The 122,707-nt window shown below is 35.1% G+C and overlaps 2 protein-coding genes and 1 pseudogene across 2 annotated transcripts; 1 reads left to right on the top strand and 2 right to left on the bottom strand.

Annotated features, from left to right (window-relative positions):
- Positions 1 to 229: 229 nt before the first annotated feature.
- Positions 230 to 73,690, bottom strand: LOC148956646 (thioredoxin, mitochondrial-like). The gene is made up of 3 exons (XM_089096017.1): positions 73,503 to 73,690; positions 49,045 to 49,165; positions 230 to 475 (listed from the first exon to the last, which is right to left on the bottom strand). Exons 1-3 carry the CDS (start codon positions 73,658 to 73,660, stop codon positions 362 to 364), a joined length of 393 nt encoding a protein of 130 aa, XP_088952143.1. The 5' UTR covers positions 73,661 to 73,690; the 3' UTR covers positions 230 to 361.
- Positions 73,691 to 74,912: 1,222 nt separating this feature from the next.
- LOC148956647 (uncharacterized) lies at positions 74,913 to 76,219 on the top strand (annotated as a pseudogene).
- A 3,513-nt stretch (positions 76,220 to 79,732) lies between these two features.
- Positions 79,733 to 80,554, bottom strand: LOC148956648 (uncharacterized). The gene has a single exon (XM_089091577.1). It carries the CDS (start codon positions 80,552 to 80,554, stop codon positions 79,733 to 79,735), a length of 822 nt encoding a protein of 273 aa, XP_088947703.1.
- Between the last annotated feature and the right edge of the window lie 42,153 nt (positions 80,555 to 122,707).

Consider the following 122,707-nt stretch of genomic DNA (forward strand, 5'->3'; position numbering starts at 1 on the left):
CCCCCGAGCCCGGGACATGGGTTGTATGTAAGTTATGCCTCGGGATTGGGCATGCCATTCACTACTATTATAGTTAATTAGGAAAAGACAAAGAATCAGATTGACATTTTAAGGAGACATAAATGAAATAACAGACCAAACAAAGAGATATTAAATAAACATTTTTCAAAACTTGTTTATTCAATAAGAACACAGCAGCTTTAACATTTGATGTCATTGACATCTGCATTTGATGTCAATGTAAAATCAAACAAACATCAGTAGTTATGATTTCTATCTGTTTATATTTCTGCAGCTAGTAAAGAGAAAAGTTCCGACCCCTCCAACAATCCATACAAATTAAACTGATTCTAGCTTTTGATTATGAAGATAGTTTTTTTATGAATGCTCGTAATTTATCATCATCCAAGACACCAACAAACATATCCTGGACTTTCCCATCTTTCATCGCGAGGACTGTAGGTACTGCTTTCACCTGAAAAAAACAAAACAAAAAACTTTAACCACTATTAAAAATACTGGAGAATAAGTTAATATATTGAGATTTCTTATATAGATAGAATCAATGAAGAAGACTGTTTCTTCCAAAATCTGAAAATCTGAAGTAGCTATTAAACATAAGGTGTTACAGTCTTATTTAGCTTAACAGTCGTGGTCAGAAGGAAGATCATTACTTCTAATTTATTTCTATATTTTTATTCATCAGAGTTGTATATTCGGGTTGTACCAGTGGCTAGCAACCTAGTAAGAGATGATAACGTCTCATACTATGAAATAAAACAGCCAATAACTTTTAAAAATAGAGTCAGATCGAAACACAAATCATACTATTAAAACCACCTTGTCCCAAATCCTTATAAAGAAAACTTACAGTCCCTTTGCTTTAACAACAAGGAAAATCCATTAGCATGAAAAACTACAAAAGTTGACGTAGCCACGATATTTCGCATCGACAGCATCCTTCTTTTTTCTTTCCGTTTTTTTTTCCTTTCTCCGCAGCTAGCGGGGCACTACAGCATCAGAGAGCTATTTAATGGCTCATTTGAAAGGAAATTGATGTATTTAAATACCTTTCGTAATTAACAAAAATAATTTTCAAAATAAAATCAATTTTTGACGAGAAACTACATATTTGTATAATACTGGAGTAGCTCATGTTATAAACATCATCTTGCATACGAAGATCAAAATAGGATTTTTAACATTGTTAAAAGCATGAAGATATAGCTATATAAATTATAATAAAGAACGAACGCTAGGTTATAGTAACAGAAAGATTAATTAATAATAGTAATCTTAGCTTTAGTGGCAGTATTATCATCAATAAACTTTTCTAGAGTATGGTGCCATATTTTACATACTTAGATGCTTTGTTCTCTGAGGGTTCTCTCTTACTAAGAAAGCACCGTAGTCTTTTTCCTGTTTGTAATTTATCTTTTATTACATAAGGCAGCGGTCGGGGAACCGGGGTAAATTACCCCAAATGGAGTAAAAATGAAATTTTTGGCGGTAAAAATGAAACTTTTGTGAGTAAAAAGTATATATTTTTAATTTGCTATTTTATAAACCTGTTAGTATTTTTTTTTCAACTAAAACAATTTAGCGACATATGCAGGCTACGTCATCTCACTCCCCACCACTAGTGTTCTCGAGTTAAATCTTTGCGCAGTAAAACACAGCCCCGGCTACCTGCTCAATCCGTGCCATGCCGTCGAGATACAAACACATTGACGAGTCAGAGCGCCAGTTTTTCTAGTTAGTTGCTGACAAGACCACTATTTTATCATCAATCATCAATATATCGATAAAGTTCAGCCGCAATCTGAAAATTTAATTCGAGTATTTTAATTGTTATTTCTGTCTCCCTTCAGACGGCCGCAAATAGAAAAAGGGCATACCAAGACGAATTCCTTAATTACGGTTTTACACAAATAGAAGACAATGGTACAATGAAACCACAGAGTGTGTATGAAGGGATGTATGAAGATACAGAATTTAGAATCTTTCAAAAAAAGTCAGTTGAAGAAACATTTAGATAATTTGCTTCCGAACTGCGAGAACACGCTGCAAATTTAGAAATATCTATTAAAAGACAAAGGTTGAATAGCAACTTGTTTGGTACATTTGATCAGCGTTCAGCATCAAGGGCTAGCTTTGAAGTAGCCTGGTTGATTGCTCCAAATAAGAAACAATGCATTATTGCTGAAAATTTCGCCATACCAGCTGCTGTAAAAATGGCAGAGATTAGGTGTAGTCAAAAAGAAGCAAAGAAACTGAATTCAGTGCCCTTGTCTGTAAGAATTGCGAAAGAACGAATTTCTATATTAGCAGAAAATGTGAGGGAACAGGTTATTTTCGCATTAAAACAGACTAAATATTTTGCTATTCAGCTTGATGAGACAACTTATTTTAGTAGCAATTCACAGCTAATATGTCCGCTACAAAGGTGCGGTTAATTTTGAAGAGGAATTGCTGTTTTGTTCTCGTCTTGAGTTGAGATCTCGTGGAATTGATGTATATAATAAAGTAAATGAATATTTCAATGCACAAAGTTTAAAATGGGAAAATTGTATTTCTGTACCTTTGGATGGAGCTCCAGCTATGCTGGGTCATATAAATGGTTTTTCAGCATTCGTAAAAAAAAAAAAAAAAAAAAAAAAAAAAAAAAAAAAATTAAGTTACTCACTGTATGATCAGTCGCCAAGCCCTTACGGTCAAATATTTAGAACCTACAAAGGAAGCCGTCATGCATGATGTCATCAAGATTGTAAATTTTATCAAGGGACAGGCACTAAACACGCGGCTATTTTGTGAATTATGTCAAGACGGTGAAGCTGAATATACAGACCTATTTTATTTTACAGAAGTAAGGTGGCTCTCTTGCGAAAATGTATTAAATCGAGTATGGACTCTCAAAACGGAAGTCAAAATTTTTATGGTTGATCAAAAAACTATTCTCGCAGATAAGTTTAAAAACTCTTCCTGGGTTGCATATCTCGCATATTTAGCAGAAGTTTTTGAGGGTATAAATATATTAAACAAACAGTTGCAAAGAAAGAATATTAATATCATTTCAGCAAGAGAAATAGTGTCAGTGTTTGGATTAAAGCTGCAATATTGGAGACATAAAGTAGAACAGAACAAGATAGCTTCTTTTTCAAGGTTAGCTTTGTTTTTGGAAGATTGCGAAAAAATTACTTTTGCTGATATCAAGGATACTGTTGTAAGACATCTTATCAAACTCAGAAAGCGGTTTTCAGATCACTTTCCAGATCTTGATAAACGTACCGTCAGTTGGATTGTAGATCCTTTTAAATGTTAAATTGCTATGGTACCAAAAGAACCTTCAGGTTTGGCAAAAGCAATTCTTGAACCTCGATCTAATACTGAAGTACGTATTCAATTTGAGAGTAAACCAAACCTGTCATCTTTTTGGATGTCAAAAGCTGCAGAGGCTTTCAAAATTGCACATGAAGAGGCGGTTAAAAAATTCCTGCCAAAATTTGTATGAACAAGGGTTTTCTACTCTAATGAACATAAAAACGAAGAAAAGAAATCGATTAAACGCCGAGGACTGTATTCAAATCGCTCTTACATCAATAACCCCCAATTTTGAAGCAATCGTATCGAACATGAAAAAAGCACCATTTCTCCAAAACGTGAAGGAAGAATGTTTTCAATTATTCTTTTTTTTAATTTTTTCAATCCTAATTTTGTTTGTGCCACCATTATAATTATCATAATTTGTTACAGTACCTCAAAATGTCAACCCTCGATTGTACCCCAATAGGTTTCAATTGGTTATATATATTACTTATATTACTATCATTACCGTTATGTATTACTAGTACCAGGTATTACATTGATAAATTGAATAAATGGTGTTTAAATTAAATTTTTAGTTATTGTTTTCTTTTCAAAATTGTCATAAGGGGATATAATATGAAAGATGCTAAAAAGAGGCGATTTTGTTTTTTTACTCTTCGCCATGGGGTAATATCAACTTACACAAAAATATATTGGGGTAATGATTAAAAAAGTTCCCCGATCGCTGACATAAGGGATCGGCATAGTTCGAGATAAATGTGGATTATGTAAGTTTCATCGGTAAAATGGTTATAGGGATAGCTGAAAACTAGTACAGAACAAAACAAGACATATAGTAATTATAGTAAAGGACGAACTCTAGTCCATAGTAAGTGAAATACTATAATAAATCATTATGTGCATGATGATGTAACACACTTATCTATTAATATGATAGCATAATCATGGTTGCTGTAATCTAGTATAAGGCGAACCACAGCCCATAGTAACCAAAATTCGGAAAAAAGAAGTTTTCAATAAAACTGCCAGATGAGAAAAAATAGCCATTTAACACGGATTCAGGAATGGCAACTATTATTTCGGTTAATTATTGAAATTAAAAGTTCCTTGCAAAACCTAATTCACAGTAATTTCAAAGAAAAGCCGGAAATCCCTTACAAATGGCGTCATATCGAAATAAAAAGTGAGTATTATCCCCATTTTGGATTCGGGCCGACACACACCCTGGATTCTTAAGACAGCCCTGTATTTCTATGACACCCCTGGATTTGGACAGACACATAGCGATGGATTCCGACGAAACCCCCTTGGTTTACAGTCATCCCTGCTTATTAAAGTCATCCCTATCCTATAATACAAGCGGTGCCCGTTATTCCATGAGAGCAGGTGTTTGTTACGTCATAGGGAATGTTTAGTCATGCAAATATTACGTAATAGGAGGCGCTACAGACGGTTAGTCAAGCGAGAATGGAGAATGTTTATCATTCACACGTGACTTGTTTCTTCAGGTCCCCATGGGGAATCCCCGCTTTTAACTGTGGAGGACACACACACGGGATGTTAAATAATACTTTTTGAGGTTTCATTTTTTTTTCAATACGTTTTTTCTCAGGGGACCTTTATATTCTAATGATTTTTGCCCTCATTATAATTTGAAAGGACATTTCCATCCAATGGAGCTGTGCCTTAATCATCTAGACTATGATAATCCTTTCCAATATTCTGTTTCGGGTAATACATTCTAAGAAAGAGCCAATTCAGCGCAAAAAGAACCCCCTGTTTCGATGACTGGCTCGATTAAATGATTTCCAACCCTTTTACACATGAGAGCGCAAAGCATCCCAATCATATTGTTTTTTTGAATCATTATATACACCTGCCTATTACAGGGTTATTAGTGTTCTAACAGGACCTAGACAACATTGGCGTTAGATCTTTCATTGCATTAGTGAAATATATAGAAGTTTTATCCAAGATCAATAACTCTAAAAAACACAGACTTTTGTAAATAAAATTTTTATTAATAAAAACAAATTTACAAACGTTGAAAAAAGCAGTTAAAAACACAACAAACGAAAATCAAAGCGTTAAAAACGCTTATAAAGGATAAAATATCAGCAAAAAGAGCCATGTATTAAAGAAAGCTAGGAACCCTGGTAATCATTTCCAGCGAGTGAGTTGATATTAGAGATAAATTTAAGCCCTGGTAATAGCTATTTCTGAGACCTTTAAATAAAAATGCTACGTTTTTTTAAGCCAAGACTATGCATATTTCACACCACCGTGACAATATGTGGCTAACCCATCCTAGCAAGCAAATCCAGAGGGAGAGGGGGGGGGGTGTTATTATGGGTTAAGTTTTATTTACGCTTTAGTTCACGTTTTACAAAGCTCCTATAAGCAAAAATAACGAATTTTGGATTCCTTTTGGTTAGAACTGCTGTTTTGCACCATGAAATGACTGAATACAACGCTTTGCTGAGGGACAGACTTTTTGGCTACCATAAATGTCTATGTTAACTCTTATTTTATAGGACTAGCTGCAACTTTAGAAACGAATGCGCTACCAAACAGCAGTACTGCCTCTGAAAATCGGGGCTCAATATGGACATAGATTTTCGAATCAACTAACTATCTTATAATTTTCACGCAATAGCTTTTTTGACTTTTTTGGCTAGAATTCTCATTTTGCACCACGAAATGACCGTAAACACCGCTCTGCTGGGGGATAGACTTTTTGGCTAGAATAAATGTCTATGTTAACCCTTATTTTGTAGGGATACCTGCAGCATTAGAAACAAATGTCCTACCGTACGGTATTGCTGCCTCTGAAACTCGAGGCTCAATATGGGTATAGATTTTCGATAATTCTAAATCAATTAACTATTTCAGAATTTTACACAATAGCTTTTTGATCTTCTTTTATAGCTAAAATTTCTCGTTTTGTACCGCAAAATGACTGAAAACACCGCTTTGCTGGGGGACAGACCTTTTCGCTAAAATAAATGTTTATCTTAACCATTATTTTATAGGGCTATATGCACCTTTAAAAGCCAATGCACTACCGTACGGTATTACTGTATCTAAAACTTGTGGCTCCATCTTGGTATAGATTTTCGAATCAATTAACTATCTCAGAATTTTCACACAAGAGCTATTTGGCTTTCTTTTAGCTAGAATTCTCGTTTTGCACCACGAAACGACTAAAACGCCGCTTTGCTATGGGTTAGTCTTTCTGATAAAATAAATGTCTATATTAGCGGTTTATTTGGTAGGACTACCTGTACCTTTAGAAACCAATTTGCTACCGTACGGCATTGCTGCCTCTGAAACTGGAGGCTAAATATGTGTATAGTTTTTCGATAATTATAAGTGAATTAACTATCTCAGAATTTTCAAACAAATAGCTTTTGGCCTTCTTTTGGCTAAAATTCTCGTTTTCGCACCACAAAATGGCTGAAAACGCCGCATTGCTGTGGAACAGTGTTTTTTTTATAAAATAAATGTCAATGTTAACCGGTATTTTATAGGAGTATTTGCACCTTTAGAAACGGATGCGCTACCGTACGGCATTACTTCCTCTGAAACTCGAGGCTCAATATGTGTATAAAGTTTGTCGAATCAATTGACTATGTCAGAATCTTCAAACAAAACCAATGTATGTCGATTTTTTTTTCCTCGTGAAACTTATTGTATACTAATTATTTCCTCATGAAACTTGTTGTATTTATTTTTTCTCTTCGTGACACTTGTTCTACTTTTATTTTTTTTTATTTTCCTGAAACTAGTTACATACTGATTTTTATTGGTCATAAAATATGTTATATGTTGATGATTTCTTCGTGAAACCCGTTGCATGTCAATTTTTTCCTCGTGAATGTTCTTGTACTTTTAGTTTCTCATCGTGAAACTCGTTGTACGTTGATTTTTTCTTTCGTGAAACTTATTTTATCTTGATGTTTTTCTTCCTGAAACATGTTGCATGTTGTTTTTTTTTGTTCGTGAAACTTGTTGCTTGCTGATTTACTGTTGGTGAAACATAACGTACATTGATTTTTTCTTCGTGAAACTTGTTGAAAGCAGATTTATTTCAAATTTGTTGCATATTATGTTTTTCTTCTTCGTGAAATATGATGCATCTGGTTTGTTCGTTGAACTTGTTGCGTGCTGATTATTGTTCATTAAACTTAATTTATCTTGATATTTTTTTTCGTGAAACTTGTTGTATGATGACTTATTCTTTCGTAAAAACTTAATTTATCATCCTATTTTTCTTCGTGAAACTTGCTGCATGTTGGTTTTTTCTCTGCGGACCTTGATGCATGTTGATTTTTTTCGTGAAACTTCTTGCATGTGGGTTATATCCTCAAGCAACTTAATGTATCTTGATTTATAACTTTGATAAAAATGTTATATTCTCATTTTTTTTTCATGAAACTCGTTCCATGTTGATTTTTCTCTTCGTGAATCTTCTACACATTTTTCCTACGTGCTAGTGGGTAGGTTAACCTAACGATGTAACCTAAACACGCTAGACTAGATGGCGTGCCATCTAACCTAATCTACCATGATTTCTTAAAGAATGTTTCTTGAAGAAACAACCCACACACAACAAGTTTCACGAAGAAAATATTAAGATAAATGAACTTTCACGCATAAAAATCAGCAAGCAATAAGTTCCAGGAACAAAACCAGTTTCACGAGAGGAAAAATCAACATGCAACCTTCGTGAAACATGTTGCATATTATATTTTTTCTCTTCGTGACACATGTTCTACGTTATTTTTTTTCTCTTCGTGATACTAGTTACATATTGATTTTTATTGGTCATGAAATATGTTATATGTTGATGATTTCTTCGTGAAACCTGTTGCATGTTAATCTTTTCCTCATGAAACTTCTTGTACTTTTAGTTTCTCTTCGTCAAACTCGTTGTACCTTGATTTGTTCTTTCATGAAACTTACTTTATCTCGATACTTTACTTCGTGAAACATGTTGCATGTTCAGTTTTTTGTTCGTAAAACTTGTTGCATGCTGATTTACTGTTCATGAAACATAACGTATTTTGATTTTTTCTTCGTGAAACATGATTCATGCTGATTTTTATTCGTGATACTTTTTGCATATGGATTATTTCTTTTAGAAACTTAATATATCTTAATTTATGTCTTCGAGAATAGTGATATACTTTTATTTCTTCTCAATGAAACTTGTTTCATGAGGATTTTTTCTCTTCGTGAAACATATAAATTGATTTTTTTCTTCGTGAAACCAGTTTTTGTTCTTGGAGCATGTTGCGTGCTGAGTTTTGTTCGTGAAACTTAATTTATCTAGATATGTTTCTTCGTGAAACTAGTCGTATATTGTACGATTCTTTCGTGAAACTTAATTTATCATGATATTTTTCTTCGTGCAACTTGTTACATGGTGATTTTATCTTCGTGAGCCATAATGCATGCTGATTTTTGTTCGTGAAACTTGTGGCTTATGGATTATTTCTTCAAGGAACTTAATGTATCATGATTTATGTCTTTGAGAAAATTACTACATTTTTGTTTCTTCTTCATGAAACTTGTTGCACGTTGATTTTTTCTCTTCGTGGAACTTGCATATTGATTTTTTTCCTTGTGATAGCGATTTTGCTCATGGAGTTTGTTGCGTGCTTGTTTTCGTTCGTGAAACTTAATTTATCTCGATATTTTTCTTCGTGAAACATGTCGTATGTTGATACATTCTTTCGTGAATCATTATTTATCATGATATTTCTCTTCGTAAAATTTATTACATGTTGGTTTCTTTTCTTAATGAAACATGATGCATGCGGATTTTTGTTTGTGACACTTGATGCATGTGGATTAATTCTTCAAGAAACTTAATGTATCTTGATTTATTTCTTCGAGTAAACTGTTATATTTTTATTTCTTTTTCGTGAAACTGTTTGCATGCTGATTTTTCACTTCGTTAAACTTGTACATTAATTTTCCCCCTTCTGATACCGGTTTTGTTCGTGGAACTTGATGCTTGCTGATCTTTATTCGTGAAACTTAATTTATCTAGGTATTTTTCTTCGTAAAACTTGTTGTATGCTGATTCATTGATTCTCTCATGAAACTTAATTTATCACGATGTTTTTCTTCGTGAAACTTGTTGCATGAAGAAAAATATCAAGATAAATTAAGTTTCATGAAAGAATAAATCATCATACAACAATTTTCACGAAGAAAAATATTCAGATAAATTAATTTTCACGAATAAAAATCAGCAAGCAACATGTTCCACGACAAAACCGGTTTCGCGAGGGGAAAAATCAATGTACAAGTTTCACGAAGAGAAAAATCAACATGCAACACGTTTAATGAAAAAGAAATAAAAATGTAACAATTTTCACGAAGAAATAAACGAAGATACAATAAGTCTCTTGAAGAAATAATCCACATGCAAGAAGTTAAAAAAAAATCAGCATGCATCATGTTCCACAAAGAAAAAAACAACATGCAATAGGTTTTACGATGAAAAACATCATGATAAACTATGTTTCTTTAAAGAATATATTAACGTACGACAATTTTCACGAAGAAAAAACGTCAAGATAAATTAAGCTTCACGAACAAAAATCAGCACGCAACAAGCTCCATGAACAAGATCACTTTCACGAGGAGAAAAATCAATATACAAGTTTCACGAAGAGAAAAATCAACTTGCAACAAGTTTCATGAAGAAAAAAACATATAATCAGTTTCTCGGAGACATAAATCAAGATATATTAAGTTTCTTAAAGAAATAATCCATAAGCAACAAGTTTCAAAAATAATACCAGCATGCATCATGTTTCACAAAGAAAAAATCACCATGCAATAAGTTTCACGAAGAAAAATAACATGATAAATTAAGTTCCACAAAAGAATAAAACAACATATGACAAGTTTCACGAAGAAAAATATCAGGATAAATTAAGTTTTACCAACAAAAATCAGCAGGCAACAAGTTCCAGGAACAAAACCGGTTTCAAGAGAAAAAATCAATGTATGTTACACGAAGAGAAAAAATCATCATGCAACAATTTTCATGAAGAACAAATAAAAATATATCAGTATTCTCAAAGACATAAATCAAGATATATTAAGTTTCTTGAAGAAACAATCCATATCCAAAAAGTTTCACAAATAAAAATCAGCCAGCAACATATTCCACGACAAAACCGGTTTCACGACGGGAAAAATTAATTTAAAAGTTCACGAAGAGAAAAATCGACATGCAAAACGTTTCATGAAAAAGAAATAAAAACAACAATTTTCACGACGAAATAAACGAAGATACATTAAGTTTCTTGAAGAAATAATCCACATGTAAGAAGTTCCACAAAACCAAAATCAGCATGCATCATGTTTCACAAAGAAAAAAAACAACATGCAATAAGTTTTACGATGAAAAACATCATGATAAATTATGTTTCATGAAATCAAGTTTCCCGAACAAAAAAAATGCAACATGTTTCACGAGGCAAAATATCAATATGTACCGGTAATAAAATGTATTTAAAACATGAACACTTTATTTCGTTCTGATTATATTTCCGATGTAAATTAAACTCCCCCTAAATGAGTTTAAATTCCGTTTCAAACTCTCGTCTAAATGCATAAACAGAGAAAGAAAAACCGTATTTATTTCCTCAGCCAAATATCCCTTTAATATGATTAATATACCAGCTTGAGGAATTTCAAGAATACTCTGTTGTACTCTGTAAAATTTCACATTCTTTGTTCTACAAAAACAAAAGAAGCTTGAACATTTCCAGACGCTATTGACAAATTTGAAAAGCAGAAAAACTACGGGATTTTTTGCAAGTACAATGCTAATGAGATGGATTTGAATTTGGCAGAAGTATTTGACAAATATAGCGGGACATTGTCGGAAACTTAGTATGAAGTTTTTCTTAGGAATGTGGGCATATAATGATTTAAATATTGCAAAAAGAACTATTGGGTAGTTTGCCAGCATAATGGTCTAATTTTGTCAGCATAAGAGTAAAGTGGGGAATCCTCCAACAGGAGTTGGGCATATCGTGAAATAGTGATTAATGTTCAGAATCAGAATCTATGATACATGGTAGTGAAAAAGTATTTTTGATTCATTCATTTCATGGCATTCATTTTTCGATATTCGGCATTACTACTATTGACATTACTGTAGTTTATCTTATATGTTTACGTTGCTGTATAACTAAAAATGTAAGTTTAATAAACCTATTACTTTTCTATTTGTGTTTATTTTATTTATATGCCTGTATCTATCTGCATAGTAGGTAACTAATTCGATTGTACTCCATCGGTAGCGTTCCCAAAGAGAATCTGATTTCCAATTCAAACCCAGTGTTTTAATCTATTTTTATTTTCTCTCATAGAGAGTGGCGCGGTCACCCATTTACCTTACCCTCCGTTATAAGTGGTGCCGTCTTTAGTGGCACAAGTTTATTTCAATTCAGTGACAAGTTAATAATCTTAATGGCACAAGTTTCATAAATGGCACACGCTTAAAATATTAACGGCGCAATTAAACTTAATGGTATAAGTGGCGCAAGTAAAAATTCCCCTGGTAGAAGTGGCGTAATCAATAGCGTTACAAGTAGCCAACCAATAGCGTTACAAGTGGCGCGATCCTAAATGGTACAAGTGGCGCGGTCGTAAAACTTGGAGAAAAACATGCGAACTAGTTATGCTACAAACTTCTTAGTTTAAATTTAAATCATTGGATAGATACAGCCTTATAAGAAAAAGTATCTAAGCCTATAACCGCTAAGCTATAGTAAGAAACCCTTTTAGAATATCTCATAGAAGATAAGGCTCCCCCAAAAAGGTTAAGTGAAAAATAAGTTTATTGTGAGTGTATAATATTTAAACCAACTTCGTAATTTAAATATTTCAAACGCAAAAAATGTAAGAAGAATTAAGTGAACTATTAATCGCGCAAAAATTGGTCGTGAAAAATGTAGAAATAACAAAGTCTATTCCGCAATATGATGGTCAATCAGACATCGATGAATTTAATATCCAATTGGCCCAATTCGTAGAATTAAAAAAAACAGAGCTAAAACCCTTAGTAAGTATGCTCATCCTGAGATTAAGAGGGCAGGCTTAAATCTTCCTAAAGCAAATTGAAAATACTATAGGAGATGATGACAGATTGTCAATAAATAAGATAGACAGATTGTTAACGGCATTCAAAGATAGATTTATCGAAACTAGTTCAACTAATAAATTAAAACATGGAACGTTATGCTTAGACCATACACAGAGTTTAAGAGAAAATCTTCAAAATATACGGATTTCAATAGAAGCAAAGTTGGAAAAGGTTCAGGAGAATTGTATGAAAAAATCATACTACAAGCCTTTTTGCAAGGGCTTCCCCCAAAATTATATAGAATGTTAATATCCAAAAATATTCAGACATTGGATCTTGCAGTTCAGGAGGTGGGACGAATGATTGAAATTGACACGATTGTCGCAAACCACAGTAAAACAAAGATAAATAGCCTAGGCGAATCGACCTCAAGGCTAGCCTCCCTTGAAGGTCAGGCTTCTCCAAATTTTTTTTCAAGGGATAATTCAGAACCCGCTAAGAAGAACCCGCTAGGCAGAAAAAGAACCCGCTAGACAGAAAACAGTACGTTTTCAGCCCATCAAACCAATTAGTTATGAAAATAACCCTACAATAATAAGATGCTATATTTGTAATCGTGTTGGGCATATCGCGAAAGAGTGCTGCTTAAGGATTAGAAACATAACGGTACCAAGAAATGCCGTCGGTAATACACAATATTATGGCAACCATTTTTTCGGGAGAACAAACCTTAGCGCCAATGGTGCACAAGGCTATAGCCAAGGAAGACTGCGCCCACCAGTACCTTACAATACATACCAACAGAATTTGTATAACCCTCCCCCCAATAGACAAAATAATTATCGATTTGAAAACCCAAATACTCGCCAAAGCCAATATAATGCGAGAATTGTGTATAGATATCCCGAAAATTTGCCGACGGGAAATGCAAATTTTTCAAGCCGACGGCATTTGCAGTTAACGCCAGCACCAGGCACCGTCACAGGACATCCAAACTACCGTAATAATACATGGCAAAATCGGCAAACAAATGTAAATCAATTAGCTAGAGATCCCATGGACACATCTGAATCTCTAATGCAGAAACCGACGCAGGAAATAAATCCGCAGGGAAAGGTATCAGGCCCCTCAGAAGAATAAACTGGACCCTGAAGGGGTCTAAAATATTTTATAGGTCCAAACCAATAGTAGTACCGTCCTGTAAGTGATAGTAATAATACGTTACCTATATTTAATGATTTGTGTGTGGCAAATGTTCACTTTAAGGCTCAAATTGACTTTGGTGCAACAGTTAATATCATAAACTCATACGTATTTAATAAGTTGCCTCCGCATATTAGATGACGGAAAAATGTGAATATTCCAAATTTAACTAGTGTAACAGGGCATAAATTGGACACAAGAGGTTCAATTTACCTTGACGTAATAAGGAAAAATAAAATTTTTCAGACAAATTTTATAATATGCAACAATTTTCCGTATGAAGCCATCATCGGCGCAAATTTTCTAAGGTCTAATAGAGTATTATTAGACGTAGCGAACGAAAGGCTTGTGTACCCGGCAAAAACCCCTTCCCCTACTCTGAGAAATCGTAACAGAGGTTACGAAGAGAATGTAACAGTAAATAACATTTCTGGCGGCATAATGTCACAATCTTTTGAACCTCATGTCTCGTTACAAAGAGGACGTGGCATAACCAGAAATTCGCTTTCTTATTCCGAGCGATATTGGAGAAGCGAAGTAAATATAAATAATAAATATGGTGAATCTGCAAAAATAAAAATAGGAGATATGCGACAGTATTGGTCGAAATCAAGGAAATAGTGGAATTATGGAAAAAAGTAGTGAACCCCAATGCGGTTCAGGCGCAGCCAATGTTATTGGCAGATAGCGCCAGTTTAAATTCAATAGGCAATGAAAATAAAGACAAATATTACGGATTCGCGATACGGAAAACAAAATCCTCTCCCAAAACAATGCAAAGAATTCAAATATCACAGATGATTGAACCAGTGGATAGCAAATCTGAAATATGGCTTGCGATCCCATTGAATGAATTTCATGAAAATCTGCCATACGAAGAACAGATTATATCTTACGACTAAGGAGATGGTTTTATTTGGGTAACTAATAACCACGCGAATGATAAAATTACGATAAAAAGGGAACATGTTTAGTTCAAATCCAAGTTATCTCGGAGAATGATATGAATAGGTGGGAAAATTCCAAAAGAAACCTAGTTAATGGAATTAAAACCTCAAATAACAGATACCCCCTAACCAAATCGCAATTTTAAAACAAATTTAATATGGATCATATTACTGACTGGGAACTTAAGAGAAAGTAATGCGAATTATTATGGAATTTTAAAGATGTATTTTCCGCATCTGAAGACGACATAGGACTAACACCAGAAACATTCAATTTTAACGACAGGTAATCCCGTCGCGAAACAGCCATATCGTATACCGTATAAGCGCAAAGAGTGGTTGAAAAATAAATTCATGAATTAGAAAAAAATGAGATTATACGCCCCAGTATAAGTCCGTATTCCGCACCAGTGATCTTAGTCCCAAAAAAATGGTGACCTGAGAGTTGTAGTAGATTATAGAGCCCTTAACAAACAAGAAGTGAGTGATGAATTTCCCCTGCCAAGAATAGACGAAATCCTTGACTCTATCTCAAGCAAAAACAAAATTTTCACTTCTTTAGATCTTACCCAAGGCTACCACCAAGTGAAAATAGCCGAAAAAGACGTATATAAAACTGCATTTTCTACAACCGAGTGCAGCTCATATGAATATTTAAGAGTACCTTTTGGACTTAAGACAAGTTCACGCGCGCTATGTAGACCCTTATTGCATCTATTAAGAGGATTAAAGAATATCATTCATTTTGTTGATGATGTTATATGTGTAGGAGAAAATGCTGAACAACACTTAGCAACATTAGTTAAAGTGTTCCACAAATTCACAGAGGGCAATTTAAAATACCGGCCTGAAAAAGTTAATTTATTTCAACCTAAAATTAAATTTTTAGGAGTAGTGGTGACGCAAGGAGAGATATCCCACCCCCAGACAAAATAAAATGTGTTGAAAACCTCAAACCCCCTAGAACTATGAAAGAATTAAGAGGAATTTTAGGCCTTACCGGTTACGTAAGAAAATTCGTGAGCAATTACGCCCAAATTGCGAAACCCCTCACAGAGTTAACTAAAGGGAACTCCCAAAATGTTACCTGGTCCCAGGAAGCTCAAACTTCCCTAGACCGTCTCAAAAAGGCACTCACTTCAGAACCCATATTATCGTTGCCTGACTTCGAGAATGGACAGTTTGTAGTTACAACTGATGCCAGTTCAAAGGGCATTGGAGCTATCTTATCCCCAATAATTCCGGTAGAAAACTCTAATCCTCTAGAAGAAACGCCTAAACATAAAGTAATAGAAAAGGTTATATGTTATTCAAGCAGAACCTTATCAAAAGGCGAAAGTAGTTATTCCGCCACAAACTTAGAATTATTATCTATAATCCACCACCTGGACAAATTTAGACACTACTTAATTGGTAGAAAATTTATACTGCGATCAGACCATAAAAGTTTGCAGTACCTGAACACATTTAAAAACCCTAAAGGACGTTTAGCTAGAGAAATTATGAAAATCTATGATCTAGATTACGAACTTGAACATTTAAAAGGTTAACGAAATGCAATTTGTGATTTCTTGAATAGATTCCCGGAAAATATGCCATCGGAAACTGAACAAAACGAAATTAACGCTATTAATACTAAGAATAAATATAAGAGAAACAAAGTCAAAGACATAGTAAAAAAAATAGGGATAAGTATTGTCCCTTGACCTTAGAAAATATAAAAAGAAATAAAAAAAAGAACGAAATGTGCTTAGCACTTATTAATTATTTTGTGAATGATGATGCGTTACCAGATAAATTCAAAACTCTTAGAAAAGAAACAGATAATTTTTACTATGATCTTAATGAAGAAATATTATGCAGAATTGTGACTGCTGAGGCAAATAGAAACCAAACTTCAATAATACCTGTATTACCCCAAAACTTAATAATACCTGCCTTTGAATATTTTCATTCTGATATAGGTGGACATTTAGGAATAACGAAAACCTTCGATAAGTTAAAGTAATATTTTCATGTGCCGTCGGCATTAACAAAACCTAAAGAATTTGTAAGTACATGCGAAGCGTGTAACTTAAAAAAAAACCCAAGCCTATCCTAACCCCCCAATGGGAAGAGTCCCGGTAGCGAGATCCCCTTTCGATATTGTCTCATTTGACTTATATGGAACCAGTCGAGGCTTACCTGTTTCCAACAGGGGCCACACTTGTATTCTTTCAGTAATAGATCACTTTACTGGATTTACTTTCGCTAAGGCACTGAAAAATCAAGGCGCGTACGCTACGAGCAAGGCGTTAGCGAAATTATTTTTAAAGCTTGGCATTCCAAACAAAGTTATAAGTGATAACGGGAGAAATTTTGTTTCAAAAGTAACAAAGGATTTAATGAGTTTTCTTAACATAGAGAAATTGGTAACATCCCCTTATCATCCACAAGATAATGGTAAAATAGAAAATAGGCATAAAATATTTTTGAATGTACTAAGAATTTATACAAAAGACAACACAAACGACTGGAATCAATTCTTACCTTATTTAACTAACGTAATCAACACCGCTTATTCAGAAACAACCAAAGAAAACCCTTTTTATTTACTATTTGGTCGCGACTTCAGAATACTGTATCATGATATTGTTGAATTCCGACAATATTATAATAACTCAGATGATTACAAACAACAGTTCATGAATAGGATGAGGAAAACTTATAAAATAGTTAGGCAAGAGTTGGAAAAATGTAAAATAAGTCAAGAGCTAAGAAACCTACCCAAAGTCAAAGGGAACTTAGACTTTAAGATAGGAGATTGCGTCTACCTAAAGAATGAGGCAAAAGCGGAAGGCAAGAAACTTTCCAATAAATATTCTGGACCGTACAGAATAGTCAAAAAGTACGATAACGATTTTACTTTTAAAATGGTCAACCCGGATAATGGGAGAAATTACAAGGCATATGCGAGCCGAGTAAAAAGAGCCAAATTCCCTGAAAGATGGGTATCGCGTCCCTCGTCTACCAATTCGTCAGACGTAGAAGACGAGCCCCCTAAAATAAAATTGGCAGAGCTAAAACCCTTTAATTTCAAACAAGATTATTTTGAAAATGAGAGTGATGAGGAAAACTTTGAAGAATTTTTAGCTATGAAAAATCTAGCTATTCCCAAAAGAAAATCCCTAGTACAAGCGAGAATAAAACCGCCAAAAAGCTTAGAAAGGTTATCATTAGAGAGCGCAGGTGAATTAGATTATACTATATCTCCAAAAACCCAATTTTTCCCTGATAGAATTTTGACTTCTTGTCCTCCTAAAAGATTTCCAGATGTTAATGTTTCACCAGATACCCGACTTGAAAGGTTCCTGGTAGTGCAGGAGGAATTAAACAGAGCCATAGAAACTTGAAGTATTATTGTAAAGAAAACTTCTCCTAAAGATTCAGTTACAACAAACCTGCGAGAAGCTATAGATTTAATTAATTTCCCCATAAAAACGAGGCAAAGTACGTTGCCTTGGAATTAAACTCCCGAGGATGGCCAGCAAGGGCAGTTTCATGATATAACCGTGTCCATGGTCAAGAATAAACAATGGACTTCATGGAGGGAAACACTAGTGCAAAAAATGCCCCATCCCCCTGAAGACATGCCGTTTAAACAGTGCAGGAACCCCGCAAAAACTTTTGATTCCTCTCAGAGCTCTCAAGAGTCTTTCAAATCTCCCGAGTTGAAAACTCAAAGCGAAACTCAAATAGGACTTAGAGAATAAACCCTCTACTTCCTGAGGGGCAGAAACTTACGAAGGAAGGGCAGGGGATACCTCAAGAACGCGAAATGCCACCTCTAAAAGTTCTAATGAGGAATTATCGGAAACCAGTTCCGAAGAGTCTGGCGGAGAATCAGACCATAGGGTAATTAAAGAAATAGGGAAATCAAAACCGACTTCAGCGGCCGCGCACGCAAAAGAAACAAAATTAAAAGGGCAAGAATTTTTGAAAAAACAATACAAAAAACTTGATCTTATTTCGCTAGCAAAACTGCAATAAAGAGAACAAAAAATAACGAGACAGTCAGGTAGAAGGGTTAAGAAACCTGACAGATGGGAATATTCCTAATTAATGTAAAGTCAAATGTTCTTGTCGCACAAAGATTGTGCCCATAACCATCGACTAGTAGTATTTTTTTATTAGTTGAGAGGGTTGGATTTCAAATTCATTATGAAAAATCTGCTTATAATCCATAGTAATAAATTTAAAGGTATGCGAATGAATTAACAAAGTCAAGATCAGTAAAATAAAATAATACCGAGTGATATCAAAACAGTAGTGATCAATGAGAAAGGCTCAAAGTAGGAAGCTCGTGGCTGGCCGATGATGACAAGTAATGTTTTAAGTCCTATTTGGCACATTCTGCCTACTGGGTAGCTACCTTACGAGAATTAATTGTACCCCTACAAAAGTGAACTAATTAATTGAACAACCCAAAATATACCCAATTACTGAGATTATTGACGGATTTTATGTCATGGGAAGTTTTTGTTCCGTCTCCCCTACCAATGGTGTGTTGTTCAGTTGGTTAGGGAGACTGTACCCCAACCTCCTCTGAGACTCAACTTATATTTCTACAAAGTGAACCATAGAAACCATCCCCTACTCAGTACTAAGTTGTGTCATCGACCTTAAATAGACGGACCACGTTTTGTGGGAAGTCTGGGGGGGGTTAGCTCGCCCTCAGACAGCGTTTGGTTTGTTGAGGTCGAGCTCTACCTCGGATTTTCTATGAAAAAATCAACGCACGCTCTAACAAGATTGATATTGGCAAAAAAAAACTACCGGTATAAAAGTGTGTAATCATAAACCGATCATTTTCAGATCACGGCAACGGAATCAAAGCCTATCCGAAAAGCGATAATTGATACTGAATTTATTACAATAACGAACGCGAAGGAAAACATAATATATTCGGCAGCTATACTGGTGATTGACAAAAAGGAAATCAGATATATGCGAAAGAATGGGCTTTAACATACAACCTTAAAGGGTATCCACCCCACACTTATAAATACGGATTAGCACTCCCAAATACCCCTATATATCGTCCGGCTAGAGGGGAAGTTAAAACAAAACATAGGAAAAGAAGCGCAAAACAACTTGGTTGTTTACAAATCTTAATAAGACTTTTACAAAAGAATATCAATATCAAATATTTCTACTCTAAGGGACCCAATCAAACGGACCTTTTACAAATCCCTAGGTAGTAAATTATTTCTGAAACGTAAGAAAACATACCAAAGAAAAAGATACGCCTATAAAAATAATAGCAAGAAAATTAAAAGAAGATTCTAAACTCTAAACCTAACAAAAAAAAAAAAAAAAAAAAAAAAAAAAAAAAAACGAAACAAGACAAAATAATTATAATCCTCATAGAAACCTCGATAGTAACAAGTTATCTTAGCTTCACCCATAATGTATCATTCGTTAAAAATTAAAATCAAACATTTCTAGATATACGCTGACCTATGACGATCTCTCGCGCGTATAGTCATTGCTGGCCCGGCGAAAAAATCGGAAAGAGATAACCCGCATGGAATGCTGCTAACCCCACTAGGTAGACAATTAGTTTATTAACAAAAAAAACAACATGAAGAAATTTCCTAGTTGTCCACAATTAAATAAACCGGATTTAACACCAGAAACATTACGTTATATGTCTCCACAGTGTTTCCTTGCGTATAAATAATGTCATAGTATGAATAACGTAAATAAATCATTGAGCGAATATGCCTTAGTGAAAGTAGTAGAAGAGCTAAATTTCGTCACGTTACATTTCCTTTTAAAGTCACCTAGAAATCCCCTGGAAGATAGAGTAATCTTAAGAATAATAGCAAGTCTAGTATATTATAACTTCATTACACGGGTAATGCTAACAACAGTAGAATGAACTAGATTAGCGGCTACCATGACATTCAGAACTCTTTTACAAAAATTCAAATGTCCAAAATTATCGAGATAATGTCTCAAAATGTAAGTTCACTAAAAACACCATAACCCCTGTTTTGAAATTTTCCTTCTAAAAAAAATGTTAATAGTGAATCAAGTAAATAATTATTAACGAGATACGTATGCTCTACGCAAAATTAAACCATACATTTACTTCAATTCTCTCATATATAAGAATCATTTTGTCTTAGTGCAGATTCTAATAATTCTAGGCTTATAAAAAAAATAGGTTACCATTGTATTTATGTGTTGCTTGCTTACTTATTTATATGTTGCTTACTCGAAAAATATAATGCAAAATAAGGTCATATAGTAATTATTAACTAAGCCTTTAAGGCATATCTCAACCAGTCATAAAGGCATATCACAACCAGAGTAAAGCTAGGACTTCCATAACCTTTCTAATCCTAAAATATTTTTCACAAATAGAAATTCTGTTTTACGCTTACAAATCAGTTTTATTTGGCAAATGCCATAAAACAGTTCAAAAATTAAATTGATATAAATTAATATAATAAAACAACCTAAGTTAAAAGTTAAAATGCCTGAACTGCTTTGAAAAAAAATTAATAATAACAAAATAGTAAATAAACGAATTTTGCAAAATCAGGTAAAATTCATAATAAATTAATTCTAGAAACAAACAAAAGGCGAGGCTTAAGAATATCACCATAATCCTCGTTGTTCACGCAGCAGCCCAAGATATAGTAAAGCATGGAGTAATATTTAAGCATGAAAATTCACTGCTGGCCAGCCATAATGCATGGAAAATCTTTATGAAATTGGATCCCAAACCCTTTGAAACTTTATTTCCACAAGTAACAAGACTAGAGAAAAATACGAATGAACTCAAAGAATCGATATTTCAATTCCTAAGGTTGGATAAAGGATTACAAACCAGTAAAATGATGCATAGTAAAGATAATTAAGAGATCCACATTCCAGTGATCCCAAAACTAAAATCAAAATTCGTAATAGATGACTTTGACAAGAAAATGGCAGAAATCGACATGGCACTAGGAACCAGTACCAAAGAAAACAGAAGGAAAAGATCAGCAAATAATATTGAATACTTGTCAAGAGACTTTATTACAATGAAACCTATGGAAAACCCTAAATTATTGGCTACCAAGGAAGAAAAACCTTATGATAGAAATTACGCAATGCTAAATGAACTACCAAGCATATGGACTTTTCTCAAAGAATTGTGGCAAATTCATACCGAGAAAAACGTCACGAAAAGGATATCATCCAAACTAAGGAAGGAAAGTGACAACAGACAAGATACTAACCCAAAGGAGTTAGACAAATCAAGGAACAAGTTCTCAAGTACCCAACAAGATAATGAGTATATAAATCCTACAGAAAGAAAAGAAAAAGACATCACGACAATCACACCTACATATGAGACCCCAGTAAAAGAGATACAATCTTCGATATCGGAAACTACGGCAAACACAGTGCCACAATTGATCGAACTTAGTAAAGAGAAACCTGGAAGCTTAACTATATTAACTTATCTAAAACCCACGACGTATACAAAGTGGACATGGTCAACAGGGCCCACGTTTAGGCATACCCAACCTATTGGTATATTCCGTATAAACGCAAGGGCAAGAATCCCAGTGATACATACCGAAATAGAAACGATAAGAGTACAAGAAATTAAGCTATAAGAAAAGAAAAATAATTATAAGAAAGAGGAAGAGGACAATTACGTACATAAGAAATGTTGGACAATAGACGGTAAACGTACTTGTGCTAGATTATCCATGGCCGACAAAAGAAGGTATCGAACCATTACCTGATCTAATCAATGAAAACGCACGAAAGGTGTCAACTTATCAAGCCTTCTTAATATTATACAGACAAAGATTACCAGCCTTATTTGAATTATTTAATACGGAAATACAAAAATTAAAACAAAGTAGAACGAGAATTTTTGAAGCATTCTTTCGAAGAAGTAAATACCGAAGGTATACAAGCCTAATATTCCTCATTGGAGAACTCGACTCCCGCATTTTTGGTTTAACAACGGAGTAAGACTTAAATATCCCGAGGGAAAATGTAAAAAAATTAAATAGCGCCATGAACGTAACGTTACACGTTCAGAAAATACAAGCAAGCATAGCAAACTACCAAAGAGATAAAGTCAAAATTATATCTAAGAAAATCTCAAAAACGGTAAAGGTAATGAATCATTTGAGGAATGAAGTGGATCGTGTGGTGACAGACGCGAGCCTTACCATGGTATCACTCGATATAATTACAATGTCATTACTAAATCTAGCGACAGATGTTAGTAAGTTCGAATTCACATTATTTGCCCTTACGGGAGGAACCTTGTCATACGACTTGGTAGACCCTTCTAACTTAAAAAGCATCTTAGATAAAATAAAAACACATCTGACATTTGGTTTACATTTACCCATAGAACCAGAAGTATCAAATTTATTCCTTTATTATACAAAATCAAAAGTCCAAATCACAGAAATAAATGAACAATTATTCGCAGTAGAAACGATTCCATTGATAAACCAACAATCCATATATGACTTGTACAAATTTTCGACCTTCCCTGCTAATATAAAGAAGACGAATTAATTTATGACTATCACACCTGAAGCAGAGTATTTACCTGTTGATCAAGATAGACGAAAATATGCCCTAGCCAATCCACAAGACTTAAAAGAGTGCGTATCATTCAAAATCTAGTATGCCAGCTTACGTTACCCATTTATAACGTCAAATCTGGATCTTGTATGTTAGATATATTTTTGAAAGACACACAACAGGAAAAAATACCTAATTCGTTCGAAGCTTTTGTAGGAAGTACTAAACGAGAAATATTCATACATCTTAGAAATGATCTTTGGTTATTTTCTGTTCCAAGAGAAACTGTTGGAACTTTGTCTTGTTATAATAATACAGAAAGAATCGATCCAAGTTACAGGACCGAATTACTATTACAAGGCGTGGGTACGATAACCATAAAACAAGAATGTCACCTTGTAACTAAAGAGTCAACAGTTCAAATGTAATTAATTACCACGAGCATAAATACAATAAGTCCTAAGATAACCATTTTTAAAGCAATCAATCTGTCGTGCACTATTCCCAATATAGGGAGTGAGGAAATGAAAACCTCAATATGGTCCAGATTAGAAAAGAAGAAAGGAACATTACCGCTTACAAAAATAAGAGAAGCATTAGATTCCCAAATCCCCCTATTTACTAATGAAGACCAGAGATTAACGTACGTAGATAATAGATACGGATTATCCCCAACCAATATCTGATGGAACATTCTACTGACCGTATGTTTCGCATTCACGATTTCTTTGACCAAGAGAACTTTACTGACTTTTAATTATGGAAGAATTTTGAGGCTAAGAAGGCAAAATCCAAAAGAAGAACACGGGGAAGAGGCTGAAATGCAGAAGTTAAACCCGGAACCCTATAAAAACGTCTAAGCCAAGAAAAAGGGAAGACATTAGAAAACGAGTGGGTATAGAGGTCTCCAATCGTCCTTGCTATGTCTAGTTCCCTCATTGTAAGTGTCGTTTACGTAAAACCGTGCGGTTACGACGCTGCAACAAGCGTTTCTTAAACACCACAGACGTGCGTGAACAACGAAGGGATGAAATTTGTAGTAAACTGAGACCTCAAATTTAATGATGTAGCGTAACTTATGTTTAAGCGATTGTTTTAAATCTAATGTAGAATTAAATAAGTGTTGAAGGAAATTAAAATGTGTGTAATAGCGTATACTAAAGAGCATAATAACAGACCTTAATTAAAGTTAAAGGAATTAACCTCTTATATCGTCGTTTTTCTAAAACATCTTAGAAGAAATTTCTATTTTTTTGATTTCCCAGTGGTAACTCTATATATTTGAAACCAACCTGGTAATAATGTAATTTTGTTAAAACTAATATAAGTGTAATAATGTCAGTGTATTTATCAATGTTGTTTGTAGCATAATATTCACCGTTAAATGTGCCCAATCGTATTATGTACTATCGCTTTGATGTATTATGACTCATCTGTATAAAGAACATGTGATTCTGCCGAGTTATTTTTATTCCAGGACTTGGAACGACATATCAGAAACTAATCAGGACAATACGTAGTCCAGTGCATATACAACCTAGTAGCATCTATTTTCATCCTCCCTCAACCAACGAAGAGTACTCACCATAAATTCCAGGCAACGAAGCTAGGACGAAAATTACAGTTGCCTTTAGATCGTTGTTTCCTCGATCACAAACCGAATTATGTATCAGGTAATACTATCTAATAAATCTCAGTATCCAGTGCATTATCGAACTATATAAACATATCAATTCTGAGAACCCTATCGATCAGCATAAGATATAAGCGCATAAACATCACCCTTGATAAACCCTGTGGACTGATATTCCATATAACTGCATAGTTATGATATTTGATGAACCCAATTTATTTACATACCGCAGATTCACGAGTCGAATCCCTTTCGACCATTTCTCGGAATACATCCTATCACCTCTACCATATGGTCGTAAAATTCCTATCTCTGTAATCCCGTAAATGTTAATTTACGGGATTATTATAATTTCTGAAAAATGGACTTGGAAACCAACCATTGAATCATAGAAATTAAAATTAATTCCAGTGAATAACCCCTAAGCGACAATATACTCTTCCCTAAAGTTAAAGACAATATGTTGAAAGAGTCACTAAAGTTTGATGTCGACCCATCCCAAATCCAAATATCAATTCCCCTGTGATTAACCAAGGAGTCCGAACAAAGGCCAATAGGTACAAGCGATACACGAACAATTTTAGAAGGGAACTTGAGCTCTGTGTCCGCGAACGAAAAATTTTCTACGAGAAATGTACTCTGTAAATGATTTAAAATAACTCAAGCATGAAATGATATGAAGAAAGTCAACCCATCTATTACCAACGTAATCCCAGTGTTCAACCCCTCAACGATAATAAGCTATCCAAAAATAGCAGGTGAGAATGAACTCTAATATTAAAATTCCACACACCTGTACCTGGAAGTATCATTTCCCGTTAGATAATTAGAGAAAGTACTTCGTCCAAGATGAACATAACCATGCTCGAACTATTCTGTGAAGAAACTATATTGTAAGTGTTTTAAATTTTTTTTTGCACAAGACGAAAATAGTGAAGGGCCATAATTTACAACAGAAGAAGTGAGTACACTAAGAGACACGTAAGATGGTGAAATAGGTGTGAAATTACATCACATTTTTATTAATTTTGAGAACCTAACAATTTCGATGACCTATCATTAATATTACATAACAAACAGTCCCAGTGAAAGTGTTTTAACGTTTACCAGTGAACGTGGTGAACATAATATTTTGTGTTTTAAATCGTTCATATATGTATTGCTAATTGCTTAGTGTTATGTGTAGTGTTATCGTATTATTCCATTAATTTACCGTAGATAGGAAACATAATTATCCCATAGTTAGCGCAAAGTAAAAACTTATAAAAGATAAATCTTCAAAAAAAATCTTATAGCGAAAGTAAAATAATCCCAACCCTACCAAACATTGTTGGAAAAGTAGGAGTTATCAGTGTTAGGTGTAGAAAGAAAAAAAAACTTTTGTGTAGTAGCTATCTTAGTCCGGTAGAGGAACCTTAGCAAGTGATATGTAATAAAATAAGAAAAGTAATACAGAAAGAATTTTAAGCACTCCTGATTAGGCTTAAATAAGGTTCATAATAATACAATATCAAATAAAATTATATAGGACAAGCTGTAGATAAATTTCAAAATACTTTAAAACCTAAGGGCAAGCAAGTCCTAATGACGGGACGTCATTAAAAAATGGGACGGGTAATATGTACCGTAAAGAAAATGTACTTAAAACATGAAAAATTTATTTCGTTCTGATCATACTCCCGATGTAAATTAAACTCCCCCTAAATGAGTTTAAATTCCATTTCAAACTCTCGTCTAAATGCATAAACAGAGAAAGAAAAACCGCATTTATTTCCTCAACCAAATATCCCTTTAAAATGATTAATATACCAGCTTGAGGAATTTCAAGAATACTCTGTTGTACTCTGTAAAATTTCACATTCTTTGTTCTACAAACAAAAGAAGCTTGAACATTTCCAAACGCTATTGACAGATTTGAAAAGCAGAAAAACTACGGGCTTTTTTGCAAGTACAATGCTAATGAGATGGATTTGAGTTTCGCACAAGTATTATGACAAACATAGTGGGACATTGTCTTAAACTTAGTTTGAAGTTTCTTTTAGGAATGTGGGCATTTAATGATTTAAATACTGCGAAAAAACTATTGGGTAGTTTGTCAGCATAATGGTCTGATTTTGTCAGCATAAGCGTAAAGTGGGGAATCCTCCAACAGGAGTTGAGCCAATCGTGAAATAGTGATTAATGCTCAGAATCAGAAACTATCATTTATGGTAGTGAAAAAGTATTTTTGATTCATTCATTTCATGGCATTCATTTTTCGATATTCGGCATTACTACTATTGACATTACTGTAGTTTTTCTTATATGCGTACGTTGCTGTATAACTAAAAATGTAAGTTTAATAAACCTATTACTTTTCCATTTGTGTTTATTTTATTTATATGCCTGTATCTATCTACATAGTGGGTAACTAGTTCGATTGTACTCCATCGGTAGCGTTCCCAAAGAGAATCTGATTTCCAATTCAAACCCAGTGTTTTAATCTATTTTTATTTTCTCCCATAGGGAGTGGCGCGGTCACCCATTTACCTTACCCTCCGTTATAAGTGGTGCCGTCTTTAGCGGCACAAGGTAATCGTAGCGGTACAAGTTTATTTCAATTCAGTGACAAGTTAATAATCTTAATGGCACAAGTTTCATAAATGGCACACGCTAAAAATATTAACGGCGCAATTAAACTTAGTTCAGAGTTAGTTTCAGAGGCAGTAATAACGTACAGTACACATTGGTTTCTAAAGGTGCAAACAGCCTTACAAAATAACGGTTTACATAGACGTTTATTTTAGCCAAAAAGTCTGCCCCCATCATTTCACGATGCAAAACAGCAATTCTAACCAAAAGGAGTCCAGAATTCTTTATTTTTGCTTATAGAAGCTTGTAAAACGTGAACTAAAGCGTGAATAAAACTTTAACTCTAATAACAACTCTCTTGAATTACTTGCTAGGGTGGATTAGCCACATATTGTCACAGTAGTGTGAAATATGCATAGTCGTGGCTCCAAGAAACGTATAATTTTCATTAGAAACTCTCAGAAATAGCTCTTAAAAGGGCTTAAATTTACCTCTAATATCACCTCACTCCCTGTAAATGATTGCTAGGGTTCCTAGTTTTCTTTAATAAATGGTTCTTTTTGCTTATATTTTGTCCTTTATAAGCTTTTTTCACGTTTTGTTTTTCGTTTGCCGTGTTTTTTATCTGCTTTTTTCTCTGTTTTAATAATGTTTGTAAATTTCTTTTTATTAATAATTTTTTTTACAAAAGTCTGTGTTTTTTAAATTTATTGATCAAGGATAAAAGTTCAATATATTTCACTAATGCAATGAAAAATCTAACGCCAATGTTATGTAACACCTGCTGTGTAACTCAGCATGTCTAGGTCCTGTTAGACAACTAATAACCCTGTAATAGGCAGGTGTATCTAATGGTCCAAGAATTCAACATGATTGGGATGCTTTGCACTCTCATGTGCAAAAGGATGGGACATCATTTAATCGAGCCAGTAAACGGAGCAGGGGGTTTTTATTGCAGACAATTGGTTATTTCTTAGAATGTATTAGCCGAAATAGAATATTGGAAAGGATTTCATAGTCCAGATGATTAAGGCACAGCTCCGTTGGATGGAAATGCACTTTCGAATCCAAACGGGGACAAAAATCATTGGAAAATAAAGGTCCCAAGTGAAAAAACGTATTGAAAGAAAAATAAAATCTCAAAAAGTATTATGTTAGATCCCGCGTGTGTATCCTCCACAGTTAAAAGCGGGGATTTACCATGGGGACCCGAAGAAATAAGTCAAGTGTGAATGCGTCATCCTTAACAATTGTAGACATTCCCTATTACGTAAAACTCACTTGTGTCCTCCTCAATTAAAAGCGGGGGTTCCCCACGCTTGACTAACGGTCTCTAACGTATCCTATTACGTAACATTTGCATAACTAAACATATTTACCATTATAGTCCCATATTTACATAAAAGATCGGTATCCTATTACGTAACATTTGCATAACTAAACATATTTACCATTATAGCCCCATATTTACATAAAAGATCGATATTGTTCATTATATGCAAGTTTAATCGGATATAGCTGAAACCTAGTAGGAAAGGAACTATGGAATATGGTATTTAAAAGTTAAGATAATACAAGCATCCTTTGAAAAGTTACTTGTCTGGACGTGCCACACTGAAGATCGTCTCTTACTATTCCAAATAAGAAAAAGCCATAGGCTTTTTCCTGTTAGTAATCAGGGTTGTAGCGGTAGCTAGGAAGCTAGTCAAAGAGGATCACGTCACATATAAGTAGTATGTTAACTTATACTTTGCCCACTTTATGTTCCATCCTGTATCTAAGTTATACTTTGCCCACTTTATGTTCCATCCTGTGTTATTTGCGTACGGCACGCTCCCTGGCAGCTTTCCAAGGCAGATTACCAGACTAGTTATTTGGCAGTGTATAATGTGGTCAAGCATGTTTTGAGAGTTTGGTCGTAATAATATAATGTGGTCAAACAGGTTTTTTTCTGTTTTTGTTGTCAATTGCACAATGAATGTACGTCATGAATTCACGTGTACATTCTTAAAAAAAACTGGTATGATATAAAGTAGTCAAACATGTTTTGGGAGCATGCACGAAATTATGCCAAGTTTTTCAACCAGACTGGTTTTTTGAAAGCATAGTGTGTACATGTGTGTAGGCTTTGTTATTAAAAACTTGGACACTACAATCAGAATTGTTTGATTGACATTTAAAAAGGGGTAATGAGATTTGGGAATTGGAGTGTAGGATTTACTTGAAATAAAAATTTTTAACTAGAAATGGCTGAAAAGTGTTTTGGGGGAGATGGGGTGATTGTGTACTGTATAATACACATGTGATGTTTGGACAGTGTTGTCAATTTAAAATGGTTTATCGTTCCCTTCGTTCCCCAATTTCTGAGGGCAGGGAGGGGGGTCAATTTTGGAGGGAAAACCAAAAATACTCAGAATCGAAAATAAAGGGGATCTACCTCAAGGGGATGGCTCAGAGGCCCTTCGTTCCCCCATTTCTGAGAGCAGGGGGGGGGGTCAATTTTGGCGGGGAAAACAAAAATGCTCAGAATCGAAAATAAAAGGGATCTGCCTGAAGGAGAAGGCTCAGAGGCCCTTCGTTCCCCCATTTCTGAGGGCAGGGGAGGGGGGGTCAATTTTGGAGGGAAAACCAAAAATACTCAGAATCGAAAATAAATGGGATCTGCCTCGAGGGGAAGGCTCAGAGGCCCCTCCTTCCCCCATTTCTGAGGGCAGGGGAGGGGGGGGGGGTAGATTTTTGAGGGAAAACCAAAAACACTCAGAAAAAAAAATAAACGGGATCTGCCTCAAGGGGAAGGCTCAGCGGCCCCTCCTTCCCCCATTTCTGAGGGCAGGGGAGGGGGGTCAATTTAGGAGGGAAACCCAAAAATACTCAGAATCTAAAATAAACTGGATATGCCATAAGGGGATGGCTCAGAGGCCCCTCCTTCCCCCATTTCTGAGGGCAGGGGAGGGGGGGGGTCAATTTTAGAAGGGAAACAAAAATACTCAGAATTGAAGAGATTTTCTATTCGTCTTAGTTTTTGACGATGCTCCTTATTTCTAGTTGAAAATTCTTTTTTTTTAATTTAATTGGGAATGAAAAGTCAAACTCTAACATAAAGAACAAGGTATTTTGGAGGGGGTATCTGATGAAATAATTTAGGTTGTATGATGAATTTAATTTATTTTTTAAATTCAATAGTTTTTCAGTAAGGACACTCGATATCCTAAAAGTGTCTGATTAAAACTTTTACCTTGAGCATCGATGTTGTTAGCAGAATTTCAAAAAGGATCGTTTATGAGGGCTGGCGTATCTGATGAAATAATTTAGTTCGTATGATCAATTTAATTTATTATTTAATTCAGTAGTTTTTCAGTAAGGACACTTGATATCCTAAAAGTGTTTGATTCAAACTTTTACCTTGAGCATCGATGTTGTTAGCAGAATTTCAAAAAAGGATCGTTTATGAGTGCTGGCGTATCTGATGAAATAATTTAGGTTGTATGATCAATTTAATTTATTTTTTAATTCAGTAGTTTTTCAGTAAGGACACTTGATATCCTAAAAGTGTTTGATTCAAACTTTTACCTTGAGCATCGATGTTGTTAGCAGAATTTCAAAAAGGATTGTTTATGAGTGCTGGTGTATCTGATGAAATAATTTAGGTCGTATGATCAATTTAATTAATTTTTTAATTCAGTAGTTTTTTTCAGTAAGGACACTCGATATCCTAAAAGTGTTTGATTCAAACTTTTACCTTGAGAATAGATGTTGTTGGGTCCCAGTCCACCAGCCTGAGTGGTGGAAATCCACTAGCTCAGTATTGGGGTCTTAGTCCACCAGCCTGAATGGTGGGAATCCACTAGCTCAGTATTGGGGTCTTAGTCCAACAGCCTGAATGGTGGAAATCCACTAGCTCAGTATTGGGGTTTCAGTCCACCAGCCTGAATGGTGGAAATTCGCTAGCTCAGAATTGGGATCTTAGCCCACCAGCCTGAATGGTTGAAATTCACTAGCTCAGAATTGGGGTCTTAGTCAGTGTTCAGATTGGAGCGTTGGGGTCCGACTATCTGGGCTTTATTTGTCAAGGTCTGAATGCTAAGCGATGGACATGAGCTCGATTGGGACCCCATTGTGAAAATGGAAAACAAAAACAAAAATATATTGTTGGTATGTGTGTGTAGAGCATGGCATGGTTACCGCTAGGGCAACAGTCTAACCGTTGACGGTTTTACGTATCCGTGAATAAGTTCTAAGGCGAGAGTGGAACTTGGGACAAATTTTTGGAGGTATCCACCTCACCTGCCCAGAGTCTCAGGCAAGTGACCCTAAATTTGAAAAAGTGGAAATTGGCTCAGATTTTCTAAACTGAGCTGAGACAATGAATAGATACTATTGGGAAAGTGATTGGAGACGCTGGGCATCCGCGAACAAGTGCTAAATTGAGAGAGGAATTTGGGGCAATATTTGGGGGTGCCCACCCACCCAGAGTCTCCGGCAGGTGACCCAAAAATTTAAAAAACACACATAGATGACAGACACAAAGATACTAATCGCACATGGAGAGGACAAACACACAGAAACGACACAAAGAGACGACATAAGCACATAGATGATACACACACACAGAGTCAACACATACAGAGAGACGAGACATACACAGAAATGACACACACACACAGAGACGACACACACAAAGAGACGTCACACACACACAGAGATACGAAACACACTGAGAGACAACACACACAGAGACAACACACAAACAGAGACAGCAACCGCACAGAGACGACACACACACAGAGACGACACACTCAAAGTGACGACTTACACATAGAGACGACACACACACAGAGACAAGCACACAGACACGACACACGTACACACACACACACACACACAGACGACACACACACAGAGACAACACAGACACAGAGAAGACACACACACAGAGACGACACCACATAGAGAGACGACACGCACACAGAGACGACAAACACACAGAGACAACACACACACAGATACGAAACACCCACAGAGACGACACATGCACAGAGACGACACACACACAAAGAGTCCACTCACACACAGAGAGTACAAACACACAGAGACGACAGACACACTGAGACGAATCACACACAGAGAGTACAAACACACAGAAACGACACATAGAGACGACACTTGCACAGAGATGATACACAAAAACACAGAGTCAACACACAGAGAGAGACGAGACATGGGGTATCTGATGGAATAATTTAGGTCGTATGATCAATTTAATTATTTTTTTTCAATACAGTAGTTTTTTTTTAGTAAGGAAAATCAAGACAACACCCACACAGAGAGAACACACACACACACAGAGACGAAAAACACACACAGACGACACACACACACACAGGACAAACACAAAGAGACGAATTAAACATAGAGACGACAGACACACACACACACACACACACACACAAACACACACACACACACAAACACACACACACACACACCCACACACACACACACACACACACACACACACACACACACAGAGACGACAAAAACACACAGACTAGAAACATAGAGAGACCACACGCACACACACAGAGACGACAAACACACGGAGACAACACACACACAAAGAGACGACACACACACACACAGATACGAAACACACAAAGAGACGACACACGCATAGAGCGTCTGATCATTGAACTTTTGATGTTAGTGTTGTCAGTCAAAAGCTATGAGCTTGAGAAAAGAGCTTGAGAAAATTGCCTGATTATCGAAAAATGGGGAAACACCCTCCAAAAGTCGACAGGAATGCCCCCCTCCGGCGCGCCGGACACAGGACACAGGGACATCATTGAGAGCTGGTTCATGGCTCATTTTAAATGGAGTTGATGTATTTAAAAACCTTTTGTAATTAAAAAATACTTTCTTAAAATGGAATCAAATTTTTACGAAAAACTGTATTTTTGTATAGCACAGGAGTAGCAAATGTTATTAACATTATCTTCCATACGAAGATCAAAATAGCTATTATATACCGTGGTTTATTCTTTACTCTGTTTCAGCTACCTCTACATCTATGTTAACGATTAAACTTACATAATCCCCAGTTATGATAAACTATACCTATCCTTTATGTATTAATACCGATCTCTTATATATCCTATCTATTTGTGTCATATCATCAGGCATATGAAGATTTATTTTCATATTTCGGTTACTATGAGCTCTTTGTTCTTTATTATTATTCTTTATTATAACATTTATCGCTAGAACCAGGAAACTTAATTACTATATGCCGTGGTTTGTTCATTAATAGGGTTCAGCTGTCTCTACAGCCATGATATCGATGAAACTAAGCTATTCCCCATTCAGATTGAACTACACTGATTCTTTATATAAATTACTGTAAAATTTCTTAATATGGAACGTGATCGTCTCTTACTAGACGCGATCGTCTCCACTACCACCATAACCACGATGTCAATTTTTTTTATAGATAATTACAAACAAGAAAAAGCCTAAGGCTTTTTCTTAGTTGCAATAGTAAGAGACGAGCCTCAGATCAGGCAGCTAAGTAAGTTGGATATGGCACTATATCCCAGAAGAGCAACTTTTCAAAAGATGCTTGTATCATATTAGTAGTATGGAGAGCAATACTCCGAGCCGCCGGTACCCCCTTCGAATCCCGGTACCGGCACTTTTTTAGACTATACAGAACGGGGATTCCCAATAACTTATTTCTGACCCATTAATGCGGGGATAAAGTGGAGTAACAAAAACGAAAGAAAAAAGAACAAATACAAAAAAAGAAAAAACTTTCCTATGACAATATTAAATATAAAGAACAACAAATGCAAATCAGAACAATCGAACAAGAGGATGAAAAGGACAAAACCGCATGCAAGCCTCTTCTTTTAACTTGGAATCCAACTTATTATATGACGTCAATATATCAGTTGCATTAAAAATTTGAGGTCTTACGGTTTCTATACCAAGGAGGTAAATATAAAACATATTTACAATAACGAAAATACAAAGCTCTAATATCCTGCATATCACTAGTATTAAAAAATGGGCGTAAACTTAATAGAAAAAGAATAAAATGGGAACAATATGTTGAATATAGTTTAGCCAAGGCTTTGCGAGAATGTCGGCCCCGGCTTGGGACAATTTTAGAATAGCCTGCTTTAAGCTTATTCTTAATATCTGCAAGTGCATTAGCACGGATAACTGAAACAGAAGAGCAGATACTGATCCAGAGCCAACGCAACAAAGGAACCAGCTTAATTAAAAAAAACCACAACTCAAATCACTACTTGGCTTTTTAGCATTAAAAACTAAACATTCACATTTTTCAGCATTAAGCATGAGGCAATTTTTTCAAAAACCTTAGAAACAAATGGATATACTTAACTAGGGTGAATTTTGAACGGCTAATATGTAACAGATAGTCTGCATATTAGTTGGGCCCGCAAAACACGACAGAAAAATAAAAGTAGGCACAGGGTATAAATAAGCATTAAAAAGGTATGGTGATAAAATCCCCCCCTGTCTAAGTACAGACCGAATAGGAATATTACCAAAAAAGGTCTCCCCTGACCGAAGTCGAACATATGAATTTGCATACCAAAAACGAAGGACATATATAACAGATGAGTTCACTCCAAGCTGGGTAAGAGAATACCGTAGTTGGCTGGGACAAACTAAGTCGAAATTTTTTAAACATCTAACGCTCATAAATGCACTTCAGGTCCATCTTTTTGTGTTTGAATTAATAAAGAGGTAAGAATTCGATCTGCATGTTGGCATCCTATATATGGTTTAAATCCAAATTTATTCACACATAATCAACTTTTAGAAGAATTTCAGGAAGCAGGATATATTCAAAAACTTTGCTGAACGAACAGGCTACCGTAATAGGTCTATATAATGCGCAAATAGTTGGATCTTTCCCACGTTTAAGAATTGAAGTGACACTCCCGCACAAAAAAGAATCAGGCACCAAAGACGTACACAAACAACTTTGAAATAATAATTGCGAATGATGAATCAATCCTTTCGAATTAATATGAAGGTGAAAAACACTAATAGCATGAATATTATAAGATTTAGATTTTAGATTCTTAACACAACGGATCACACGGTCAGCAGAAACGGGAGGCACATGGCCTTGGGAAATTCTCGCAAGTAAAAAATAAGAACAGGATAGCAAACTGAGAATGAACCGCATAATTCATAATGTTAAAAATCTTATTATAATGATTAATCCAAGAGGCATTGGGGATTCAATCGGCAGTAGGAGGCGAATCAAATTTTCGCAACATTAATCACTTGTTTCCAGTGACTAGAGGTCTTCAGAAATTCCGCACCATTGTACCTTACTTTACGAAGATACTGTTTAAATTCCAACTTCGTTTACTGTTTAATGTAAAAAAGGCGACCCCTTAAAGGCCGGCCACAAGCAACCCAAATTCTAGCCAGAATTTTGCACGATTTTTTACAATTTTTAAACCAGGGTCTAATTTCCAAATTGAACTTCTAGTCTTAAGCTAAAAACAGCAAAGCAGGACAGCCACTTCTTCAGCTTTTTTCAGGCAGGATACAATCTGGCTGTCATATATAATGAGCTGAACTCGAGCTTGTGGGAATATAACTCTGGTACATAGCAAATTAAACGGAACTTTAATCGTAGACACAAGAAGACCAAGGGTTGATAGATATAGAGGCCTATTCACTTTATTTCAGTCTCGCTTGGTCATATACGTTTGTTAATTAGTACATAAGGCCTGTTCAGCCCGAGTCGTATTGATGGTGATGGTGGCTGAAAGGGGCAGATGGTCATAATCACGTTCATTTTGGTCACTGTGAAAATCTCTAATAGAAATACCGGAAGAAACAACACAGTGATCGATATCAGACAATGAACCACTATTATGTATGTATGAATGGGATGCATCTTTATCCAAAATTCGATAACCATTAGGTAGCGAATCCAAAAATAAATCAGTCCGTGCTGAGGTAAAGTTTACATATCGCCTAACAGGACCCAATCCAATCCATTACTCTCAACACTAACAAGAAAGGTCTTTAGCAATGCATAAGCTTTAGTATACTTTGTTAGAGAGGAAAAGGATCTTTGGTCACAAGGGAGGTATATATTAATAAGAACTAGGTTAGCAAAATGGATTGCCATAAAATAATCACATTCACGATAACACACGGGTGATAGCGGGACTAGTTTCTGCTTTTGGCAGCCCTGAAGGTCTCCCGAAAATGTTGCTAGCACTTCTAGCGAAAACCAAGCATTTTTACTCCTCTGAAGGGAGTTCAAACTCGCCAAGGGCAAGAGGTGTTCTTGTAGAAACAAAATGTCTAAAGTAGATAGTTTCTGGTTCAAACAATGATACTTATCTTTCGTTCCGTTAATGTTGAATGAGTATACAGAAAATACAATTCTAATAGTCATTTTCTTAGCTGACTAGAACGTTTAGCTACAACATTACAAAGGATTCGGCATTTCAGAGATCGCCATGACAATTAACACATTTGGGGGTAGCCTGGCACGGGGAATCACGTGACGATTCATGCTCTCCTAAACAATGGGAGCAACGTTTAGGTTTATCACAAGTGGCCTTCAGGTGATTAGGCAATTGGGAGTTAAAACAGCATCTGGGTGGACGCTGGAACCCATGAACTCGGGAAACCTCATACCCAACTTTCACGCGAAGCTTCAGCGCATTAGCAAGAGCAATTGCATTTTCGAAAAACACTTTAGCAGCAAACGTTTTACAAATTCGTTTTGCATCCTTAATATGGCCGCAACCAATTACCATGCCCACGTTAAAGCATTTTATAAACTTTTGTTGCATTTACTTCACAGTTGCTTATTACAGAGGGAACAAAATCGCAAAAGTCCTTAGCAGCAGTCTGATCAATTCACGCCACCAATTTATCGTCGGAGGGCTTTATGTCATAAATACATCCATGACCAGGTATAAGGTCAACGACATCACGACGTTTTGCAGGATTATTCAGGTGAGATGGAACTTCTGAAATGACACTAGTGGTATGATTATCAATGGTTGGCTGGGGCCCCAAGCCACTAAGAGGAGGGAAGTTTAGGTCATAAGACACAATTTTTCTCACGGATTTGGTTGAGTTCGGAGTCAATGTTTAGAAGCCTTGATGCGAGGCTTGAATATGCAACGGCTGGAATGACAGGAACCTCGGTAGACAAAATAATCACGTAAATAGGCAAACCAAAATCATCAGACTCACATTTCTGAAAGGTTTCTATTATATCCTTTATGTGACGGTAATTAGCTAGATCACCTTGCCGTCTAGGCAAACGTTCGCCAATGAACACTCGAGACCATAGGTCTCGAGTGTTTTAGCTATCATAATGGACTTTTCATAAAATTAAGTCAGTCGCATGTTTGGTAATAATATCATTATCCACGCCTACTTGAAAATTTGACTGCACAAAGTTTAGCACCGCAGAACGCAGAAGCTCCATCATATTTGTTATTCGGAAAAGACAAACATGGTCACAAGTCCGAAATAAGCCCAAAAAAGCCACAAAAACAGTTAACCACCGTTCAAAAGCATTATCAAATATAAATATCCTGTTCATAAAGAAAAACTTGTCATTCAGGTTTGTTAATGGTCCAATTTTTATTAAGATAATCCAGTATTCACTCAACTAAAGCTAGTTTGCTACTACAATGAAGGCTAGTTTGCTTCTTATACATGGCGACATGTTTTCTTTTCCAACGACACATTTTTTTTAGCTTCTAAGCAGATTTTCCAATGAATTTATGAAATTCTTGTCTGATATAGGAATCGAACACGAGACCCGAGATTTTCTATCGTAAAAGAACGACGCGTTGGCCAACTAAGCCAAAAAGTCATTGATGTTATTATGTTCTTAGAAATACGTTCTAGGCAATTACTGCATTTATATCTGGGCGTTAGCCAACTGGTGTTAAGCACCACTATATCGTAACAAGCTAATTGCGTTATCGATTTCTCAATTGGAGTTAGATATTTGGTGAATGCTATTAGTAGATTTTTTCCAGTCGCCTTTTTTCGAATCATTCCGAGAATATACATACCGCAGTGATTTCAGATGATTGTTAGGCAGATATATTCATTTTGTACTCTAATGGTACAGGACATACTGGTTCGTTTAATAATCAATGACACTAATCAATGTTTCGATTCCGAAAAATGTAATGACTACTGCCAGCCAGGTATCCTTTTTTCGTAATGTGTTAACCCCCGAGCACACTGGTTTTTCATTACCATTACGGGCTTTGCGCACGAGCTTGGGTCCCCAGGTCCCCCTCCAGGGCACCAATGTCCCCCTACTTTTTTTCCCCCCAACTTTTTTTAAACTTCGTTTTTTAACCTTTTTTTTCAAGTCTTAAATTGACATGCAATCCCCGTTGAACATCTTTTTGGATTTTTTTTATGCGGCCTCCCCCGTTGTACTCTGTGGCTGGTCATCGGCAGTACTTGGTCTATTGTATGTTTTCGATCAATATTAATTGTGCACTGGAAGGATAAACACATACGTCTTATTTTAAAAAAAAGCAAAGATAAAATATGTCAAGAAAGTGTGTCTACATGATAAAGTTGTCGTAGCCTTGAATGCTGAGAAGGACAAATATTTGAATTGCGAAACAAGTACTAATGGTGACATCATTGGAAATGTATGCAAGCGTTGTTGTGACAGTGACAGATTAAATTTTCTTTGTAATACCAAAAAAATTCAAAGGTCATAGTGGTGGATAGGCAAGAGTAAAATTTCCAGAGATGACAGTGCTTAAAGATAATACAAGCCTAAAACTAATAGTTGATGATGACGGCCAGCTTCTTGCTAATGCTGCTGGCAACACGTTACCCGTTGATAAATCATATCATCTTTGTGTTGTAACCAAAAAGATGTATATGGTGGATATATATCTGGTATATGGTGGATTTAGTATACGGTAGATATACTAGAATGAAATTTCCAGAGATGGTCAACTTCTTGACAACGAAACAACTTGACAATGACAACGAGGGTTAACTTCATGCTCACAGCACGGGTAACACGCTACCTGTGGATAAATCCTATCTCTATCTTTCGGGTGAAAGATGGCGGTGCTGCACCATTGTCATTGAACATATCTTGTCTCAGTGCCGAAGTGTTACCTGAGTACAAATAATGGGGTAATAGACAGTGAAATCGCAGGCAAATGAAAAAAGGGCATTGTCAGATAATAACACAAAGGAAATTAATGCCAATTCAGTGGAAAGCAAAGCATCGGTGGACGTTACTAGTATCATAGATAGTTTACCAGCAGATACCATTAATGAACAGAATAATACTAATGATGAAATGTGTGATGAGATTGTAACTGAAACCATATTAAGAGTCGTGTATGACCCTAAAATGAAATAAATGCCATGTCAAGAGAAAAAATTATAAATTATTTTTTTTTGGAATGGATTCAATGCATTCATTTTATGATTTCATGATGATATTCTACATACCATTATTTCAATAAAAATATTTCATTACATTACTTTGTTATGCTTCCATCATTTTTGGCTACACTAGCAACTCCAACGTTTAGAATATTTATACAAAAGTTGGAGATGCAAGAAAAGGAATTTTCAGAGACATAGGTACTACTAGAGAGAGAGAGAGTGAGAGAGAGTGAGAGTGAGAGAGAGAGAGAGAGTGTGTGAGAGTGAGTGAGAGAGAGACAGAGAGAGAGAGAGAGAGAGAGAGAGAGAGAGAGAGTGAGAGAGAGAGAGAGAAAGAGAGAGAGAGAAAGAGAGAGAAAGAGTGAGAGAGAAAGAGAGAAAGAGAGAGAGAGAGAGAGAGAGAGAGAGAGAGAGAGAGAGAGAGAGAGAGAGAGAGGGAGAGAGAGAGAGAGAAAGAGAGAGACAGAAAGAGACAGAGAGATAGAGAGAAAGAAAAAAACACACAGAGACAAGAAAACAGACGTCAGACACACAGGCACAAAGAGAGAGAAAAACAGAAACACACACAAACACACAGAGACAGGCAAAGAGACGGTCAGATATACAGCCACAGAGATGAGAGAGAGAAAGAGAGAGAGAGAGAGAGAGAAAGAGAGAGAGACAGAAACAAACACAGAGACAGGCAAACAGACGGTCAGACACACAGGCACAGAGAGCGAGAGAGAGAGAGAGAGAGAGAGAGAGAGAGAGAGAGAGAGAGAGAGAGAGAGAGACGCAGAAACACACACACAAGAGATAGAAACACCAAGGCATTGGTGCAGCAGAAAGCCTGTCTTCTTTTTACCTTCCGTTGAATGCTAATACCCGAAAAATGGGTATAGGATTTATCAACAGATAACGTGTTACCCGCGCTGTGAGCAAGAAGTTGACCCTCGTTGTTAAATATTACTTTTAGACATGCATTATCTTTAAGCCTATCATCTCTGGAAATTTTATTCTACTAAATCCACCATCAGAAATGTCAATTTTTTTTGGTAGTCCAAAGAAATTTATTCTCTCACTGTCTTGAAAATGCTCACATACATTTCCAATGGTGTCACCATTAGTGCTTGTTTCGTAGTTCAGATATTTGTCTTTGTCAGCATTCAATTCTACGATAACTCTATCACGTGCTCATAATTTCTTAAATTATTTCACCTTCATTTTTTATTATTGCTATGATTCTGTTCAATGATGGTATCTGTTGATAAACAACCAATGATATTATTAACGTTAACCGATGCTTTGCTTTTCATTGAATTGTTTTTAATTTCCTTGGGAATGTTATATACCAATGTCCTTTTTATTTTACCCTCGATTTCACTGTCTATTATCACATTATTTTTACATAGGTAACAGATCAGACCCACAGACAAGATATCATTTCTGACATTGGTGCTGGAGTATATCTGCCTTGTTTTTACCGTCTGATGAATGGTAATACCAAAAAGATGATTATATGGTTTTCCAACGGGTAACGCATTACCAGCAGCATTAGCAAGAAGTTGGCCCTCGTCATAAACTATTAGTTTCAGGCTTGCATTATCTATGATCTCTATCATCTCTGGTAATTTTACTCTGGTATAACCACCCCTATGACAATTAAATTTTCTCGGTACTCAAAAAAAAAAATTTTACTTTCACTGTCATAACAACGCTCTCATACATTTTCAATGATGTCACCTTGTTTCGCAATTCAAATATTTGACCTTGTCAGCATTCAATGCTTCGACAACTCTATCATGTAGACACACTTTCTTGAAATATTTCATCTTTACTTTTTTTAAAAATAAGACGTATGTGTTTATCCTTCCAGTGCACAATTAATACTGACCGAGACACATAAAACGAACCAAGTACTGTCGATGACCAACCACAGAGTAGGGAGCGACTGCATTAAAAGAATCCAAAAAAACTATGTTCACCAAAGATTGCATGTCAATTTAAGACATGAAAAAAAGGTGAATTTATGAATTTTTTGTCTGGTGTAGGAATCGAAAATGAGACCTGAGATTTCCTATGGTAAAAGAACGACGTATCTGTTAACTGAGCCAATAAGTCATTGATGTTATTATGTTCTTAGAAATACATCTTATGCAATCAATGCATTTGTTTCCGGGTGCTAGCCAACTGGTGTTAAACGTCACTATATCCTAACAAGTTAATTGCGTCATCGATTTCTCAACTGGAGTTTGATATTTGGTAAATGCTATCAGTGAATTGTTTCCGGGTGTCTTTTTTGGCATCATTCCAAGTATATACATACGACAGTGATTTGTGATGATTGCTAGGCAGACATATTTTTTTGTACTCTAATGGTACCGAGCACACTGGTTATTTTTATAGCCAATGACACTTGATTTGGTTCCAAAAATTGTAATGACTACTGCTGGCCAGTATCCTTTTTTTGTAATGTAATGGTCCCCAAGCACACTGGTTTTCCATTACAGGGCTTTGCGCATGAGTATGGGTCCCCATGTGCGTAAAGATAATGCAAGCCTAAAACTAATAGTTGATGACGTGGGCCAGCTTCTTGTTAATGCTGCTGGTAACACGTTACCCGTTGAGAAATTATATCTTCATCTTTTTGTTATTACCAAAAAGATGTATATGGTGGATATATATCTGGTATATGGTGGATCTAGTATACGGTGGATATACTAGAATGAAATTTTCAGAGATGATAGTGATTAAATAATGCATGCCTAAAAGTAATAGTTGACAACTAGTTTCAACTTCTTGCTCACAGCGCGGGTAACACGCTACCTGTGGATAAATCCTTTAGCCATCTTTCTGGTATTAGCATTCAACGGAAGGTAAAAAGAAGATAGGCGTACTGCTGCACCAATGTCATAGAACATAGCTTTTCTCAGTGCCCGAAGTGTTACCTGTGTAAAAATAATGTGGTAATATACAGTGAAATAGCAGGCAAATTTAAAAAAGGGCATTGGCTGATAATATAACCAAGGAAATTAAGGTAAAGCATCGGTGAACGTTACTATTATCATTGATTGTTTACCAATAGATACCATTATTGAACAGAATAATACCAATGATGAAATGTGTGATAAGATTGTAACTGAAACCATGTTAAAAGTCCGGGCCCCAATCCCCCCCCAAATTTTTTGTCCCCCCAAACTTATTTTTAACTTAGAAATTTTATCCACTTTTTTCATGTCTTAAATTGACATGCAATCTTAGGTGAACATAGATTTTTTGGATTCTTTTAATGCAGCCACTCCCTACTCTGTGGTTGGTCATCGACAGTACTTGGTTCGTTTTATGTGTCTCGGTCAGTATTAATTGTGCACTGGAAGGATAAACACATACGTCTTATTTTAAAAAGTAAAGATGAAATATTTCAAGAAAGTGTGTCTACATGATAGAGTTGTCGTATCATTGAATGCTGAGAAGGTCAAATATTTGAATTGCGAAACAAGTACTAATGGTGACATCATTGGAAATGTATGCGAGCGTTGTTATGACAGTGAAAGTATAATTTTTCTTTTGAGTACTGAGAAAATTTAATTTCATAGTGGTAGTTATACCAGAGTAAAATTACCAGAGATGATAGTGATTAAAGATAATGCAAGCCTAAAACTAATAGTTTATGACGAGGGCCAACTTCTTGCTAATTCTGCTGGTAATACGTTACCCGTTGATAAATCATATAATCATCTTTTTAGTATTACCATTCAACGGACCGTAAAAACAAGGCAGGCGTACTCCAGCATCGATGTCACAGATTACTTCTTGTCTGTGTGTCGGAACTGTTACCTATGTAAAAATAATGTGATAATAGACAGTGAAATCGAGGGTAAAATAAAAAGGGAATTGCTATATAACATCGCCAAGGAAATTAAAAACAATTCAATGAAAAGCAAAGCATCGCTTAACGTTAACAGTATCATTGGTAGTCACAGTTCACATAATTATCCAATAAGCTTATCGCAGATCATTTCTGGTGTTCGTTCTCAGTGCGAACAAAAAACTCCTCCCACTTCTTCGTGCAGTTATGGATCAGTGTGTTTGCGTCTATCAATGAGAAATGGTTACTAAGTGCATTATTCGTAATAGCGGGTTTCTACTTGATTCCGATTGTTTCGCGTCTGACTTGTCTACCCGTGAAATGATCTGATGCCGCCTATGTTTCTACGTTCTCTGGAGCACTCGCACTCCGGTCCGGGTTTTTATAATGGGTGAGATAGGGAATGATCATACTGGATAATTATATGAACTGTGTTGGTAGTCTACCAACAGATACCATCATGGAACAGAATAATAGCAATAATAAAAAAATGAAGGTGAAATAATTTAAGGAATTATGTGCACGTGATAGAGTTATCGTAGCATTGAATGGTGACAAAGACAAATATTTGAACTACGAAACAAGCACTAATGGTGACACCATTGGAAATGTATGTGAGCATTTTCATGAGAGTGAGAGATTAAATTTCTTCGGACTACCAAAAAAATTTGACATTTCTGAGGGTGGATCTAGTAGAATAAAATTTCCAGAGGTGATAGTGCTTAAAGATAATGCATGCCTGAAAGTAATATTTAACAACGAGGGTCAACTTCTTGCTCACAGCGCGGATAACACGTTACCTGTTGATAAATCCTATCCCCATCTTTCGGGTATTAGCATTCAACGGAAGGTAAAGAGAAGACAGGCTTTCTGCTGCACCAATGCCATAGTGTTTCTACCTCTTGTGTGTGTGTTTCTGCGTCACTCTCTCTCTCTCTCTCTCTCTCTCTCTCGCTCTCTGTGCCTTTGTGTCTGACCGTTTGTTTGCCTGTCTCTGTCTGTGTGTTTCTGTCTCTCTCTCTCTCTCTTTTTCTCTCTCTCTCTCGCTTTCTATGCCTGTGTATCTGACCGTCTGTTTGCCTGTCTCTGTGTGTGTATTTCTGTCTCTCTCTCTCTCTTTTTCTCTCTCTCTCTCTCTCTCTCTCTCATCTCTGTGGCTGTGTATCTGACCGTCTCTTTGCCTGTCTCTGTGTGTTTGTGTGTTTCTGTTTTTCTCTCTCTTTGTGCCTGTGTGTCTGACGTCTGTTTGCCTGTTTCTCTGTGTTTCTCTCTCTCTCTCTCTCTCTCTCTCTCTCTCTCTCTCTCTCTCTCTCTCTCTCTCTCTCTCTCTCTCTCTCTCTCTCTCTCTCTCTCTCTCTCTCTCTCTCTCTCTCTCTCTCTCTCTCTCTCTCTCTCTCTCTCTCTCTCTCTCTCTCTCTCTGTTTGTCTGGCAATCTCTTTGCCTGTCTCTTTGTGTTTGTGTTTCTGTCTCTCTCTCTGTGCCTTTGTGTCTGAGCGTCTGTTCGCCTGTCTTTGTTTCTCTCTCTCTCTCTCTCTCTCTCTCTCTCTCTCTCTCTCTCTCTCTCTCTCTCTCTCTCTCTCTCTCTCTCTCTCTCTCTCTCTCTCTCTCTCTCTCTCTCTCTCTCTCTCTCTCTCTCTCTCTCTCTCTCTCTCTCTCTCTCTCTCTATCTCTCTCTCTCCACAAAAATGTATATACACACGCGGGGATTGTGGGAGATACTTCCTTGAAATAAGTATAAGAAATATATTGGGGAAATCTGAAATTTGTATGCTCTGGTGGATTATGACTCCTGAAAAAAATGTTCCAGGTATGGAGCATTTTGCAACTATGCCAATAATGGAAGATCACCAGTTATTAGAAATAAAATATATTTAAAATAGGTTATGCTAGTCTTTTCTCGGGGTTTGGGGATTATTGCCCGAAACATTTTGTTCTTACCAACATGTTCTTCTGTCCAACATCGAGATTTTATTTCCACTGATGTGATCAATATCAAAATTTGGTCAAAGTGATGAAAGACTTGAACGTCTAATTAGAGTAAAGCCAAGACTGATAGTCTCTGTGATAGGCATACCTAGAATTACTTTTTCAGCATTGTATAAAAATGACTATTTTCACTTCTTCGTGATATATTATTATCCTAGGGCAGGACCAAGGCAGATAGGCATGCAGTAAGGGTAATTAAAATAGTCTATCCGTTCCATGAGCCATTTGTAGGCAATTGGAGATCTAAAAATGATTAAAAAATTTATGTCCGACAATGTCCACAGGACTTTCAGAAGAGTGGGTGACTGATATTGTTAATGTTAATATTATATGGGCTTTGCCTCCTGGAAAAGCCAACTGGAATCGCTGTGGGGTTACATGAAGGCAAACGACGACTGAGATTGAAACACAAAGTATACTATTAGAATCGCCTTGCCCGAAACCCCTATACAGGAAACTTACAGTCCCTTGGAATTTAATTTAATTCCAGACAAAAAATTAATAAATTCATTGGAAAAACTGCTCAGAAGCTAAAAAAAAAAAATGCGTCGTTGGGAAAGAAAACCTATCGCCAGCTATAACTGTAGTTAAAAATAACGCCATCTATGATTTTAGTTATGTAGATAGCAGCACTGGGGGAATTGCCGTTCTGTGTGGTCTTAAAAAAAGTGCCGGGATTCAAAGGGGGTACTGGCCGTTCAGAGTATTCCCCCCCCCCATGCTACTCATATTAACTTTTAGTTACTATATACCGTGGTTTGTTCGTTACTAGGTTTCAAACATGTCTAAAACCATGTCATTGGTGTCCCCATTTATGCTGAACAATACAGATCCTTTATATAATCAGGAATTATTCTGGTTTCATTTGACAAATCAGATTTTTTGTTAAAACCCTAGAAAAATACTACATTTTATACAACTAAATCAAATGCTATTTATAATGTTAAACAAGAAATTCATAAATTCATTGGAAAAACTGCTTAGAAGCTAAAAAAATGTGTCGTTGGAAAAGAAAACCTATCGCCAGCTATAACTATAGTTAAAAATAATGCCATCTATGATTTTAGTTATGTAGATGGCAGCACTGGGGGAATTGCCGTTCTGTGTGGTCTTAAAAAAAAGTGCCGGGATTCGAGGGGGTACTGGCCGTTCAGAGTATTACCCCCCCCCCCCCCATGCTACTCATATTAACTTTTAGTTACTATATACCGTGGTTTGTTCGTTACTAGGTTTCAAACATGTCTAAAACCATGTCATTGGTGTCCTCATTTATGCTGAACAATACAGATCCTTTATATAATCAGGAACTATTCTGGTTTCATTTGACAAATCAGATTTTTTGTTAAAACCCTAAAAAAATACTACATTTTATACAACTAAATCTACATGCAATTTATAATGTTAAAGATATTAATTTGATCTTCGCATGGAAGACGATGTTAATAACATTTGCTAGCTACTCCTGTGTTAGACAAAAATGCAATTTTTCGTGAAAAATTGATTCTATTTTAAAATTATTTTTGTAAATTACATAACGTTTTTAAATACATCAATTTCCTTTAAAATGAGCCATTAAACAGCTCCCTATGATGTTCCAGTGCCCCGCAAGCTGCAGAGGAAAAAAAAGCAATGAAAATGATACCTTTGATGCAGAATACTATGGTTGCAGCCACTTTTGTAGCTTTTCAAGCATATGGATTTTCCTTGTTGTTAAAGCAAAGGGACTGTAAGTTTCGTTTATAGGGGTATCGGGCAAGGTGGTTCTAATAGTATGCTTTGTGTTTTAATCTCAGTCGTCGTTCGCCTTCATGTCCAGCGGACATTGTCGGTCATGAATCATCCCAAAAATCTCGGTAACCCCACAGCGATTCCAGTTGGCTTTTCCAGGAGGCAAAGCCCATATAATATTAACATTAACAATATCAGTCACCCACTCTTCTGAAAGTCCTGTGGACATTGTCGGACATAAATTTTTTAATCATTTTTAGATCTCCAATTACCTACAAATGGCTCATGGAACTGATAGACAATTTTAATTACCCTTACTGCATGCCTATCTGCCTTGGTCCTGCCCTAGAATGATAATATATCACGAAGAAGTGAAAATAGTCATTTTTATACAATGCTGAAAAAGTAATGCTAGGTTTGCCTATCACAGAGACTATCAGTCTTGGCTTTACTCTAATTAGACGTTCAAGTCTTTCATCACTTTGACCAAATTTTTCAATTTAACCGCATATTGATCACATCAGTGGAAATAATATCTCGATGTTGGACAGAAGAACATGTTGGTAAGAACAAAATGTTTCGGGCAATAATCCTCAAACCCTGAGAAAAGACTAGCATAACCTATTTTAAATATATTTTATTTCTAATAACTGGTGACCTTCCGTTAATGGCATAGTTGCAAAATGCTCCATAACTGGAACTTTTTTTCAGGAGTCTTAATCCACCAGAACATACAAATTTCAGATTTTCCCAATATATTTCTTAGACTTATTTCAAGGAAGTATCTCCCACAATCCCCGTGTGTGTATATACATTTTTGTGGACTGTTCATGTCTAAATTCTTTTTATTTGGACTTCCTTTAGTTTTTAAAATAGCCTTATTCTTCATAGGTGTCACACTAATTCTTTTCCCTCTGTTCTTGGTTATTTATTTCTAAGTTTTTCACATTCAAATTTTCTTCTTAGGTCATTCTTACTCGAGATACAAAGACAGCTTAACTAGCTTGGGTTCATATCTCCAATTAAAAAAAAAAAAAAAAACGGGAAAAAACTACATCAAGCTTTCATTTAACCCATGCAACGAGTTATCCTAACAGCCATCTTCAAATAACCTTTAGACCAAAGATCCTCCTTACCAGGACCGTCACGTGGTGCGGGGAGAGGTGAAACACCTCCCCCAATGTTTTTGGGTACTCGCTAAAAAAAAATAAGTCGGTAAAATCGTGGCTCGAAGCACCACGATTTTTCCAACGCCGCCAAAAATTTTTATTCGGTTGAATAAAGACCACAAAAATATTGACAAAACATCTTCTGAAACTTGAACTTGGTCGGTAAGCGCAGCAGTTTTACCGACTCCTGCTGTGATTTTACAGATGGTGCCACAATTTTCCATTTTGCTAAATAAAGAGCATGAAAATAGTGACATGATATGTACCGAAATCTCATTCTCGGTCGGTAAATTTAGCGGTTCTACCGACTCTTAAAGTGATTTTGCGTTCGAAACGGACATTATGTTAATTATTTATAAAAACAATCGGTAAAAATAACCAGCCAGTTGGTAAAATCCCTCGCTCCTCTCCCCCCCCCAAATATTTTGGCTAGTAACGACCCTGCTCTTACCTCATGGTCCATTGCAATATCGTCATGATTATCAATATCAACCTTTGCCAAATCTACGTTCTTGAATTCTGACAATAAAGTTTCTAGTCGGGGCCCAAGTACTTTGCATGGTCCACACCACCTTCAAAAAGACAAGAAAACATGAACAAGATTTGCATTACATTTTCATTTTCACTGGCAGTAAATATCTTCTTTTTTCGTCTTTTTTTTTTTTTTTTTATCTTCTCATGCTTCGCCAGTGAAGTCTCAGAAATTATTTATGGCTAATTGTGAATATCTAATTTTAATGAAGCTGGTCCGTCTCATCCTTTGGATTGTAGTTCACAAGTCCCCTCTTTTCGATAGCTAGGGATTTATGTCTGTAATTCTGTAAGTTCTTTTCATTTTCAAAAAATTGGGGATATTAAGGACAAACTTAAACTAGAGCATTCTAAAATTATTGCATAGTGTGGACATGTATTCGAGTTTTTGTGACCATTCTGTTTTATTTTGTGTTGGATTTTACATGCGTTTGAATAAAGGAAACGTAACGAGGATGAGGACAGATGTTTATTCCTATTGTAAACTTTGACTCTACTTACCAAAATCATTTCGGAACTGAGAGTTAATCCGTCAGCATTTAACTAAAGATATTATTTTCTCCAAGGAAATATCAAGTTCAAATTTGAATGATGATGTGCCAATCTGACTCAATCCTAATAGCCGTCTTATCCACCTATTTTACTAAATTTTCCATGTTTTCTTATTTTTGTTTATTGTTTGTGTTCAGCTTATTTATCTTGTTATTTGTGTTAGTCATAATTTCTTTCTTGTTCTTTTTTGTAATCCCCTTTTTTCCCTTTTGCAAGCGGGTAAGATATAAATTATTATTAGTGTTATTAATCAAAATTGCAAACCCTAGCGAAGGTACGTCATGTAGGCTACACAATGAAGTGTATATCACCCAACATAAAGATCAGCACCTTAATACTTACAGGCAAATCTATGAAATGAACAAATCAAACATTAAATACTTTCTAAAGTGATAATCATTAAAATACCAAGTAAATTAAGCGACAAGTGATCTACGATGTCTCTTGGTACCAGAAGCTGGGTGAGTCACTAATTGTAATCCTTCACTAACTGCCATTGCTAATCATTGCTTATTAGCAATGATTAAGGCATAAAACAGGTTGTTCGAGAGACAATTAAAATTCGGATCAAACTAAAGAATAATATTTTTTAAATAGGGATTTGGGGAATACTTACTTAATGCCTTATACATAAATTTAATTAAAAATAATTTAACAAATTATATTAAAAAAACAGTAAACAATACCACTCAACCAATTACGAATAGACCTTCTAGGCTGGCTGCTAAGAAGGCAAGATTAGCTTTGAGAGCTTGTTTTTAAACGTTTTTATGCCTTCCCAAGGCCAGAACATAATTTGCACTTACAGAAAAAAAAATACAAATGAATGTTCATTGTCAGTTTAATATACAGTTTAATTGTCAGTTTAATATTATTTGATTTATTAAGGTTATAAAAGTAAAAAAATTTATATTTTTTTCAGTAAAGTGGAAATTATGTTCTGACCTTGGGAAGGCATAGGGGTTTTGAGCTCAACTTATGTTAATTTCTGCTCGTTTTGAGTTTGACTCGGTTATTTATTGTAATTTCTGTTCGTTCTGGGTTTCATTTATTTATCGATGCTGATTTGTGGTAGTTTCACGCTTGGTAGATTATTTGATTTTGTTTTCGCTCATTTTTGGTCTAATTCTTTGGTTCAATTCTTTACTTTTCTTTGAAAAACTTATTTTGTGAAAAAGTTTTTAATTAATTTCTGTTCGTTTTATATTGACACAGTCTTTTCAGGGAAAAAGAAAATAATACTTTAAATCTTTTTGTTATTTTTTTAAGACTTTATAGTTTGGCCTGTTATTGTATGCTGGAGAAAAATTTCCAGCAATTTTTAACAACATACACCCTTTTAAAAATCTGAACACAAATAGCCTAGTAGTTTTTAATTTAGTTTTATACCTCCTCTAGTTGACCTGAAATGAAAAACTTGATACCATTCACAAACAAATCTGTTTACTTTCTTTGATAGCTAGGATACACCTACGCTATCTTGATTTGGTTGAATTTTAAGAGCAGAAGTAGCCCCGAAAGTTTGAACATAATACCCTCAGTCATTCTTGGGATTAAATAAAAAAAACAAGTTTTTTAAACTGAAAGTAAGGAGCGACATTAAAACTTAAAACGAACAGAAATTATTCAGTACATGAAAGGGGTGGCCCCCTCCTCAAAGCCTTGGTCTTTAGGATAAAGTGTTTTACTGTTCCAGAAAATAAAGCTGTGTGACAGAGTCAAACTAGCGTAAAGAGCAAGGCGCTGAGGAGGGGACAGCCCCTTTCATTTACGGAATAAATTCTGGTTGTTTTAAGTTTTAGTATCGCTCCTTACTTTCAGTTTTAAAAACTTGTTTTTTTATTTAATTTCTGATCGTTTTTTAGTTAATACAGCTTTTATTTTGGCTCACTGTCGTTGAATAAGTAAAAAAAATTTGCATATAAATTTTACTTTTCTTTTGCTAAATAGATGTCTCTAAATTTGGTTATTACGTAATTTACAAATTAACTTACGTAACGAACTTCTATATTCGTATATTTTTCTTCTGGCAAAAATACTAAGTCGCAGATTTTTGCAAATATGAGCTTGAAACTTATGTAATAGGGTTTTCTGATACGCTGAATCTGACGGTGTGATTTTCATTAAAAATTTTTCACTTTTAGGGGATGTTTCCCTCCTTCTTTAAAAAATCAGGTGAGTTTTCTGAGGCTCGTAGCCTTTGATGAGTAATACTAAACTTAATATAATTCATATATTTAGAATCAGCATTATAAGTCCATTCTTTTGATACATTTATTGACATCAAAGTTCCGTTTTTAAAAGTTTCGCTTACTATTGAGCCGTATCGCTTGTTTTTTTTTATTATGTATATGTTATTAAGTATATTATGGGGTTCTGCCCTTATTCAATAACACGTTCATTACGTTAAAAGTTAAAAAAAAATTTAATTCACAAACCCCAGAATCACACATACCTTTTAATTAGAATATATAGCCCTTTCGAAAAAAATAGAAACAAAACCTGTAGCGTAAAAAGCAAAGTAGTGGCTTGGGGGAGAACCCCCTCATATACGTAATAATTTCTGTTCATTTTAAGTTCTAATGTTGTTTTTTACTTTCAGTTGAAAGTACTTGTTTTTTTTAATTTAATTTCTGATCGTTTTTTAAATAATGCTTGGAAATCCGGCGCCCTCTTCATAGAAATGTCCCTTACCCCAAAGAAATATCCTCCACGGAAAGATTCTCCCGAGTAACCCCTTCCTCCAGCCCCCCCCCCCCCCCACCAAAAAAATTCTTCCTGAAAATGTCTGTATACTTCCCAATAACCAATACAATATGTAAGCAATGGGCAAACTTGCAGCCCTTCCCTTGGGAAGTTTGGGGGATTAAGTCATCGTAAAAGACATATTTATTAGATTTTTGACTATGCTGAACAAAATGGCTGTCTCAAAATTTTAATTGGGTAACCTTGGGAAAAAAGTGAGCGTGGGAGGGGGCCTAGTTGCCCTCCATTTTTTTTGGTCACTTAAAAAGGGCACTAAAACTTTTAGTTTCCGTTCCGATGAGCCCTCTTACGATATTCTAGGACCCCTGGCTCAATACAATTACCCCTGGGAAAAAAAACAACAAATAAATACGCATCCGTGATCTTTCTTCTGGCAAAAAATGCAAAATTCCACATTTTTGCAGATAGGAGCTTGAAACCTCTACAGTAGAGTTCTGTGATACGATGAATATGATGATGTGAACTTCATTAAGGTTATATGACTTTTAGAGGGTCTTTCTTCCTGTTTTTGAAAACGAGCCAAATTTTTTCAGGCGCCTAACTTCTGATGGGTCAGATCAAACTTGATGAAATTTATATTTTCGAAATCAAAATTAAAATATGATTCTTTTGATGCATCTATTGATATCAAAATTCCGTTTTTTAGAGTTTCGGTTACAATTGACCCGGGTCGCTCCTTACTTCCATTTCGTTACCACGAACTGTTTGATACTGCTGAGATTCCTCAATGGGAATTCGCATTAACACAGTGCATTTTGGTTCAATCTTAAGGAAACATTTAGTTTTTAAACATAAAGGACAAATGGGAGTGTGGGGGTGAGTGGGGGATTAGTTGCCCTCTAATCACTTTCGACTATTAAAAAGGGCATAAGCCCTTTCTATTTTCAATCGAAGGGGCCCTTTTCGAAGTTCCTACGACAACTCCTTCGATACGAAGTGTCCTGATCTAAACAAAAAAAAAAGAATAATACATTATAACCACATCGATCTTTACTATAAAAAAAATGTCAAGCATTCCAATCACTTTCGATTATTAAAAAGGGCACTAGGCCTTTCGATTTCCAATCGAATGAGCCCTTTTTGTGTTTCTATGACAATGTTTTTATAAACGCCTTATATGCCCCCAGGACATAAATTACAACCCTTACCCTAAGGGCTGTGAGGGTAGTTGTCATCCTCAAAGACTTAATTTCCAGAACTTGCAACTACGTTAAACAAAATGGCTATCTCAAAATTTTGATTGGATGTGTCTCGGAAAATGGTGGACGTGAGAGGGGCTGTAGTTGCTATCCAATTACTTTAAACAATAAAAAAATGCACTAGCCGTTTCAATTTCTAATCAAATGAGGCCTTTTGAAGTTTCTACGACAACGCTTTCAATAAAAACCCTATACGCCCCCAGGGCATAACCTACAAACCTTCCCCTGAGGGCTGCGGGGGGGGGGGGGGGATTTGTAATCCTCAAATACCAAATTTCCCGAACTTTCTACTTCATTGAACAAAATGGCTATCTGAAAATTTTGATTGGATGTGTTTGGGGGAATGGTGGACATGAGAGGGGGGTTAGTTACCCTCCAATCACTTTCGACCATTAAAAAGGGCAAAAGGGAATCGAATGCTTAGTCATTATCTATAAAACTGAGGACTAAAGGTGTTTGATGACCCAAGCACTTCTCAATTATTAGCCTAAGAGTGAAAACTTAGTCGACGCCTCCTCTACCCTTCCTAAAACCGCACTGTTCTTCTCTTAAAACTTTGTCTTCAGCATCTTTAAGTCTATAAAGTGTTATCATACTAAGTAATTAGCTTCCTGTAAAAACCTGGTTAATGTCTCTACAATCAACACACTCAATCTTATCACCTTTATACAAGGGTTTAATTATTGTTTTCCTAAAACCGCAAGGTACTTCCCCTTTCAATAATCATATTCATAATCTTCAGTTACTTATTTCTAACCTCATATACACCACATTTAAGAAACTCATTTACAACACTATCAGCACCTAAGGTCTTATTGTTTTTTAATCTTTTTTGTACTGTCACTAATTCTTCAAACAAAATAGATCTTAATCACATCCAAGGTGTCACAAACTTCTACATTTTTTTTCATATCTTTTCCTGCAACTCTATCCCGGTGTAGCACATTCTTCAAACGTTGTGTCCACCTTTTTTATATTTTTCCTTATCACTAATTGTGGCCACCTTCCTATCTTTAACTGGGACAAGTCCAGATTGACTACTCCCTCTCAGTTTATTAACATGCCAGTACAATGTTTTACTACTATGCCGTCTAGCTTCATCTTCCAAATCCTTGGCAATTTTACCCATGGTCTCCACTTCATACCCCTTTAGTTCATATTTTAATGCTTTGTTCCTCTTTATGCTCTTTTCTCATCTTTACATTATTACATTCCACCTTCTATTACATTCCAAATATCATGTCACATACTTAGTGCAAATGTATAAGATGCATTGCAGGGATTTTAAAGTTACCCATTAATAGTTAAAAGCCTAGAAAAATTAGACTGATTTTCGAAGGAGGGGGGGGCTAAAGAAATGTTTGTCATGAAAATCCAATCATCCAAATCAGAACTCTTATGCAGGGGCTTTATCAAGGAACTCTACTGTTGATGTGATTATTCAGATTTGTTTTCACATGCCTAATATTAATATTTCGCCCTTTACTTTTTTTTTTTTTAAGACTTCTTTTTAAGGAAGCTTCCAGAACTAATTAAAAAATTTTGTCAAATATAAGCTATTATTATCATACATTCAACAGGTCTAAAAGCAATTGGCCCTTCTAGACCTGCGTTTGTATTTCGCTGATTTTTTTTAAAGTTGTTTTCAGCATTTAATTAAATAAAAACAACTGAAAATAAGAAGCAGCATTAAAACTTAAAACAAACAGAAACAATTCAGTATATTAGGGGGGCCAATATACGTCAATTCTTCAGCCCTTGCTCTTTACGCTAGTATCTAAAAGTTCTTTAAAAATACATCTCGTTTCAATTCAACAACCCTTGTGTTTGACCAGTCTCGTAATTTTGAGAAGAAGTAAAAAACTTTGACTCCTTGCCAGAATTATTAGGGAAAGACTGCTCAAACACAAGGGCCATTGAATTTGAATGAGATGTATATTTAAAGAACTTTAAAACTTCAGCATAAACAGCAAGGGTTGAGGAAGGGGATACCACCCTAATATATGGGATAATTTCTATTCGTTTTGAGTATCAATGTTGTTCCTTGCTTTCAGCTGAAAAAAACTTGTTTTTTTCTATTGTTTCTTACCGTTTTTAAATCATGTCAGGAAATCCCCTCCCCCTGTATAAAATTCTCCCTGGAAGCGTTCCTCCCTATAGAAAATTCTCCCCATACAAAAATCCCCCCATAGATATCCTGTATATGTGGGGGGGGGGATAGATAATCCCCCCACATATGAGAACAATGGGTAAACTGCATAACTTACAGTCTATTCCACAGGAACTATGGGGGTCATGTCATCTCCAAGGACATAGTTATTGAACCTTTCAACTATGCTGGACCAAGAGGCTACCTCAAAATTTTGATCAGATGTCTATAGGGAAAAAAGGGCAAGGGAAAACCTAGTTGCAAATTCAATCTTCTTGGTCACAGGCAGTGAAATAGTGCTGCTTAAGTAAAAAGCAATATCGGCACAATGTGTTGTTTTTGTTGTTTTTTTTTCTTTTCACTATGGTATTTCGTATAGAAGGAATTGTTGTAGGGAGCTTTGGAAGGAGCTCATTCGACTAGAAATTGAAAGTTCTGGGTCCTTTTAAAGAGTCGAAAGTGATTGGAGAGCAACTAGCCCCCCTCCGACGCCTATTAATTCCTCACACATCCAATCAAAATTTTTGGATACCAAACTTGTTCAGTATAATTGAAAGGTCCAAAAACTATGTCCCTGGGGATGTAAACTCTCTTCCCCCACAGCCCTCAAGACAAGGGCTGTAAATTATGCAATTGTTTACACATAATGTTTGTTGTTGTGAAAGAAGGCGTGTTTGACCATTAGTGTCTAAAAGAGCAAGGATTTATATAAAGCGTCCAGATAATGTTGAGGAGAGTGTTGAACTGAATCAAAACACATTACGTGCATACAGGTTATCAAAAGGGCGTAACTCAGGAATGACTTCGGGTATTCAATGGGAACTTTAAGGGAATGATGAGAGGGATTATCAATTGGCCATAAAGGAAATATTTACACACTGCTAGTACTAATACTGCTACTACTACTACTAATACTGCTTTTACTAAAATCATTAGTATTACTGCAACTACAACTTCTGCTTCTGTGTTGTTTACAACCAAGGCTGAAGATAGGGGGGATAATTCGACCAGATGTGAAGGGGAAAGTTGAAAAAATCAAAACATACTATGCACAAAAATATTGTCAAAAAGGCGTATCAGCACTATCTCAGGAACAGCTTAATGTATCCGACTGAAACATCCAGGGCATTATAAGGAGGATGTTCAACTGACCAAAAGGCTATGGGTGGATACTATTCCTACTAATAACACAACTGCAACTACTGTTACTACTCCTACAATACTAATACTACTACTCCCACTACTACTATTCGTATGATACTAGTACTACTGAGGCAAAGGGTATAAAGGTAAAAATTTAAGAGAATTTTAAGGGGAAAAGTAGAATTAAAACAAAACACACTATGTGCATGCAGGTTGTCTAAAGGGTGCATCTCAGGACTATAATAAGAAAAGCAAAAGGAAAAGTGCTGAATAGTCTCGACTGAATAGCCCCGCTTGCTGAAATAAAAGAAGAAGAAGAAGAAGAAGAAGAGAAGACTACAGTGATGCCAGTGGTCAGGATGCCTGCTGTTAAATAGAAGAAGAAGAAGAAGAAGTGGTCAAATATGGTCAGAACCATGGGCGCTCCGAAAAACAGAGGACGATTTTCTAGATATATTTCAAAGAAATTGTCTACAGATTGTTTTGGATACCTGACTGATTGACCGTATTTAGAACGGTAGGCTGTACACAAAGTGTGCTTCAATCCTACTTTCTAGAGCTATAATGAGAGAAAGGTTGGCATGGCTAGGGCATGTTCTGTAGATGACTGATTGTCAAAGATTGTCCTTTTTGGCCAACTATCTAGGACTAAACAGAAAGCAGGTAGTCCGCGGTTGAGATGGGAGGATCTTGTAAAGGAAGATTTGACAGAAATGGGAACTCCCTAGAGGGGTGTAATGAGAGAGGCTTTCAGTAGAATAGGATGGAGGAGGAGCGTGCGTAGCTGTGTTGGCCCTAGGCAGCTTAGTGCTGCGGTAAGTTGTAAGTAGTAGTTTATGTTTAAAACTAATTTTCGTGACGCATCCTCTGATAAATCAATGATTTCTTCACTTGATTTCGTTGACATACTAGTTCTAAACACTGGTCCCTAAACCTGACTAGTTCTAAACTTGTTTTAAACCCTGGCCCCTAGACATCAAAAAGACATTTAGAAACAAAATAAAATGGTCAGACAATGGAAAACAATTTAAGTGAAATCTTCATTAATTCTTGGACCAGGTGTAATTAATTTTTCGTCAAGAACGTTGACAGAACAAAAAATATTTAGTTTTAGAGAAAGGTCCAAAATTTAGTTTTAAACCTAATGAGGTCCTTTGTAAACATCTTTACAACGTAAAAACTGGTAAACGTAAGACTGGTAATAGATGCTAGCATAGTAAGAACTTCTACAGTTAAAACCCTTTCTATTTTTACAATGAACCCTGAAACTCCAAATAAGCCCCTCAGAGACATAAGGGTTCTAAACAATTTAAAATGATGAATCAATAACTATTACAAAAGCAGATAAGAGGGACATTTTAGTAGTGATGAATACTAAGGACTACGAAACTAAGGACTATTGAAGGGTGAAAAAACCTATAAAAGGCTATCTTATGATGTAACAGACTCATATACAAATAAGTTTAAAAACAAGTTAAAGTGTTTGAAAGATGAAGGAAAGATTACACCTAATCTTTATTGTAATGCTTACCATGCAGATCTTTGTACCCTAAACTATATGGGCTTCCTAAGATCCATGGGCCAAATCTTTCATTATGACCAATTATATCCAGCAAAAAGTCACCTACAAGTGTTCTAAGGTAGTGGCTAGTTTTGGTGATTAAACCACTCTTGTTTACACAAATTTCTTACATAAAGAACTCCTTAGAATTGGTTAAAAAACTAAAAGAAGAGGAAATTTCTTCAAAATCAATAATTTCAAGCTTTGACATCAAGTAAATGTGTACAAATATTGATGAGAAAGCAGCTGAAACCCTTCTTGAAAGAAAGTTGTAAAGAAATTTGGACTTAATTAGTGGTACAATAGATCTGGAAGCCAATATAATAATAGATTTAGTAAGGTTGTGTAAAACATTCTCTGTTTTTTTTTTCAATTAAGAAGGGAATTTTTTGAATGAACCTATGGGGGCTCCATTAAGTCCTTTATTAGCAATTATTGTTGCTGATAATATAGAAACCAAAGCGTTAGATTCATATCTACTAAGAAATAGATTCTGGGGATGATATATGAACAATATAACTTTAGTATGGAATCATTGGGGGAGAAAGAACTACAAGGTTTTTTGGAATATCTTTTTTTGGGAGGGGGGATTTAAATCTTACAGTTGAATTAGAAAAAAACAGGAAACTTCCTTTTCTTGGTGTTCTTATTTTAAAAAAATGAAAATAGTCTGGATATAAAACCTATAGAAAACCAACTAACAAGAATACATTTTTTTTTTCTCAAGTCATGCTTGCCAAGTAAGAGTTGGATTGATCATAACTTTAACAGACAGCTTTTTTAGTACCTGCTCTCTGAAATTTATAGAGGAACAGTTGTCTTTTCTGAGAGACGTATCAATAAGTAACAATTATCCAAGTCGGTTATTTGACCAGACTATTTCAAAAAAAAGAAAAGAGCATCTGGAGATTTTTAGGATGTCTTAGAGACAACTGGGGAGAAGGATGTTTTTTGTATTTTATCATGTGTTCCAACACTGAGTGAAAGACTAAAAAGAATTATATGAAGTAATTTTTAAAGGTAGTTTTAAAAATTAGTAATACTTAAGTAGTTTTCTGAATTCTGGAAAGGATTGAACTTCAGTAGAGCAGTAAAGCGGGGTCTATCAGATCCCATGTACTGCTGGAAGCTCCTATGTGGGCCATACTAACCAGATTTTAGAAGTGAATTTTGTCAATCCTAAGGCAAAAATCCAAACCTGAAAATTTTTGCACTATTTGACACATTTTAATTTCTCAGGCCATTTATCAAGTTTGAAAATGTTTCTTTCATATCTAGGGATCAGTATTTAAAACAAGTTTTCAGGGAAACCCTTAAAATTAAAAAAAAATCTTATTCAAAAACCCAGATTTGAATAGACATGCAGATGAATTTGGCTTAAATACAATTTATGATAATTTATTACAGTCAAATAAAGTAATTTCATTTCTCCCAATGCTCTTCACCTCTGTTTACTTGATAATGAACCTGTTCATGCAAATGAAGCTAATGAAGTGGAAACTAGGATTTCAAAAAACCTGCATCTGTAACTGCTCTGAAAAAGATAAGAGCATTTAACAATTTGTAATTATTTTGTTTTGTGTAGATGTCAATGTTTTATTTCTATTATTTTAATTGATCTGTTAAGAAAGGCTGATGTATATGTGACTGAAATACCCAGAGATTTTGCCATTGTTTGCACTATCAAATAAAAGGATTTGTCCCTATTGAATTGTTATTTGTATGTATTTTGGAGAACTGATGGAATAGTTTGATTCATTGAGTTTGATTTGTAACTCATGTCAAGACGACTTACCAACTAGTATGTCAATTAAAGCAAGTGAAGAAAACATTGATTTATCACAGGATACGCCATGGAAAATAGTTTTAATCATAAATTACTACTTCTCCTACTACTTACAACTCACCACAGCACTAAGCCGCCTAAGGCCAGCACAGCTATGCGCAATCCTCCTCCATCCTATTCTACTCAAAGCCTCCCTCATTAAACCCTTCCAGGGAGTTTCTATTTCCGTTAAATCTTCCTTTGCAAAATCTTCCCACCCCAACTGCAGATGACCTGCTTTCCGTTTAGCCCTAGATAGTTGGCCAAAAAGGACAATCTTTGGCAATCAGTCATCCTTCATCTGCAGAATGTGCCCTAGCCATCCCAACTTTTGTCTCATTTTAGCTCTAGAAAGCAGGATTAAAATACACTTTTTGTACAGCCTACCATTAAAAATACAGTCAGTCAGCTGTGTACCAAAACAATCCAACTTAATTAGTGGTAAAACAGATATGGAAGTCAATGTAATAATGGATTTAGTAAGGTTGTGTAATATGTTCTTTTATTGTGTAATATGTACTCTTATTCTTTTCAATTCAGACAGGAATTGTTCGACCATGTGAATGGTGTACCTATGGGGGGCTTTATTAAGTCCATTATTAGCACATTTTTGTTGATGAAAATATAGATACAACAGCATTAGATTCATATTTCTTGAAACATAAATTTTTGGGACATTATCTGGACACTATAATTTCAGTATGGAATCATGGAGAGAAAGAACTAGAAGGTTTTTGGAATATCTCTTTTTTAGGGGGGGGATTTAAATTCTACAGTTGAATTAACAAAAGATGGGAAACGTTCTTGCCTTGATGTTCTTCTTTTGAAGAATAAAAATAGTCTGGATTTTAAAATCTATGAAAATCAACTGACAACAATAGATTTTTGTCTTGTTTCTCAAGTCATGCTTGCCAAGTAAAAGGTGGATTGATCATAACTTTAACAGACTGCATTGTTAGTATTCATTCTTCAAATTTTACAGTGGAGTTGTGTTCTCTGTAAGATGTAATAATAAGTAGCAATTATCCAATTGCTTAATTGATCAGGCTGTTTGAAGAAGATGAAAAAAATTTCTGGAGATGTCTAAGACAGTCTTAGATATAACCGAGGAGAAGGATGTTTCTTGTACTTTACCATATGTTCCACGGCTGCATTAAAAACTAAAAAGAATTTAACAAATTGATGGTATAAGAGTAGCTTTAAAAAGCAGTAATACTATAAGTAGTTTTCTAAATTTTGGAAAGGATAGAACTTCAATGGAGTGGCAAAGTGGGTCTATCAAATCCCATATAGTTCTGGAATCTCCTATGTGGGATGTACTAGCCAGAATTTAAAAATGAGATTACTACAACATAAAGAATCAATTTTGCCAACCCTAAAGCAAAAATCCAAACCTGGAAATTTTGCATCAGCTCTAGCAGAGCAGATTTATAATTTCCCTGACCATTTTATTATGTTTGAACATGTCTCTTTGATATCTAGGGACCATAGTTTAAAACAAGTTTTCAGGGAAACCACTAAAACTATAAAAAAAAATATTAAAAAACCTGGCTTTGAATAGAGATAGAGGTGAATTTGGCTCAAATTCAACTTATAATAATTTACTTTGGTCAAATAAAGAAAGTTTCATTTCTCCCAATGCTTTTGACCTCTGTTTACCTGATAATTAAGATTTCCATACCAATCAAGCTAATGAACCAGAAATTAGGAAATCAAAGAGATTTGCATCTGTAACTGCTTTGAAAAAGATAAGAGCACAGAACAATATGTAATTATTTTGTTTTGTATAAATGCTGACGTTTATTTGTTTTATTTTAGTTTATCAGCTGAGGACAGCCACTGAGTATGAGACCAAAATATCCATACAGTTCTACTTTAACCAGTTCTTCACAACCTACACAGTTTACAGTTACACAACCTACACAGTCCTCCCACTGTAAAGCCTTTTCTTTTATATGGGAATCACTTGTATTGAAAACTACCACAGCAGTTCAACGAGTTCAACAATTTATTGGCTTGCAGAACCCAGATACCTTTGTGCACATTTTTCTGACATATAAAACACACAAAAAAGGGATAATACTGGGCTGCAGATGCTCAAGCTTATGTTGAAACATGGCACCCCTCCAGATAACCTCCTCCAAATATTTACATCTTTTATTTGCCCAATTCTGGAATATGCAGCTCCTGTACTGCATTTTGGACTGACAACTGAGCAAAGCGCAAGGATCAAAAGAGCTCAGAAAAAAGCTCTAATATAGTATCAAAGCAGGCAGAAATGTCGTCTGAAGAGCTGTTCGAAAATTTTAAAATGCTAACTCTAAAAAAAAGAAGAGAGAAATTGTCCTTTGGATTCGTAAGACCTTCTCTGAGACGGTCATTTCACAAAACCCTTTCCTCCCCTAAGTCCACAGCAAAACAATCCCCGAGCAGGGCTGCAGTGCCTGCTGAGAAAATTCAGCCGGTACGCTGTGCCATCAGCGGTTAGCGAAAAAATAGGCCCGTTTTTTAGCACTAAGGGCAAGATTGTATTTTTGCAAGAACTTCCTGTGTGTTCCAATTACTTTATATAGGGTAGTTAACTCTTCCTTGGTATGTCATCCTTGCTTGGCCTTGTATCTTCAAATGAAACCTAAGCCATATTTAAATTCCTTTAAGAAGCTAGTATCAATTAAATTTTTTTTAAAGTATTTGTAGTTTTTCTATTGTATTTATAGGCTTAGTATTATCTGTACCTATTTGTGCTTCAATGTTTTTCAGGAATGTTAAACCATGTCTTTTTATTCTCAAGCAGAATATTTTCATTATTTTCAGATTGGTTCTTGTCATTTCTGTAAATTAAAACTATGGGAACATTGAATTTGTCTATACTTGTGTCTCCTTCATAATCTGGAAGAGACTTTGAAATTTCCATGAATATCTCAATTAAAAAGATGTGAGATTATAAAAAGATAAGTTTATTATGGTTACTTACATGTTACAAAGGTTTCAATAGACATTTGGTACAAAACTCTGAATAGGGGCGTTTTTTCACTCATCAATGTGCTAAGATCTTACATCTTTTGTCAGAAAAAGCTTAAAAGTGAAATCTTTAGGCACGTTTTTTAGCACTAAGATCTTACATCTAAGATCTTACATCTTTCTGCAAAGATTATCGTTTTTTAACTCATCTTTGTTCTAAGATCTTACAGTTCACTGATGTTTGCAAAAAGTGTGAAGACCGCCGCTGTTTTGCCATATAGAAAAATGATGAGAGAATTTTGATGATCCACTCATCAGTGTTCTCAGACCGCTGATCAGAGCAGAATGATGAAAGACGTTTGCACAAAAATGACCAAAGATGTAAGATCTTTGTTCAAATATTTCACTTTTAAGTGTTTTCTGTCAAAAGGTTTAAGATCTTAGCACATTGATGAGTGAAAAAACAGGCCTTTTGTACAAAGATCTTACATCTTTGGTCGTTTTTGTGCAAACATCTTTCATCATTCTGCTCTGATGAGAACTTTGATTAACGACTTCTCATTCTTCTCAGACCACTGATCAGAGCAGAATGATGAAAGACGTTTGCACAAAAACGACCAACGGTGGAAGACCATAGTTCAAAGATTTCCATTTTAATCGTTTTATGTCAAAAAATTTTATACTATAGTACATTGATGGGTTAAACATCGGGCCTATTGTTCTATATGGCAGGACAGTGGTGGTCTTCACAGTTGTTGCTAACATCAGTGAGCTGTAAGATCTTAGAACAAAGATGAGTTAAAAAACGATAATATTTGCAGAAAGATGTTAGAACTTAGATATAAGATATTAGTGCTAAAAAACGGGCCAATGACTCCAGAAACAATACAATAATGAATAAGCTCCAAAAATAAATGCCTGACTTAATCCAAGACTGAAAACATCTTGAATGAGCCCTATAAAAATACCATAATGAATAACAGCTGGCTTATGTTTGTGTTCCACTATAAAAGGAATGCTTGCTTTTTTCCTCTAGAAAATTCCATGAGTTTGGATCAAATTTGAGCTTGATTTATATTGAAAGATCCTAAGCCGAAATGGCCAGCCATGACAAAAATTCTTTTTTATTCTTTGCAGTTTTGATGTTGTGTCCATGTATTCAAATCGTGATTTAAAAAGGTGCGAGGACATTTTAAGAAGTAAATTAGAAAGACACTTTGATTTAATACAAGCTGTGACTTTAGCCAGTTTGGATATTGAAGTTATTATGAGACTAATTACTCTAGTAAATGAATTTTATTTGTATTTTGGTTTTAGAGGGGAGTTTTATAGACAAATTTTTGGGTTACCTATGGGGGCTTCTCTTTCTTCTTCATCGGCAAATCTTTTCACAGAGACCATTGAAACCTCCGCCGTACACAGTTTTAGAATCTCTCCTTATTTCTGGTGTGATCGCATGGATAACTTGGTGTGCTTTACGAAACATAAATTGGAATCATTAGACCTATTTTATAAGCATTTAAATAGTTTTGATAATAATATTAAATTTACAGTTGAGTTTGAGGATAATAATAAATTACCTTTTCTGGATATTTTATTAATTAAAAGGGATCTCTATTTACTTTTCTCAATTTACAGAAAACCAATGCACAATGATAGGTATTTAAATTTTCATTCTTGCCACCCTATGTTGGTGAAACGGGGGGTTGTAATTTCACTAGTGGATAGAGCGTTTAGAATTTGTTCCCAAGAATTTCTGGATTCGGAATTGTTATACTTGAGGGATATTTTGTTTTGTAATAGTTACCCAATTAAGTTCATTGACAAAATAAATGAAAATAGACGGGTTAAACATAATAGTGGGGTTATCGGGGTTTCTCAGTCTTTAGATTTATATGAATCAAACTGTTTCACTTCATTACCATATGTATCGGGTTTGGTTGAGAAACTTTCGCGGGTTTTAAGTAAATTTGGTACTGATACATTTTTCCAATCGTTGAGGTCAATGGGTAGTTTCTTTAGTTCAGGTAAAGATTTAACCCGGGGAAATTTAAAAAGTGGGGTGTATAAAATTTCCGTGTTCTTGTGGGAAGCCGTATATTGGTAGGACGCACCAACAATTTGTTGAAAGTTTTATTGAACACCGAAATTCAATAGAAAAAACCCTACAATTAAGCAAGCCTACAGAAACTTTTGTTTCAGCTTTAGCAGAACATATTTGGTTTCAACTAGATCATTTTGTAAAATTTGATGAAGCCTTAGCTATTTCAAATGATAAGGGTTACACTCAATGGGCAAAGAAAGCCATAGAAATTAAAAAAAATATGTTTGCTAACCTTTCGATAAATAGGGACACAGGTAATTTAAATATTGACCCAATTTATGATAATCTTCTAAAGAGTGAATCAACAGTCAATAAGGGAGTTAAGATTTTAAATAATCACCAGAGGACAATTTTACCTGCTAGACCAAAACGATTTGCTTCAGTAATAGCTAACAAAAGTATTATTTCGCAACAGAATAATTAAAGTAATTTACAGTTTTTTTATTTTTCCTCATTTACTCTGCTGGCCTCAATGCAGTATCTCTATAATAGCATAGTTTCCTTACGTGGATCAGTTTGCGCCGAGTGTACATTTTTTTTTTTTTTGGTTGGGGTTTATTGTGTTTTTTTTTTTATCTTGTTTTTTTTTTACCTTTTTCTTCTTGTGTTTATTTTGTGTTGAAGATGCCGTTTTCGGATAAAGGCGAAATATCCGCGTTGTTTTGCATTTGTCTTTTCTTTTCTCTCCACTGGCCACAGTCTCGTTTGTTTGTTTTTTTTTAGATTTTTCTCTTTGTTGGTTTTTGATCTATATTGTAATTTTTTACTTTTGGTTATCCCTTGTTTTCTTTAGAAATTTATTGAATGTTACCACCCCATTGCCTATTTTATAACAGTGACCAAGTAGGGTTCTGAAGCATAGGCACTCTAAAAAAGAGAAGTATTTCCTAGATGATTTTAGAAAAATTGCCAAGAGATTGTTTTGGGTACCTGACTGACTGACCTTATCTTGAACATTTTGCTCTATGAAAAATGTGGTTCAATTCTGCTTTTTAGGGCTATAATAAGAGAAAGGATAAGATTTTTGCAGATGAAGGAAAACAGATTGCCAATGATTGTCCTTGTTGGACACCTGTCTAGTGTCAAACACAAAACAGGTCATCACAAATGGAGTGGGAGGATTATACAAAGACAAGATTTCTGGGAAAAGAAACTTCTTGGGAGGGTATAAAGAGGAAGGTTTTGAATAGATTGGGATGGAGGAAGAGCATTGGTAGCTGTGTTACCCTCAGGTGGCTTGGTGCTGTAGCGAGTTGTTAATAATAGTTATAGCCAACTAGTTAGCTGATTCTAGAGTTGATAATAAACTCTATTGATAGCTGACTAAATGGCTATTTCAAGCTTTAGTGTATATATAACTGAGACCTTAATAGCTAACTAGTTAAGTAATCCTACAGTGTAGCCTATATAGAATATATACTGGTAGCTGACTAGTTGGCTAATCTAGATCTTTTATAAATACATTTTCATTTGTTTTAGCCACCAAGTTGGCTAGACCTTTTTTTTAACTATGGTATTTGGTTGACTAAGGATTTTTGTCTTTACATATATAGGCCTAAAATATACCATTATATATTAGGTGTCTAGTGGTAGACACCCAACAAAAAAAGAAAAAATTTCAGATTGCTAATTGTATGCTAATTTTTATGGTTTTGTTTGTATTTTTGAAAATTAATCACCCTGCCCCCCCCCCCCCCTAGTAGTCTCCCCTTTGTACAAAGATCTTACATTTTTGGTCGTTTTTGTGCAAACATCTTTCATCATTCTGCTCTGATCAGAACTTTGATGATCTACTCTTCAGTCTTCTCAGACCGCTGATCAGAGAAGAGTGATGAAATACGTTTGCAAAAAAACGACCAAAGATGGAAGATCTTAGTTCAAAGATTTCACTTTTAAGTGTTTTCTGTCAAAAAGTTTAAGCTCTTAGTACATTGATGAGTGAAAAATCAGGCCTAATGTTCTATATGGCAGGACAGTGGTGGTCTTCACAGTTGTTGCTAATATCAGTGAGCTGTAAGATCTTAGAACAAAGATGAGTTAAAAAATGATAATATTTGCAGAAAGATGTTAGAACTTAGATATAAGATATTAGTGCTAAAAAACGGGCCAATGACGCCAGAAACAATACAATAATGAATAAGCTCCAAAAATAAATGCCTGACTTAATCCAAGACTGAAAACATCTTGAATGAGCCCCATAAAAATACCATAATGAATGACAGCTGGCTTATGTTTGTGTTCCACTATAAAAGGAATGCTTGCTTTTTTCCTCTAGAAAATTCCATGAGTTTGGATCAAATTTGAGCTTGATTTATAATGAAAGATCCTAAGCCGAACTGGCCAGCCATGACAAAAATTCTTTTTTATTCTTTGCAGTTTTGATGTTGTGTCCATGTATTCAAATCGTGATTTAAAAAGGTGCGAGGACATTTTAAAAAGTAAATTAGAAAAACACTTTGATTTAATACAAGCTGTGACTTTAGCCAGTTTGGATATTGAAGTAATTATGAAACTAATTATCCTAGTAAATGAATTTTCTTTTTATTTTGGTGTTAGACGAGAGTTTTCTAGACAAATTTTTGGGTTACCTAAGGAGGCGTTTCTTTCTCCTTCATCGGCAAATATTTTCATAGAGATCATTGAAAGCTCCGCTGAACACAGTTTTAGAATCTCTCCTTATTTTTGGTGTGGGATCATGGATAACGCGGTGTGCGTTTGGAAACATGGATTGGACTCCTTAGACCTATTTTGTAAGCATTTAAATAGTTTTGATAATAATATTAAATTTACAGTTGAGTTTGAGGATAATAATAAATTACCTTTTCTGGATATTTTATTAATTAAAAGGGATCTCTATTTACTTTTCTCAATTTACAGAAAACCAATGCACAATGATAGGTATTTAAATTTTCATTCTTGCCACCCTATGTTGGTGAAACGGGGGGTTGTAATTTCACTAGTGGATAGAGCATTTAGAATTTGTTCCCAAGAATTTCTGGATTCGGAATTGTTATACTTGAGGGATATTTTGTTTTGTAATAATTACCCAAATAAGTTCATTGACAAAATAATTGAAAATAGACGGGTTAAACATGATAGTAGGGTTATTGGGGTTTCTCAGTCTTAGGATTTAGATGTATCAAAAAGTTTCATTTCATTGCCATATGTACCTGGTTTGGGTGAGAAACTTTCACGGGTTTTACGTAAATTTGGTATTGATACATGTTTCCAATCGTTGAAGCCAATGGGTAGTTTCTTTAGTTCTGGTAAGGATTTAACCCGGGGAAATTTAGTAAGTGGGGTGTATAAAATTCCGTGTTCTTATGGGAAGTTCTATATTGGTAGGACTCACCAACAATTTGTTGAAAGGTTTATTGAACACCAAAATTCAATAGAAAAAACCCTACAATTAAGCAAGCCTCCAGAAACTCTTGTTTCAGCTTTAGCAGAACATATTAGGTTCCAGCTAGGTCATTTTGTAAAATTTGATGAAGCCTTAGCTGTTTTAAATCATAAGGGTTACACTCAATGGGCAAAGAAAGCAATAAAAATTAAAAAATTTATATTTGCTAACCTTTCGATAAATAGGGACACAGGTAATTTAAATATTGACCCAATTTATGATAACCTTCTAAAGAGTGAATCAACAGTCAATAAAAGAGTTAAGATTTTAAATAATCACCAGGGGACTATTCTACCTGCTAGACCAAAACGATTTGCTTCAGTAATAGCTAACAAAAGGATTATTTTGCAACAGAATAATTAAAGTAATTTCAGTTTTTTTATTTTTCCTCAGTTACTCTGGTGTCCTCACTGAAGTATCTCTATAATAGCATCGTTTCCCTACGTGGATCAGTTTGCGAAAATTGTACATTTTTTTTTTTTTTGGTGGTGGTTTTATTGGTTTTTAGTTTTATCTTGTTTTTTTTTTATCCTGTTCTTCTTGTGTTTCTTTTGTGCTGAAGATGCCTTGTTTGGATACAGGCGAAATATCCGCGTTGTTTTGCATTTGTTTTTTCTTTTCTCTCCACTGACCACAGTCTCGTTTGTTTGTTTTTTTTTAGATTTTTGTCTTTTTTGGTTTTTGATCTATATTGTAATTTTTTACTTTTGGTTATCCCTTGTTTTCTTTAGAAATTTATTGAATGTTACCACCCCATTGCCTATTTTATAACAGTGACCAAGTAGGGTTCTGAAGCATAGGCACTCTAAAAAAGAGAAGTATTTCCTAGATGATTTTAGAAAAATTGCCAAGAGATTGTTTTGGGTACCTGACTGACTGACCTTATCTTGAACATTTTGCTCTATGAAAAATGTGGTTCAATTCTGCTTTTTAGGGCTATAATAAGAGAAAGGATAAGATTTTTGCAGATGAAGGAAAACAGATTGCCAATGATTGTCCTTGTTGGCCACCTGTCTAGTGTCAAACACAAAACAGGTCATCACAAATGGAGTGGGAGGATGATACAAAGACAAGATTTCTGGGAAAAGAAACTTTTTGGGAGGGTATAAAGAGGAAGGTTTTGAATAGATTGGGATGGAGGAAGAGCATTGGTAGCTGTGTTACCCTCAGGTGGCTTGGTGCTGTAGTGAGTTGTTAATAATAGTTATAGCCAACTAGTTAGCTGATTCTAGAGTTGATAATAAACTCTATTGATAGCTGACTAAATGGCTATTTCAAGCTTTAGTGTATATATAACTGATACCTTAATAGCTAACTAGTTAACTAATCCTACAGTGTAGCCTATATAGAATATATACTGGTAGCTGACTAGGTGGCTAATCTAGATCTTTTATAAATACATTTTCATTTGTTTTAGCCACCAAGTTGGCTAGACCTTTTTTTTTAACTAGGGTATTTGGTTGACTAAGGATTTTTGTCTTTACATATATAGGCCTAAAATATGCCATTATATTTTAGGTGTCTAGTGGTAGACACCCAACAAAAAGAGAAATATTTTCAGATTGCTAATTTTATGCTAATTTTTATGGTTTTGTTTGTATTTTTGAAAATTAATCACCCACCCCCCCCCCCTAGTAGTCTCATATATAGCCCTAGGCTACATAAAAGCAAATGCAAAAAATTACAAAATTCTTACATTATAATATGCAGCAAGTTTCAGTTAATGATATAATCATTTTTTTAAGCAAACACCTTAGGATTAAGCTAAGATATGAGACTTAAGAGGCATTCAATGACTTAAACATCATTTTTTTACCCTTTGCCCTGGAACACTGTTGTTTTGTAAACTTTATGACCATCAAACTGTTTTTCAAGATTACTGTGTGGACAGTATCACATAACAAGACATTAGCATACATAAACTCCTTTTTTGAGATGCCAGTTATTGGGCAAGTTCAGACTTAAATGGATCCCAGCTTACTTCTGAGATAACAAGGGTGAGTAGTAAATTTTATGAAGCAATAGAAACAGTGTAACTGTTTTGCAAAAAGCAGAGTTTGTATATTTAGTTATTTCTTGGATTTGTGTTAGTTTTCTTGTGACAAAAGGTGCTGAAATTCAAATTTCAACATCTGTCTAGGTAAGAATGTTCAAGTGTCCTCAGGAGCCTGAATGTTACAGACACTACACCTTTTCTTCTCTTTTTAAATGGCATCTAGAAGGCTTCCAGAAAAACAGATCTACAGAGGAATTACTCTATTCAAGCAACAGAGAGGATAACATCTCAACTCTTAGTTAACTCTGAATAATATCAAATTGGAGAAGATCTGGAGGAATTGAAAAATAGCAAAGACTCTGATGAAGATTATGTAAGAAAGGCATACAGAACAGAGTTCAATGTTGTTTTTTTTACTGGTAACTTACCATGATTTTATACCTCCCAAAACAAAAATGGTTATTGTAAAGTCTACAATGCATGAAAGATTTTTTTTGGCCTACCCAAGCCAAAAAACCAGAAGTCAACAAGCACTACAACTCAACTAAAAGTGAGGTTGATAACTTCGACCAGATGTGTCAGTTATCTTGATTATAGACTTGATTTTTTTTTGCAGGCACTGAAAATCAGTCATAAAATCTATGAAGCAACAGTATTCCAGGGTTAATTCTGGCTGACTGCCTCAAAGATGAAGAGTAGCCTGCACTAGCAAATTCTCCCAGGGGACTTTTAGTTCTACTATTTAATCCTATTCAGAATTTGTTGTTTGACTATACAATTTGATTGGTGCAACAATGGAATTGCATCAGCAATGTTTTCAGTTAAAACCAGGTTGTACCATAGAAAATTTACAGAGCTGCTATAGCCTATTGGGTAAATTTTTTTCAGTTTATATAATTGACTTACAAATAAAGTGAACTACCACTTGATGCTTTTTTTATGCTCTTTATGGATATAATAATAGCTTCTATTGCAAATTCAAATTTACCCTCCCCCCCCCCTAATTTGCAAATATATATCTTGAATTGGAATATACCAAGAATTGTCAACAGTAAAGTTTTGAATAGCAAAATTTAGTGCTTTTTCATTGATGACATTTCAAAAACTTGAAACAGTAGGAAAATGTTTTACTTTTGAGTTGCCTAATAAATGAGGTTTGAATTGTTATAAATAAGTATTTTTGGAATATGTTACTCTTGAACAACTTATTTAAAAGCTAGTGATATGTTTTTAACCACTTTTTAATAACTTAACTAGTGTTGATAACTTCTTTGTGTGGTTACAATTCAGGTTATAAATTTACACATTAGGGTGGTGGGGATGGTAAATTTGAATTTGCAATAGAAGTGATTATCATATTTGTAAAGAACATAAAAAAACGCATTGAGTGGTATCTTCACTTTATTTGTAAGTCAGTAATATGAACTGCAAAAAATTTACCACCTATTGATCAATTGAAATTTCTTTTGAGGTGAATTCTGGCACTTTTCAATAAGGTATGCTAGAAAATTTATAGGGACTAGCCTTTTCTAAATTATAAAGGAAATTTTTCGAAAAAAACAACCCTTCTAAATAATTATAGATTTACTAAACTTCATATCTTTATCTCTGGTACAAAATAAGAGATTTCAGTAAAAGTAGGAATTAACATCTAGTTTTTTTTGCAAAAATTCAGATCATTTATCTAAGTTCCATAAGTTATGACAAGAGCACCAAATCAATTCTGAATAATTTGGCCAAACATGCCATTAAAGGTTCAAAATGGACAAGATTTGCTTGATTCTTTGACAAAAGAAGAGAACTTAGGCTTTAGGGTTTTTCTAAGATTTTAGGGAAAGTAGGCATAACATCTAATTTTTTGGCAATTATTCAGATCATTTATTTAAGTTGCACAAGTTATGACAAGACCACCCAATCAATTCTGAATAGTTTGGCCAAACATACAAAAAAAGTTCATAGTGGACAGTATTGGATGATTCTTTAAGGTCTATAAAAAGGAAATTTGGGAAAATTCTACTTTAGTTACTTTTGAAAATCTTAGAAAGAGGTTAGGTTAGGAAAATGAAACCTTCAGGGATGGGTCTACAGGCTAATATATGTCCTGGGAAGGTGTTTTAAAGTACCAACCTCCACTCCTTCTCCCTCTAGAGGGTCCTGACCTTTGATGACCTTTAAAAATCTGTGTTATAAAAGGGAAACCTTGGAAAATAGATCTTCTGCTTAAATGAAGTACAACAAAATTGTTTTCAGCTTTACAACTTTGCTCAGTCCCAATTTATAAGGTTTTAAAGATATGCAAAAACATGTCCAAAATTTTGGAAATAAAACATTGATATGGCTTAAAATTCTGCTCAAATAAGCCTAACTGAAATTGCATTTTTAGAGCTAAAGCCAGAGAAAAAGAAACTGATAAGTGAAAAATTAAGGTAAAATGTTGTTTTGTCAAAATTTCAATGGGTAATAGACCTGTCATGTAGGCAAATTTCAGGACCCTCTAGAAGGAGAAGGAGTGGATGTAGGTACTTCAAAATACCTTTCTGGAACATACTTTGGCAAGTAGACCCATCCCTGAAAGTTTCATTTTCCTAACCTAACCCCATTCCAAGATAGCCAAAAGTAGCTAAAGTAGACTTTTACCGGAAATTCTTAATTCTTTAAGGAGACTGTAAAAGGTCTTGGGCCTAGGCCTACTGGTTCCTTTTCAATTTAGGCTACCTACTTTGCATGAAAGTCAACCAGTACAGGCTTATCAGATTTCACAACACGTATCTCAAAATCATCTTTATCTTGAATATTAAAAATGTCTGCATATACTGCAGATGATTTGAAATTTCTAGAAAGAGGCCTCAGAAACATCGGTAGGATTTTTGGCATCATTTTTCCTATTTTGATTTTTTCTATTTTTCTGATTTAGCCCCGTTGCTAACAAAAACAAAATCGAATCTAGCTAAACAGCCGAATCCTAGACCCAGGCCAAAGACAAGAAGTATTATCATTACATACCTCTTGTCTGTGACCCAGGCCCTCCCCCTTAATTTGCAAATACATGGCTGAAATTCATCCATTCTACCAGTAAGTTTAATCAACTGTGACAAAACAAAAACCAGAAAAACAAGTTACTGATGGGTCGCAGAATGTATTAGAAATATATAATTTGGGTTATATATTTGCACATTAGGGGAAGGAGTTATGGATAAAGTATAGCTGAGATACATGCAATATGTGTTATCTACATATCTAATACTCTGCATATTATGAATTTTTTTCTTAACATGTTTCCTTCTCTACATATCCTTCTCTAGACTGTTGTAATTAACACTTTTTAACTGCAAGTTTATTATACTTTAATCCCCCCCCCCATAATGTGCAAATATACATGGGCGCCCATAGGCTGAATTATAGGGGGGGTCACCTGGTCTAATTGGCACTTCCAGTGCTGTATAATTAAAACCTCATGACAAAATATCATAGGCAGCACAATAGTGCTGCCTAAGTAAAAAGCAATGTGGGCACAATATATTGTTTTGTTTTTTTAGACCAGGGTACTTTTTATAGAAAGAAATGTTATAGGAACTTCGAAAAGTGCTCATGAAGGGCAAGCAGCTCCTCCTCCCCCACGTCAATCACTTCCCCAGACACATTCCATCAAAATTTTGAGATAACCATTTTGTTCAGCATAGTTTAAAGGTCCAGAAATTCTTACTTTGAGAATGCCCCCCCCCCACAACCCTCAGAGCAATAGTCCAAAGAGAATATAACAACATTCTCAGTAATATAATACAAGAAATATTTAGGCAGACGTTGAACTAAATCAAAACAAACTATGAGCATGAGGACTTTCAAAAAGGTGACAAAGCAATGTCTCAAGAACAACTTATATTAATAAGTTAGATCTTTAAGAGTACATTGTGGGGGATTTTGAAAGCACTGTGTGTACTTTTAGTACTGCAACTACAGTTACTGTAACTAATGATTAAGAGTACTAAGGTGAAGGCGCCCCCCCCCCCCCTTGAGTGAAGTACCTTCGACTACCGCTGTTATACTGTATGACAAACTGAAAGAGTTCCTTGATATCTGCAAAGTACCTATGATTAACCTTATTGGTATTGGCACAGACGGTGCTAGTAACATGTGCGGAGTAAACCACTCCATTTTTACCCTACTACGAGACAATGGCTTACCTTATCTTCAGCTCTTAAAGTGTGTTTGCCACTCACTCCATCTGTGTGCTTCAGAGGCGGTCTGTGAACTCCCTTCAAACCTTGAGTTTATGATGTCCAAAACATATAAATGGTTTAATGTAAGCCCCCTTAGAAGGGAGACATATCAACATGTATTTAAGTTGATAAACGATGGAAATTCACCCTTACGTATTATTTTTCCCTCAAATACTCGTTGGCTCTCTCGGTATAATGCCTTGGTTCGCATACATGAGCAGTACTTGGAGCTGACCACACACTTCATTCTAGCCAAAGAAAAAGAACGTTGCTATACAGCCAGAGTGCTACACGCTATGTATCAAGATGAGCAAAACAGGATTTTCATTGTGTTCTTGTAGCCATTGCTGTCCGAATTTCAAAGGGTCAACTTGCTGTTTCAGCACACACATGCTGACCAATTTCGTCTTTTTGAAGAGCTGCAGCGTTTGATACTAAGTCTCCTGCGTAGGATACTTTGCTCATCTGCAGTGTCTTTGATAGTTAATATGGACTTCGAAATCAATTATTTGCCGCCAAATCAAGTTGATTACGGACACGAGTTCCTGTTTGAACTGGCCAAATCTAAACTTTCAGACACACATAAGAGCGAAATCAAAATACGGTGTTTTGCGTTCCTGAAAACTGCAGCTAAAGCGGTGCTTAAACGAATGCCTCCTGCTCTGGATTCGCTCCTCAAACTGAAATTTTTATCCCTGTGAATTGCTTGTCTCAGCTTTGACCCGAATTTGGAAACTTTCCATTGAGAATTGTTGCTACCACTGATCTCAGTACCTTGGAGAATCAGTGGAGGAAACTGGTGGACGTTAATTGGTCATTTGTGTGAGGAGGAACAATCCCCAAAGACTCCTCTCAGTTCTGGATAGCTGTCCTACATTATCTTGATGCTGTTGGGGCATTTCCTTTTCGTGAGTTAGCCAAGTGGGCATTGACCCTGTTGAGTTTGCCAATTAGCAATGCGATAGTGGAACGGTCCTTTTCTATGATGAATGTCATTAAGAGCAACCTCCGAAACCGTATGCTCTTGCCCATGTTGAACTCAATACTTGTGATCAGGCTGTTGTTGTCAGTATGTGGCTCTTGTTGTTCGACGTTTGAGCCTACAAAGCGTATGCTGCTTTTCAATAGTAATATTTATAAGGCTTGTGAAGTCGAAGAAACTGACCAAACAACTGATCTAGTAAATCTAGATAATATCGTAGCCTCCTTTGAGTCTTAAATCTCTTAGGGCCTTATGGATCTAAGTGCCTTTCTTTTTCCTTTTTGTTTTTTTATCCGTCTGTATTATTTCATCTTGGGATTACGAAGGCTTTTGTATTAACCCAGTTCTCACGTTTCTTTTTGAGGCCTTACTTTAATCATAAAGCTTTCTTAAAATATTGTGTTGCAACTGCTTTTCAATAGTGATAATTGAAGTCAAAGAAACTGACCAAAAAACTAATCTAGTCGATCTAGATAATATCCTATCCTACTTTGAGTCTTAAATCTCTTACTGCCTTATGGATCTAAGTGACTTTCCTTTTTGTTTTTGTTTTTTATCTGTACGTATTATTTATTCTTGTGATTCCGAAGGTTTTTGTGTTAACCACGTTCTCACGTTTTTTTTTTAGGCCTTTCTTTTAATCATAAAGTTATTGTTAAATATTGTGTTTCAACTGCTTTTCAATAGTGATATTCGTATGGCCTGTGATGTCGAGTTGCTCGACGTTTGAGCCTACAAAGCGTATGCCACTTTTCAATAGTGATATTTATAAGGCTTGTAAAGTCGAACAAACTGACCAAACAACTGATCTAGTTGATATAGATAATATTCTAGCCTCCTTTGAGTCTTAAATCTCTTAGTGCCTTATGGATCTGATTGCCTTTCTTTTTGGTTTTTGTTTTCTTAGTTGTCCTTATTATTTCATCTTGGGATTACGAAGGCTTTTGTTTTAACCCAATTCTATAGTTTCTTTTTGAGGCCTTACTTTAATCATAAATTTACCTTTAAATATTGTGTTGCAACTGCTTTTCAATAGTGATATTTATAGGGCTTGTAAAGTCGAAAACCTGACGAAACAACTGATCTAGTCGATCTAGATAATATCCTAGCCTCCTTTGAGTCTTAAATCTCTTAGTGCCTTATGGAACTAAGTGCCTTTCTTTTTTCTTTTTTTTATCTGTCCATATTATTTCATCTTGGGATTACGAAGAATTTAGTATTAACCCCTTTCTAACGTTTTTTTCAGGCCTTACTTTAATCATAAAGTTATCTTTAAATATTGTGTTGCAACTGCTTTTCAATAGTGATATTTGAAGTAGAAGAAACTGACCAAACAACCGATCTAGTCGATCTAGATAATATCCTAGCCTCCTTTGAGTCTTAAATATCTTAGTGCCTTATGGATCTTAGTGCCTTTCTTTTTTGTTTTTGTTTTTTAGTTGTCTGTATTATTTCATCTTGGGATTACGAAGGCTTTTGTATTAACCCCTTTCTCACGTTTCTTTTTGAGGCTTTACTTTAATCATAAAGTTATCTTTAAATATTGTGTTGCAAATGCTTTCCAATAATGATATTCATAAGGCTTGTGAAGTCGACGGAATTTTTTTTTTTACTTTAGCACCGAAAATTGTTGTGAAACACAAATTTGGGCAATTTGAATTTTTTTTTTTAATTTAGCACCGAAAATTGTTGTGAAACACACAAATTTGGGGGATTTTAGAACTTTATGAACTGACCATGATGGCAGTCTTGGTTTTCAAAGGCTCGGGCGTATTTTGGCTTGTTTTTCAAAGGCTCGGGCCTGTTTTTTGTTTGACTTTCTGGCAACCCCGAGAGGTGCTCATAGACATAAACAAAGGAACAGAATGGATTTTTCACAGAGTTTTCGGTTCTGTGAATAACCTGTGGCTAGTTTGGAAGGCATAGCAGTTGAGGACTTTAGCTTAACAAACTTGAAGATATTGGAATACCATGGGTGGTCAAAATTATACAACCACGGAAGTTAAATGGTTTTTTTTATGGTGAATGCGTAGAGAAAAAATCAGAGTTGGTGCAAACATTGGAGCTACTGAGACAATGTTCATATGAGGAGAGGGAATATCTTTATAATATGCATAAAAGCCAAAGAAAAGAGTATAAGAAACTGTTAAAAGTGAAGAAGTATAGATTTCAAGAGGAGGAAGCAGAGAGAATGAAAAGGGAATTTAGGAATAGTAACAAGAATGAGTTTTGGATTACAATAAAAAAAATCAGTTACAAACGCTTCTGACAAGACGAGTATCCCGCCGGCGGAAAGTTGGCCAGAATTCATAGAAAGCAAGATGACAGAAAGAGAGGAAACGGAGAGCCTGAGTCGGTGGGTGGTCGGCGAAAACCTTGCGGAATTCCCTCTAAAGGAAGAAGATTACAAACTACTGCAGCCTTTCACAGGCGAGGAAATATGGAATTCGCTAAAGAAGATGAGAGGGACCTCAGCACCAGGAGTTGATGGCATCCCAACAAGGCTCTGGAAGTGGTCTAGGGTATATTTGTTGCCTTTGTTATCAACGTTATTTTCAAGTGTCCTTAGCAAGTTGGTTTGGCCTCCACAGTGGAATATTTCAATAGTTTTACCAAGGCATCAAGGCCTGGACAGCATATCAAGGCCTTTTTTCATGAAAGAAGAAAACAGTTGAGTGTAAATATGATTTTGGGAGGATTTGCAAATGATAGTGACAATATACAAATCCTAAAGCTAGTTGTACAATTTATAACTGCCATTGGGAGAGATAGGACGATGTGATGGGAAGAATAATTATGATTAATTAATGTGACAGAGCAGATTATTGATGATTGACTAACTAAAGTGGGATCCAGATATATTGAAAGAAGGCCCAAGTGACCAAGCAGTCAAGAGGGGTCTTTAATTCGTTCATCATCATAAACCATCCAAAGACTCATAGGCCTAATCTTATAGCTATGGTTGAAGGTTACCCGTATTTATTTGACACCAGTCACAAAGAGTATAAAAACATAAAGAAAAAGCAGCAGACATGGCAGGAAATATCGCTTTTTCTCAATGAACCAGGTAGGTTTACTCAACATGCTAGGCTATACGCAAATGGTTATTATTATTATTATTATTTATTTTTAACCCACACTATACAGAGGTACAATACGTGGAGTATCACGGGGAAAAACACAAAAAATGCGACACAAGACAATATATAAATCAAAAATTACCAAATTACAGTGTAACACATAATAATTTAACGGGGTGTTCCCATTTGAGCGCTTTCCCATTTGAGCGCCACGGAATTTTGTTCCATTTGAGCGCCACGGAATTTTGTTCCCATTTGAGCGCCACGGAGTACCATTTGAGCGCCAAACCCAAAATTGTGATTTTGCGGTGGATGAAGCGTGGTTTGCTGCCACATTGACCTGTAGAAATATTTATTGCCACGAGGACAACGAACAAAACTGAGGATTTTATTGGGTCAATGGTTGTGAAATAACTCTGTACTGAGAGTTAAGAAGCTAAACGTTTGTTAAGCTTGTGAAGAATATAAGTGAAGATTTTACGCACGTTCATAGGGTAAGAACTGATTGCCGCTGAAGAAGGCTTGCTGGTCAAGTCGAGATATTCGGCTCTTTTTTAGAGTTATTTCACAACGATCGTTTAGAAATGGAACGAAATCACCCAAAAATCGTGCCAAAAACGGATAATTCAAATTAATATATTGGTAAAAATACAAACAAAAACTGCTAATATCACACATCCGGCGAAATGTTATGTGCGACACCCAAGAGAAGCTCGTCTGCTGTTCGAGTTCCAGCCCTGTACTCCGTCGACAGCTTTTCGAGTCGTTCGTTCAGCCTTTCATACTTCTTGTTAGTCCGATGGATGACAAGACCCGGGAGTAGCTGTGTCCTTGCAGAATCGACGACTGCGTGTTCTTCCTTCAGGAAAGAGATAAACTGCCACAAGTTCGGGTGGTAGCGACCGACTCTTCGGTTAAACCGCATGTGCCATGATTCGAGGTCGTTGTTTGTCCTTCGCTGGATGCCGTAGACTGACCAGAAATGAGGAGGACATTGGTCGAACCACTGACGGCTGAAGTAAGTGACAAACGGACGAGCCGAAGGCCAGGTACGAACGATGTGAGAAATGATTGGACCAGAATTGATTCTGACGATCGCTGGAGGTAGGAACGCCAGAGCCAGAAGCTTTCGAACGTAGAGGTTGAAGTCTGCATCGGTCATGTACAGCTCACGGACTGAGTGACGCCCCAAGTTTCTGATTACTGCTTGGCAAAAGTGGAAGTAACACCCACGGTGCTTGGCGGCCGGAAAAACTTGCTTCACGGATGTCAGCAGACCGGTCTCAAAATCAGAAACGACGGTCGTCGGGCGAAGTGTCACTCCTTTCATCGCAGCCTGTAGGATCAGCTCGCTGAAGACGTCGTTGTAAAGCTGCGCAGACTTGCTCTCCATGAGCACGAAGACAGCGGGAAGTTGCTTGTCGCCGAAGAAAACGTGAACGGTGAACAACTGGCCGAATGGGGAAGGAGCTGAGTCGAAGGTGCCGTCCATATACCATTCCGGGCTTCGTTCAAGCAGACTTAACGACTCGTCGGTTGCAAAGCAAATCGCAGCGTTATTTTGAAGCTGAAAGAGGAGGAATCTCTGGTTTGCAGACGTCTCACTGAAAGCCTGGGGCAAGGGCGTCGGTACGGATATAGTATCAGCGGGCAGTGGTGGTATCAGCTTGTTTCGTGATCTGTACATGGACGACTTCACGTGCTTATAGGGTAACTGAGGCAAAGCACTCAGCCCACTGGCAGCAGCACTTGCGACCTGGCCGTCGTAGATAGCGGGAATCGGACGAGTAGTACGGGCTGACTCGCTTCGAAGGTCTGACCGGAATTTGTACTGCTGGGTCTGCAGAGGATCAGCGCTGTGGTCGTGCGTACCAACTGAAACTGGTGAGCCGTCGCTGGAATCAGTGTGTAACCGCCCGAGACATCCCTTCTTCATGCATCTCCAGCTCTTCTTTCTTCCTCCAGAAATCGGCTTATCGAATCTGTAGACGAAACCGTCGTGTTCTAGCAGTTGTTTATTCTTGGAGCTCTTCATTGTCAAACTGACTTATTAATACTAACCAGAAATATTGTTCCTGGCATCATTAAATACTTGTTATAAGAGGGTAAAAAAATATGCTCCCACACTAAATCCTATTGCATTTTGTGGGTAAACGGTTGTGCAATCGCTTACGCAATTAGGTCACCTGACCTTGCATCGTAAATTAGGATTAATGGGCGCTCGAAGTAAATGTTATAAGAGGGTGCAAGATTGTTAGCTCAGTTCAGTTCAATTTCGGACTTGGATAAGAGAAGAGCGATTTTCAACATGAAGAGGAAACGCAAAATATTATCTGGCGCTCAAATGGGACACAACTGAACTAATTAAAATACGGCGCGCAAATAGGAAATTCCCATTTGCGCGCCATGGCGCTCAAATGGGAAAGCGCTCAAATGGGATACACCCAATTTAACAGAAACGAGAGCAAAAAAAAAATAAATAAAAATAACGTAAAAGGAGGGGCAAAACAGAAAAAAAAAACAAAAAAAAACTGACAACTTGCAAAATCTAATAAGCAGGCATTAATATTATCATTATTGGATTTTTACTCACTCTTTACAAATCTAAATTGTAGAATGACCAAACAGAGAAATATTATTAGGAACAAGAATATATTCCTGTTGGAAGCACAGACTTATCAGTCATCAAAATTTCTGCCTGATTAAATTGGATTTGAGTTTTTTTTTTTCAGTTCAGTCTATTGAAAATAAAAATAATTTAAGCATATCAAAAGCCTAGCATAAGTTTTATAATAGGCCAAGCCCTGACCTAGGCTTATTTAACGTATCTTTCTTTTTTAAATTAAAGTAAATAAGACTTCATGTAAATAGAAGCCATAAAATTCCCATTTTTTTTACTAAAAGCTACGCAATATTAACAAGTAGGCTATAGTCAAGGCCTATGGTAAAGCTCCAATTAGCCTATTTGGGTGTTGCACAATCTCAGGTGTATATTTTAGATAAAATCTAGCTTTCATAGGCATAGACAAAATGTTCCTGCTTTTGGATTGGATGTATAGGCCTATCAATTTAGACAGTTAGGACTAGGCCTAGGCAAGTTGGTATTGGCTCACCACATTGTCAGAAAATGTTTTTGTTCAAAATTTAAATTAGGGCGAAAGTTAAACCTATAGCCTTACTTATTTATTAAGTACAATTATTCAGCTTTACAAGAGAGTTATCTTTGATTAAATATATCCAAGATTGAATGTGTCTCTGATCTAAATTACTTTGCTCTCAGTTTAAGATTAAATGTCCAAGGGGTTTGGCAACATTTTTCAAATTCCAGCTCAAACTTTAAGTGTATATCAAACTTTAAAGATAAAGCTCAACTTTTGACTGTTGCTGTATCTGGAAAATTCCAAAATGTATAGGCCTTTTGATAAGATATTCAGTACATTTCTAGTTGACACTGTTGGAAATGGTATTGTCTTGCCTTGGCTATGCCACTTAAATATGGGAACAAAGTATGTTTAAACTTCTTTAAGGATGGGTTTGTATTTGCTGTTGACCTGCATTAAATAGGCTGCAATTTTTTTTTAACTTGTTAAAAAATTACATTATAGAGATCTTCTTTATAAACAAATTTATTATTTATTTGTCTCTCTGATTTTTTCTATTCACAATGGACCCTAATTTTTGTCTTGGGCCTTGATAATGAGCCCAACACTGTTGTAATCTAATGGTTGTTTGAACGTCTTTTTTTTCACACGAGTTGTCATCTTGAAATTATTTTATTTGCAGCAGGATGGTGTAGAGAAATGTGGGGTTGCCCGAGGAGCGAGTTTTTTAAGAAACTATCAGCCAGAAAAGAAAAAAGGAGTGGTGATGGAGGAGGAGACGACATCTACATAAAATGGCCACATTTTAGTGCCCTGCGATTTTTGATCAAGTACCATAATCCCCAACTGTAAGTAATATATTATCTTATATGATAACTCTAGCAATAGGTTTGAAATTCTCAAAACACTCACAAAAGTCAAGAGGTAGAGACAATAATTGTTGACAGAAATTAAAACATGTGAAAGGATATAAATGAAAGGCCTATATCTTGTAAGATGGGTCAACCAGCAGTACTACCCTATTCCCAGTGTTGGTAATACTACTGTTTTATTGAAATTAATCACTTAGAGTTTGTTTTATTATTGTTATTTACTGTTTTTTTGCTTTAGTCCTCTTTTAACTTTTCTTTTTTGAATAAGCTTGTAAATTTGGAAAATTAATTTTCGGATTTGAAATTGCTGTTATTATGTTCTCTCATTTAGCATCATGCTAATAACTAAATCGCAAAAGACATGAATTCTATGTTATGAGCTTAGAAACCCTTAGCATTTTGAATGCTTCTCTAGCCCTTTAGCTAAGTTTGTTTTCTCCAAAACAAAGTTGATGTACAGATTTCTACTTATTTAAATCTTAAACCACCCTTAGCAGACAGTAGGTGGTAAGAGACTAGCAATGATATAGCCACAATTTTTGTTTGAAGAGAGGATTATTATAGAAGTAAATGAGAAATTCTTACATTGCTCCTAGCTACAATTTAAGGTATTTAAAAAATAACAATAATCGTAGCACCAGAATTATGTTTTTACCCCCCCCCCCCCCGCCATTTTCTTTTGGAAAGGATGACATAAATGTTCTGACAAACCAAATTTATGCTGAAAATTTGCAATTCACAAAAAATTGGTGAAAATACCATTTTAAAAGGATTTTTTACTCCTGAATGTCACCAAGATATGTATTGTTTCCTATATTTGCAGCTTGAATAATTATTTTACAGAAAAAAATGCCTTTCAAACTAAAATTTTTCTTCAAATGGTCCAAGAATCTTTAACCATTTCTTACAAATCATACATGATAGTGATGTGGTCAATAGTTATGTCTGGAAAACCCATCTGACTGATTTGTCATTTCTTTTCTTCAATAAACTTTCTTTTATAGGACTTCTGGAAATTTAGAAGAAGAATATGTGATTGACATTGAAGTGGAAAAAGATTTAATAGCTGAAGACAGCAATACTTACCCTGACTTCACCACCTTTGCTCCAGGACCATGCACTTCTACAGCTGCTACTGTGCAACCAACTTGTCTGTCTCCGAATGTTCATACAGGACAGATTGACTGTGTTTTCCCAATTGAATCTACAATAAGTAGTACACCTACACCTACAAGGTCAACCAATAATTCCGTTAAAAGAAAGGGAACTACTGATCAATTGCCCAGGGAAAATGCAATTAGGCTTATGGAAACAGCCAACAGTACTCTAAATAAAATCTTAGAGGGAAAAAACACCAAAGGTAGGGATTTCCACAATGTCAGTTTTTGTGAGACCTTGTGCAAAGACCTTGATTCTTTACCATTGATCAAACAAGCAGAACTCAGGGTAGAAATTTCGAGGCTGATTGCAGACGCACTAGAAGGCCAACTCTAATGTCAAAAATGTCAATCTGAAAGATGGTTTCTTATGTGTTGCCAAAATGACGTTTTATAGTTTTCTGTCTGAGCAATCAAGAGCTTTTACTTTAGTTTTAACAGTGAATATGATTTTTGTAACTTCTCTGACCTCTTGCAGTGTGATGATTTAATTTTTTTTATGTGACTTATTTTTGGTATAGAAATTTTTATACATACCTATTAAAATTTGTTGATATACTAAAACAGTGATAGAAAGGTAATATTTCATTTGTTTGTATCATCATATTTGTTGTTGACCTACTGGAAATCCAAATAAGCATTCTGATGTGTCATGTGTAGGTTAAATTATATCTATATTTGTCATGCGTCTTGTTAAACCAATGTGAATAATTCCTAACCAGGATGGTCAAGTGAAAGGGTAAAACTTTACATACAATAGTCTTTAATTTGCAAAAATTATTTGAATTGTTTTTTTTTTTCACTTGTCAGACTTGTTTCAATACCTCTCTTGTAGTCTTTATTTGGTAATTTTAATTTGTTACTCCATAAACTAGTTATATTGTAACCATAAAAACAAAACATGTATTTAGGATAATCTTAAAATGTCAAACTGAAAGATGGTTTTTTAGGTGTTACCAGAACACTATCCCTCTTTTTTTCATGATAAGATGTCAGTAACATGCTCTATATATATGCCAACACCTTTCTTAAAAGAAAAGTAGATCCAGCAATTGTTTCTATACACCTAAAAAATATGTACATAAAGTACCGCTTAATTTTTTGTTTTATAGTATTTTTACTTTCATGTGTGGACACAAGACTTACCAAATTGACTCAAGGCTTAAGCCACTAACCCCAATTGCCTCCAAATAATATTATTAATCTTATCCAAAACTAAAGAAACATTTGTTTTGACAAAATCTGTAGTAATTGAAACATATAGAGCAACTAAAAATAATATGTTAGAATGTAAAAATTACTTGGGAATGTTTTATCTTAACTTTTTGGTTTACATGAAAATCTCTTGTCAGAACATTTATGTCATCCTTTCCAAAAGAAAATGGCGGGGGGGGGGGGTAACATCATAATTCTGTTGCTATGATTATTGTATTTTTTTCTTACCTTAAATTACAGCTAGGAGCAATGTAGGCTAAGGATTTCTCATTTACTTCTAGAATAATCCCCTTCTCAAACACAAATTGTGGCCACAGCATTGCTAGTCTCTTACCACCTACTATCTGCTAAGGGTGGTTTTAGATTAAAATCAGTAGAAATCTATACATCAGCTTTGTTTTGGAGAAAACAAACTTAGCTAAAGGGCTAGAGAAGCATTCAAAATTCTAAGGGTTCCTAAGCTCATAACATAGAATTCATGTCTCTTACGATTTAGTTATTTGCATGATGCTAAATGAGAGACCATAATAACAGCAATCTCAAATTAGACCAAAAATTATGGAATGTGAAAATTAATTTTCCAAATTTACAAGCTTATTCAAAAAAGAAAAAGTTAAAAGAGGACTAAAGCAAAAAAAGAGTAAATAACAATAATAAAACAAACTCTAAGTGATTAATTTCAATAAAACAGTAGTATTACCAACACTGGGAATAGGGTAGTACTGCTGGTTGACCCATCTTACAAGATATAGGCCTTTCATTTATATCCTTTCACATGTTTTAATTTCTGTCAACAATTATTGTCTCTACCTCTTGACTTTTGTGAGTGTTTTGAGAATTTCAAACCTATTGCTAGAGTTCTCATTTAAGATAATATATTACTTACAGTTGGGGATTATGGTACTTGATCAAAAATCACAGTGCACTAAAATGTGGCCATTTTAGGTAGATGTTGTCTCCTCCTCCATCACCACTTCTTTTGTCTTTTCTGGCTGATAGTTTCTTAAAAAACTTGCTCCTCAGGTAACCCCACATTTCTCTACACCATCCTGCTGCAAATAAAATAATTTCAAGATGACAACTCGTGTGAAAAAAAAGACGTTCAAACAACCATTAGATTACAACAGTGTTGGGCTCATTATCAAGGCCCAAGACAAAAATTAGGGTCCATTGTGAATAGAAAAAATCAGAGAGACAAATAAATAATAAATTTGTTTATAAAGAAGATCTCTATAATGTAATTTTTTAACAAGTTAAAAAAAATTGCAGCCTATTTAATGCAGGTCAACAGCAAATACAAACCCATCCTTAAAGAAGTTTAAACATACTTTGTTCCCATATTTAAGTGGCATAGCCAAGGCAAGACAATACCATTTCCAACAGTGTCAACTAGAAATGTACTGAATATCTTATCAAAAGGCCTATACATTTTGGAATTTTCCAGATACAGCAACAGTCAAAAGTTGAGCTTTATCTTTAAAGTTTGATATACACTTAAAGTTTGAGCTGAAATTTGAAAAGTGTTGCCAAACCCCTTGGACATTTAATCTTAAACTGAGAGCAAAGTAATTTAGATCAGAGACACATTCAATCTTGGATATATTTAATCAAAGATAACTGTCTTGTAAAGCTGAATAATTGTATTTAATAAATAAGCAAGGCTATAGGTTTAACTTTCGCCCTAATTTAAATTTTGAACAAAAACATTTTCTGACAATGTGGTGAGCCAATACCAACTTGCCTAGGCCTAGTCCTAACTGTCTAAATTGATAGGCCTATACATCCAATCCAAAAGCAGGAACATTTTGTCTATGCTTATGAAAGCTAGATTTTATCTGAAATATACACCTGAGATTGTGCAACACCCAAATAGGCTAATTGGGGTTTTACCCTAGGCCTTGACTATAGCCTACTTGTTAATATTGCCTAGCTTTTAGTAAAAAAATGGGAATTTTATGGCTTCTATTTACATGAAGTCTTATTTACTTTAATTTAAAAAAGAAAGATACATTAAATAAGCTTAGGTCAGGGCTAGGCCTATTATAAAACTTAGGCTAGGCTATTGATATGCTTAAATTATTTTTATTTTCAATAGACTGAACTGGAAAAAAAAAACTCAAATCCAATTTCATCAGGCAGAAATTTTGATGACTGATAAGTCTGTGCTTCCAACAGGAATATAACCATTTGCTTATAGCCTAGCATGTTGAGTGAACCTACCTGGTTCATTGAGAAAAAGCGATATTTCCTGCCATGTCTGCTGCTTTTTCTTTATGTTTTTATACTCTTTGTGACTGGTGTCAAATAAATACGGGTAACCTTCAACCATAGCTATAAGATTAGGCCTATGAGTCTTTGGATGGTTTATGATGATGAACGAATTAAAGACCCCTCTTGACTGCTCGGTCACTTGGGCCTTCTTTCAATAAATCTGGATCCCACTTTAGTTAGTCAATCATCAATAATCTGCTCTGTCACATTAATTAATCATAATTATTCTTCCCATCACATCGTCCTATCTCTCCCAATGGCAGTTATAAACTGTACAACCAGCTTTAGAATTTGTATATTATCAGTATTATTTGCTAATCCCCCCAAAATCAAATTTCCAGCCCACTGTTTTCTTCTTTCATGAAAAAAGGGCGGTGATATTCTGTCTTTGAATAGCCTACTTGTCACAATCTATAAGAAGATGTACCAGAGCTATTTCTCTGTCACAAAATTTACAGTTACTTGAATCTCCTTAAAACTTTGCACTGTATAACTGTTTACCTGCGGGGCCTGATCTATGATAAAATGCTAATCTTCCCTCTTTCCAACTTAATTCTTGGTACACATGTCTCTCAAACTTTCTTGCTACTTTTTGGGTAACAAACCAGTTTTCAGATTGATTTCTGCTATCCTCAGAATCATATTTTCTTACTGATTGTTTCAATTCATCTATTTGCATTACAGATCTAGGAGTTGAACCACTAGTAAATACATTTGTTGTTTCACATGCCATTTTAGTAGCTGTGTCAGCACTCTCATTCCTCAAAATCTTAACATAGGCTGGGATCCACTAAAGACATATGTTTGCTGTTGACATAAATGATGCTATTTCCATGTAGCACAATACAACTTCTCTTGAAATTTTCCCATTATGATCAAAATTGGCGAGTGCCTCCAATGCACTTTTTGAATCTAACAACAATACAATGTTTCTTTGGTTGCTAAGATTTTCTTTAGCAAATGCAATTGCTTCCTTTATGGCTATTACTTCAGCCTGGAAACTTGTTGCCTCTGAATGCAGTTTAAATGACTTTGACACTTGTATCAATGAAATGACAAAGGCAGCCCCTACTGCAGAAATTGGGTTACTTTTGTTTGATCCGTCTGTATATATATCAAGGAATCCCCTGTATTTCTCTGCCATCATTAATTTAAAGTTTATCCTGGAATCATGGTATCCATTCGTTTCAAACTTAAGATTGCATTGTAGCTTAATTGTCTCCCAAGGATCAGGTAATGCAATTTCTGGAACTTTTAACATATCTGTAATTTTTAGTGTCACTCCAAACTGTTCACTGATACGACAAGACCTTTCAAAGATATTTTCCTGGTTTCTCTTTTTACACTTATTTGATGTAACAATTTTTCCTGGTTTAACTATTCTTGAGCTAACTGGGTTTGTATTATCTGCTGTCCACAATTTTTGATATATTTCAGGACATTTACTTTTTTCCTGGTTTCCAGGCTTTCAAGTCCTGACTCTGACATTAAAAACACAATAGGGGTAGTCTTTCTGGCTGCAAAGGCAATGCGTATAGCTGCATTCTGTACGGAATTCAACTTTGCTAGGGTTGTGTCACTGCCTGAGGAATAAATCACGGAAGCATATTCTATCTTAGACCTAATATATTTTATATAAAACTCCATCATAAAACTGGGTTTTTGCCCTCAGCTAACAGTTGTAAGTATCTTCATAAGATTCAGCCTTTTAACGCAAGCAGCCTTGGTCATTTCAATATGTGGTTTCCAATTCAAATTTTTCTCTATATTCAAACCCAGGAACTTTGTTTCACTCACAAACTCAATCTGCTGGCCATAAAATCTAATTATTGGGGTAACTTTCGTTTTTTTCCGAGTTATTACCATGGCTTTTGTTTTATGTGTTGAAAATTTTAGATCAATATCAGTCGCCCAGTTTTCAACTTGCACTAATACTTCTGAAATATCTTTGATTCCCTCTTCCAATGTCCTTGCCATAACCCACAAAGTGTTATCATCAGCGAAAATTCCCACGTTTGAATCTCCTTCTCTGATAGGAATATTATACCCTCCCATACTGTGAAAATCAGGTCCTAAGGCTGACCCTTGAGGTACTCCCCTTCTTCCTCTTACTAGGGCTGTTGACATTGTATTTCCTACTCTCACTGTCACTGCTCAGTCTTCAAGATAATTTTTACTTAACAGCGACCTTCTACCTCTAATTCCAACCTCAATTATTCCAGACAATATTTTTTCATATACAATGTTATCAAACGTGCCCTCTAAGTCAGGGAAAACTGCAATCATTACAAGTCCATTCTGGAGAGCATATAAAGCATCCTGTTTAAAGCAAAGCAAATTTTCTATGGTACTTTTATTTTTCCTGAAGCCGCATTGTATATCTTTAAGGCCGCCCCTTTTTTCTACTTCATAGTTAAGTCTTTTCTTAACAAGTCGTTCATATACTTTCCCTAAAACTGGGAGCAAAGTTATGAACCGCTGGTCTTCCAGTTTTGAATTGTCCTTTCTGGTTTTGGGATCATAATGGCTTGGCCCCTTTTCCATGCACTTGGAAAATATCCATCAGTCCAAGCAAAATTGATAATGGCAAGCAACACTATAATCAACTGGTTTGGCAAAGCTTGAACAAACTGTAGATAAATCATACTTCCTCTGGTGAGGTAATAGGGAGATTTCTTATCACACTGTCAATTTCAACATTAGTAAATGGCTGATTATAAGGGCTCTGCAAATCCTGATTTGCCATTCTTTTAACTTTAGTTATCATTCTGGCCACTTCTGTAGCATTTGGATCAGTATTTCTTATTATCTTATTAAAATAATTAGCTCTTGCATTCGCCTTATCTTGATCTGTCACTAGTAACTGATTATTGTACACTACCGGGGGGTTGGATTTTCGGGGGGGGGGTTTGTTTTGCATTTGTTTGATGAAAACATAGACCTTACTTACTGGTTTCCGGAAATCCAAATTTTCAATAAACTCTTCCCAGCTCCTTTTCTTGGCTTGTGAAATCGCTCTCTTAAATGCTGCATAAGCTCTTTTTTTTTAAATAAATTTTTTTTTTAAATAAAAAAAACAAGTTTTTAAACTGAAAGTAAGGTGCGACATTAAAACTTAAAACGAACAGAAATTATTCCGTATATGAAGGGGGCTGTCCCCTCCTCAACGCCTCGCTCTTTACGCTAAAGTTTTTTATTGTTTAAAAAAATAAAGTTGTGAGACAGAGTCAAACTTTAGCATAAAGAGCGAGGCGTTGAGGAGGGGACAGCCCCTTTCATATACGGAATAATTTCCGTTCGTTTTAAGCTTTGATGTCAATCCTTACTTTCTGTTTAAAAAACTTATTTTTTATATTTAATTTCTGATCGTTTTTTAGTTAATGCAGCTTTTATTTGCATAAAAATTTTACTTTTCTTTTTCTATATGGATGTCTTTACAAATTAACTTACGTAACTAACTTCTATATTCGTATATTTTTCTTCTGGCAAAAAATACAAAGTTGCAGATTTTTGCAGATATGAGCTTGAAACCTATGTAATAGGGTTTTCTGATACGCTGAATCTGACGGTGTAATTTTCATTAAAATTCTTTCACTTGTAGGGGATGTTCCCCCCTCTTTAAAAAATCGAGTAAATTTTCTCAGGCTCTTAGCCTTTGATGAGTAACACTAAACTTAATCAAATTGATATATTTAGGATCAGCATTATAAAAACATTCTTTTGATACATTTATTGACATCAAAATTCCGTTTTTAAAAGTTTCGATTACTATTGAGCCGTATCGCTTATTTTTTTATTGTTTTTTTTTATTTCGTATATGTTATTACGTATATGAAGGGGTTCTCCCCTTAGTCAATACCACGCTCTTTACGTTAAAAGTTAAAAAAAAAATTTTATTCACAAAACCCTGAATAACAAAGGCCGTTTAATTAGAATAGATAGCTCTTTTGAAAGCACTAAAAAAAAACTGTAGCGTAAAGAGCGAGGTATTGACTTGGGGGAGAACCCCCTCACATACGTTATAATTTCTGTTCGTTTTAAGTTCTAATATTCCATCTTATATTTCAGTTGAAAAAACTTGTTTTTTTTTATTTAATTTCTGATCGTTTTTTAAATAATGCTTGGAAATCCGGCACCCCCTTCATCGACATGCCTCTTACCCCAAAGACACATCCTCCACTGAAATATTCTCCAGAGTAACTCCCTCCTCTAGCCCCCCCCTCCAGAAAAAATCCTTCCTGAAAATGGTTGTATACTTCCCAATAACCAATAAATAATGCTGGCAAGTCCGGCGCCCCCTTCATGGAAATTTCCCTTCCCCCATAAAAACTTCCTTCATGAACAGATCCTCCAACATAACCACCGACCCACCCTTCCCACCCACTACCAGAAAAAAAAACACCAGAAAAAATCTGTATAATTACCAAAAAACAATACTATATGTTAACATTGGGTAAAGTTCATAACTTTTAGCCCTCCCTCTGGGAACTTCGGGGGATTAAGTCATCCTAAAATACATATTTATCATATTTTCGACGATGCTGAACAAAATGGCTATCTCAAAATTTTGATCGGGTGACTTTGGGAAAAAAATGAGCGTGGGAGGGGGCCTAGTTGCCCTCCATTTTTTTGGTCACTTAAAAAGGGCACTTGAACTTTTAATTTCCGTTCCAATGAGCCTTCCCACGATATTCTTGGACCACTTGGTCGATACGATCACCCCTGGGAAAAAAAAAAAAAAAAACAAACAAACACATAAACACGCATCCGTGATCTTTCTTCTGGCAAAAAATGTAAAATTCCTCATTTTTGCAGATAGGAGCTTGAAACCTCTACAGTAGGGTTCTCTGATATGCTGAATATGATGGTGGGATTTTTATTGCAGTTCTATAGATTTTAGAGGGTCTTTCACCTTTTTTTTGAAAATCAGCCAAATTTTCTCAGGCCCGTAATTTTTGATGGGTACCACTAAACTTGATGAAAATTATATATTTGAAATCAACATTGAATTTTAATTCTTTTGATATATCTATTGGTATCAGACGAAAGAGTTTCTAGAGTTTCGGTTACCATTGAGCCAGGTCGCTCCTAAATTTTTTTTTTAAATAAAAAAAAACAAGTTTTTTAAATTGAAAGTAAGGAGCGACAATAAAACTTAAAACGAACAGAAATTATTCCGTATATGAAAGGGGCTTTCCCCTCCTCAACGCCTCGCTCTTTACGCTAAAGTTTTTTAGTGTTTTAAAAAATAAAGTTTTGAGACAGAGTCAAACTTTAGCGTTAAGAGCGAGGCGTTGAGGAGGGGACAGCCCCTTTTATATACGGAATAATTTCTGTTCGTTTTAAGTTTTATTGTCGCTCCTTACTTTCAGTTTAAAAAACTTGTTTTTTTTATTTAATTTTTGAACGTTTTTGAATAAATGCAGGTTTTGATCTTGGCTCACCGTACATGAATAATTAAAACAAAATTTTCATATTAATTTACTTGTATTTAGTTAAATGGCTTTCTCGAAACTTGTTTAATTATATTTACGAACGTTTTTATTAGTAATAAATATACGTAGCTTACGAATTAACTTACGTAACGAACTTCTATATTCATATATTTTTAATTTGTTTATTAGGCGATTCGCCCCCTAGTCAATACCTTGCTCTTTAAGCGAAAGTTCGAATTTTGTTCCAATTCTTTAAAAATGACCGCTTAATCACAAAGGCCGTTAATTAGAATAAATAGCTCTTATGAAAGTACTAAAAATCTTTGGCTTAAAGAGCGAGGTATTGACTATGGGGTGAACCCAGTCATATATGTAATATTTTCTGTTCGTTTGAAGTTTCGACGTTGCTGCTATTGCAGTTGAAATAGTTGTTTTTTTATATTAAATTTCTGATCTTGCTTTAAATAATGCTGGGAAGTCCGGCGTCCCATTCATAGCAATGTCCCTTCCCCCATGAAAACTTCATGTAAAGATCCTCCCACATCCCCCCCGAACCACCACCACCCCCACACTACCAGTAAAATTCTCCCCTGAAAACGTCTGTATACTTCCAAATAACCCATACTATATGTTAACAGTGGGTAAAGTTCATAACTTTCAGCCCTCCCCCGGGAATTTAGGGGGATTAAGTCATCCTAAAAGACATACTTATTATATTTTCGACCATGCTGAACAAAATGGCTATCTCAAAATTTTGATCAGGTGACTTTAGGATAAAAATGAGCGTGGGAGGGGGCCTAGTTGCCCTCCATTTTTTCTGATCACTTAAAAAGGGCACTAGAAATTTCAATTTACATTCGATTGAGCCCTCCCACGATATTCTCGGACCACGGGTGCGATACCATCAACCCTGGGAAAAAAAACCAAAAAAAAACAAATACACACGCATCCGGGATCTTTCTTCTGGCTAAAAATAAAAAATTCCACATTTTAGCAGATAGGAGCTTGAAACCTATACAGAATGGTTTTCTGATACGCGGAATATGATGGTGTAATTTTCATTAAGGTTCTATAACTTTCAGGGGGTTTTTCCTTCTTTTTTCGAAAATAAGGCAATTTTTCTCAGGCACCTAACTTTTAATGGGCTAAACTTAATGAAACATATATATTTTAAATCAGCACTAAAATCTGATTCTTTTGATGTATCTATTTGTATCAAAATTTCGTTTTCTAGAGTTTTGGTTACCATTGAGCCGGGTCGCTCCTTACTTACCGTTCGTTACCACGAACTGTTTGACTTTGGGACGGAGCAGATTTGTTTGATTGTAAGTATTATTTATTTGTGTTTATCTGTCAATAAATCATTAGTAGAGCCTTATTCTTGTTGTATTCCTTAAGCCAATAAAGGAGCGACCCGGCTCAATGGTAACCGAAACTCTAGAAAACGGGTTTTTGATACCAATAGATATATCAAAAGAATCAGATTTCAATGTTGATTTCAAATATATAACTTTCATCAAGTTTAGTGCTACCCATCAAAAGTTACGCGCCTGAGAAAATTTGGCTGATTTTCAAAAAAAGGGGGAAACACCCCCTAAAAGTTATAGAACCTTAATGAAAATCACACCATCATATTCAGCGTATCAGAGAACCCTACTGTAGAGGTTTCAAGCTCCTATCTACAAAAATGTGGAATTTTACATTTTTTGCCAAAAGAAAGATCACGGATGCGTGTTTTTTTGTTGTTTTTTTTGTTTTGTTTTTTCCCAGGGGTAATCGTATTTACCCAGTGGTCCTAGAATATCGTGGAAGGGCTCATAGGAACGGAAATTAAAAGTTCTAGTGCCCTTTTTAAGTGACCAAAAAAAATGGAGGGCAACTAGGCCCCTCCCACGCTTATTTTTTTCCCAAAGTCGCCCAATCAAAATTTTGAGATAGCAATTTTGTTCAGCATGGTCGAAAATATGATAAATATGTCTTTTAGGATGACTTAATCCCCCGAAGTTCCCAGAGGGAGGGCTAAAAGTTATGAACTTAATCCAATGTTAACATATAGTATTGGTTAGTGGGAAGTATACAGAAGTTTTCAGGAGGTTCTTTTTCTGGTAGTGGGAGGGAAGGGTTGGTCGGTGGTTATGTTGGAGGATCTGTTCATGAAGGAAGTTTTCATGGGGGAGGGGAAATTGCCATGAAGGGGGCACCGGACTTGCCAGCGTTATTTATTGGTTATTGGGAAGTATACAACCATTTTCAGGAAGGATTTTTTCTGGAGGGGGGGCTAGAGGAGGGGGTTACTCTGGAGAATATTTCCGTAGAGGATGTTTCTTTGGGGTAAGAGATATTTCTATGAAGGGGGTGCCGGATTTCCAAGCTTTATTTAAAAAACGAGCAGAAATTAAATAAAAAAAAACAAGTTTTTTCAACTGAAATGTAAGAAGGAATGTTAGAACTTAAAACAAACAGAGATTACAACGTATGTGAGGGGTTTCTCCCCCAAGTCAATACCTCGCTCTTTACGCTAGAGTTTTTTTTAGTGCTTTCAAAAGAGCTATCTATTATAATTAAACGGCCTTTGTTATTCAGGGGTTTATTAATCAATTTTTTTTTTAAATTTTAACTTAATAAGCTTGGTATTGACTAAGGGGAGAACCCCCTCATATAAGTAACAACATATACGTAATAAAAAAAAACAATAAAAAACAAGCGATACAGCTCAATAGCAATCCAAAATTTAAAAAACAGTATTTTCATGTCAATAAATGTATCAAGAGAATGGGTTTATAATGCTGATCCTAAATATATAAATTTTATTATGTTTAGTGTTACTCATCAAAGGCTACGAGCCTGAGAAAATTTACTCGATTTTTTAAAGAGGGGGAAACATCCCCTAAAAGTGAAAGAATTTTAATGAAAATCACACCGTCAGATTCAGCGTATCAGAAAACCCTATTACATAGGTTTCAAGCTCATATCTGCAAAAATCTGCAACTCTGTATTTTTTGCCAGAAGAAAAATATACGAATATAGAAGTTAGTTACGTAACTTAATTTGTAAAGACATCTATTTAGCAAAAGAAAAGTAAAATTTTTATGCAAATAAAAGCTGCATTAACTAAAAAACGATCAGAAATTAAATAAAAAAAACAAGTTTTTTAAACTGAAAGTAAGGAGCGACATTAAAACTTAAAACGCACAGAAATTATTCCGTATATGAAAGGGGCTGTCCCCTCCTCAACGCCTCGCTCTTTACGCTAAAGTTTGACTCTGTCTCACAACTTTATTTTTTAAAACAATAAAAAACTTTAGCGTAAAGAGCGAGGCGTTGAGGAGGGGACAGCCCCTTTCATATACGGAATAATTTCTGTTCGTTTTAAGTTTTAATGTCGCTCCTTACTTTCAGTTTAAAAAACTTGTTTTTTTTATTTAAAAAAATTTTATAGTTGTATAAATTTATACAACTCAATATAGTTGTATATTTTTGTTGCTTGTTCATACTCATTTTTTCTTCTTAGATATTTCTTTTTAGCTGCATCACGATCTTTGTTCCACCATATACATGAATTCCTTTGTCCCTTATATTTGGCCTTCAGTGGAACAGCTTTTGTTGCTGCTTCAATTATGCTGTCTTGAAAACCTTCATTTTGTCATCAACACGTTGCTCCCTTTCTACTACAGCCAAAATGTCTTTTTGTTCAAGAAGTTCTTTAAACTTTCTCCAATCTACCTTTTTGATTTGAAACTTAGTAATCTTGTTTGTCTCAAATTTGTCAGAAATCTCAAACCGACCATCGCAAACATTTAATAAAATTGGGGCATGGTCACTAAACAAAAATGTATTTACTAAGGTTGACACAGTTGCTGATGCCACTAGATCTGGGCTAGTGAAAGTCAAGTCTATAGGGGTGGAAACTCCTGTGATAGGATTTTTTTGAGTTGGAAGCCCTTTTGGTGTAATTAAGCATATATTATTTTCCAGTAACATATCTTCAATGCTTTTGCCTGAATCATTAATTAAATCACAATTACACCAGACTTAGTTATGTGCATTAAAATCCACTACTAAAACAACCTTTTCTGCATTTGGTATTTTTTCAAGTTGTTCATTAATAATGTCACAAATATCTTTAGTTTTCCCATTCGAGTTGTAAACATTTATAACACTGAGGATTTTACCATTTCCCAAATGGAGCTTGCATCAAACTATTTCAACATACTCTTCATAATTGTCACCTAATTCAATATGCACGTCGATGTAATGGTAATTCTTTCTAATACCTATCAACACCCTTCCTCTTCCCGTTTCAATTCTGTCTTTCCTCAAAATATTGTAGCCCTGGAAACTCATATTTATATAGGATTTTAGCCTGGTTTCTTGGAGTCATAAAATATCAATACAGTTTGTATGGCAAAATTCAACAACAAGATCTTTTTTCTCATTCCTCACTGATTGTGAGTTCCATGATAATATTTTAAGGTCCATATTGTTGTGCTGCTGTCTCATTAATTAAACAAACACTTCTAATTTCATCTTTGTTTAGCTGTCCAAGCTGCAATTCATGCACAAGGGTACATAATTTATTTATACATTCTATTAATGATAGTTCACTTAATTAAAGCATTTCCGGTCTTAGAAGTAATCCAATTATTAGGGATTTTGCTGCATTCTGTTCAAATTCTTACTTCATATTTATTGTAATTGCATTATGACGTTGATTGAAATAAGGGGTACTCACAGTAAGTTTTTTGTTTGCCACATCTGCATAGCTTCTTTAGGTTACTTGGGCTCTCTTAAAACCAATGTGATGTTCCTCTGCAACTTGTATGAATCCTATTTTCTGAATTTTAACAGGATAAGCACATGATGCAGAAAAATGATTGCCCTGGCACTTAGCAAATACATATGATTTGGGCCTTGAGGCACTATTAGTATTTTTGTGATGTCACATATCAGGTGAATGATTTCCTGAGCATCTTAGGCGTTTATGAACTTGAGTTAAACAAATATCCGGTCTATGACCATATTTTTTACACTTATGGCACTGCAATAATCTCCTGTTATGCACCTGGACTTCTCTTTTTCTTCCACAAAACCACACACTTGGGGGAAGACAATTACCTTCAAAAACCACCATTATTGCGTAACTGTCAGATAGCTTTTTTGTTTCTTTGTTGTACCATTTTTGCCGGTGAACTTCTTTTACTTTAAATAGGTGACTCCATACACTCTAAAATCTCTTCATCTGTCATGCTTAGTTGGACTCCTTTTATGATCCCTCAACATAATCTCTGCTTAACACTTCCAGTAACATTCAGTCCAGCAATAATGTTCATTTGTTGGACAATTTTTGATGATTCTTCATCCATGAGGTATACTGTCATTTTGTCTCTTACTCTGTTTACTTCAAATTTTCTAGATTTCAGTACTTCTTTCAGAGATTCCACTATTTGGTAGTCATCAGGCAGTTGTTTATTTTCATCACTTACTGTAACATCAATCATTGAAGATAATAATTCGGTCTATGGTATCTCAATGGTTTGATTTTTAAAGGACACTTTCTGAGATGGTATTGATTGGTTTTGGTATGCATTTTGTCTCTTAGCTTGTTGTGGGGCAATTTCACTATTTGGAGAAATGTCTCTCCTTTTACGTCCTAGGCTGGGGTTCAGTCCCAGTTTTGGCATTTGCAGGTCTTCTTGAATCAACCTTTCTACTACACAAGGTTTGACAGGTCTCATATATTCATCACTCTCAGATAATAATGGTGGTTAACTTTCTTCCCCGCTTAAGACAAGAGTACTCATTAGCTAAAGTAATTGTCTGTGTCCCTGGCACATTATAATTTGGTGGATAAAAACCTATTCCCATTAACTGAATTTGCGCTCTTTGCACCTGCTGGACAATTTGTTGTTGACCATAAAATGCATTTGGGTTATATGAACCTGGTTGCCAGCTTACTGGCACATCATGGGACCATGGAACTATCATTTGGTTCTGACTTGCATTATTATTAGCTCCATAAAACTGTTGGGTCTCTTGCAAAAATGATTGTCCTTGACCTGTACCACTTCCACCTGCACCATGACCCCCTTGGGGGCCAGGTTGAATATTCATTTCTTCTAGAGCACAAAATCGATTTTCAAAATTTATCCTTCAAAACTTATGAAATGTCATTTTCGTCACCTACCTCACAGAAACATTGAAAACTTGAAGCAAAAGATTTTATATCCTACAGTTAATCTTTTCTTCTCTCCGGATGGTTTATTCTTGACATTATTCTAACTTTTAAATATTTCGCCTTGAAATTCCCATGAAACCCATCGGTTTCCAAGGGAAAAAGTTGAAAAAAATCCAACCGAAAGACATAACGGGAAAACGATCAATCCTTTAAGGAATTCCTTTGAGGATTGATGGGAATCCCATCCGTGTGAACGAACTATTATCAATACATTCATCAATCAAACATTTAACTACCCCCTGCAAGGCTATATAGCCTAAAATTGTTGAATATTGCTGGATAAATGCTACTTAGGAAATTCATATGGCCTTTGAGGGTAAACTTAAGTCAGACTCAAGTCTGATTTTACTTGATATTAAGACACTAGACAACACTTACTCTCATTTAATACAAATGTTATAGAACAATGTTTATCCTTTTTTTTCATCAATCTGGAATCATCTTGAAAAGAAGATGTCAAACCTTTGCTGCCAATAAGACAATGCAACATAATTTAAAAATCCAAATATATTTTCATTAAATCAGAAACATATATAAGGTAATAATTATTAAAAACAAATGATGTGCCCTAAGAAAAACATAAATGGTATGTGCTCAGATTTATACAAAAAAAATTGTCTAGGAAATTATAATACTTAAAATTGGGTTTATCAACATAGATGACACTGTCAAACGGTAAATATCATTGTATTTTCTATGTGTGTCTTTTTTTTAATTACCCCATTTGTCAGCTATTTTTTTCATTGAATATCTTTCCAAGTAAACTCCATTGTTGGTCATTTCATGAGCTATGGATTTGTAGATTGAATCATTAGTTTTCTTTTTCCCTTTGAACTCTAACTGGATATCCTCCCTCTGAATTATTGAAAGTAGTAAATGTGTTGATGCATTATCATTGTTTATTGATGAATCTTTTGTCCAGAGTTCTTGTACCTCAGTAAGTTCTGTACTTCCCACTGGTACCTCAAAGACTTCATCAATAAAGGAAAAAATGCAAAATTAAAGGTTTTCTGTAACTGTGAGAATATTATTTTAACTTAACACTAGATCTACTAGCCAGAAACAGTTTCCCCTATCAGCCTGTAACCAATCCTTGTCTTCTCGCAAATAAAAGTATGGCAGCTTTCTGCTACTACTACTAAGAACTCATCACAGCACCAAGCCGCCTGAGGTCAAAAAAGCTACGCATGCTCCTCCTCTATCCTAATATATTCAAAGCCTCCCTTTTTACACCCTTGCAGGAACTTCCCAGTTCCTTCAAATCTTTCATTTTGACGTCCTTCCACCCTAGACAAGGACACCCTGCTTTCCATTTAGCCTTAGACGGTTGGCCGGAAAGGACAATCTTTGGCAATCCGTCATCTTTCATTTGCACAATGTGCCCTAGCCACCTCAACCTTTCTTTCATTATAGCGCTTGAAAGCGGTATTGAACCACATTTTCGTACAGCTTACTGTTTGAAATACGGCCAGTCAGCCAGGTACCCCAAAAAATCTGTAAGCAATTTCTCTGGAAAATATCTAGCAAATCTTTGTCCGCTTTGCAGAGCGCCCATGCTTCAGAGCCATATTTGACCACTGTCATTACTGTAGCTTCTAATATTCTAATCTTTATTTGCAGATTTATATTCCTATGCTTCCCAACTTTTTTTAACTGTGAAAAAACACCCTTAACCTTGGCTTGTCTGCTTTTAACATCTTCACTGATCCCACCGTCTTTACTAATAATACTACCAAGGTAAATTAAGCTGCCCACCTGATCAATCTTTTCATTAACCAACTTCACCTTTTCATCTTCACTTATTCCTTACCTTAGTGACCTAGTCTTCTTAACATTAATTTTCAAACCTATTCTAGCACCCTGAACTGCCAAAACTTCTAAAAGTTCATTCATTTTGCTCACACTTTTATCTAGCAGGCTTAAATGATCGGCAAAACCTATGTCCAAGAAAATTTTTCCTCCCCATTTGATTCCGTGGTCTCCCATTGCCTTTCCTGTGCTCCTTAAGACAAAGTCCATCAAAATGATCCATATAAAAAGGGAAAGAACACAGCCCTGCTTAACTCCTGATTTAATACAAGACCAGCTGTTAACCTCATTTACTACCTTAACCACAGCAGTGTTATTCTTGTATATAGCACTAACACTTTAATCACTATTTATCTGGTATACCATACAAGGATAAAACCTTGGTTAAAGCTCTTCTTCAACAGAATCGAACGCTTGCTCATAATCTATAAAACTGAAGACCAAAAGGTGTTTGACAACTCAGGCACTTCTCAATTATTAACCTAAGAGTGAAAATTTGGTCAACACATCCTCTACCTTTTCTAAAATCGCACTGTTCTTCTCTTAAAACTTTGTCTACGGCATCTCCTACAGAGATGCCGAAGTAATTTGCTACCTACAGAGACTAGACTAATGCCTCAATAATTACCACACCCACTCTTATCACCTTTCTTATAAAGTGGCTTATATTAAGGTTTTCCTAAAATTATTAAGTACTTCCACTTAATATTGGATGATAAACTACAGCACCTTTCCAACCCACTTTAAAAACAATACCCTCTTATTTGGGCTTGTCTACTTACCTCATAATGCACATTATTCTGGTTCTCAGTCCCCATCTTAGAGTATTAGCAGCTCAGTTGCATGGGTACCATGGCTTTCGAGGCCACTCATTCTAGCTGAGCTTTAATAATTCACATGGTCTTTGCAGCCTGTACTAATTTTGTTGATTGTGCAAGTGTAGCCTGAATGCAGAGGATGATGCCAAGTCCAAGACCTTTCAAGGGTTATATTGCCTTTTATGAGGATTAGTATTGTGTAACCAACTATTTCTTGTCTGATGAAGTATTGTCATATCTATAGATTTAGTGTACATTGGCCAGCAGATAAAATCAGGATTTGAGTAATTTGCTGTCACCCCAAAAGAATTATCATACCAACTATTAATAATATATTTTCTGCAGTGTGTTTTATTTAGTGATCAAGAAAAAAGACTAAAAAAAATAAAGAAAAAGTATTTAAACTAAGTAAATGTAAGATAATAATAAACAAGGATTTAATTCTGAATATGATGTCTGTTAAACAAAAATGGGACCTAACATCCCTAGCCCTTGGTATTTCAATCTCAAATACCCTGCCAAATTTTATAAATTATTATCTATTAAATTCATAATTTACCCCTATAATTCTTATTGCTACATAACTACTTACACTGACCCAATGATGGTACTGTGGAAAGATCTTTTGCTTGAAAAAAAAAGAAAAGAGTGATCAATCCCTACTGCTGCACAGTTGGACAACAGGCTTGTTACTTGTTCCTGTAAAAAAGACCCAGTAACAATAATGTCAATTCAATGTCTTATGCAACTGAAATGACTCTGGAGTATATTTACCCTTATCCATTTTTAATTACTTTTACTATATTAATTTATTATTTACAGGTTGCAAATGGCACCCTTTCCATAAACCCTATGTATTGATTCAAAAATGATGTTGGAAGGATTTTGCAAGAATAGCTGTTCAGGTCAACATCGAAGATGATACTGGCAGTTGGAACACATTATATTTTGTCCCCTTATTTCTTTAATTTTATTTTCACATGAAGTAATGTATTTTGAATAAATTTGTATAATAAATAATACAAATTATGGTTTATTAAGAACCAACCCTTAGACAAATTATCTACCAGTTGTATTTAATTAGCAAAATCCCAAATTTTGAAGCTTAAAACTGCAGCCTTAAACATGTATTTAAAAATATATTCTCAATAGAGCACAGGAGGTTTAGTGGGTAGATGAGAAAAGTTTCATAAAATAAGAAAATTACAGCACAGACAATTCAAGAAAATTTGGGAGGGGGACAAAAACTTTCCTTTAGTTTTCTTTTTTGATTTAGATACTAAAAACGTTATTTTTTAAGACCAATTCACATCTTTGCCCAAATTATATGAAGAACGTGAAAGGATTTTTTTTAGTCAAAATGGAAGGGTCACAGTCCAAAATGCCTTTGACCCAGTTAAATATTTTGTCTCCTTCTGTTAAAAATATTATCATCTCTTGAACTGATGTATATGCTCATTGTTCCTTGATGACTTTATAAATTTTATTTTGTAAACCTAAGGGTAATTCATGAATCTTTTTATTTCGTAGCCTAAGGGTGAAAATATTATAATTTGATAAGGGAAAGCTTCACACTTGCTTTTAATATTTCTCAGGGGTGGGCATTAAGTTTTTAGGAGGCATTGCCATTCCTTCTGCCTCCAGGAACTGACAAAAGAGTCGTGGATATTTCAGTCTTATATTTTTATAGCAAGAGTGACCCAGTTTTATCATAAATTAGTAACCAATGGTGTATTGTATGGATCTGATGTGTTAGAATCTTATGTATAGTACACAAACTTACCAGGCAACACCAGATGATTAATTAACATTGTTTTGTATGGCTGTTTTACACTAAAAATACCTAATCTTAACATCCCAATAAATTACTCAGGCCTAAATGGTAACAAGGAAATAAGGACTATATTTTCAAAGACACAAATAGTGCAGAGCAGCAGAGAAATAGTTTGTTTATCTTTTCAATTATTTTATTTTTAATTAGTAAAAAACTTGTTTTTGAAAGTAAAACTGGACGTATTAAAGAAAATGCAGCAAAACAGTTGTCTACCTCTCTTGGGAAACTGAGTTATCTTCATAAAAAAGAGGAATAAATTCTTCTCAGACACATTAATTTCTATAAAGATATCAACAAAGCTTCTACAAAATTATCATAATGTTTAAGAATAATAAGAAGTACAATAAAAGGTAAACTTTGGGAAATTTTCATCTTAAACTAAGAACAAAAGAGAAAATCTATTTTTGAATCATTTTTCAATTTTTTCTCCTTTGTCTTTTTAAATCATGTAACAGCCTTGGTATATGCTGTTACATATAAACTTATCATTATATTGAATCATTTACCATTATAGTAAAATTTATGCCTTTCAGACAATAAATATAAAACCCTATTTATCTGTTTGAGCCTCAAGAATCTTTGGAAAAGTCTGGAAATTCAAACAGAGATGTAAGACAAAAACCAGAAATACATATTTATAAATGGAGAACTTTTCCTAAGATTGGGCCAAATAGCTTATACTCTCTGAGGGAAAATGAGCAAAATAATATGCTTTTCTTTATCTCAGACCCCTCAGGAAAAATTCCTTTCATATGCATGTGCACATATAAATTGTCAGTCTATGACTAAAAATATATTAATAATACGCTACCTTATGAAAAAAGGGAGTTCACAGAAGCCAAACAATTTTCAGCCAAATACCTTGAAGCAAATCTAGGTAAGGATTAATAATAAACAAAATGAAGACAATTTCAGGACTTCTCCACCTCTAAACAGTATGCAAGAAATATATATTCTAATTTAGTGTAAATTAGTCTCCTGCTTTATCTGTTATGCCCCCAGTTTTAATGGTGCATTGTAAAATGGATAAAGAAAATTTCCAACAGGGTTGGAAACTGTAATTTTAATTTCCTAAATTATTGTGAGCTCTGGAGTTCACAAAGGTAATCCATATTAACAACCAAGGTAAATTTCATTAAAACTGCAGGAAGACTTTGCCTTATGCACACTCTGTCCTAGCACTCTTGAAAAAACAATATTCAGTAGGTCTCCCAATATTTTTGTGAGGTTGTACAAGGCCCTTGTCAGTGCAGTGCTTGATTTTGGAATGTGCATAGCATCACTAGGATACAGGGGTGCCATGCTGCTTCTGGAAGGGATACAAAGGAGAGCTACAAAGGCAGCAACAAAGATGAGTGACAAGTCTTATGATGAACACTTGAAGGAACTGAAATTATCTATGCTGGTTTAATGACAACAAAGAGCTGATCTGCTTATGACAGATACAACCCCCCCCCAGTTCACTTGTCAACTTCCCAAAATGTGGGCACTGACAGGAGGGGACATTCAAAGAAGCTGTTCAAGCCACCTGTCTAAACTCAACACCCCCAACAGTTTTTTCTCCAGCCATGTAATAAACCACTTAGTCTCTCAAATACAACAGTCTCATCACCCAATGATGAAGCTTTCAAGAAGTTATTAGATGTCTAATGGAATTGTGTTCCCTGGAAGTACCAGTGGGATATATTTGATGTTTAATCATTCACATCATTAAGTATGGAGCAATTCAAAGATCAAGATGGATCTTAATTTGCTCTGAATTGCAAATTTATGTAACTAATGTAAAGAAAAAAAGATGTTTCCAAATTCTCATCTTTTGATTTATAAGTAACATTGTAAGATAAAGGTAACACTTTTACCTTACAATGTCAACTGGGCAATTTAGAATAAGTTCTAACTCCCTCACATCAATCAACTAGCCCCTCCCCCCTCCCACAACAAAACCAAAATAGGGTACAAGTACCAGAAATGATAAACAAGGCATCAACTGGCACTATTTGTTTTTAAAACGAACAGAGGTGGATTGAAATGCTTAACCCAGATGCTTTTCAATTCTATGTCATAGAGGATAACAAATTTGCTTACTATGAAAGGAAGGTAGATTTCAAATATATCTAGCTAAGATACATAGTTGTTTAGTAGAAGAGCATGTATTGAAACACCAGTAAATTACACAGGGTAAAATGATAAAAAGGATGAAGCTTCAAAGTGAAGTTACTATCAAAGTTAAATAGAGATGTGAAGCAAAACAAGTAGCTCTGAATCATTCCATTATGAAAATCAAAAAGTTAATTCATAATCAGGGGTGTTGTTTGGGGGCGAGGGGGGGGGCAGTCACCCCCCCCCCCAAAAATGTGGAGAAACAAATATTATATATCCCATGCCCCTTGACTATCTGGATATAGACCCCTCTTGGTCCCCCCTCCCAAATAAAAATACTGGAGTTCATAATTGCTGTGAAATGTAAACATTAATTGCCTTATGATACATGACATGAAATTGGTATTAGCATTGTTAATGCTTGGCATTATAGGGAGGAGGCATAACCTTCCATTGTTTCTTAAGGCTAAACTTTCCATTCATTTTCAGGAACATTCAAGACAGAATTTATCATTCAGTTTTTTAAGAGGTTTTACACTGCTAACATACAGAAATGTAAGTAAATTGTTTACACTTTTTGCTATCTTGGAAAGGGGTTATGTTAGGAAAATGAAACTTTCAGTTATGAATCCAGGACCAAAACCATACTTTGGGAAGGTATTGCCAAGCTTCCACATTAACCCTATTATGATTTCTAAGTCTTAGAAATTTGCCTGGTTGACAGGTCTATGGTCTATATCTATTGAAATTTCAACAAAATAACATTTTACCTCAGGGACAGGTCTATAGACTAAAGTATGTCATAGGAAGGTATTTTGAAGTACCTACCTCCACTCCTTCCCCCACTAGAGAGTAGTGACCTTTGATGACCTTTAAAAAATTTTGTGTTCTGACTCTGAACCTTGCAAAACAGATCTTCTGCTTTAATTAAGAACAAGAAAACTATTTTCAGCTTCACCACTTTGCTCAATCCAAATTCATGAGGTTTCAAAGATCTGCAAATATATTTCCTAAATTTAGAAAAAACCCATTGATATGGCTTAAAATTCTACTCAAATAATAGGAATTGAATTTTCAGAATTAAAACCACAGAAAAAGAAACTCGTGACTGAAAATTAAGGTAATATGTTGTTTTGTCAAAATTTCAATAGGTATAACATGCCAAGTAGGCAAATTTCCAAGACTTGGAAATCAGAAGAAGGTTAACATGGAAGCTTAGTAATACCTTCCCAGATTGTGTTTTTGGCCCTGGATTCATTACTGAAGGTTTCATTTACCTAACCCCTTTCCAAGATAGCAACAAACAGTTGAACTAGAATTTTACCATGAATTTTTCATCAGGATGAAAACCAGTGGTGTTGTTACAGGGTGGCAGGGGAAAAAAGAAAAGACTAAGACCATAACATTCTTCCTGTATAAAGTACAATACACTGTATTGATTAGCCTACATTACCATAGTTTTCTCCAATAAATTGGAGAAATAAAATATAATATAGCCCATGAATTTGGACCTTTTTGCCCCCCCCTCCAATAAAATGCTGGAGTAAAATTCTACTTTAGCTACTTTTGGCCATCTTGGAAAGGAGTTAGGTTAGGAAAATGAGACTTAGAAGGATGGATCTACAGGCTGAAGTAAGTCCCAGGATGGTATTTTCAATCACCTACCTTCACTCCTTCTCCCTCTAGAGGGTCCTGAAATTTGCCTACATGACAGGACTATACCTATTGAACTTAGACAAAACAACGTTTTACCTTAATTTTTAGTTATCAGTTTCTTTTTCTCTGGCTTTAGTTCTGAAAATGCAAGTTTTGTTATTTGAGTAGAATTTTAAGCCATATGAATGTTTTTTTTTTCAAAATTTAGGAAATGTATTTGCATAACTTTAAAACCTTATAACTTGGAATTGAGCAAAGTTGTGAAGCTATAACAATTTTTGTTGTACTTCATTTAGGCAGAAGATCTATTTTGCAAGGTTTCACTTTTATAACACACAGATTTTTAAAGGTCATCAAAGGTCAGGACCCTCTAGAGGGAGGAGTGGAGGTAGGTACTTCAGAATAACTTCCCAGGACACATTTAAGCCTGTAGACCCATCCCTGAAAGTTTCATTTTCCTAACCTAACCCCTATCCAAGATAGCCAAAAGTAGCTAAAGTAGAATTTTACCTAAAAGATAGATGGATCTACAGGCTAAGGTATGTCCTGGGATGGTATTTTGAAGTACCTACCTCCACTCCTCCCACTAAAGGGTCCTGAAATTTGCCTACATGACATGTAGAACCTATTGAAATTTGACAGAACAACTCTTTACCTTAATTTTCAGTTATTGGTTTCTTTTTCTCTGGCTTTAGTTCTGAACATACAATTCCTGTTATTTGAGTAGAATTTTAAGCTGTATCAATTTTGTTTTTTTTTTAATATAGGAAATGTATTTGCGTATCTTTAAAACCTTAATACTCGGGATTGAGCAAAGTTGTGAAGCTGAAAATTTAGTTTTTGTAATTCATTTTAGCACAAGATCTATTTTGCAAGGTTTCACTCAAAATCAAAGGTCAGGACCCTCTAGAGGGAGGAGTGGATGTAGGTACTTCAGAATACCTTTCCAGGACATAATTTAGTCTGTAGACCCATCCCTGAAAGTTTCATTTTCCTGACCTATCCCCTTTCCAAGATAGCCAAAAGTAGCTTAAAGCGGCGTTCACAAACATGTCTGTTGTTGTTTGGGGTTTGATGCGTTCAACCGATAGGTCATAAGTATGAAGGTCTAAATCGGGTCAAAACGTCCCGAATTCTCGTAGATAATTCTACGAGAATTTGGGAAGTTTTGACCCGATTTAGACCGTCGGGTCAAAACTTCCCAAATTCTCGTAGATGATTTTCCCAAAGTTCGTTGATTATCAACGCAAATTTGGGAAGTTTTGACCCGATTTAGACCATCGGGTCAAAACATACCAAATTTTCGTTTAAAATTTCAACGAAAGTGGGGAAAATTATCTACGAGACGTTGGGAAGTTTTGACCCAAATTATACCTTCATACAAATCGGGTTAAAACGTGATACAGTTACGTGCTGACATACCTTTCAAGAATTGTGAAGCACACAAAACCCATCTCCTTTGTCACAATCATTAATTGCGTTAATTTTGAATACTCTTTTTACAATTTATTAGATTAGCCTATCTCTTAAATACTCTTTTTAAATAGGCTAAATCAAGTCCAAGATTGTGTTCCTGTTTAGGAAAGATGAATCTTGATCAAAATAATTGTGTGAGTACTGGGGGTCTTATCCTATAGCCTTGGGCTATATCTGGTCCCATAAGGGAAGGGGGATAGGTAATAATTGTGATAAATTATAGCCTAAATGCTGTAGCACATGCGTTTAGATAATTAGGACTAGGCTAAGATGTAAATGTATAGCCTAAGCAGTCCATTACACAAGGAGACATGTTAATAAAGCAACTCTTACTTTATGATATGCAAAATGATCCTAGTTAGGTATATCTTTACCAACTCATATTATTGACTTACAAATAAAGTTAATAAACCACACAATGCCTTTATTCATATTCTTTCCAAAGACAAAAATCATTTTTGTTTGAAATTAATTTTACCCCTACCCTTATATATACTAATTAAAGGAATATATTTGCCCATTAGGGGGGGGGGCCATTTTATTTATGATATAAATGGGAGGTAACTTTAAAATATATCCCCAACCCCCTACATTTGCAAAAATAGCCTATAAACGGGCTGTTTATATAGGAATGAGATTAAAATTCATTTATGATAAAAATGAGTATTATATTTAGAAAGAGTGTAAAAAAAAGGCATTGAGTGGTATATTCACTTTATTTGTAAGTCAGTAATATGATTTTGTAAAAATTTACCCCTAGTTAACATATTTTCCAGGGGGAGAATTAAAATCAAGTAGGCTATTTTGCAGGCATCAAGGCCAATTATAGAAAAAGCCAAGACGGATAGTCCAAGTTGTTGAAAGGCAAGTTTGGGATAAGCCCATTGTAGGATTGTATAAAAATGATGTCGTTTCATTTGTTGGTAGATAAGTCTATTTATCATCCATCCAAATATACATTTTCCCAATATCTTACGACAAAATTAGGGAAAAAGTATAAATGGAAAATGAGAATAGTAAAGCAAATTTGGGGGCCAAAAATGTATATTGCAAAAAAGCAATGTGGGAAAATTGGGTCTAAACAGTTGGACAACGACATGATTAAATTGCTGAAGCAAATCCCATCTCCTTTGTCCCAATCATTAAGTGCACAGTAATTGAATGCAACTGTTATTAGGGAGAATAAAAATGTCTACTGAAACTCTGCATTCTTTGATTTTAAGTAGGTAAAAAGAATTGATAGTTAAAGAAGGGTAGACGTTGGCATTGATATGGACCTACATTTAGATAACAATCCTGCTTCTATGTAACCCACCAAATTTGTTACCAACTGAAAATATAAATATCTAAATGTCCTTAGAAGAAGGAACATCCAAAAATTGATTATAATTATAATTCTTGATGTATATCACAGAGAGGAAATAAATACCATTAAATCTGATGCCTTTCCCAAAGAAAAACGTATGTTTGCAGGAGCTGACCGATCTCTTAGAAAAAGGATAAGCATGGAACGTAGTCTCTGAAATTCTTGGCATTAGTATAATTACTTCCAAAAGAATGCTCTTGCATAGTGTTCAGGTCAGATCTGCTGTTATAGTACAGGGTTAATGAGTATTTTCTTATCACACATTCATTCCAATCTTCTGACAAAATTAGTGTAAATAAACAGTCATGAAACCATGTTTATTATGTTAAAATATAAAACTAATAACTTGTTAATTCATCAAAAATGAACTGAAATGTATAAATCATTGAATAGCTATGCTTAGAAACTTAATAAAATATATTTATTACAAATTTTCTAAAAACAGCTTCCTTGTTTGATTATTTACAGGCTCTTGACATGGAAAAGGAATTCTGAAGTAATTTGGTTTTACATAATATGGCAAATAGATGCTCAATTATTTTTTATATTTGATTTAGTTCAAAATCTCCCTCAATGTTCTGTCAAATTTTCACCATCATATATGTAGTCTTAATTCTACTAGTATCAAAGTATTAGTGGTAGTAGTAGGAACAGTAGTAGCAGTTATAGTTTATTATTATTAGTACTAGCAGCAGTATTGATAGCAGCAGATGCTTAGTGTGTTTTGATTTAGTTCAAGTTTCCTTTCAACAGTTTCTCAGATATGTTTCCAATATCCTCAGCCTAAGTAGTACTTGCTACAGAATTAGTAGTTTTATTTATAGTAGTTGTGGTAGTAGTTGAACCAGCAGTAGTAGTAGTAGCCAGCATATATGGCCTTTTGATAAATTGTTCATCTCCTTATATTTTCTGAAAGTTCCAAATTAACATACTCAGTCATTCCTGAAATAAAACCTTCTACAAACCCATATACACATAACAAGTTTTGATTTAGTTCAACATTTCCTGAAAGACCCATTTTAATGGCCTTTGTATTTTGGGAAGGTAGAAGTCAAACATGCATACCTTTTCTCAATAACATATACTATATGAAAACAATGAAGAAATTGCATAACTTACAGCCCTTGACCTGAGGCCTTGGGATGGTTGGGGGAGGGGGGTTGAGATCCCAATTTGAATATTTACTGAACATTTAAATATTGCTTATAAAATTTGTTTTCTTTATTTTTTTTTTAGTTTTTTTTTTTGGGCTGGTAAGGGGGGTAGGGTTGGTTGCTCTTAAATCACTGACTCTTAAAAAGGGCACTATAACTTCCTTTTTAAAATCAAATAAGATCAATCTGAATTTTAAATGACCACCCATTCCATTAAAACCTTATATACCCACAGGACCTAACTGAAAGCCCTGATCCAGGGTTCTGGGGAGACGTGTCAATCCTGGACAAAATGGACATTACACAATTTCAATCAGATGTGTTTGGTGGAGATAGTTGGGGGGACTAGTTGGCCTCCATCACTTTTGTCTTTTAAAATGGAACTAAAACTACTAATTTCAACCAAATGAACTGCCTCTAATGTTTGTAAAACCATCCCATCTCAAGAATCTTAAATGCCCCAGTTGCATAACTTATAACTATTACCCCTAGGCTCTGGTGGTTTGTATCAACCCCAAAAGCTTTGTTATATGATTGTTGGACTATTTTTAATAAAACTACTGTCTCAAAATTTTTGTTGGATCCATCTTCTGAAAATATGACAGGTGTAAATAGAAGGGAGGGGGATGCTGTGTTCTGATCACTTTGACCCAATAAAATGGCATTAGAACTTCTCATTTACCAATCCTTTTAAATGTTTGTTGAAAACGCAGTGGCAAAAATACAAAATTACTGAAACTATGAACAGCCAGGATGAATGCCATCTATAAAAAAATATCATTCAGTACAAATTTGAAAACAGACAAAACATTTATTAAAAGAATGTCTTTTTTCATATATTTTATTGCACAGTTGGAAAAAGAAGTAAAGATAAAGGTTCTTCCCCATAAAAGTATGTTAACTAGGATCATTTTGCATATCATGAAGTAAGAATTGTTTTCTTTACGTGTTTCCTTATGTAATGGACTACTCATACATTTCACCCTAGGCTAATTGAGATTGGTTGACTACAATTTTTTTCTTGGCATTTTAACTTTGGCCAAAGTTATCCTTACAGCCTAGCCAAAGATTTTATTACTATTATTCTTAAACTTTAGTGTAAAATTCTGTTTGGAGCTACTTTTTATTATTATGGAAAGTGGTTAAATTAGGAAAATGAAAATTTTAGGGATGGTTCTACAGACAAAATTATGTCCCAGGAAATACTTTGAAGTACCTACTTCTGCTTCTTCTCACTCTAGTGGGCAGTGACTTTTGATGCTCCTTCTCACTTAAGAGAGTAGTGACTTTTGATGACCTTTAATAATCTTTTTGTTATAGAATTAAAAATTTTGATTTTAACCTAAATGCTATAAAAACTATAGACTACTTGGCTATTTTCTTGTTTAAATTTTATTTATAGTAAATATTTACTTGTAAATCCATGGACAAAATTCTGTTCCAGTAAACTCTTCTTGATAGCTTTACCTATTTTGTGACTTCCATGTCATAAAATAAAGTAATGACATTATTTTATGACTTTTCATTACTAAAACTTAATTTTTAAAACAGCTATTAGAATCAAGAAAGTGTTGCAATTATTTCTAATCAGAGACTGCTTTGATAGAAGTATTGTTGCATTACTTTTCTCAAATTTGAACATGCATAGCTATAGTATAAGGCAAGAATTGAAAAAAAGTCTACCAATAAATTTTCAGTGAAATGCAATTTCCAAATATAATAATCACTATGGTCATAAATGCATCCTAACCCCCCCCCCCCCCCTAATGGGTACAAACACAGCTCTAGGCCATACATAAAAGTACTGATATTGAAAATATGATGCATTAGTAACAAAATTATGGAAACTACAACAAAGAAATATGGAAAGCAGGTGCTCAGAATGCATCATTTTAAATACCTAACCTAACCAACTCTATCTGTTAAATATTTAGTAACAATATATATGCACAGTACTTTATGACATTTAGGCTAAGCTGGTTATCTAAGAGTGCATACAGTGTGTCTCCAGGCTTGGGACTACCTTATTTTACTGACCAGTCTGTATTGAATGGTAATTTTACATCAGTATTAAGCCCATATGCCAATAAATAGGCTTCAGCCATGTTATCAATGCAGTTTGTGTTGAACCTCCAGCATTACGATCAAAGGCAGCAGTCTCCTTTACATATAGGATAATTTGTTCAAGTTTCATATCACTGTTTGTTCTTTCTGACTTAATATGAAATTGAATTTTTGTAATAAATGAAACTACATACTCACTTGAGATTTTCTTCTTTAAGAAGACAGTCTTAATCTGCAATAGGAAGAAATAAATCATATACCAGCACCCTCATCCCCCCCCCCCAGGCGCCTTTTTTTTAATGAAAGACTATGGTAAAAATTTTTACCTAGCCATTTGATTGAACAGAGTTGGCTGGTCCAATAACTTACATTTGAAGATTATATGACCTTACTCCCTCCCATAGCTGCTGGGTAAGGGATTGCTTGTTCTGCGATTGGCATATTTTTGATGTAGCCTATCGCTTTGTAGCCTTTTTGCTATTTGGAAATTTATTTAATTTTGTTGCGTGGAGATTCTCACAGAGGGCAGTTTTTTTTTTGGGGGGGGGGACCCGGTGCTGTACGTGCATAGTTTTAAAATTGTTATTAAAAAATTAAAAATAAAAAAAATTCAAAATAAAAAAGGTAAAAAAACATAAATTAATCAAAAAAGTACTGAATCTGTAGGTCAGGGAGGCCCATTATTCGGGAACAGCTAAAAAAAACTGTTTAAAAAAAACTATAAAATTATAGTTTAAGTACAAGGGGATACAGTACCCTGGTAAGCCCCCTTCACACATTTGATTATTTATGTTTTTTTTTTAGTTTCAATTTTTGGTATTAATTTTTTTGGTAAAATATTTTTCTTTTTTTTGTGATGAATTTTTTTGTCAAAAAATCTGATTAATGGTCCTTGGTAATAAATACACAACAAAAATTTAAAATACATATTTTTTGTGAAGATAGATTCAGCCAAATAAAAAAATTTTGATTATTTTACAAATTATGTAACAACTTGAGACATTTTTCCATATTTGTTACATAATTGAAGACATAATACCTGAACATTAACTGACCTTAATTAATCGAACATGAGAATAGTCAGTATTCAAGAAACCCCACCACTCGATGTTTCAAACTCCGGTCTACAAAAATTTAAAATTTTTTCTAGAACAGATATCAGGGATGCATTTTAATTTTTTTTTGTTTTTCCTATGGGTGATATTATCAAGTCAGAAATTCCAAAAGGTGAGGAGAGGGCTCATTTGAATAGAAATTAAAAGTTTTAGTTTACTCTTCAAGAGACCAAAAAACTGGATGATCTCTAGCCCAATTTCCATGCTCATTTTTTCCTCAAAGTCACCAACTAGCAATTTTGAGATAGCCATTTCTTCATAGTTGTAGAAGAGTTTAATCAATATGTATGGTAAGATGACTTAAACCCCCACCTTCTTTGAGAATCTTTTCAGTGAGGGAATTTTCATGGAGGGGGAGCCTGAATGTCCCATATTATTTAAAAAAAATCAGAAATAAAATAAAAAATAAGTTTTTAAATGAAAATAAGGAAAGAAATTAAAAATTAAAGAAAGTAGTACTGATTATTTCCATAAGTGGGGTTGCCCCCTCCTTTTATAACGCATTTCTCATTAATTATGCCAATCTGTCTCTCAACCCATGTACCTATTAATTGAATCAACTGTAAAAACATTTGGCATGTGGCAGAATGTATTGGAAACATATAATGTTGGCTATATATTTACTGTCTAGGCAGGTTGGGGGAAATTATAGTATAGAGCTGCATGATTTTCCTCCGGGTATGTATGCTAAGCAGATGGTCACTTGTACTTGATGCTCTCCCTACTTTTTTTTGCTGTGATGAAATATATCTAAAGAAAGTCTCTTTTCAAAGGAAAAAAGCCCAAAGTAAGTTTGAATTTTGTAAAGCTTGGTTTTTCCCCTCCTGTCTGTTTAAACAAAACGGATTCATAATTGAAACTTTTGTTCATTTTAATCTTAAGGGTGACATATATTTACAATTCGTCATTAAATAGTTGTAAAAGAGTGCTTTTATTTATTTGGTTCTCTTTGTACTAATAGATTTTTTTAAATCCCCAAGTTGATACACATTTATTACAAATAACTTATTCAGACATGAGGTCAATTTGCAAGTTTTGACCTACTTTGGAATCCATTTTCTCAAAATCACATTTAAATTCATTGAAGCTAGGAAACATAAACCTCCTATCTGTTTAGAGAAAATTGATGGACATAAGATCTCTTGTTAGGGAGGTATTTCCTCTAATGCCTCCCATACCGTACCCATTATTGTTTGTTCCCCTGAACAAGCCATTAAATGTTCCGCGGTAGTTAGAGTGGTAACTGTTTGAAAAACATTTCTTTGCTATGTGTCCTATGCGTTTACACGCATAGCACTTATTGGTTGGTCAAAGGTTGTTAGTCTGGATTGGTTATTGTCTGAAAAACGTACCAATCTTTGCCTTGGTGGGGTTTGATTTCTAGTTAGGTTAGATTTTGGCACTGGTTCTCGTGACAAAAATTGCGGGGATGGATCTCGAGGTTTTGGGTGTTTTTGTTTCTACGTTGTTAATTGATAATTTTTGATGTTGTAAAACAATGTTATAAATTTCACAAGCCCTCTTGACCTCCTGGACTGCTAATTCCAGGTCTTCGATATTTTTGGAAATTAGTAGACGATAAAGCTTAGGGTTGAGTCCCTGTTTGAAAGCATTAAGCATTATTTTTTCATATAGTTCTCCCTCTCCGGGGCCATATCGTGCTTCTGTCGAAATCCTAATCTTATGTAGGTATTCTCTTACATTTTACGTTTGTTCGAATGTGACTATCCCATGGAGATGGAGTGGCTTTTGATGTATCTTTACGAATTGCGTCTGCTTCAACAGGAGTTGGTCGAGTGTTTAGTGTGCTGGACTACATAGTGTCTTGGAGATTTGTTGTGACCTTAGTGTTTGTCTCACGAATTGATGCGTCATCATAGATTTTTACTAAGACTTTTTTGTTCCATAGTCCCTTGAGAAAGTTCCATGCATTTGGTTCCTTGAGAAAGTGCTATATATTTGGTATTTCATTTATCAGAGCATAGTTTCCATCAAAAAATTTTATTTCCTTAACAGGGGGCTGAATTGGAATTCTCGTCTTGATCTGATTCTTTATCATTTTTGGAGGATGGGTGATCATCTATTGATCTTTTTCATCCATCTCATTTTGCTCTTATTTCTATTACTTTATCTATTTCGGCCATTTTTTTTATCAAAATCATCTATTAGTTTTTTTTATTTCAAGTTTGGGATTATGGGAAATGATATATCCTCTTTCTCTTTTTGGATACTTTTACTTGCTTGCAATCCCTTGTCCGATCTTAGAAATTGAAAGATTTAGTCTTTTAGTTCATTTATATTTCTCTCTAGTCTCATTACTTGGAGAAATAAGGTTTCAAAAGGTTTCGGATCTAGTTTCATGAATATCTTCCATGCATTGTGGCTGGCTAGAAGCGAATTTTCGTGCTTAAATATTAATCCATGTTTTACTATGTCCTGATCTTTTATATGTAGAATGAAAAGGTTCCTCATTATTGTTCTGATCATCATTTTGGTTTCTAAAATTAATGTTAACATTAGTTAGTTATATTAGTAAGAACTACTTATTTGACCTGCGTTTGAAACTTTTGATGGTAAATATTGTTTTATTTACCAATGCCTACTGCTGTTTATTTAAATAAACTTTTTTGTTTTTTAAAGGCTATGTCCATTTTTAACCTGGACGTACAATTATAGAGGAAAAGAGTCTATTGGAGCTTAGAAGTAATCAGAGTATTGGCATCGTTAATCAAAATTTGTTTAAATTGTGAGTTTGCATACCCTACAATATTTAGTTAATGTCAATATTTAATTACACATTTGCTAGGACTAACGTTTTTATTTATCGTCTATCCTCTGCTAAATTGTTTCATATGAGTAAGCTAAAGCACTTATTACATACTAGTTGTCACAAAATTAAGCATTGTATCATGCATTAAGGTTAGTTGAAGTATTTTCATTATACATCTTTTAGGTTTTTTGTGTTAACTGGGTTCAATGTACTCATTTGGTAACATATCCCCTATGATGGATATCAAAGAAGAAAAAAATTGTATCTTTTGAAAAAGTACCATTTTAGATCACCCTACAATTTCGCGAAAGCTAAGGGTAGTGGCTTACGTGCAAAGTATAGTATACTTGCTGGGCGTTGCTTATCTTGAATTTCCCAAGAAGAAATTTAAAGTTTTTTTGACGTCATCCTTATCTAGTCGAAACAAATTAAAGTTTTGGGAGTGGTCAGATAAATGATAGTTTTTTGCACAATCTTATTAAATCTAACTTTTTAAGACATGCATATGAGCACCTAAACAGCATTCAATCTTGATAACCTTTTTTTTGTATCTTCCCACACATGGGAGAGGTCAGCAAACCAGCTGTTTTACAGTAGATATATACTGAAAATTTTGTGATTAAAGTGAGTCTTAGGAAAGCATTCAGGGACGACTCTTATGCTTATTTGTCCAATTGTCATCTTGAACTTTGTCAATTGTTCATTTTAAGTAAGTACAATAAATCCATTGTTTATTATGATTTTCTTGTTTGTATTGTCAGATGTCAGACACGCATCTCGTGTACTCTAGGTAACCTTCTCATTGGGAATCAGAATCATAGAATACCATACATTTCTAAACCCTTAATTCAGTCTCAAGATAGAGGTAACGAAACTCAATCAGATTCTATTTCATTCAATTCATAGGAGAAGGGATTCAAACCCTTCGTCAAGCTACATCTAAATTAAAAGTAAGAAGCATCTTCAAGATGTAAACAACCCCTTAAGATAAAGTTAACTTCCAACTTAAATATACCCCCCGTTTCATCTGGCGCGGACCGAAATTAGAGAAAATCTCGAGAAAGACTGACAACTAACAGTACAACAAAACCTTTCTTATTTATTTTCCTGTAAGTGTTTATTCTACTGATGTGTACCTTTTAAATTTACTTTAGAAATAAACAATTACCCAAGTCAGAAAAGAAACAAAAAAATAGGAATAGCATATTTTTAGTAAAATGGCACAGGAACAAAAAGAACTACTAAAAGCTAAACAATTAATTGTAACTTCAGTTGAAATTGCAAAATCCCTCCCAGAATATGAAGGAGACACGGACGTGGACCAATTCAATATTCATTTGGCCCAATTTGTAACAATGACGAAAGTTGATTTAAAAGTGCATGGTACTCGTAAGATTAAAAGGCCAAGCGCTTACGTTTTTAAAATAAATTGAAAATTCAATAAGTGCAGAACCTAACACATCAATAAACTCAGTAGAACTATTACAACAGGTATTCCAAAAGAGATTCATTGACACTAGTTCTTTGAGCAAACAAAAACATGGGATAGTCACATTAAAACAAACGCAAAATGTAAGAGAATACCTACATAAGATTAGGATTTCGACAGAAGCACGATATGGCCGGGGAGAGGGAGAACTATATAAAAAAAACTTAATGCTTTCAAACAGGGACTCAACCCTAAGCTTTATCGTCTACTAATTTCCAAAAATATCGAGGACCTGGAATTAGTAGTACAGGAGGTCAAGAGGGCTTGTGAAATTGACAATATTGTCTTACAACATCAAAAATTATCAATTAACAACGTAGAAACGAAAACACCCAAAACCTCGAGAGATCCCTCCCCGCAATTTTTCTCACGAGAACCATCGCCAAAACCTAACCTAACTAGAAATCAAAACCCACCAAGACAAAGATTGGTACGTTTTTCAGAAAATAACCAATCCAGACCAACAACCTTTGACCAACCAATAAAGTGTTATGCGTGTAATCGCATAGGGCACATAGCAAATAACTGTTTTTCAAACAGTTACCACTCTAACTACCGCGAAACATTTAATAGTTTGTTCAGGGGAACAAACAATTATGGGTACGGTATGAGAGGCAATAGAGGAAATACCTCCCTAACAAGAGGTAGATATAACAATAATCAAAACATCCAACGCAATACGTCACAATACCGTGGCAGAACTAGTTACCCAAGATGTAATTGGAATACTAGGGGCAATTTGCAAACAGGCGAGACCAAAATATCAATGCTAATTGGCAAAAATAAAAATAGAACAAATGAACGTTCTACATCAAATAACTGGGCGCCCCAGGGAAACGACACAAGCCTCCAAAACCCATAAGACCTAATTTTGGCGGCAGAATATTTTATAGATCTCCAAAAGTAATTATACCATTTTTAAGTGAAGAAAATAACAAAATATTACCAATATTTAACAATTTTAGAGTTGCAAATATTTACTTTAATGCCCTAATAGACTTTGGAGCCACTGTAAAGGTAATAAACACATCTGTGTTTAATGCATTACCCAGGCACATCAAACAACGAATAAACTATTCATGTCCTATCTTATCAAGCGGGACAGGATATAATTTAGAGTGTAAAGGATCTATATACCTAACGGTACGTAAAGATAATAGAAGTTTCCCTACTAGATTTATTATCTGTAAAAATTTCCCTTGTGAAGCGATAATAGGCTCAATTTTTTTTTTTTTTAAACAAACAACATACTATTAGACGTAGGTAATTCAAAATTTATCTATCCGTTGGAAAAACGGGTCAGAGTGAACAATATCCAAAACAATTCAACAAAGGTAAAAATAAATTATATGAAAGAATACAGAGACAAACAAATTCCGGAAATTACCAAATTATGGAAAGAAATTGTAAGAAAAGACCCCTCTAATAATAAACCTAACAAAATCGTTTTAAATTCAATAAACACAAAAACCTCTGAAAAATACTTTGGATTCTTGGAGCGTAAAACCAAAATTCCACCTAAATCAATGCACAGAGATCAAATACCACAATTGATTGAACCAATTAACGACAAAATAAAATTTGGATTGCCTCACCAATAGAGGATATCCCTAAAAATTTAACATGTGAAGAACAAATTATAAATTATGAAAAACGAGAGGGTTACATTTGGATAACCAATACCCATGAAAATGATGTAATTAAGTTAAAAAAAGGGAACATGCCTAGTAGAGATACAAGTTGTGTCGGAAGTAGATGTAAACAATTGGAAGAAATGAGGGGAAAACTTAGTAGATAATATAAATACACAAGAAAACGAATACCCCGTATCCAAAACCCAATTTTAGGAAAAATTTCATTTAAATCATATCACCGATATCCCACTAAAGCATAAGTTATGCGAACTACTTTGGGAATTTAAAGACGTTTTTTCAACATCCGAAAACTACATAGGTCTAATTCCATTCTACGAACACGCAATACAAACTACAGGATTACCGGTTGCTAAACAACCATACCGTATTCCATACGAACATAAGGAGTGGCTTAAAAATAAAATCAAGGAGCTCAAACCAAATGAAATAATCAGACCTAGCATTAGCCCTTATTCTGCTCCCGTGATCCTGGTACCCAAAAAAAAAAGACATTAGATTAGTGGTTGATTACAGAGCCTTTAATAAACAAGTAGTTAGTAATAAATTCCCACTTCCCAGAATAGATGAAATCTTGGATTCAAACTCAAACAAAATAAAATATTCACCTCCCTTGACTTAACTCAGGGATACCACCAAGTAAAAATAGCAGAAGGCGACGTATACAAAACAGCTTTCTCTACAACAGAATGCGGTTCTTATGAATACTTAAGAGGGCCCTTTGGACTCAAAATAAGTCAAAATAAGCAGAGAATAACAAACCAATCCATCCGTGACAAGACTGGCCAGCCTCTTGTGACACATATTATAAGAGTCCGCCGATGGAGATACCTTGGCCATGTACTACGTATGGACAATCTCCGACTACCAAATGCAGCGCTCCATTGGCAGCCATCGGGTCAACGCCGCAGGGGCAGACCCAGAAACACCCTGCGTCGAACGTACCAGACAGATCTCCGTATCCTGCACACATCAATCCAACCTCAGTGGGAGGACATACTTGCAGCAGCAAACCGGCGGGAAGATTGGCGGCTCCTTCTTGATGCCCTGGGTGCCTCTGGAGGCACAGGTGGATCTAAGGTCTAAGGTTACTTCATCTACTAAGGGGCCTAAATAACATAATCCACTTCGTGGATGACGTAATTTGCATGGATAAGAATGCTGAAGACCAATTAATTACCCTATCCAAGGTATTCGAAAAATTTAGAGGGAAATTTTAAGTGCAGGAAAGAAAAAGTAAAATTGTTAAAAAGTAAAATAAAATTTCTGGGAGTAGTAGTAACGCAGGGCCAAACACCCCCAGATCCAGAAAAAATAAAAATTGCAAAGACCCTCAGCCCCCCTCCCCCCAAACCATAAAACAATTGAGATATTCTGGGACTTTGTGGTTGCCATAACTGCCGTTATGGTTTTAAGCTTGTCTCTGCGCCTACATTTCCACACGGATAACTCCTACATTTCCATTCTTACCAAACATTATCACGGGAAATGTTTTATGTGATTGGGACAATAAATCAGTTTTTTTTGCCAATGCCATAAAACAGTTCAAAAATCAAATTAATATAAATTATTATAACTAAATAGCCCAAGTTAAAAGTTAAAACGCCCAAACTATTTTGAAAAATTTTTTATTCGACCCTGAATCTGAGGAATACAAATCCCTGGGTAGTAAATTATTTCTGAAACGTATGAAAAAACACCAAAGAAAAAGAGACGCCTATAAAAATAATAACAAGAAAATTAAAAGAAGATTCTAAACTCTAAACCTAACAAAAAAAACAGAGGAAATTTTGTCGACTATAATATAAAATGATGAACCAAATTGTGAATTATTGATCATCGCTCCCCCAGGAGCTAACGAAGAACAATTGCGTTGCACAATTGTCAATAATGTTAATAATGTGATTACGCCAGGCTTGGTGAAATTTTACAGATGTATACCCAATTTATCGCCAGACCACGGTGTAATGTACCTCGCTGATTACAATACAAGAAGCGCGGCAGCATTTGCCAAAAAAAAGTTATACCGTCTATTTTATGTTTTATTTGACCTTCC

Source organism: Artemia sp. Qi Xiang Cuo, chromosome 1, assembly GCF_049724085.1.
Source record: "Artemia sp. Qi Xiang Cuo chromosome 1, ASM4972408v1, whole genome shotgun sequence".
NCBI lineage: Eukaryota > Metazoa > Arthropoda > Branchiopoda > Anostraca > Artemiidae > Artemia > Artemia sp. Qi Xiang Cuo.

Bases quoted from the DNA above. Each gene is read 5' to 3' on its own strand.
- LOC148956646 (XM_089096017.1), bottom strand. From the start codon at position 73,660: ATGATGCCAAAAATCCTACCGATGTTTCTGAGGCCTCTTTCTAGAAAT. The intron at 49,166-73,502 runs GTAGGTAGCCTA...GTCTTTTTGAAG, and splicing joins CTGGTTGACTTTCATGCAAA to GTGGTGTGGACCATGCAAAG. The intron at 476-49,044 runs GTAAGAGCAGGG...TGTTTTTTTCAG, and splicing joins ATATTGCAATGGACCATGAG to GTGAAAGCAGTACCTACAGT.
- LOC148956648 (XM_089091577.1), bottom strand. From the start codon at position 80,554: ATGGACGGCACCTTCGACTCAGCTCCTTCCCCATTCGGCCAGTTGTTC.